We start from the raw sequence: 142,608 nt of genomic DNA on the forward strand, positions 1-142,608 counted from the left end.
TTGCTAATGTTAGCTGTCCAGGGCTGAGTGTGAAATCCCTCACTGATTTCTAATAAACTGACATTTATTACTCATCATCATTCTAGCAGCTGTAAAAAGCAGCGCATTGCATTGTGGGATTGTAAGTTGAAAGTAGCGCACATCATGATTAGGCTTTTAACTCAGGACCTAAGTTATCCTTGTTTCACACTGGTACCTGCCGTGTTTTGTCGATTTTCAGGGAATAACTCAGGGCTAACCCTGCTCCGGAGCAGGCCAGCAACGATTGTGCCAGTGTGGAAGCCTGTGGCTAACAGCCTGGGGCTAACAGCTCCCTGAGCCTGGTGCTAACAGCTCCCTGAGCCTGGGGCTAACAGCCTGGGGCTAACAGCTCCCTGAGCCTGGTGCTAACAGCTCCCTGAGCCTGGGGCTAACAGCCTGGGGCTAACAGCTCCCTGAGCCTAGTGCTAACAGCCTGGGGCTAACAGCCTGGGGCTAAGAGCTCCCTGAGCCTGGGGCTAACAGCTCCCTGAGCCTGGTGCTAACAGCTCCCTGAGCCTGGTGCTAACAGCCTGGGGCTAACGGCTCCCTGAGCCTGGTGCTAACAGCCTGGGGCTAACAGTTCCCTGAGCCTGGGGCTAACAGCTCTGTGCTAAGTGCAGAGTGAAAAGCCTAACAGATGTGTGCCAGTTTGTCCCATTGGTCACTTGCGGTACTGAATCATTTTCCCCAAAGACCTTCATTATAAATGAGACGTGTGTTTGTGGACAGTAGACGCATCAGAGATTCACATCTTCATACAGATCTGTAAATCTTGTTTTTATTTGCGGATCATGAAACATGTATTTGAGACTCATTTCTCTCCGTCATCCCTACCTTTCCCGAAACTTCTCACTGACCTTCTTCTGTTCACGTTCTGTCTCTCTCACTCGTCTTCCTCTCTGTCCAGACGTCCTGTAACTTCACGTTTGTTGAACATATACCAGCTCTCAAAGCATGTAACAGAAGAAGAAGAAGAGTGGTGGACGCAGTGATGGGGGACTCTGAGGACAGACGGTTCCTCGGGTGAGGCAGACTGGGTCTAGTCCTCTCTGTTGTCAAACGTTTGAGGCACATGGAGAACAAACTGCATGAACTGAGGTCGCTGCGAGGCAGTTCACTCAGCAGGATGGTAGACAGGATGGTTCGTCCTGGACTAAAGCAGGTCTACTGAGGGCCTTTCAGAGACCTCAGACTCTAATGAGGAAGTCGAGGGAGAGGGAGGCGGGGATGTGCAGCGTCTCCAGGCTGAGAGCAGAGGGGGTGTACGGGAAGAGGACGGGGAACGTCTGCTTGGTGTCCACCAGAAGCTGAGGAGGATCATTTCTCACCTGAAGACGATTCTGGACACACAGACAAACATGGAGGTCAAACAGGTGAAACAGGTGAAACAGCTGACAGGTCACACATCATCTGTAGAAAGTCTTATCAAAGACCACTTCCACACACGCCATCATCGCACTCACTCACTCACACACACAGAAAATGATGTCACTACTGAAATAATGAAGTCACTAATGACGTCACCAATGAAGTCACTACTGAAGTAATGACGTCACTAATGACATCACGCTCGGCGCTTCTGTGATTCCATCAAATGTCCCGCAGTGCGTTTCAGAAGCGTCTCTCCGCTGGACATACACACCTCGTCAATTTTTGATGGAAGCTGTGTCGAGCAGATGAGCCGGGCAGGAAGTCAGACACAGTGCATCCAGTAAATTTTCAAAATAAAACACCCTGTGCAGCCTCACTACATCAACAGTACGTAACCTACTTACCCATGAAGCACAAACATCAAGGAAAAATGACCAAATCAACAAGTCAACTGGCAGAAAAACGCTCGGTGGAATATGAAGCCGAGAGGGGGACGGAACAAAACCACGACGTCATTGAGCCCGGTGGGTATCTTTGCCTCCCCTACAGCTCTCCGGCGCCCCCCTGCGGAGGCTTTAGTCTTTGTCCTGCTGAAGGTCTTCATGTCTGAGACCTCCACCAGGCCTCCAGCCAAGCCTCAGACTCTTAGTGTTTAACATGTCCCACCTGTGTCTGAGTCTTACCTGAATGTTTCTAATGAAAGACACAGTGACTCTCTCTTCAAACTCGTTCAGAGGTGTGTAGAGGTTCAGGATCTTCACAATCTGCAACACACAGGACACCAGTGATCAATACCATGTTCTGATATGCTGATGAGTTTTATTGATGAGCTGTTTGTTGATTGACCTGCTGTGTGGACAGGCTGGAGCACAGCGAGCAGATGGCCTCGGCGTCCTGAGTCGTCTTCTTCTTGACCTGCAGCAGCTGAGCGGCCTGGATGATGGGCTCCAGAGTGGCTGCAGCTTTACTCTGGTACAGGTTGTTTCCTCTCAGCCACTCCTCCATCTGACTGGTGTTGTACCTGAACACACACACAGATACAGAGAAGCTTCAAAGCTGATGCAAGAGGCCGGGACGCCTCTGCTGTCTTCAATAAAGAGACGGGCAGCGCTGTGATTGGCTGATTTGATGCAGGTGTACCTGAGCTGCATGCCGGTGCTCCAGGAGCACACGTCTTTGCGCAGCAGCAGGTTGTTGAGGGTGACTGCATTGATGCAGTGGAAGAGCTGTCGGACCACTTGACCCACGATCTCGGGGTCCAGACCGTGGTCCCGCATGATGCTGTGAAACTGACCCAGCTGTCTGATCAGGGCCTGCAGGGTGTAGCTGCTGGGGCCGCCGGCGTCGGTGTCCATGCTGGACGAGCGGTTCCTGTAGCCCATCGGCTTGACGGCCGCCAGGCTGGGTATGCTCTCACTCTCCAACATGGCCGACACTGAACAGGCAGACAGACAGAGATCAGACAGACAGGTCAGTGTACATTATGCGTCCAGAGCACAGATACATTCATACAGTAAATATTCTCACAAAAACAACCAGTTAACTTAGAAACTAAAATACAAATAAAGGTTTAACTTCAGGACTCTTTGCTCTGACGTTTGTTTGTTCGCTGCAGCTTGTTTACTGCAGTTTGTTCACTTCAGTTTGTTCCCTGCAGTTAGTTTACTGCAGTTTGTTCACTGCAGCTTGTTTACTGCAGTTTGTTCGCTGCAGTTTGTTCACTTCAGTTTGTTCACTGTAGTTAGTTTACAGCAGTTTGTTCACTGCAGTTTGTTTGCTGCAGTTTGTTTACTGCAGTTTGTTCGCTGCAGTTTGTTCACTTCAGTTTGTTCACTGTAGTTAGTTTACAGCAGTTTGTTCACTGCAGCTTGTTTACTGCAGCTTGTTTACTGCAGTTTGTTCGCTGCAGTTTGTTCACTTCAGTTTGTTCACTTCAGTTAGTTTACAGCAGTTTGTTCACTGCAGCTTGTTCACTGCAGTTTGTTTGCTGCAGTTTGTTTACTGCAGTTAGTTCACTGCAGAGTGAAGCTGAGCTGCTACCTGATGGACCTGCTGACATGATGGCGATATCTGCTCCTGTAAGAACACAGTGTCAGCCTGAAGAGAACCAGAGTCTCTTTGACCAAAAGTTCATATCTATGAAGCATTTATTGACAGTAGCTGGGCGGTTGCTGTGGTAACTGCAGTACACAGTGCAGAGTTTCAGATGATGAATCACTGGATGATGAAATGAGTCAGAACAACAGCTGCCTCCTCAGCAGTGATGTGGTATCTGACTACATCCCGACTGATTCTGGGTCAGTGAGTCCACGTTCACTCACAGTAAAGTTTTGGTATTAAGAGCATCAAACTTTGGGCTCTTTCACAAAGTATTTTTGCTCTGAAAGCAGCTCCTCAGTCTGTCGTCTAAAGATGTTTGAGGAGTGAATGGATAATCATGTTTGTATATTTCTGTGTTCTGCTTTAATCACTTCATCAGCTGTCGTACAGTTGAACAGGTCACTGGTTCCTTCAGAGCAGCACTGCACTTTACTGCTGTATGTAAATAATATTTTATATTATATATCTTGAACTCATTTAAGATTTGTATGAATGATATCACAAACAGGAGATCTGGTATTGCACGTTAGCGCCTCCAACTGTCCACCAGTGGAATAACATCATATTCCACCTTTCATGTTGTGTGCTGTTAATCATGACACGTTGAGACTGCGATCAAAGATACCTCATACAAAGATCATCAGTTTTACTGACAGCTTGAAATCAGACTTCAGGACCTTGTGAGGACACGTTGTCCACAGACGGCTCCTGGTGAACTGGGTGAAGCCTGGTGTCTCGCATCTGGTAGAAACTCACCGATCATGGGCTGTATGATGCCCTCTGCCACCTTGATGAGCTGCTGGTAGATCTGGATGGAGAGGTCACTCAGAACCTGTCGGTACTCCGCCAGGTCGAAGTTCTTCAGACAGTGTTCGTTCTGTTTGGCTGTGTTCTGCGTCATGAACACCTGAACACAAAGACAACACGTGACTCACAGTGGATTATGTTCTGAGTCTCATCAACAGCTGATTGTTTCCGGTCTCACCTCGTCACCGCTGTACTGCTTCAGACAATGGAGAAGGCGGCTGGTGTTGGCCAGCCAGAAGGACGTCATCTCAAAGTCCTCGTTGTTTTTCTGCAGATGAATTGAAAATAGATTTGAAATAAAAGAACGTGTACTTATAATGAGACAGGTGGACGTGTGGAGGACGCTCACCTTGAGGACCTTCTTGATGGCGTTGATGGTGGAGGTGAGCAGAGACTCCACCTTCTGGTCATCGTTGATGTAGTCGGCGTGGCGGATGCACATGAAGAGAATATATGCAGGCAGACAGGGAACTGTAGCCGACACTGTGCTGGGCCTGATGTCTGAAGACAACATGAACACAGAGAGAGTTTGTGCTGCTGAGACAACAAGTAACCACCAGAGCCCATCAGGTGAACTTCAACATGTAGTCAGATTTAAGCCCTCGCTTCCTGTCATCTCTCTGTTGTCGGCTATTTAACAAAGAACATGTAAAATAACTATTTAAAACAAAACAGAGTCTCAGGAGGCTGATGCTGACAGAAGCATCATGACTGGAAGCTGAGAGAAGAAGAGAAACCACGTTCTTCAGGAACATTCAAGAACACTGAGACAGATTTACTCTGCAAGAGCGCAGGACTGGACTGAACCTCCAGGATGCTCATAAACTCAATTCAGCAGTGAGATGAGATCATTAAGCTCAGTAAAGAAATGATAACATAGTGATTCAAGTATTACAAAATATTGACTTTGGAAAAATGACCAAATCAACAAGTCAACTGGCAGAAAAACGCTCTGTGGAATATGAAGCCGAGAGGGGGACGGAACAAAACCACAACGTCATTGAGTCCGATGGGGTGCATGCAGTATCTTTGCCACCTGAGAAAGTAATACCCAAAATATGACTCTCTGACTATTTAGCATATATATATATATATATACACACACACACACACTGTATACAGTTTATATACAGCAGACTGTGGAGGCTGACCTGTGATCAGTCCATGTCTTACCTGTAATCAGAGTTTTGAGCAGCAGGGCCTCATCCTCCTTGTAGTACTCCAGCATCCCCTCAAAGTCCTTCTCTTTCCTCTGGACCGTTACCTGGCGGCTCAGTTCGGGTCTGGACCTGCTGGTCTGAGCTGCATCCGCCAAAGAAACTGCAGAGACAGAGACGCTGTTAGCTCAGACCCCCTGAGACAGATAAAGTGTACGCTGCAGATCTGAACAGCTCCTGTTACCTTCCAACTCCTGGACCTTCTTCATGTAGATCCTGAGCTGCTTCTTCAGCTTCCTCTCATTCTTCTCCAGTTTCTCCACCAGCTCCTTGAGGTCCTACGAACAAGACGACATGACACATGATAAACCTGAACACTGTCTGTCTGTGCCATGCAGCAGCAGATCCTCTCACCAGGTTGTCGTTGGTGAGCCGTGTGATCTCCTGCTGGACACTGTACTCCACCTGAGCCTCAGGTGACAGGGACGAGGTGTAGTTGAGGATCTCCTGCTTCTTCTCGATGTCGTCTTTCAGCAGCTCGATCTGAGTGTGAAGAGCTTCCAGTTCGTCTTTGTGCTGCCTGGACTGAGACTGCAGCTGGGCCTCCAGCAGCCTGGGAGGACCGGGAGGACCATGTCATGTTATTCACTGCATGTTTATCAGAATCCGCCTGTTCTATGGAAGTTTAAATGGATAGAAACGTCTGACCAGAAGTCCTGAGTGTGATGCTGCTTTTTGGAAGAAGTGTCCTACCAACATCTTTTCTGTGTTGTATTAACACCTTATTTAAGGTGGTATTATCAAGCAGCCAGTGTGAGAAATAATATTTCTCCCAGAGGGTCCAGTACCAGGAACCCACTAAGCTCAACACAAAGTGATCTGCTACTGCAACACTAAAGAGGCTCAACAGCTGAGATAATTTAAACTTTAGAGACCAACAAGCTCATTTTTAATTTGTTTGTTTAATAAAAGGATATTTTCTGTGGCTAAATAAGAGCTGATACTTTGCATGATGGACTCGTTAATAAATCTGCAGCTGCAGCAGCTGGATCTGCATCAGCTGCCTCATGTTCATCTTCTGCTCTTCATCGTTCAACATGCAAATAAACTTCACATCACAAACAAACAGAGAATCATGAGCTTCATTTTTCAAACCCCTGAAACGTTTTTCTGGCCCTCAGTGACGACTGCTCCGAGAGGACAGACCCGGAGCAGAACGCTGAAGTAGTGATCCGTTATTTTAGTTTGAAAAAGAAGAGAAAGTGAAAGAAAGCGAGAGCAAACAGAGACCTGGCCACTTGTTTTAGGCCCTGGTAAGCCAAACCCAGCTCTCCATCTTCATTCAAATAACACCAGTCCTGTTGTGTACTGGTGTCCAGCAGGCAGAGGACAGCAGGACACACAGAGGCAGAGACAGAGGAAACAAAGCAGAAGCAGAACGTGAGGGACGCTGCAGAGGACAGAGCCGAAGCAGACGGACACTGAAGACAAGAACACAAGAGAAGTTAATAATCAAGTCTTCAGTTCTACATGGAGGTTTTCATACTGTGACCAGCGACCTGGTCTTTAATACAGGCAGCAGAAACAAAGTGGGCTCAGAAGCACCACAGCACACCATCACTGGTCCTGGACTGAACGGACGGTCACATTACGTCTCCGTCCCAACACAGAAAGAGGACGTGATGTCATGTTTCTGATGTGGGTAATCAAGAAATATTGATCAGTTTGTAGTCTGGCTGTGTGACAATGAACAAAGAAACAAGCTGGAATAATAAAAGCTGCAGTGCCACATTTGTTCTTTAGCTTTGACTTCTGACACAACAAACATCATCTGACCAACAGTCTGTCAGCATCTGATTCAAAGTTAAAGAAAGGAAGGAAACTGTTGATCAATAACTACACGATTATGCTCGATCCACAGAAAAGTGAAGGTAGTCTCAGCGGTCTCATGTCACTCAACTAAAAGCGAGAAGCTGTTTAATCAGAGACTCACCGTCACTGTAACCTGAATACACGTACTGTCTCTTTAAAGATGAAGCAGCCACTCACTTGTTGGACTCACACAGTCCATGATACGCTTGGACAGCCTCCTCTTTGTCCACCGGCTCTTTGCTGATGTTCAGCTCAGGAACGTTATTACTTTCCTGCTGAAAAACAGAGAAGACTAAATGTTATTTTACTACAACATGAGGAGAAATTCACAGAGTGACACTGACTGCTTCTGACATTATTAACCCCGACATCTGGATCCACACAGTCGAGTCTTCTCTGTGTTTGAAATAAGAGGCTGTCCATCAAAATGTCCAAAGTGACACTACAACCATCTGGTTTTGTTCCAGAAGTGAGAAAACCTCATTCAAATGTAATAATGTAATAATAATAATAACTCAACATCCAGCGTTTCTCAACAGTAGGGCATGTGGTTCACTGCACATGTTTAGATAAAATGATTGAATATCTAGCAGCCCTTGATGAACATCATCTCCCATGAGCCCACAGACCACAGGTTAAAGGTCGCGGCTGTAAGCGTGTCAGAGCGTTGGTGACGTTTATGGAAGTCACAAAGTAATTGAGGGTAAATAATTAAGTTGTTAAAATCACTAAAGTGCTGCAGCTGATTCAACTAAAGAAAGATGAAAGAAATACTGAACGAGAGATTGTGTTGAGTTACAGAAGCGAGACAGGAAGTGATGTCATGACTTTGGCTCTGATGTCAACAGTCTTTTCTGACTGAGGGGGAGTCCCCCAGGGTCCAGTTCTTACTTTGGATCTTAAACACACAAACTTGCTGTTATTTACTGAGAGAGAAGCTCTGTTGTACGGTCTTTACGTTCTAACACTAAATGATGTGAACACAATCAGACGTTCCACCCGAGGCGGCGGTCAGTCTCTCGTGTACCAAACAGGATTATAAACATGGTTCCTCCAGTACTCAGGTGAGACCACAGCACACTGAACATGTTTAAACGTACTATATGATCGTTCTTCTCCCGCAGCTGGGCAGCGCTGACTATCTGAGTCCTCAGGATAAGGACTTCCTCCTTGCGGGCATCCAGCTCCTCATTGGCTGCTTTGAGCTGACTGAGCAGCAGGTTGTAGCTGTCCTGCAGTTCATTGGAGGAATTGTTTTGAGACGCGCGTTCAGAGATGGTCTTCCTCAGCTCGTTCAGGTCATTCTTCAGCTTCTTGTTCTCTGACTCCAGCTCCTGCCTCTGCAGGGATGCAAGGTCTCTGATATTTATTTAATATATATATATATACATACACACATATATGATCCAGATGTAGTCAATACTGAGGTTAAAAAAGAAAAATGTAAAAAGAGTTTTTATTCACTGAGGACACGATGTAAGTGTGTGATAGCTGAAGTCCGTCTTGTACCTTGAGGTTGTTGTAGGCCAGATCTGCAGTCTCTTGCTCAGAGGAGGGACTCCTCGACTCAGAGCCCTTTAATGAAGAATGAAAATGTTTCAGTCAGATGAACTCTGAATGTTTCAGTCTGAAGCCAGCTGGACTTCTGTTGAGTGTAAATGTAACATGAAGCGTCACCTTGCGCTTGGTGAGCTCCTCCATCTTGTCCACGCTGGCCTGCAGCCTCTTCCTCTCCTGCTCCAGCTCTCTGACTCTCTTCTGCAGCTTCATGAACAGACTGATGTCCATTGCAGCCTTCTCCACCCCCATCTCCTGCACAGGTGAACAGTTACAGCCGTTAAACCGTGACAGTGTCAACGGCTGACCCCCGCCTTCATTCATCCCCCCTCACAGACTCACCTCCACCAGCTGGATGGAGTCCTCGGTGTCTCCGACCTCTGAGGTGGAGATGGATGGGTAGTTAGAGTCCGACTCCAGGCTGCTCTGATTGGACGGGTTCCTCCTGTGGCCGGGGTGGAACTGGAGGATGATGGGAGGAAGAGAGTTACTACATATGGACTAAAGACTCACAGTTAGTCCTGATGTTAAACACACCTTATATTCTAACATGTAAAGCTCTGCCTTAAATCTCAAAGAAATGTTCAAATACGAAATTTTGCTCCTTCACAGAGGTGGACGTGCTCACTGCAGTCACTGGATTCCAGTGATGATCCAGTTAAATGTCAGTAGAGCTGGTTTGTTCTGATTCTACAGTACGTATTAAATATACTGATGGACAGAGAACAGAACCCTTTCTGTTATGAAACTGAGTCGGAATCCATTAAAACTGCTGTGACTCCAAACTGACTGCAGAGGAGCCTGTGGTCTCAGGTGAGACCACCTGGCTGTGAGGAGGACAGGTCACCTTGGCCAGGGACACCTCCTCCTTCAGGTTGTCGTATCTCTGCTCCAGTCTGGAAAACTCTTTGAGCAGATTCTGGTAGCGCTGCCTCTCCTCATCCAGCTCAGTCTGCAGAGACGACTCCCTCTGAGAGACACTGCTGCCGTCCTCTGCAACACACACACACACACACAGTTTTTGTTACTCTGTGAGGTCCGGTCTGTCAGTGTTCCTGTGAGGTTCAGCTGGAAGATGAAGATCATTTTAAATCTAGGAAGCCTCCAGATGAAGAAAGAAACTATTTAAACAAGTTCTCGGTTTATGGAAATGTAGCACTGAATGATAAACACTCACAGTTAAACTGCCTTTATTATCTCATGACTAAATGTTTCCACGTGACACTAAAACCGAACAGGGTCCTGTTTCCTGTTTCAGATAGAGGGACTCTGGTGGATCAGGTCTCACCTTCAACGCTCTTTGAGTACTGAAGGATCCTCTGGTTCATCTCCTCCTTCTCACTCTTCAGCAGAGCGTTCTCTCTCTCCAGCTCCTCCACCCTCTGAGGACAGACACACAAGAAGGAATGAAAGAGTGCTACATCCTGACACAGACGACGAAGAAGAAGAAGAAGAAGAAGAAGAAGAAGAAAAGAAGAAAAGACGAAGAAGAAAAGACGAAGAAGAAAAGACGAAGAAGAAGAAGAAGAAGAAGAAGAAGAAGAAGAAGAAGAAGAAGAAGAAGACGAAGAAGAAGAAGAAGAAGAAGAAGAAGAAGAAGAAGAAGAAGAAGAAGAAGAAGAAGAAGGTGCTTGACAGATCAGGTCTCATTCACAGGTTCAGTGTCTTGCTCAAGGACACTACGGAGCCGGGGAGCTGGGGATCGAACCCCAAACCCGCTCTACCTCCCGTGCGATGGTGGTAACCACTGTGCGACCAGCATGTTTTAAATATTAAAGGGATTAAAATTTTGATGAAGCCTTCTTCGTTTTATATATCAAATAATCTAAATACCGCCAAGTCTTTATCACACAGAGGGGTCTCTGGGTCTCCTCAGGGTCTGTGCAGGTTGTGATCCAGCCTTGATGTTGACTTTAGGTGTTACAGGTGTTTGTTCCGACCAACTCACATTTTGCTGAAGCAGATTTCAGGTGACCCCCCTGTCTACCTGACTAAGGGACTCCCCTTCTCACCTGTTTGAGGCCCAGTTTCTCGGTGCCGTGCTCCTCCTCCAGCCTCTTCCTCTGGGCCGACGCCTCCTGCAGCTCCTCTCTCAGCCTCTCCAGCTCCTCCTGCAGAGACGTCAGCTGACCGCCTCCACCCTGCTGACTCCGGACCTGCTCCAGCTGCTTCTGCAGCTTGTTCACCTCAGAGCCCAGACTGCTGTTCACCACCAGCAGCTGCTCATTCTGAGTCCGGTACTCTTTGGACTGAAGGGGGGCAGACAAGAAACCTGATCAGGACAAACGAGCAGGACTAACACTGGAGCCAGCATCGTTGTTGTTGTTGTTATAGTAGAATTTGCAGTAGAAGCGTGTGAGATTTATGGATTTGATGCTTCATGTTGGACAGAACAGGAGGACAACATGTCTTCACATCTGGAGAAACTGAGAAACCTTTCATTTGAGACTTTTCTGTTTGTCTTTTTATTAAGTTACATCTGGGACTGTTTCATAGTCATATCTGGCACTAATCAAAACTAATCTTTATTCTACTGTTTAATAACAGTGGATCTTGTATTTGTGTTTATTTTAAATCTTGTATTCATGTCTTTTTACATCTCAAGTCTCTTTAGCTGATAAATACTCCTCTGTGTTCAGCTGCTTCTTACAGCTAATTCTTATAAAATACACATTATAGACACTTTAAACTTGTCTTGCTTTCATTCAGTGAATAAACTAATATAGTATTTAGGACCATAAGTTAAACTGTTGTATATAATAAATGGATGCATGATGCCCCTGAGCAGTAGTACTAGTAGTACTATTGAAGTTTGCAGTATACATATATACCTGATCATCCATCTTCCTCTGCAGCTGCACGATCTTGTTCTCCATGCCACTGTTGAGCTTCTTCAGACGTTCAGCAGAGCGAGCTTCGATCTTCAGCTGCCGCAGCTGCCGCTTCGCTCGTGTGCATCTGAACGCACACTGGATGGTGACGGCGGCGGCGCGCGCTCGCCTGAACTTCTTCCTCTGCAGCCAGCCGCGGACGCTCTTCTGGATGATCATGGCCTTGTGGTGCAGGAGGAACTGCAGAGGACAGTTTGTCAGACTAACAGTCACAGAACTGATGAAGCATTCAGAGGTCGCCTGATCACATTCCACCTTAAATTGGAAACACTTGGCCTCCAATTCACTCGTTACGTCAACAACACCAACAGGACTGCAGACTCAGTCTGTCCTCACAGATCCGAGTCAGCTGGAGGACATGACAAAGGAAAAGGAGGCCGAGGCTTCGAGGAACATCAATCAGTCAGATGGAAACAGAGATGGTTCGAGAAGAACACAAAGGGAAATAAGATGATTAGAAAGTGTACCTCCCAGTAGATCTTGCGGGTGAACATCCCTCTGGTGAAGGCCTGGATGGTGACGACAGCCTGTCTCACTCTCAGATAGTTCCGCCGTTCTCTCACCATACGATACTGTTTCTGACAGATGAGGGCAGCTCGAGTCAGACGCAGGAAGTCAGCATATCTACAGAAGAAGAAGAAAATCCATCATCAGTGGCAGGGAGGGAGGACAAGCGGTTATACAGGCGATAGAGACGACGTCAGCAGGATGTCTGAACGTTCACCTGCTCATTGTCTCGACTTTGGTTCTTTAAATCAGTGACTTCTGTTACATTTGGAGTTATCAATGTAGTTTATTGGTCGTCTCATGCACACAGAAGTCTGACGCTGAAACATTAATCAGACATGAACATAACTACATGAATATATCATCTGCAGTGTTTCAGAGCAGAGGGTACTGGAGGCTGAGGTGATTCTCGTGTTATTAGTGACTCACCTGCGGGCCAGGTATCCTCGGCCGTATCTCTGCAGAGTGACGGCAGACTTGCGGATCTTGCGGTATCGAACTCTCTGCAGCCAACCTCGAACCGTCTTCTGGATCTTGATACAGGCCGAGCGGAACTTATCCGCCCTGAGCTTCTCCAGGTACGCCACCTGACCCGCCCGGAAGAAGATCTTTGTCTTACCGAACTGGAACATGTCCGGCTCCTGAGACACAAGAGGAAAAAAGAATCATACTGCTTCGTCCTTCATCATGAGGAGGATGATGAGGATGATGATGATGCAACCCCCCTTTTAACTTCTACAAGTTTACGACATCATCAACAAAACATCTGTAACTAGAACAACTGTACAGTGTAGTGCAGCACCTTGTTTTAATAATGTTTTTACATTTTTACATGTTTGTTGTCTGTCACATTATATGTTAAAGCACCATCAGACCACGGCCAATTCCTTGTAATGTATGTTACTTGGCAATAAACTGTTTCTGATCCTGACTCTAAAGTTTCCTCACCTTGTTTTAATAAAGTTTCCTCACCTGTTTTAACAAAGTTTCCTCACCTGTTTTAATAAAGTTTTCTCACCTTGTTTTAATAGTTTTCTCACCTTGTTTTGATTAAGTTTTCTCACCTTGTTTTAATAAAGTTTCCTTACCTTGTTTTGATAAAGTTTCTTCACTTATTTCAATAAAGTTTTCTCACCTTGATTAGAGTCTCCAGCAGGTTTTTACACACCAGCTTCTTGTCTGCTGACGTCATGTCGGACCTCTTCATCAACACTCGATACCTGCTGAAGAAATCCGGGTACGTCCACCTGGAAACATGACACATGTTTCTATTGTCCTTATTTTTATTATTTTCTGACATGAGGTTTGGTTTGAGAAGTGAGGAGGTCTCACACAGTAAACTGAATCTCTTTGGGTTTTTAGCTGTTGGACTCATCTGCAGATGAACTGATTGTTGCAGACCTCCTTTAAACTCTGTCACACAGTAAACCTGACTACAGTTCTGCTTCAAGCTGTTTACACGTCACACACCGACTCAAATGATTAGATTTCATGGGAGGTGGTAACTTCCTGTCCTCTCATGAGGAAAAACACAGATTTTTAACCTTCAGAGAGCTGCTGCTAATGATGATGACGATGATGAGAAAATAGAAGCAGCTGCACCACATGAGTTCAGTCATATAATAACGCAGATGGTGAGACTGATCTGAGAACAGTCTCTACATCATTACAGAGAAGAAGACGTGGACTCACCTGGACGGATATCCGGCTGCACTGATCCGGATCGTCTCCAGGACTCCGCAGGCTCGGAGCTGCTGTACCGCTCGCCTCGAGTCAAACCTGCAGCAACAGGAAACAGTTCAAATCATCTTCATCATACTGAAAACAAAGTTCAGCTCCAACACTGAACGTTTCCTCCTACCTCGTCTTCTTCTTTGGCATCGCACACTCAACCTGAGGACGAGTGAGCAGCCGCAGGGTCAGATTCTGAGAGCTGACTGATAGAAAACATGTGACTGAGGCCGTCAGCTAATCTGACAGCAGACCAGTATCTGAAGGAAACAACAGATCATCTGTAAACACGGAGCCTCCAAAACATCCAGCGAGTCAGCAGGGATCCAATATGGAGGATATATAATATATATATATATCATAGATTATAGTTATATTACATTAGTGTATTATACTGCAGTCAGTCAGTGAGTTCTGACCTCTGACCTGTTTGTCTTGTTTCTATTAGAGCATCTTTACACAGCTGATGCTGCTGTTTAATAAAACATGGAAGTGTTTCCTTGCTCACGATGAACTGTTGGTCTCTGTAATAATATTATACAGAGTCGGTCTAGACCTGCTCTGTATGTAAAGTGTCATGAGATGACTTTTGTTGTGATTTGGAGCTACATAAATAAATGATCACTGACTTCTGACCAGCGTGTGACGGGCTCAATGTTGAGACCCCTTTAATGACCTCATCACCTGCTCTGGTCAGTGGCTTTCATCCCGTCTGATGTAGAAATGTTAAACAGGAACAAACATTAAAAAAACCTTACCCTGACCTCTGACCCCTGACAGAAGATGAAAGTGACTCACGAGAAGGCCTCCTTGTAGTCGTTGGGTTTGATGCAGCGAACATAATGAGGAGTCGTGGCGTTCAGAGTCTCCATGAGGAGATGAAGAGAACTGCGGAACTGAACCGACAGAGAAACGCGTGAACAACAGCAGCATCAACACTGATCCGAGTCCTGCAGAGACCGGGGAGCTCACCTGGTGTCCCACAGTCTTCCTGTGCTCCTTGTTGGGAGCTTTGGGAGTCGACCTCGCCGCTCTGACGTTCACTCTGGAGGACTTTGAGGAGGCGACGTCTTGCTTCTCTTGGAACAGATCTGCTACCAGCTGAAACTGAGAGGGAGACAGGCAGCCATGTTGATCCAGGACTCACACTGAAAGACAGACTATCAAGTCCAGCAGCTTCACTTTTCTGCAAGTTCACCAAATGTAATTAACAGCACATAGAAAGAAACCAGTTTGACCATCAAACCTGCCAGAGTGTAAAAGTATGATGGAGAGCAGCAGGAGCGCTGAGGAGTTATTTATTATCAGTAATAACTTGATGAGCTGAATGAGGAGTGACGGGTTCCCATCAGACTCTCACGTAGTTTAAAGAGTTTTAACGACTGAACAAACACTCAGGAGCTGTGAGTGAAACTGAACCCAATGCTTTTAGAGATGACGGTCCGTCTGCAGCTCTCAGTCTCTGACCTCTGACCAGCTGCAGGTTCAGGTTCAGTGCTCTGCTTCTACAGTGAATGGACCCGAGAGATGAGTGAACACACACAAAAGCTTTGACCCAATTCTTTCCATTAACCCTTCCTCTGCTGGAGGAGGAGGAGGAGGAGTAGGAGGAGGAGGAGGTCTAGACAAAGTGCATCACACAGCTTTATAAAACAGGACCGACAAGCTCCCTCTCCTCACCTCTCAGTGAATGACTCTGTCGAGGTGTTTCCAGCAGACAGATCTGAGGTCAGCTGTATCTAGAAAATTCATCTGATACTTCTGTGTATCAGGGACTGAGGACGTGAACCTCTGAGAACTGAACCTTTTAATTACAGAAGATAAAGGAGTCCGGCTTCATCAGAGCCCCTCTTTGATCTGGAAACTGGGATTCTGATGAAACCAGCGACTCAAACGTGACAGAAGGTCAGACTAAAGGACGGACTGTCGAGAGACAAGTTTCAGAAACACTGAAACCGTTTGTGGGCTGCTGGAGGAACTCCTGCTGGACAGAGAAAGATCGCTTCATGATGTGACTCCGTAAAGTCCAGTCCTCGTTCAGAGTGATACTACAGTAAATACGAAGCTTCAATACGATATCACCTCTTTGTGACAGTAACAGACCTGGTCCTACAGACCCAGACTGGAACAGACCTGGTCCAACTGACCCAGACGGGAACAGACCCGGTCCTATTGACCCAGACTGGAACAGACCCGGTCCAACTGACCCAGACTGGCACAGACCCGGTCCTACTGACCTAGACTGGCACAGACCCGGTCCAACTGACCCAGACTGGCACAGACCCGGTTCTACTGACCCAGACTGGCACAGACCTGGTCCTACTGACCCAGTCCTCATGAGTGCAACAATGACTCTAAAGAAGGATTGTCACTTTTATAAAACAATAAATCTGTAAAACAGAGTCGACCGCTGACTGAGCTGTGGTTCTGGTTCTGGTTCTGGTTCTGTGGTTGTGGTTCTTACCTGACTGGCCTTCAGGATGTTGATCTGTTCCTCGTAGACGGTGTCCCTGTTCTTCTCCAGAAAGCCTTCACACTGATACTCCACCTGTCATACAGCAGCAGTCAGTGTCTCATCATGTTTCACACTCAGCTGACGGGTTGACTAACACTTCTTCTTCTGTGGTGGTCAGTGGTTGATGAAGCTGTCAGTCACTTCTGTCTCCCTGTCTTGTGATTAGTTTTATGTCCTCGTGTCACTGCAGAGACACTGTGATGGATCATTCAGACCTGGTCGACTCACTTATATCAAAACAACTGATCTCCGCCCTCACAGTCACATGTTGCTATGACAACAAGATGTTTTAGACTTTGTAACTTGAAGCGGTTGAGGCACCACAGCAGAGATCCTGAGAGTTAACAACACTTCTATCTACGACTTGTTCTAACTGGACCTCTACTCATGAAGTTCTCCATGCTTAGAGTTCCTCGCTGAGGAACAGGTCTGAGACAGAAACAGAATCTGGAGATCCAGTAAAAGCAGCTCACCTTATCAGCGAAGTGTACGACGATGAAGGAGATGTTGGACATACGAGGTTTCTGAAAGTGAGCGCTGCTGGAGTTCTGTTTGTAGAGCTTCTGGGCCCAGTTCTGATCCGTCCCCTTTGGGACCTGAAACAGGAAGTCAATTATATTACAACTGAAATTAAACTTTGATTCAGACTACAGAGAGAGACGTGAGCTGGTCCACATCGTCTTCATCAATGACTTCAGAGAGACAGAGAGATAGACAGACAGAGAGACAGACAGAGAGACAGAGAGACAGACAGAGGGACAGAGAGACAGACAAACTGAGTCTGAAGATAGAAGATTGATTGAGTTTTAAGAAGTGATGAGAATTTAAACAATTCTGCAAAATAGTAGAAAAGCTAAAATACGGCTGCATTTTTTGGAGACGGCAGTGCAGTACTGTACAGTGCAGTACATTGCAGTACAGTCCAGTCATCTAGCTCACTTTACACTCTTCATCCAGCAGGTCCAGGATGCCGAGTCGAGCCTCGATCAGGTCAATACAGGGCTGGTTATCATAGAAGTCTATCAGAGTCCAGGGGATCTGCTCCTTCATATACTCCTCCTGCTCCAACTTAAACACATGCTGAGGACACGAAACAACAACCAGCTCATTTACAATGAAAGACTTGTATAGACTTGAATATGTACAATAAATACGGACAGATTACAACGTTTGTATAAAAGATCAGAGGAAGTTCTTAGACTCACAGAGTTGAACTGCTGCTGAAGTTTCTCGTTGGCGTAGTTGATGCAGAACTGCTCAAAACTGTTCACCTCGAACGTCTCAAACCTGCAGACATTCAAACAAAAGACAAACTTATCACTGTGTCTTATTGACAACTTTGTACAGAATCACAATGACTGCAAAGATGCTGAAATGACCAAGACAGAGTTCAGAGAGGAGAAACGCTGCAAAAAAAGAAAGTCCCCTTGTTGGTCGACAAATACGGGAACTGTGTGACTGTGAAAGACTGATGTCATGTTAAGCCACGCTGTGTCACTGACATTAACTGCTTTAAAGCTGCTCTGAGGTCAGACTACAGCATGTTGGACAGGTGCTCAGAAGGTAAATGATCTAATATTTGATTTAAAGGTCCTGAAGTTGTGATGCTGGACCTCCTGCTTACCCGTAAATGTCCAGGACTCCAATGAAGGAATGCTGTTTGGAGGAGGTCTGCAGGGCCATGTTGATGTGCTCCACAATCCAGTCAAACATGTGAGCGTAGATGTGTTTGGCGAGCGCGTCGCGGGCGTTGGTCGCCTGTTTGCTGGACATCTTCTTCACATACGTCTCTGACGCAGTGACCAACTTCCTGTGACAGAGCCAGTGCTCCATCTGCTGCTGCTCCACCCCCAGCAGCCTGCAGAAGTGTTTCAGGTGGAGGTCGTCCCTCTGCAACACACACACACCTGTTAGAGCGCAGACTCACTCTGACCTGCTGATCCTCACTGTGAGCTGTAACCATGGTGACGTACTGAGATGTGACAGGACTCCCCGTCCCGCTCCGAGCAGATCTCGATGTTTCCCAGATGAAGGATGGAGGCAACCACTTTGAATATGCTGCTCTGGCTGCCCTCCTTTACACCTGAAACACACAACAGAAACTACTGGTCTTTATGGGTCCACCAGGGACCAAATGATACTGGGGGAGGGTCTCTGGTCTTTGTATCATGGATGTGAGCCCGCTCAGTCTCATCTCTGATCAATAAAGCATTTCTGATTCTGATTGTCATTATGTTGCTGCTTGTTAACTGACAGATTGTCATGCTGCTGACGGTGTTGGTGGTCTCTCTCCGTCAGGGTCTACCTGCTGCAGCTTGTGCACATCTGATGAAACAAGAGTCCACATACGAACCAAATCTCTGGATTTATTAATAGTTTTGGTTTTGAAATCATGTTAAAATCACACATCTCTCATAAAGTCCTGTGGTTGGTCTGTTTGCTTTCACAACACAAAGGAAGGAGCGTGATTGGGACGGTATAACTTAAAAACACACAACCCAGACCCCAGAGTGTGTGTTTAGTGTGTGTCTGGATGTGAGCGTGCTCTCAGAGCTCTGAGGTCTCAGTTATTCAGCAGTTTGATTTGGTCTCCTGACTGATCAAATATTCATGTTTGTTGCTTCATTTCAAAGTGTTTTTCTCGGTTGGATCCGTCCTCACCCAGCAGACTGAAGGCCTCTCTGGTCTTTTTAAAGTCTTCTGCATCGTTCACTCCTTCAATGAAGATGTTCTCCCCTAAAGACGTGAAGGTGAAGTCTTCTGCGCTGGCTGAGTGACGGAGACAATAGAGCGAATCAGAACCAGTAAAGACAGAAACATTCCACATATTCATTGTCAAGTAGTGAATGAATTGTATTAAAGCGACCTGCCGTCCATTATTTTGATAATCAAGAAATAATCACAGCAATGATCCAGACCTCCTCTCCTTCCACACTCTGATGACAGCCGGTCTGTCTTTGTCTCATGACACAGTAAACTCATCATTTGGAGTTTAGAGGAGTTGAACTGATCGATCAACACGAAACATTAATATCTAGAGTGTGACAGAGACCAGCTCCGTGTTGAACATCAGCGTTATGTGTTGGACATTAGAGACAAAGGAGAGACCAGCTGGATCAAACCACTGGACTCATGTGGGTCTCAGGACTCCACACACCAGCTTTAATCAGAGCACGTCTATCATCCAGGACCCATTTTGTTGTTTATCCCATTTAGATATTTTTTTCCCACAGCAGGGCCTGACAGGCCTCCTGCTGTATGAACAGGTGGACTCACTGAGGCCGAGGTCTTTGAACTCTGGTAGGCTGGCGGAGGCACACAGCTGATAGAATATGTGATAATTCCTCTCATCCTCTGCCTGCGAGACAAACAGCAACAGTTCAAACATTAAATAAGTCAACAACACACTGAAGCAGAGTGTTTGAGAGTACGACACGTCGAACTGACCTGGAAAACAACCCGAGACTTCTCCAGCAGGTACGTTCGCATGTTGGCACCGATGATGTGGTAACGCCGGCTGAACCCGATCTGGATGTATTTTCCAAACCGACTACTGTTGTCGTTCCGAGTGGTTTTAGCGTTTCCGATAGCCTGTTGGACAGAGAGGACAGAGTCATCAGCGTGATCTGACGTCTGAATGTGTGTGAGAAGAAGGTCATGTTGTTCAGATCAGGATTTCTTTGTTTATGGAGTTACTGCAGGAGACCTGATGTCCCTCGACATGATTCACAGTCAGGAAAAATTTCATGTTTCATGTTGGTGGGACTGAGTTCATGCACGGATATATGCAATGCAGCTTTGTGGAACAGATGGAACAGGAACTCCTTGAAACAGTCTGATGTTCTTATTTCTACAGTTAAGCTACAAGATACTGAGCCCATCATCATCATCATCATCATCATCATCCTCATCATCATCATCATCAGAGCTCGGGTCAAAAACACAGCACAACACTTTGGTTTCTGTCCAGATGAAACAAACGAGCTTTAACATGTTGATCAGGGAGCTGATTGTGTTTCCTTTGGACAGAGCCTGGCAGGCTGTTTCCCCATTTCCAGTCTTGCTAAGCTAAGCTAACCAGCTTCATGTGTAGCGTACAGACGAACTCCTTTCATCCTCAAAAGCCTTCTGAGGCTTTTGAGGATGAAAGTGAACATCTGTAAAGTGTTAATGAAGTTGAAATCACGTCACCTCCATGATGGGACTGGAGGCGAGGACTTTCTCCTCCACGTTCGTGTCATTAGCTGAGCCGCCCACCGTGGCAAAGAAACGCATGGCATACTTTGCAGAAACCGTCTTTCCAGCTCCGGACTCTCCGCTCACGATGATGGACTGATTCCTCTCATCTCTACAAAACACACAGAATTTCATCACCTCACACACAGACCTGGTGTTACCCTACTGAACCAGAAATGACACCATAAATACATCCCATAATAATCACAGCAGAGCAAACATCCAACGTCATTCTGTGTTTATGACAAACACAGTTCAATAGCCTCAGATTTCAAGAATAAAGTCATAATGTGTCGAGAATACAATCATGATATTGTATAATATGAGAATAATAATAATAATAATATGAGACGCAAGAGTTTTATCCTTAAATGTTCTTCTCAAAATATTTCAGCTATTATCAGAATATTGTGACTCTGTAATATATCTGATATGTACACCAGTTAACGCCGTGTGCAGGAGTCAGCAGCTGAAGGAGTCGTGATGTTCGGGCTGTAATTAGTTCAGAGCTGATGAACATCAGATAAAGAAGGAGGTTTTGTCTCCGTGGAGACGTGAACACTGTAATCATCCACCTCCACCAGCAGCTACACTGAAGTCTCAGTTATTGTGTTCATCGTCTCTGTGCTGCTGGAACATGTGACCCTCAGAGGATCAATAAGTCTGATCACATTATAAACTATCCACCGGTCCACTGGATCTGACCTGGCCATCTGCTTGTACGCCTCCTCAGCCACAGCAAATATATGAGGGTCCATGTCCCCCATGTTCTGACCGCTGTAGGCGGTGATGACCTCCTCTCCATAGATCTGCAGCTGCTCGTACGGGTTGATGGCCACCAACACGATCCCTGCAGAGACACAACCACGTATGAGACCAGAGACCGGAACATGCAGAAGATCCAGCAGAGTCCGAGAAGCTGCAGGAAGCAGACTGACCGCAGTACGTGTAGATGTGGTTGGACTCCAGGAAGCGGACTTTGAGGTTGTGCAGGACTGCAGGTTCATGCAGGTAACTAAGAGCAGTGAGGTCATTCTCCCCGACCAGGATGTCGGGGTTACGCAGGAAAGGAAGAGCATTACTCTTTGGACCCACAGGGTACTCCAGAGGCTGACACAGGAAGACACAATCAATACACATCAATACACAATCAATACAAATAATGACTTCCAAATGACCAGAGAACTTCACTTCTGTTGATTCCACACCTGAAGCAGGGCCACTGTTAGCCTGCTATATTCAGGAGGCCCAGAGGTCAGAGAGGTGGAGGAGGGTCAGGGTCAAGATCAGGGTCAAGATCAGGTTCAAGGTCCTGCCCTCAGGCCTCTCCAGCTGACAGCTAATAAGTAATATTTCTAAGAACAATTTGAAGCAGCATTTGTAAGTTCAGTCAGAGAGGACAGACTGATTAAAATCAACTCCTATTTTTATTACATGAGTTTAGTTCTCAAATAAAATTAAAATCTGATCCAGTGAGAAAAAACAACTAAATCAATAATCAAAGGACAGTAATCATCACTGGTGGGAACTGCTGCTGGGGGCGGGGCTTTGTCTGTCAGTCTGTCAGTCTTCATCACATCCATATGGAGCGTCTCCTCTCTGAGTCACTGGTTTGTTCTGGTCCACCAGTTAGAGCAGCTGATGTGTCTGAGCTGTGGGACCGAGTGCAATCTGAGCCATTCACGGTTCATGGTTGTCATAGCAACACCCCTCCCCCCCAACGCGCTCCGAGACACTGCGTGTGTGTGTGTGTTTGCATTCAGCTGCAGCTTTAAAATAACACTAAAGTGCTGATTTGTTTTCAGTGTCAGTTTGGTGTTTAAGTAAAGTCAGAGTGTTTTATTTGACAAACATGTTCTGAGAGATGTCACCTTTCTGGAACAGGTGTGAGTGTTTCTCTCTAACAGTAAGAAAGAGAAGATAAATACCGTTTCATCCTCCAGTCTGAGGTGGAGAACCGGCTCTCCCTCCTTGTAATCTCTGATGATCTCTGCAGCCTTCCACACATCGTCAGGGTCCGGGATCCAGACCCGAGTGAACTGAAACACACCATCACGACATTTATTACACACAATAATGAAGAGCTGAAGTGTTACAGCTGCTTCCAACCAGAATCCAGCAGGACACCATGACAACACACACACAGCGTTTCCTCCTCTGAAGTTCACTTATCAAACAGGAATCAAACCGCTTGAACTCAGTCCATCACTTTGATTTGGGACTTCAAATGTGTTTCATTTCATAGAAGATGATTAAGTGGAATCGTGAAGCTACTGAGTGATGCTGGAGGGGCTGAGGGGGTACATCTGATACTTCTGTTTTCACTGAGTACACTACTTGAGTAAAAGTACTTGGCTACTTTCCAGCACTGCACCTCATCCTGGGTAAACCTGCTCCTGGTCCTGGTCCTGTTGGAGTTCCCTCTCTCTCTCCTCACATGAAGGATAATTATAAATTCTGTCTGAACTTTTATCTGCTTCTGTAGATGAACTAAGTTTCTCTTCCTGATCAAAGGCATCATTAGCACTTCACTGATAATCACTTCAGAGGAATTACAGCAGAGAAACTTCATCATGTTCCATGAAAAACCACTTCAGTCCTGATCAGAGAACAGAGACGAGGCGTTCATATCAATCAGGACAAAAGATGAACAAGAAGCCGGACATAAAAAGTGAAGCAGAGAAGTCGACTGTGACTGTCCAGACATTCATCACCCTCAAGGTGGATCTAGAGGAAAAGACCAACGTCAGTGGGATTCATCCTCTGGGGAACATGAATGTCTGCAGTAAATGACAATCCCTCTGATAGTGGATAGTTGAGAATAAACATTGTGTATCTGTTCAGAGGACGTCTGCTGCTGGTTGTTCACAGGTCTGACAGAAGCTGCTTCTTCTTTTGTTTTTCACATATTGTGGATGAGCTTATCCCTGAGAGGATGCTGTAAGGAGATTAGCTGTGGACACTGAGTCATGTAAAACAACATATGAAGAACAGAAACGAGTGCCGAGTCAGCACACAGGATTTAATAAGCTGCAGCCAACACGGCAGGATTTACACACTGTAACCTCGGGGAGAGCTGAATTACAACACCAGTCATCAATCTGCTGACTGCAGGTTCTGTCTCTGGGGGGAGCCAGACGAACCTCTGGACTTTCACACAGTGAAACACTGAACTTCAGTCGTATTCAGCCTGAGAGGACGACCTGCAGACACTACTCAGGGCTGTACAACACCCAGCTAGCAGCTCTGTGAGGCTAAAGCTCATACGAATATTTATTTCATAATGTCTTATTTATGTATTTATTTATTTATTCATTTTATTTTGAACACTTTGGGTCAAACTCCAAAAACACTGGATCCTACATTTCCCAGAATGCACTTTGATACCATCTGTCATTAGAGCCTCCCTGCCTGGTAAACAGCCACGTCTTTCAAACTCCAGTTTGTAACCCAGACTGTATGACATCACTATGACATCACTATAAGGTCACAGGCTGAGGAGGACTGAACTGAACTTCATGTGTAAAACCATGTTGAAAATAACTCCAGCATACAGTTTTACAGTCACATGACCCTCCTCAGATACAACAGGTGTGTTCAATGATCATGTGACCTCTGATGACTCACTGTGTTTTTATTCAAATAACTTTCTGCTTCCAGTGAAGAAGATTTGCATTAAAGCAACTAAAGATGGTGATGTCATGTCAGACAGACAGAAGACAGGAGACAGGAGAAAACAGACAGACAGGAGACAGACAGACAGACAGACAGACAGACAGACAGACAGACAGACAGGAGACAGAATGACAGACAGACAGACAGGGGACAGACAGACAGACAGACAGACAGACAGGAGACAGACAGACAGGAGACAGACAGGACACAGACAGACAGACAGGAGACAGACAGACAGACAGGAGACAGACAGGAGACAGACAGACAGTAACATGGACAGAGAGAATCATGATGAGATGAAGGTGATGTTCCTGATCACATCATTATTTACCTTCAGACAGGAAGTGAAGCTGTTTATAATTTAAAGGAAGATCATTAAACTCACAGAACACAGAAGTAACGAGCTGAAGAGAACTCAGTCACTCTGTCAAACTTCCCCTTTATTATATTTTGTATATTTAGTATATTTATGTTGGTGCATGCAGTATGTACTATCTTTGTTTATTTCATGTCTAAATTATTTATCTCATCAAACTGAATCTGTTCTTCTGACACGTCCGTTTGCCTGCGTGGGATCAATAAAGTTTATCTAACTTCTAAACAAAAGGCTTGATTAACCTGTTGGGGGGGGGGGGGGGGGCACGTCTCCCCAACCAGTACAACCAGAGTCCCAGTCACAAACCAGTATTTCCACAGTGAACCACGACCTGCCTCAGGTTTGCTGAGTCTGCTGAATTGGAGCTGAAACGATCAGCTTTGTCTCTTTGGGACAAAACAAGACGTCACACTGGACTCTGAGACACTGTGATGGACATTTATTATTATTATTATCAATAATATATTATGAAAATAACTGTCAGGATTCATGAGATCACGTGAGAATCCATCTTTCCGGGCTACTAGTTATGCGCTTGTGGTTTGGATCAATCAGCTTCCTACGGGGAGGTACTGGAGGCTACGGAGGCTAAGTTAGCCTGTGATAGACAGATGGTTCATCCAATCACCTGCCAAGTATTTGTTGAGAGTGTCCAAACTGTTTCCAAGGATGACTTCTCAGATGGTGAAACTTTGTGTAAAAAGTATTCGTTTTTGTTACGAGGGTCATTTAGATTAAACAACTGAAAACAATTATTCAACTAATTCATTAGTAGAAAATCACTGGTTAGAAGTTGGTTTCAGCTCCTCAAAAGTGAATATTGATGGTTTGAGTTCAGTGACACGTTGATTTCTGACATGATTCATTGATTCATTCATTAATTTAATTAAGGAGACAGACAAACCAGAGGAATGTCTCATTATTAAAGTGACTGAACGTGAATGACACTGAGGTCTCTGTCAACATCCTGCTGCTCATTCATGTTCCCATGCAGCCAATCAGAGAAACCCTCTGTCCTAACATGAAGCCCGTCAGCAGGCTGTTTATCTGGGACACTGTGAGGAGCCGTCCAATGGCTGCGCAGCATGTCGTCTGCATGTAGAGCATCTCAGCAGGAAACAAGAGCAGTAACGAGAACGCACGCACGCACACACACACACACACACACACACACACACACACACACACACACACACACACACACACACACACACACACACACACACACACACACACACACACACACACACACACACACACACAAGCAGCTCTGAACGTGACTGAAGTTGTTTTAAGTTTTGATTTGAAATATAAAATTGAGACTTTTTGTTTTTCTGTGTATTGGCAGCTGGTGGATGATGTGATTATGAAATGATTATTTTCATAATCGATTAATCAGCCAATTATTTCTATAAACGTCAGAAAAAAGTGAAACATTTCAAAAGTCCCGGTTTGTCCGACCAACGGTCTGAAAGCACCTCACTGTGATGAAGACGAGAGAAGAACCTTAAAGAATGACTTCAACGGTTCATTAATAACCAGAATATTAGTTGTTAAATAGCTGACAATTTGTTTTCCGGTGATTGACTAATCATTGCAGTTGTAGATGCAGATGTAGTGAGCTAGCTGAGTTGGGACAGATACCTCCCTCCAAACCCTATGATTGGACAAGCCCTGTTTCGGGGGAGGGGCTAAACAAACAGTCATTGAGTCAGAAAACAAAGTGTAGAAACCTGCAGCAGTGGGAGGGTGGATGTCTGGGTGGAGGAGGTGAAGAGGAGGGGGAGGAGGGAACATGAAGAGCTGTCGGACAGGTTTAGTATGAAAGACGAGTCTGCAGATGAAGTGTTGGATCAACAGCTCGCAGAGACCCAGAAGCTCGTCAGCACCACAGAAACACGACGGGAAGCTGAGGTCAGGTTTTACCTGCACACTGAAAAGCTCACAGGTGAAACCCCAGAGTCTCCGCCCACAATGTGTCAGCACAATGACATCAGCCCGGGGTGAAGGCTGGGTGTGTCTGAGAGGAAGCCACAACACCACCTGTACCTGTCGAGGACCTTTGATCTGATCAGCAGCAGGTTTCTACTGATACACAGAGGAAGTAAAGGTCACTGATACCAGAACATCCAGCTGCTGAAACAAACATCCAGCTGCTGAAACAAAACATCCAGCTGCTGAAACAAACATCCAGCTGCTACGACAGCAAACATCCAGCTGCTGAAACAAACATCCAGCTGCTGAAACAAAACATCCAGCTGCTGAAACAAACATCCAGCTGCTACGACAGCAAACATCCAGCTGCTGAAACAAAACATCCAGCTGCTGAAACAAACATCCAGCTGCTGAAACAAAACATCCAGCTGCTGAAACAAACATCCAGCTGCTGAAACAAACATCCAGCTGCAGAAACAAACATCCAGCTGCTGCGACAGCAAACATCCAGCTGCTGAAACAAAACATCCAGCTGCTGAAACAAAACATCCAGCTGCTGCGACAGCAAACATCCAGCTGCAGAAACAAAACATCCAGCTGCAGAAACAAAACATCCAGCTGCAGAAACAAACATCCAGCTGCTGAAACAAAACATCCAGCTGCTGAAACAAACATCCAGCTGCTGCGACAGCAAACATCCAGCTGCTGAAACAAAACATCCAGCTGCTGAAACAAAACATCCAGCTGCTGCGACAGCAAACATCCAGCTGCTGAAACAAAACATCCAGCTGCTGCGACAGCAAACATCCAGCTGCTGAAACAAACATCCAGCTGCTGAAACAAACATCCAGCTGCTGGGCCAGCAAACATCCAGCTGCTGAAACAAACATCCAGCCTGTTAAAACACCTCCAGGAGTCACACAGGGACTGAGTCAACAATCCTTTCGTTAGTGAACTGTAAAAGAACACTTTGCTGTCTGAGTGAAAACTAGAGTGAAGAGTTCAGACGCTGTTATTAAAGCTGTTATTAAAGCTGTTATTAAAGCAGGATCAATTAGTTTGTGAAACTAGATTTATTACGTACAGCTGCTGTTTCAATGAGTCAGACACGTGTTCAGTCAACATTTAGGAGGTAAATCTGAGTATCAGCAGATAATCAATATTAAGAAATCAGGGACACTTGATCTCAAATGAAGTGGTCACGAGCAGAGATGGCTTCACAGCCAGTAAAACCAGAGGGAAACCAGAGGGAAACCAGTAAACCAGCTGGAGGATTTATATACCACCAGGCCTGAACACAGAGCCTAGAACCAGCACCCCACCCCTGTGTGACCCCCTTCAGTTGCTGGCCTACCATTCATTACCAGTTTACCTGTCGTAGCTTTAGTGCTCATTTATTTTATCTTAATTTTGATTCACTCCATTTTATTTTATTTGTTCTCACACTCGGATCAAAGGCAGGTTTACAGTAACACACGTGTGTGTCTGTGTGTGTGTAGTCAAAGACAATAAAGTCACATGGAGCCTTATTAGTGTGTATCGTACTTATTAGTGTGTATCCTACTGTCCTATTAATACAAGATACAGCAAGTACACACACACACACACACACACACACACACACACACACACACACAGTAACTCCCAGAGACACCCGCCTGCTGTTTGATTGATGGTTAAAAACACCAGGCAACAGAGAGTTGAACCCTGAACCACATGCTGCAGATATCCACACAGTGACATCCGCAAACAGATGTAAATCATGCTAATCCTGTGGACCACAAACACTCTGACCCCCCAAACACCCCCCCCCCCCCCCCCCCCCCCCCCCCGTGGTGTTTCAGGCTAATCCAGCTCTGCAAGACCCAAAATCTGTCTCAAAGACTTCAGCCTTCATCCTGAAACCCCAGCAGGAGCCTCCAGTTCAGTTATCACTCACGATCACTTCATCTATAACTGATCTTCTTGATTCATATTTCGGCTGTAAAACGTTTTCTGTTCGTGTCTCTGACTCAACACAAACAATAAGATCAATAAGAGCGATCAATGACTGCAGCTCTACAGCTGATCCACACTGACATCCTGCTCACTGCATTATGCTGGGCCCCCGGACCTGTTGGGCCCCTGGATCTGGGTCCATGTGTATATGCACATGAGATCAGCTGGAGGTCACAGACTGCACCAGCAGGACCAGCAGGACCAGCAGGACCAGCAAGCCTCAAACAGCATCCCTGATCATAAAAAAAAGATCATTTACAAACACAGAAGGATCCATGACTCAGCTGAGTCCCAGACCTGAACCAGATGGAGCTGCAGGATTGGACCTGCTGCCCTCCAGCTCTGGATTATTTAGTCTCACAGCGGGTGAAGAGGCTTTAAGTGGCCCTACTTAATGATGTGGACTACAGAGTCCAGGGGGAGGGATTACAGAGCTGCTCTGCCTCCAGAGAAACTGTAACTCTCATAATGTTCTCAACTGTCTTCATGACAATATCTGATCAATACCTGATCAATAAAGTCAAGACAGTTTTATTAATTGACAACATGTGGCCTCCATCATCAGAATAAAGCTGCGACTGATTTTATAATGTTAATCAATAATCAATAAATCAGACTTTTATCTCGTCGTTTTGTCTCAATTATAAGACGAAGATATAAAACAGGAAGCAACAAATCCTCTCAGCTTCATTCAAAGATTCATCGATTATCAATATAGTTGATAATCGATAATCATTTCAAAGACATCTGAAATCTTTGTAGCTATTTTATCATCATCATCATCATCATCATCATCATCATGACACTGATGTAGGTCCCTGTCTCGTTTGACGTTATGCCACTTCATGGAAGTCCCTATCAGTCCAGATATTGATCCGGCCTATCAGACGATACGATCAGATATCTGCTGATCGAAGGACAAAAGAAAAACAGGAAATAACTGAAAATCAAAAAACTGAAAGAAAAGACTTGAATGATCTTCAAACTGATAACTGATCAAACTTAATTCTGTCTCTTATATATATAATTAAATATTATATATATGTTAAATATTCGCATCACATCTGGAACAATAACAACTGTCCTCAACATCATTAACTCTGTTTGTTTAGTGGACTCACTGCGATCAGCTGTGTTCTGGTTCTGTACTGTTCCACAGACAGACTCAGGACGTGGACCACAGACAGACTCGGACTTGGACCACAGACAGACTCAGGACATGGACCACAGACAGACTCAGACGTGGACCACAGACAGACTCAGACATGGACCACAGACAGACTCAGGATGGGGACTACAGACAGACTCAGGACTCAGGACGTGGACCACAGACAGACTCAGGACGTGGCCCACAGACAGACTCAGACGTGGGCCACAGACAGACTCAGACTTGGACCACAGACAGACTCAGACTTGGACCACAGACAGGCTTCATTCATTCAGAGGTCTTGTGAACAGAATCCAGTCCGTCACAGCATGACAGTTTAGTGATAAAGACATCCTGACACTTAGACCCAAAACTCTGGATCCTACATTTCCCACAATGCACCTGGACAGCATCTCCCATTAGAGCCTCCCTGCTGGTGAACAGCCATGTCTTTCAAACTCCAGTTTGTGACACAGACATGTGTAGCCTGATGACGTCACTGTGATCTGTGATCAGTGTGTTTTGAACATTTGTTAATAAAGGTTTGAAACTGTACTGGGTTGTTGTGTTATTTAGAAACTGTTAAGAATTTAACGAATAACTGGTGATGGTTATTTTCAGTTCCACTAAAATACAAATCTAACAGCTGAAACCAAACAGGGACTGGTCCTGGTCCAACATCACAGGGAGCCCAACTGGATGCTACATGTTCATTGTTTATACTCTTAAATCTGGATCCCATGAGTCTGACAATATTGTAAAAATAAGCGGAACAATCCACCATACTGCTGTTTCACTGATTCCAGCTGCCAGACTGCATCATGGGAATAAGTAATAATAACCAAAGAAGTCACATTTAGTAATCATGAAATGACCTGCGAGTCAACTTTGCGGCTCCTGTACCTGTCCGCTCAGTGTGGTGTTGAACTCCAATAAAAAATATGTAAATTTAAAGTAGAGTGTCGCTAATTACAAAACGTCTAAGAACATAACATGACATAGGAACTCTCCCCAATCTGCTGCTACATTCGGCTGATATATAATCCACTACAAAGCTATAATTCTGATAACATTTAAACTTTTGCTCACTAACAACGTGCTGCCGCTCTGCTTGAAGACCAGTGCGAACAGGTGACTCAACAGTCAAAGTTTCATTGAAATAACATGAAGTTTGGTTCATGTCGAACTGAATAGGTAGATCTGAAAGCTGGTACATTTAACATGGGTGAACACAGGCCTGTCTAGTAAAACAGGGATTTGTGTAACAGAGTTCTGAATGTTAGTTCGTCAACCTTTAATAATCTGACCAGTGTGTCGCCCTCCAGCCGCGGGAAACAGCTCGGTACCGTCTGTTGTTGTTGTTTTTTTTACCGTAAAGTATGACGTCGGTGTGTTTTACAGGTAAAAGTCTCACCTTTGTGTACAACTCGTTCACAGACATCGTCCAGCTCGTATTCCCGCCCTGAACGAACAAACTACGACGGTCGTGTTGCTGCTCCCATTAAGAATACATTATAATCCTTTATCCGGAAGTTTCCTCCTCTAAACCAGGTGAAACATCGGGCAGCTACAGTCCCGGAGCAGGCAGGTGTCCCCGGTACAGTCCCGGTGCAGGCAGGTGTCCCTGCGGAGTTTCGGTCACTTTGTTGGGTGTAGCTTCAGCCGTCAGTATCAGATCCACAGTCCGTGTTCCTGGTCCCGGCAGGTGTTCCCTCCCATAATTAGATTGCGTTGTTTCTATGGTAACACACTTCAAACTAACGCGAGTGAGAGCTCGTGAAGTGATCCATAAATACAGTAAGAACACATCTAATAAAGGGCACTTCCTGTCCGCGGTGAGTTACCACACACACTGTCTGACTGGCGGTTTCTACTGTACACACACACACACACACACACACACACACCAACTGGATCATCGGAGCACTGCAACACAGACCAGAGGTTCTCAACATGAGGGTCGGGACCCCACAAAGGGTCCCAAGATGATTTCTTCTTTTATCTGATTTTTTAAAAAAAACATTAAATCATTATTAAAACTGATGTAAATATTAATATTTTTATATTCATTGTTGGAGAATTGATGAAGTTTATTTAATATTGAGAAGCAGCTGCATCCTTCTGCAAGATTCATAATATTGATTTGATGCGACGGGAGTTTCTTAATTGATGGATGAATTGTTTTTATAAGTCAACCAATAAAACAACAACATTACAGTTCTACGTCATGAGACTTCTGTGCTGACAACTTCTCATTATAGATCACATGCTGACAGCAGCAGTGAAACAATATGAATGTACTTTTGTATAAATATAAATATATTCAGAAGCCTGAATCAAACCTTCAGCAGATCAACACAGACTGCAGGACACATTATTATTAGAGGAAGTGCGCATGCGCCGACCCTGCATGCAGCCTGTTACAGTCGCTTGTTTACTTATTTTTTCTTACTTTTCTCTTTTATTACATATATATATATATATATATATATATATATATATATGTTGTTATTGTATATATTTTTTACTTTTATTTTTCACTTAAATGTTGTAAATGTGTATATTTCTCATTTTCTATATCTTATTTTTGTACATACTCTCATTTCTAAATGTATGCTACTGTCTACTCTTGAATGGGAGCACCCGTACTGTATAATCCCCCCCCGGGGATCAATAAAATATTTCTGATTCTGATTCTGAAACGTGGAGAGCTGCAGCTGCTGACAGGAAGTAAAACAACAGATTTCACAGGTGACAGAGAGCTTCAGCTCTAATTTGTTGCATGATGGGAAATGTAGGATCCAGTGTCACCTCTTCTGATCTCAGGTGTCTGTTTTAACCTGTGAGTCTCTTTAAAGAGGAAACAGGTTATAAACCAAAGACTTTCTCTGGAAAGCTCATCAAGCCGTAAACCTCACAACAACTCAACAGTCATTAAATTAATTCATATTTTCACAAAACCATCGGTTTTGATGTTTGAGTTTTACAGACTTCACGACAGAAACGTCAAGAAATCATCCTCAAATGTGTTGTGCTGTCAGTGTTTTTCAGCACATTTGATTCGAGGTGGAAGAAGTTTTGAGATATTTTACTGAAGTAAAAGTAACGTAACACTACAAAATACTATTACAAGTAAAAGTCCAGTATTTAAAGTTTTACTGGAGTAAAAGTATAGAAGTACTATCAGCAGAAGGTCAGTGTTATATTGTCATAGATTTTATCATTAGATTATTAATACTGATGCATTAATGTGTGAGCAGCATTTTACTGTCGAGGTGGAGAAACTGTAGTTACTGTTTCAACTTCAGGACAGAAATGTGAATAAAACATTCACAGATATAAAGTGTTCATGTCATTATTCTACTGGTGGTGGACGTAACGAAGTACATTTACTCATTTATGTCTCTTTATACTTTTTACATTAATTCAACAGATACAAACAAAACGTGAGGATGTTTTTATAACAACAGAATATGAACATCGACCAGCTGAAATATTAAAATGCTGCTTACACATGAAGTAATAATCAGTAATAATAATACAATAATGTAATACATAATATAAATAACACTCTGGAAGCACGAGTACTTTTACTTCAGATTTTTTACTTTTTACTGGAGTAATACTTTGAATGCAGGACTTTCACTTTGAGCAGAGTATATTTTAGTGGTATTAGTACTGCACTTAGTGAAGGACTTTTCCACTCTTTGACTCCTTGATAATCTCTATTGACCCTCCAAGGAAACATCAAGGAGAGAAATCTTATCATGACGTTGTGTAACGTGGACAGGAACATGCTGATAGTGTGTGTGTGTGTGTGTGTGTGTGTTGAACATTAACCCACAGGCCTCTACGAGCTCCTCCACTCAGTACATGAAGATAAAAAAGACCTTTACCTTGGAGTAAGGGTAATAATCACTTGTCATCCTCTCAGGAATCAACAGATCAATAGATCCTCAGCTGCCGTCAGTTTCTCTGTTGGAAGACGTTCCCTATCATACTGATCTGAGATCATCTGACTGTGGGAAGCAGCATATCTCAGACCTGTCTGAGCATAAACTATTAGTCTTACATCAGGTAATGAGTCCACTCCCAAACCACTCCTTCTGCAGGTATGAGGTGTTTACCTGCTCATGACTGAGACGCTGGTCCACCCATAACAGGCTTTATCACACTGACTCAACCGCAGAGGCACAAACACAAATGGGTTTGTAAAAAGAAGCAGTAGGAAGCGTCGGACTCCCTCACTGAGGACGCGACGTCTGCAGGTCACAACATGAACCTGGACGGTGGTTCATCGTCAGGAGAGTCCAAGTCTCTGTGTTCAGTGACGTTCAGGAGAAACACCTGAATGTTACCTGCTGTCCACCTGCTCTGTGATCAGCAGAGGTCACCTGGTTTAGTTCATCAAGCCCTCCTCCTCCTCCACTGTGTTGTTGGTTTTAAATTTCACTTGTTACTTATTTGACTATTTGTATTGATTGTCTTCAGGGGGACTGAACTCTGCTGACGCTGTTCTCGCTCTGTTCAGTGTTCATGTTATTCTGTCCACCCTGTAGCTGGATGTCGTGTAGAAACAGTTTGTGGGTGAAAAGCTGTGGCAGGTTTCACGGAGCAGCTGGAGGAGAGTCCTATTCAAAATAACTGTAACAACTTTATTAAGATTTACAGCAACACGTTGAATACAACACATTGTTTGAGTCTGTTTAATCCCATTTAATGATCTATGATTAGACACATGAACACATTCATATAGAGTAGGTTTATTAAACGAACCCATCATTCACAGACAGTTTCAGTACTGCGTTACAGGTAAAAGTCCTGCACTCAGAAGTATTACTACATCACTGGCACTATTTGTTGGTGAATCGATGATTTATAAAACAAACATTTTGTCTAATTATTTGATAATGAACATGATCATTAGTAATTATTACTGGTGCATTAACATGTCAGCAGCACGTTAATGTTGAACTTGATTATATAAAGCTGCGCAGGTTAATGTGTCACATGATGCAGTGACTGCAGCTGATACGGGAATGTAGTAAAAGGTTTAATACTTCACTCTGAATTAAAGAAGTAAAAGAAGAACACAGCAGGAAATAGAAACACCTCAAACATGTACTTGGATACAGTACTTGAGTAAAAGTACTTGAAGTCACGTCAGTGTGTATGAATGAGTGGATCAGTGAGTCTCAATCAGTGTTTTGTTCTGACCTGAAGGTCGTGAGTCACAGACTGATCCTGAATCAGTTCAGCTCCGCGTACATCAACCAAACACTTCTGTTTATAGTGTTGCTGGGTGATGATTCTTTCACAATAAAACACTTCATCCCTCACCTTCAGTAAATACTGTATTACCCCACCAGGATACCTGCCTCCAGGTACAAGTACTGCGTGTGATCACAGGTGGAGCTTTAGACGTTATTACAACTCACAAAGTCTGACTGTTGGCATGAATAATAATAGAATCATAACTACTGTGGTACATCATATTTTTATCTTCCCTACAAACAGCTCTGTGCTTCACCTCGACATTAAAATGAAAACATGCAGAGGACATGTTTTGAGCATGCTAACTGCTGGATCCTAATGTCTGCCTGCCTGTCTGTCTGTCTGCCTGCCTGCCTACCTGCCTGTCTCCCTGTCTGTCTGTCTCCCTGTCTGCTGATACAGATGAATGAGCATTATGTTGATGGATTTAACAGCTGTTTCCTGAGATGTTAGTGATGACAGCACATGAAGTCATGCCAGCTGTTTCTGGAAGACGCCTGCTCATTAAGAAAAGAGAATATTTATCTGTTCCCTCCTTCGATTCAGGAACCACTGAATGATTCTGAAGTTATTTCTATGTCGTATTATTGTATGTTATGTCATGTGGGATGGACCATTTGATGGTATATAAATAATACATTAATTCACCTAAACTGAATGTAAAACTGTGTTTCACTGAAGCTCACAGCAGGAACAGACTTTTATTTCATCATCAGAGTTATGTGGCGCAGGTTGACTATGTGAGGTTGTGTCTGGAGGCAGACCTGGATCCCTCTGTTCGTCTGAAAGGATGGGGGGCGGTGGTGTGGGATGTGGGTCTGGACAGGATCTCGTCTTTCTTGTGGTTGTACAGCTCCTGCTGGATCAGACCCTGCTGGTACTCTCTCTCTGCCTGAGCTCTCTCGTCACAGCGAAGCTGCTGCTGCTGCTTCATCTGAGCCTTCAGGTCAGCCCGGTACGCCTCACAGGTCTGCTTCTGACTGCGAGGACCAACAGAGACCACTTCAGTCTGATCTCACAGAAACAGGATGGAGATAAACATGTGAGCGTGTTGCTGACGCACCGTCTTCTCTTCTCCTCGTCCATCAGCTTGACCTCCTCCGTCACTCTGTTCAGATCGTCTCTCTCTTTGGACAGCTCCACCTGTTTGTGCATGTTCAGATCCACTGCAGCATGCACACGCGCGCGCACACACACACACACACACACACACACACACACACACACACACACACACACACACCTGTCAGTCCGTCTCTCAGTCCTGTCTCACTTCCTGTCTGTGGCTCTCAGCTCTCAGCTCATTGGTTCCTACTGAAGACGTCAATCTTTAAAAACTCCTCACAAATATACAGTTTCATGTTTAAAAGGCTCAGTCATTCCCTCCAACAGCTGCTCGCTGGAGTTTTTATCAAACTAACAGCAGGAAATAGTGCATCTGTTGGGGACTATTTTCAGCGGCGGGTGAATCCACATGTGGAGCTCTAGTGAGTGTTTGTGGCAGCAGGAGGGTGTGTGTGGGACTGAGTCCAGATAAACTACAGTGTGTGTCTTCATGGTGATGAAGGAAACAGTGAGGCTCACTGATGGGTTTTATTATTATTATTATTATTATGAATAATAATAATAATAATAATAATAATAATAATAATAATAATAATAAGATATATCAGGCTGTAATACACACACAGTACTTGCAGCTTTGAGTCTGAACATGAAGGCATCTTAATAATATAATAATAATAAATAACATATGATATAATATAATAATATACAAGAAGAGAGTCCAGCTGAAGTGTGAAACTGTATAAACACAGTTTAGTCTTCTTACACTTGTGTTGGATCTGCAGACTTCGAGCCTCCATCACTTCCTCCATCAGTCGGTTTCTGACCTCTCTCTGCAGTCGGCTCTGCTTCTCTCTCTCAGTCCAGACCTCCTTCAGTTTCTCCTCGATCAGCTGCTCCGTCTCCTCCTCCTGCCTCCTCTGCCTCTGCAGCTCTTCAGACAGATACTGCCGGTAGGTCTGCTGCTCCTCGCGCAGCTCAGCCTGAACACAGAGCGCAGATGTTGGTTCCCTCTGCTTACTCCTCCAGCCTGTGAGCCAGAAACTGACGGAGGGGGTTCTGATCTCTGAACTGTGTCTCAGAGGAGACGAGGACCTTTTTAACCCTCCGTTCATCGTGAGGGGAGAGGCACTACAAGCAGCGAGTGCACCGACACATGGAGTTCAAGTTAAAGCTGGTGAAACAAAGCGTTTGTGTTGAGAAACTTTAACTTTGTGAACTTCACTCACATGAAGAGCGACTCTCACTGTTTCCAAAATGTCCAAAACATTCAGAGGCCACCTGCTGGTCAGTAGTAATAACTACATTCACTGCAGCACTGAGTACTGCAGTACTAACAAAGTACTTTTATTCAAGAGGAGACTTGGATAGTTTGTACTTTGTAATAAATCTATAAAAATACATCTTATTTTATAAGTTTGTTTGGTAAGTGTCAAGTAACATAAAAGTTAAGTACAAGTACCTCCAAAGTACATGAGTAAATGTACTTCTACCTCTGCTCAAATGTGCTGAAACACAATGTTTATAAAACACACTTTTAGTTACTGGTTACTTGATTATTAGCAAAACAGTATTTAAGGTGGATCACATTAGTTCCATCTTTAACATTAAAATTATGGCTTCTTAATATTTATTAATGATCTATTAATGCTTTGTAGATCATTCATATTTTGTGAGGAGCCATCCCACATTATGAGTACCTTTACTTTTAATACTTTTAGTACATTTAGCTGTAACATTTATTTTGAATGCAGGATTTTTACTTGTAATAGTATTTTTACACTGTGGTATTGGTACTTTTACTTGACTGATCTGAGTACTTCTTCCATTACTACGTATAATAGATAATAAAATCAGCTGCAGTTAAACATGTTGAACTGTACACCTGTCCAGGTGTGCTTACCTTCCTCTGAGCAGCTTCCTGTTTCTCATCAGTTTCCTGTCTGAGCAGCGTCTGCAGGATGTCCATGTCCAGCTGCAGCTCGTCCTGCTGCTCTCTGGACAGACGCTTCATCTTCAGCCGTAGACCCTGATCCAGCTGCCGACGCCGGGTCTGCTGATCCTGGAGCTTCTGCCGCTGCAGCCGCTGCTGCTGCAGCCGCTCCATCTCCTGCTGCTGGAGCTGGACGACACCAGAGACCATCAGAGACCACCAGAGACCATCAGAGACCACCAGAGACCATGAGAGACCATGAGAGAGAAAAGAGAGAATGAGCAGCTGTGAATGTAACCATGACAACGTTAAACAACTCAGAACTTACAGCACTGAACTATTTTACTTTGAAAACCATCAGAAAATTCAGCCGTCTGAGGTTCCACCTCATCTGAACTTGTTTTGGGTCACATGACTGACTGATCATCACCTGACTCCACGTCTGATTGATCCTCACGTTTGAATTTTAGTGTCTGACTTTAATCGACTCAATTTGAGAAACTCGACTTTTCAACTCAAGTTTAAGTTTTGGATCTGAGCAGAAATGTTTTGAAAAGTTTGAGTCAATAAAGTTTTAAATAGAGTTCCATCAGAGAAATGACAGATGTGTTTAGATGACGAGTGTTTGAACGATACGAACCATGAGTCGAGCCTCCTCCTCTCTCAGCTCTCTGTGCTGCCGTCTCTGCTGCTCTGCTGCCTCCATCTGAGTCTTGATGAAGTCCAGCTGCCGCAGGTCTCTGTGCCGCTGCCTCTGCAGCCTCTGCGTCTCTCGCTCCTCCTTGGCTCTGCGATCGGCCTCCCACAGCTCATCGAACATCTGGTTCTCCTGCTGCTGCAGCTGCAGACGCTCCTGTCGGCTCCTCACCTGAGCGGCTCGCTCCAAACACACCTGCTGCTCTCTGCGTCTGCTCTGGACGGTCCGCAGCTCCTCACACTGCTCCCTGGAAACACTCTGAAAGTCACTAACTGACTCCGTACAGGTACGACTCAGGTCCTGGACTACTCAGGTCCTGGACTTGTCATAAACCCTCATGTAAGTCACTTTCTATCTTTCACAGAAACCTCTTTTCTTCTGATCCATGTTAACACAACTCAACACTTCCTGGTTTTCATATTAAAAGCCTACCAATAAAGGGGAGGCTGCAAAACTTTTAATGTGAAAATCTGGAGGAAGAGAAACATGTTTACCTGAAGAGTTGTTCCAGCTTGTCTGAGACCAGCTGCTGTCTGTCTGTCTCTCTCCTCTCTCTCAGGGTTTTAGCTCGTTCTCTCATCTTCGCCTGTCTCTCCACCAAAGTCTCTGTCTGCTCCTCCATCTCCTGCAGGAGCTGCTGCTCCTCCACCTCCAACAGCACACGCAGCCTGGGGAGACAGGCAGGTAGAGACACACGGGTGGAGACAGACATGTGGAGACAGACGTGTGGAGACACACAGGTGGAGACAGACATGTGGAGACAGACATGTGGAGACAGACGTGTGGAGACACACGGTGGAGACAGACGTGTGGAGACAGACATGTGGAGACAGACAGGTGGAGACAGACAGGTGGAGACAGGTCCTCAGATCACAGAAGTATACAGTGGTGTCATCAGCTTCATGTATTTACAGTATCAGCAGTGAAAGTACACGGTAAACAGCACACAGTAAATGTCGTACAATGTTTCCTCTGAGAGGTGGAGGAGTAGAAGTACAAGATAACATAAAAGTACTCGAGTAAATGTACTTCACATCACAGGTGAATAATAGTAAGACCAGATGAGGTGTCTCTGACAGACAAACCTGTCCCTCCTCTCCTGGATGTGGACCTCCTGCTGGTTCAGAGTTGCTCGGACTCGTCTCTCGACGGTCCCTCTCAGGAAACGGCCGTCTGAACTCTTCAGCCACGAGTTCTTGACGTCGCAGGTCTGCTGGTACTTTGTGAACTCCAGGACTTTGTCTCGGGCCGCATCCTGTTTCTGTCTCTCCAGGATCAGCCGGTCTGCCGGCCTCGACGACGGGAACTTTGCTCTCTGTTGGACGCAGAAATGACACAAACGCTCTTTTAGAGGATTTATCAATATTCTAATCAGTCTGATCACACTCAGCTGATGTCAGCAGGCTGTCAATCAAACGTGGTTAAACATAAATCATGACGGATGTGTTTTCCTGTATTTTAAATCTGAACTTTATTATCCACAAGGGGAGATTCATCTTCCAACCAGAGGAAACATGTTAAACTCATTATTACATAACCTGTATTTACATTAACCATCAGTGTGAATATGGAGGGCGACTGATCGCCAGGTAACTAATAACAATAATAATTACATTGCATTACATTAACGGACACTTTACCTGGACACTTTATTTTATTCTGGTCACTGCACTGTTGTTATTTATCTTATCTTATTTTTATTTTTATTCTTATTCTTATTTTAGCTTTTATATTCTACTTATTTGTTTTCAAAACAATAGCACCTTCAGACCACAGCAAATTCCTTGTAATGTATGTTACTTGGCAATAAACAGTTTCTGATTCTGATTCTTTAACAAGCTTTATGTGTCAGCGCGCGCACATGTGTGTGTGTCAGCGTGTGTGTGTGTGTGTGTGTCAGCGTGTGTGTGTGTCAGCGTGTGTGTGTGTGTGTGTGTGTCAGCGCGCGCGCATGTGTGTGTGTCAGCGTGTGTGTGTGTGTGTCAGCGTGTGTGTGTGTGTGTGTGTGTGTCAGCGCGCGCATGTGTGTGTGTGTGTGTGTGTGTCAGCGTGTGTGTGTGTGTGTGTCAGCGTGTGTGTGTGTGTGTCAGCGTGTGTGTGTGTGTGTCAGCGTGTGTGTGTGTGTGTATGTGTGTGTCGGTGTGTGTCAGCGTGTGTGTGTGTGTCAGCGTGTGTGTGTGCGTGTATGTGTGTGTCGGTGTGTGTCTGTGAGTGTCAGCGTGTGTGTGTGTGTCAGCGTGTGTGTGTCGTGTCTGTGAGTGTCAGCGTGTGTGTGTCGTGTCTGTGAGTGTCAGCGTGTGTGTGTGTGTAAGCGTGTGTGTCGTGTGTGTGTGTGTGTGTGTGTCAGCCTGTGTGTGTGTGTGTCGGTGTGTGTGTCGGTGTGTGTGTGTTGATGTGTGTGGGTCGGTGTGTGTGTGTTGATGTGTGTGGGTCGGTGTGTGTGTGTGTGTGTGTCGGTGTGTGTGTGTGTTGATGTGTGTGGGTCGGTGTGTGTGTGTGTGTGTGTGTGTCGGTGTGTGTGTGTGTTGATGTGTGTGGGTCGGTGTGTGTGTGTGTGTGTGTGGGTCGGTGTGTGTGTGTCGGTGTGTGTGTGTGTGTTGATGTGTGTGTCGGTGTGTCGGTGTGTGTCGGTGTGCGTGTCGGTGTGTGTGTGGGTCGGTGTGTGTGTGGGTCGGTGTGTGTGTCGGTGTGTGTGTGTTGATGTGTGTGGGTCGGTGTGTGTGTGTCGGTGTGTGTGTGTCGGTGTGTGTGTGGGTCGGTGTGTGTGGGTCGGTGTGTGTGGGTCGGTGTGTGTGTGTGTCGGTGTGTGTGTGTTGATGTGTGTGTGTCGGTGTGTGTGTGTGTCGATGTGTGTGGGTCGGTGTGTGTGTGTGTGTGTCGGTGCGTGTGTGTGTGTCGGTGTGTGTGTGTGTGTGTTGATGTGTGTGGGTCGGTGTGTGTGTGTCGGTGTGTGTGTGTCGGTGTGTGTGTGGGTCGGTGTGTGTGGGTCGGTGTGTGTGTGTCGATGTGTGTGGGTCGGTGTGTGTGGGTCGGTGTGTGTGTGTGTCGGTGTGTGTGTGTTGATGTGTGTGTGTCGGTGTGTGTGTGTGTCGATGTGTGTGGGTCGGTGTGTGTGTGTGTGTGTCGGTGCGTGTGTGTGTGTCGGTGTGTGTGTGTGTGTGTTGATGTGTGTGGGTCGGTGTGTGTGTGTCGATGTGTGTGGGTCGGTGTGTGTGTGTCGGTGTGTGTGTGTTGATGTGTGTGTGTCGGTGTGTGTGTGGGTCGGTGTGTGTGGGTCGGTGTGTGTGTGTGTGTCGGTGTGTGTGTGTGTCGGTGTGTGTGTGTCGGTGTGTGTGGGTCGGTGTGTGTGTGTCGGTGTGTGTGTGGGTCGGTGTGTGTGGGTCGGTGTGTGTGTGTGTGTCGGTGTGTGTGTGTTGATGTGTGTGTGTCGGTGTGTGTGTGTCGGTGTGTGTGTGTGTCGGTGTGTGTGTGTCGGTGTGTGTGTGTGTCGGTGTGTGTGTGTCGGTGTGTGTGGGTCGGTGTGTGTGGGTCGGTGTGTGTGTGTCGGTGTGTGTGTGTGTCGGTGTGTGTGTGTGTCGGTGTGTGTGTGTCGGTGTGTGTGGGTCGGTGTGTGTGTGTCGGTGTGTGTGTGGGTCGGTGTGTGTGGGTCGGTGTGTGTGTGTGTGTCGGTGTGTGTGTGTTGATGTGTGTGTGTCGGTGTGTGTGTGTCGGTGTGTGTGTGTGTCGGTGTGTGTGTGTCGGTGTGTGTGTGTGTCGGTGTGTGTGTGTCGGTGTGTGTGTGTCGGTGTGTGTGTGTCGATGTGTGTGTGTCGGTGTGTGTGTGTCGGTGTGTGTGTGGGTCGGTGTGTGTGGGTCGGTGTGTGTGTGTGTGTCGGTGTGTGTGTGTTGATGTGTGTGGGTCGGTGTGTGTGTGGGTCGGTGTGTGTGTGTCGGTGTGTGTGTGTCGGTGTGTGTGTCTCACCACAGCCACTGAATGAGGCGTCGGTCCCGTCACCTCCCGCCATCTTGTTCTTCTTGGACTCAGCAGCATTTTAAAATCACTTTAAGACTTCAGTCTCACAGACACGAGCTGCTTGAAACAACACAGACACGAAAGGCGTTCGGTTACCATGGTAACCACAAACATGGAGACGCGAGGGAGACAACAGCGCCCCTGCTGGTGGAGGAGCGGGTGTTTCCCGCCTCGCCGTCACCTGGACCGACTCAGAGTTCATGTTGTGACTCATTTAAATCGTATTTATCTTCATATTCAGCCCGTGGTTTCATTTACGCTCCGTTTCAAAGGATTCATGTTTTGTCCGTCATGGCGGACGCGTCCACGTCACACTACAATACCCATGAGCCTCTACGCCGTTGCTGTGGAGACGAAGCCAGTCAGAGGCGGGAATCAAAGTAACGAATTCAAACGCTTCGTTGCAGCTGTGAGTTCAAATTGACCCCAAACGGATCCCGAATTCAGATGGACTCATTCAAACCGGTTTATCAGGTTTTTACAGACCAGACAGACAGACAGCCGTCAGCGGGACACGCGACAGGACGTGGAGCTCTGTGATTGGCCGTTTGGTGCCGCGATGCACCTTGGGAGTGTAGTTGATGTCTGTCCTTCAGGCTTCTGGTACCTGCGAGTCTTTAAATGAAAGAAACAGATGCTCCCCAACACACGTGTCCTCTTTAATCAGCTGAATAAATAAAGTCGATCATTATTAAAAGTTTCTACTGTCTGTGTTCGTGACATGCAGCTCGCGCCACCTGAAGGACACGTCACAGCTGCAAATGAAAACTGTGTGATTCTTACTGACCTCACTGACTTTGATAAGATTAACCCAGGTTTAAATAATAATACATAATTAGCAAAGCAGCCCATAAAAAACGAAATGGAAGGATCAGACGCAGAGAGCCCTGCTGACTCATGTAACTGTTAAAGCCGGAGTCCGGAGTCCAGAGTCCAGACCAGACAGTGTGGTGGATTGTATGATGTTCCGTTTCTGTTTCCGATGTTTAACATGAGTTTTATATGACCATCTGTATTTATAATGCTTAACTGTATTTAGAACATCAGTGGTTCAAAGTACTCCACCAACAACCACAGAGGGACACACTGCAGCCTCACATGAAGAGGGAGAGTCATGAAATAAGACAGAGGAGACACACAAGCTGCCTGTCTGTCCTCAGAGTCTCTGGAGTCAGACAGACGGATTTCTCTCCACATGCACGTTCTCTGAGCTCTTTTAGTTTTCTACTCATCAGATCCGTCTGTAATACAGCCCGAAGAGGTTTTCAACATGTCTGTGTTTCCTGTTTCAGCTCAGTCCTCAGTAACTCTGCAGGATTCAGGACTCCCTCTAGTGGCCACTACAGACACCATCAACAGCAGCGTTTGTCTCATATATTGTTGTACTCAACATGAAACACCAGGGGGCGTCCTCACTTCATTTAACACCAGAGCTGTTAGCTGACAGCTGTGTTCTGATGTGGTGATGGAGCTGAACGTGAGGTGGGCGGTGAATCAATCAGCTGCTATAAATCCTGGCTCTGCTTTCACTGACGTGGATCCAAACATGATTCAGCAGTGATGTTCATCTGTAACTATCGGTAACGAAACATTAAACTACGAGAACCAACAGCCTGCGTCTCCTTTCTCCTTAATCTTCTCAATCAGGAAGTCCAAGTGGACCGAGACAGAGAGACAGAGACAGAGAGAGAGAGAGACAGAGAGAGACAAAGAGACAGAGAGAGAGAGACAAAGACAAAGAGACAGAGAGAGAGAGACAAAGAGACAGAGAGAGAGACAAAGAGACAGAGAGAGAGAGACAAAGAGACAGAGAGAGAGACAGAGACAGAGAGACAGAGACAGAGAGAGAGAGACAAAGAGAGACAAAGAGACAGAGACAAAGAGACAGAGAGAGAGAGACAAAGAGACAGAGAGAGAGACAGAGACAGAGAGAGAGAAAGACGGAGACAGAGAGAGAGAGAGACAGACAGAGACAGAGAGAGAGACAGAGACAGACCGAGACTCTTTGAGCTCTTATTTGTCGTCCATTGTTTCCACCCTCGCCGCTGACGTTTCACTTTAAAGTTGAATCCAAATCAAAAAGCTGCAGCTGAGACTTGAAACTTGACAGGAACTTTGTTGTAGAACACGAGCACCGTGTCATGGTGTCTGTGGAGGACGTCACAGTGCTGCTCATGGTGGCAGCTGTATGCAGGTCTTCCAGGGGTCCAGATCCTGATCCTTGTCCTTCTCAGATCTCTTTCTTCCTCCAGGGCTGGCTGAACCAGTGTATCTGTAGACCATTCTGATCGATGCACCAGATATTTATTAAGAGATCATAAACACTGACTTGACTTAAACACAGAATTCCTTTTAGAATGAAAAACAAGCGAATAACTTCCCGGTGTGATAATAAACAGGAGCTCATGCTCTGTATCTCTGATCGTTTTTATTGACACAACACTGGCAGCAGAGTGAAACATACATCATCTGTTCTATCAATAATTCACGACTGTAAATAACAACTACTTATATCTGCAGAGAGAAGAGTGCTGGGATCAAGACAGACAATAAATATTCAGATATTCAGGACAGGAAACACTTCATCACCAGAGTCACACTGAAACACCAACCAGGAAGTGAGGAAGAGTTACCAAGAAATACAGTAAATACAAAGTCACTTTCACGCTTTCTGTGCGTCATATAATACAAAAAGATATCGTACATATATACACGATGGTGTGGACATCGTCACTGGTCTCAGGTCAGTTTCTCCTCATGATGAACTGTGAAGTTTATTGAAAGACGCTCAGCTGAACCGGCCAGCAGGATCTCTCCATCGACACCAAAGCTAACGCTACATGCTAAACATATTTAAAGGGCCAGACCTGTGTTTTTATTTGTTTTGCAAAGCAGCAGGAAACAGGAAACAGGAAGCAGGAAGTGCCTCCAAAGCTCGATGACATGTTGCATCTGGTTTGTTTCAAATGAAATTCTTCATGACATTAAATCCAGTGTTTGACACCGTCAGAAATATTTACATTCTGTCATTCCCTCTCTATAATGTGGTTTTCACTGTTAGTGGCGGAGTCTGCCATTCCTACAGGTCATTCAGATTGCTTTGCTACACACAAGGAATCCACAGGAAATGAGGCATGCAGTGAACATTATAACTTAGTCATATTTCGAATATTTATCATGATCCTTTTCAACCTCAGGTGACGACAAAACTCCAGGAAGTAACTGCTCCAGTTGTTCCAGCAAATAAACTTCCCGTTTCTGTCCAGATGAAACAAACCAGATAAAACGTGTTCATCGGAGCTTTAGAGCCAGGCTAGCTGTTTCCCCCTGTTTCCACTCTTTATGCTAAGCTAAGCTATGCCGCTTCTGCCTGTACAGACATGAGAGTGGCTTCCATCTGAACATGTGACTCTCAGAGAGGGAGAGGAGCTGTGAGGAAGAGGAGCTGTGAACACAGGGACGGCCCTTTAAAGGCCACTTGTTTCCGTCAGCATGTATTTACAGTTCAAACCTCAGGGGGTTAAAGAAACATCTGCCATTTTCATTTCAAGGTGACAAATGTATGGCAGTTTGAAAAAAAAGTGGCACATTTAGAACCATTTGAACTCAATATGGAGAAAATAAACAGCTTCAGGTGGTTGAAGAGCACAACAAGCACATGGTTTCTTCCACCATGGCGTCTAAAGGAACACAAAGGAAGTCAAATGACACCCTGTCAAATTAAAGCTGGAGTATGGAGGCAAATAAAACTGTTTTTAATCTAATACGCAGCTGAATGCCTGGAACTGAATCACTACTTAATACTTAATATAGACATTTAAAAACCACTGAATGTAAATGATTCAAGTATTTTCCTTTAAAGCGTCTGTCTGACTGAACAGGATGTGGTTTGACTTTGTATTTAGGAGGATTCACAAATTCAGAAAAGGAACTGAACACCGAAAGTCAACCTTGGACATCGAGGCAGCGGTCAATCGACAATCTATTGAGTTTGAACGGCAAGGCAGGTAACCCCAGAGGAGCTGCTCAGAGGCCAACAGACTGGTCAGACTGGTGTGTGAATAAATAATAAATAAAAACAATAAGGTAAACAATTGAGCAAAAGGATTTCTTTACTTTTTAAAATCCAACATGAACGTCTGTAAATTCAAACCACATCAGTTCACACAGATGGTTTTCAAAATAAAATACTTCAATGCTTTAAATTCAGGGACATTTTATTCTCACAACATGAAGTATTCAGTAGTGATTGAAGTGATTACAGCTTCTATGTGGTGAAAATCAGACCTTCTTACATGATTAGAATCTAAGTTTCTACCATGACATCCAGATAAATAAATGTACGACATTTAAGACCAAGAATAAAAAACATAAATAAACTCTACTTCATTAGTGATGTGACGAGTCGACATGCAGCTGCTGCAGACTCACATTCACGAGCATGCTCAGTTAGAGCGACTCCTGCCTGGGGGGGGGGGGGTCATTATCAGAGGGTTTATGGAGCTTTTGTAGCATTAATATCCTCAAAAAGGGCCTTCGCTCTCCTGCAGCACAGCTGGACAAACCTGATGCAAAGTGATTATGAAGATATCTCCAGGTGACTGCACTGATGCACGTCACCTGGTTTATTAATTACCATGCATCCTGGGAGATGAGGAAGCAGCCAGTGAGCTGGGACATGGAGGGTGTGTGGTGCATTCACTCCCTGCAGGTGGATGCAGGTGGATACAAGTGGATGCAGGTGGATGTGTAGACCGTGGCGTTCATGTGTTCCAGTTTGTGGCCCCCCTTCAGATTTCTTGTCCTCGTCAGACGTCGTCGAAAATTCGGCTCCGAGACGACGACATGGACAGATACCGTCCTCCTGCATGTCTGAAAGACCAAACAACAAATCACACAAGTGAAAGTGACGTGGTGACGCAGGCTCCTGCATCAGGTACAGGTGTGTCTGTGATCATCTTTACCTGCCAGCCTCTGCGTCCAGAGGGTCGTCTGTCAGAGAGTCAGCGTTGAAGTCTAAAGGTTCAGCGTCCTGCAGCAGCTCGATGCAGTCCCTCTCTGCCCGACTCCCAGAACGAGAATATTTAGCCTCTGTTCAACAGACAACAGCTGTCAGCAGGAATCAACCCTGTTACTAACAGTCGTCATCTGAGAGAGGAGACGGTGTGGACCTACGTCTGTTGTTGCTGGGGGTCACGGTGTCTGAGTAACTAGTCTCCTTCATTTCATGACTGCTCCTGTTCCTCGCAGTGTAGTCCTCCCTCTGGTTTCCATAGCGCTCCTTCCACTCCTGCAACACACGCACGCACGCACGGACAGACAACCATCAGTGATCACTGAGACACTGAAGGAAACTGAAAAACAGGAGGACTCTCAGGCAGGTTCTGCAGCGTCTTTCTCTCTGATGTCTGAGTGGATTTCTGGAGGTTTGTTCTGATGGACGTCAGAGAGGATGACCACCTCTGGATGTGGACGTCACACTGAATGATTCAACATGTGTTTCATGATCTGATGGAGTTATGACTCTGAGAAGGAGGGAGATTTTTGAATCTAATTCACCTCCTGCAGTATCTTTGCCTCCCCTGCAGCTCCCTGGCGCCCCCCTGAGGAGGCTTTAGTGTTTGTCCTGCTGAAATTCTATTTCGAGACGAGATCCTGTAAATATCAATAAACTGCATTTATGCTTCTCGTGGCAGTTTCTGTGAGTTTTTTCTTGTTAAGCAGAATATCTATAGTTTGGCTGAAGTTTTAAAGACCTCAGATAAAAACAAAACGTTTTTTTGTCAAAATAAAAGTAGAGTCTCCTGTAGCCTTGGAGGAGGTCTTTACTCACTCTCCGTCTGTTCTCTCCATCTTCAATCCTCTGCCGCTTCCTTTTCTCTGTAAAGAGAACATCGATTCTTGAATGCACATTTGCAGTTTGACCTGCAGCGTCTAACAGGCCACACGCTGTACTGCATCATGTGACTGTTATCAGAGTCTTACCCCGTCGGATCAGCTCCTTGCCCTCGTCGATCAGGTCAGAGGTCATTTCACTGTCACCCACAAACTGCTGGAAGCCCAGAAGGTTCAGGCAGCGAGTCCCCAAACTGAGGAAGGAGTTTATAACCAACACATGTTCAGATGCACTCACTGTCACTGTACTGACTCATTACAGATGTTCCTGCACGTTAAAAGTGTCTAATATTTTATTAACATTTGAAGCATTATTCCGCTATTGTTAGTTGTTATTGTTGCTGTGTATCATCTGTGTCATTCTAGTATTTATTTCGATATAATCAGCAGATTGTCAACAAAGTGTTTGTGGCTCTTCTGCTGAAACTAACTATAACTGACCATCTTCTGCTCACTAATCGTGAACATTCAGAGTGCTGCTTGTTGAAAATAGAGCTCTAAATGTATTCAGCAGAGCTGCCAGCTGTCACCTGTCTCACCTGAAGTAGGTGGCGATGCAGAGGATCACTATCAGCATGGGGTAGTAGATATAGAAGCCATTAGCAATAAAAGAGAGAACACGCATTGAGCCCATGATCTGAAAGACAAAAAGCAGTCAGACAGGTAGGAGCTTCACACCTGACACTGACCACAGACAGCTACATGTTACTGAAGGGACTTACAGAGGTGTAGGCCGTCTGTTCCTTCTGCTGGTGGGAGATGGCAGAGTCCATGTGGATCAGACCCAGGAAGTTCAGACACAGAGGAGGCGTTAAACGACAGAACAACCTGCAGGTTAAAGAGTCACAGTCTGCATCATATATATATATTTACTGGAAGTCTCTCTGGGCTCCCCCCTGAGCCAGATGACATGTTGTTGTTTCCTGACTTTCATATCCATTCGTTTTTATTGGGTTTTAAAACATTTACTTATCAGGACCGACCAGCACTCAAAAACACTAGTTGTCAGTTACAGTTGAGCTTCTCCAACTTCAGCAAACCATCTCCTCATCCATCCAGTTTACAGTCTTTCTTAAGGAGGAGGAGGAGGAGGAGGCCACAGCGTCAGCTCTTTGTGACGTCCTGCTCTTCAAAGGTGCTGTGAATAAAGTTACTTAGTAGTTTTCATTTTCTCCCTGTATGTATGTATCTATGTATGTATGTATGCATGTATGTATGTATATGTTTTGTTGAGTTTCATATTATACGTCAATTTCCTGAATGTATATCTGAGGTTACCGGAAACTAAAATAAAAAGGCAGAAGAAGCTACAGTCCTTAAAGAGTTCACTTACATGCCGCTGAACTGGAGGCTGTAAGCATCAGTCTGGTGATGGGAGGCCAGGTAGTAGTAGTTGAAAACCCGAATGCGGAACACAGTGGAGTAAACGCAGGTACACAGGAAGAAGATAGTGATGAAGCACGCCATCTGGTGGAGAAGTGTCATCAGAAACCAGTTAGATAAACTGGACGTCTCTCGCAGTCACATCACAGTGTTCTGAACAGTGTGTGATCAATCATTTTTAATATTACAAAAACGGAATCATAAAACGTTAACTCCTTTAGCTCTGTTTGTTTGGCCAGGTGAGAATGTGACATTTCAACTGCTTTCAGTGGTTTCACGTCAACTGAGAGTTTCTTTCATCTCTTAATCTTTAACTGAGAGTTCATCTGATGTTAATGCTAACACTTCAACTGACACTTCAAACCCTTTCAGGCCTCTGATCGTCACCCCGGAACAAAAAAGTTCTTCTTCAGCTCTTTAAAGTCCCTCAGTTTCCACCATTCATACACAATTTACTGCTTTCAGTGCTTAAACTTCATCTTCATCGTGTTTCTTGGTGCTGAAAGGAGTAGAAGATTCAGCCGAAGCACTTTCAATTCAACGGATACTTCAACTTCACTTCAACATCCCCGTTCAGCCTTGCAAACTCTGCCCTGAGAGTTCCTGGGCCATCAGAGAGAACTACCTCTTGTTTGGCACATGGATCTATCCTACAGTGACTACATTTAGTCCTCCCCCGGCTGTTCCTGAATTCATCAAAAGGTTCTACATTAATTATCACCAACCACTGTCTGTTGTGGTCTCTGGTCTGTCTGGAAACAGGACTTTGTGGCCACAGAAAGATCAGAAACAAGATGAGGGCAAAGCTTTGGGTGGGAGGTGAAACCGGCATGGGAAGAATTCCCTGTGGTTTTCAGCCCAGAATGCATCAGCTGAGACAACTGTACTGACTTTTCTGTACTAGGAGCTCTAGTGTACTTCCTCACAGGCTGTCTGCTTGTCTCACCTCGATGTACAGGTAGTTGTAGTCTCTTTCAGCCAGCTGGATGAACACAGCGAACAGAGAGAGGACGGGCCGGGTGCTGAAGAAGGTGCACTCAGACCAGACCACGGCCACGCTGAACAGAGTCAGGACCACCGACAGCAGCCGATAAAACCAGCGCTTCAGGAGACACTCCCAGTACCACTCTGTATACACACACACACACAGGACATGACTGCAAGGCTCAAAAGTACTGAAGCAGAGCTTTAGTACCCTGCAGGTATCAGATCCCATCACTGAAACTGGGCTTAGAGAAAAACAGCACATTCATTCAAAACACTTACGTCCATCTAATGCCTTAAAAAACACTTTTAGCTGTTTACTTACAGTGGTGGACAGTAACTAAGTACATTTACTTGAGTACAAATGTGGGGTACATACCACTACAAATATTGTGTTAAAAAACAGATAGGTAGTTAAAACTAGCTAACTGTATATTAAGTGGTTAAAACAATAGTACTAATACTTTTAAGTACATTTTGGTGAGAATACTTCTGTACTTTTACTTAAGCAGTTACTCCTTGTAATGGAGTATTTTTTACAAAAGTGCAGGATCATACAATATGTGATTCTACAGCTGCATTCAGGATGTCTAATAAAACGTAGTAATTCGTTTGTTTGTAACATTATTGTTTAGTTTTTAAAGTACAGTTTTTGTTTTCAGCGTATTTATTTCACTTAGTTTTGGTCTTGCTTTGGTGGGGCTCCTTTAACACTGCTTGTTGTGGGTTACATCTTATTCCATGGAGGGTTATGAGAACTCTTGACAGTAGAAGTAGAAAAGGTCCACTGGTACTAATGTTTGAAACGACAGAACAGTGATAGGCCCTGTACTCAAACCCACCTACAGTCGACGTGTACACGTATCTGCTGAACCAGCCGGCTGGCTCAGAGGACGGGAAGCTGTGGACAAACTGGTGGGTTGAACTGGTCTCGTTCTTGGCTACATCCTCCAGATGGATGGCCTGCTGCAGGAGGATCTGCCACTGGACACGAGTCCTGTTGTGTCTCTGAACCGCATAGATCACCTGGACACAGACACACGGTACATGGTCCACCATACACAACTGGAGTAAACAATGGGATGGACTTATACATCATTCATGAATAACAATGACAATTTTAACAGACTTCAATCTGGATTTAGATCTCATCCTGGCAAATAAAATGCCCCTCGGAGGGTTAAAGACAATCTGATGCTGGTGACCGCAGCCTTTTGTTGAAGATGAAGGTAGACATCTGAGATACTGCGCTACTCTGGTTCAAACCCTACCTCCACCACAGATCGCTCTCTGTTGGTTAGTCGTTGTTAGTTGTTGACTATTTTCGATTCATGGTTTAGTCTATAAAATGTCGAGAAATCCAAGTCCAAGGTAACGTCCTGAAAAGGTCCAAAACCCCAAAACAGTTAGGTCAGTTTACTCTCACCTGTTTATGAAGCTTCACCAGGCTCTTCTCACTGGGATAGGTGTTCTGTTTGTCATCAAAGTCCTCGTAGTCGTCCATGTTCCTGCCCATCTTCTCCTGGTAGTCCACCGGGCACTGAGGAGACAAGCCAGATCAATCTCTCTGATCTGTCATATGTGATCTATGAAGTTGTACTCCACTTACTTTTCTGAGAATTGTATCGATGTACTTCCTCAGTGGATGGTTATACTTGATGGATTCACTGACTTTTCTCACCTCCTGCAGCAAACCAGACTTCACAGTAAAAACACTGAATTAAGTAAAATTTCATACATTACAGTAACTTCCATTGCCTGACGCCCACCTCCATGACATCCTCCAGGTTCTCCTCTGCATCCGCCTTCTCCGTCATCAGTTTGGACGCCTTGAAGTACGTCTTGATGAGTAAGTGTCCGTGTCGTGAAGCGTTCCAGTAAGAACGAGGGATTTCCACCAAACCGTAACCGAGCAGCAGCACCAGCAGGAACAGGCCCCAGGTGTTAGCTGCCGTGATCCCGATGGTCTGAAGCTCGTACCTGAATCACACAGGGGGGGACAAAACCAAACTGCTGTCACACAGAGCGACGGCATTTTCCTTTTCCTACACCCTCTGTGGCAGGTATTAACTTGTTGTTATCCTGTAATTCAGCACACTAGCCGACGTGTGGCTAGTTCTTTGTAAAAAACGTTCCTTCGTCTCAGTCCACTCACCAGGACAGGTGCCACTCAGGATGAACAGCCACGTATATGAGCAGAGAGCCGAAGATGAGCAGGTAGGTCCCGTAATAAATAGCATTCTCTATCAGTGCTGTTTTAATTTTCCCAGTGATGGAGAATCCTCCAGAGCGGGCGTAGGACTGCATGAAGGGCAGCAGCAGCCTGAAAACACAAGTCACACCTTTCAAAACACCAGTTTTATACGGTGGTCAATTCAAATACAACAAAGCACACATGTTCATGGTTTGTGTGGCAGATTCATACGGACCAGGTGAGACACTGGGACGTCCAGTACACCACTCTCCAGAACACAGGCATGATGCCATCAGGGATGTAGCTCCACGGCTTGTAGCATGGCTTTGGTACACTACTATGCAGAAGAACGAGAAACGGGTGTGAGCAGTGATACACTACAAAGGTACAAAAATAAGACTGCCGTTATTAATAGAAGGAGGCTGATTCAGGGGGGCATCATAAAATACAATCAGACAAGGAACACGTTACTTTCCTGTCTGTTCCAGTAAAGAACACGAGACGAGATGTGCATTTACATTGATCTCTTTTTATCTGGTATGTATGCAGCTCATGCGGCTGGGGCCGTCATGTTCATCTGACAGCATTCAATTTAAAAACATGTGATGTGCACCCTTTCAGGACCTCCTCCCTGCAGACTGACGCATACTGAATAAATGAGTCCAATCAGCTCAGGAGGACGCAGCCTCTGCCAGGAGACACATGTTGAACACTAACCTTTTAGTGGGCGTGACAGATGTGTTTGCTGCCGTGTGATTGGATGGTAACGGGCTGACGGTGGGAACAGCAGCGTGCTCCTCATGGTCTATCTTGCACTGCTTGTAGATGGTCTGTAAGGAGAAGATAAAGACACACGTGGTTCAGGTTTTTGTCTCATGTATCTGAGGGACAGACTTGTGATGTCTCCATTCAGAACTGACCGTGCTGACATCCAGAGGCAAAATAAAGACGATGAGGAAACACAGATACCAGGCCAGCAGCGTGCCAAACAACACCATGCGCTGCTGCTTCCTGAAGTCTCCATATCGGTGCAGCAGGAACAGCGCCAGGAAAAACACCACCACGATCTCGATACCCAGAGCAGCCCCACTCATCCCGCTGCGCTCCTCTCAGCAGCCCCACAGAAACCTGCAAGAGACTGACATTCAACACATTTAAGGGTTTCACACCTGGTTCATTCGGTTCAGATCAAGTGAATAAAAGACACACTGACAGCTGACTCACTGATTGGACAGTTTTGGTGATGTCATCCTGCATCATCAGGACCCACATGGTGAAATCAATGCTTCTTATGTATCTCCAACATATCTGTGCTAAGCTAACAAGAGCTGCACAAATCATTAGCAGAGAAGCCCGCAAGATCAGCCTCATTTTCTTCAGTCTTTCAGTGTGACGCAGGATAGCAACATGACAGGCTGTCAACTTCACAAACTACACTGAACTACAAACTACCTGCGATGGAAACAGACAGCAGAACGACCAGCTTCTGTTCTCTGCTCTGACGCTGAATGTTAGTGACATAAACTAAACTACTGCTGAACCAGAGTGACAGAGCTGTGAGCAGCCAATCATCATCATAAAAACACCCACTGGTTTACACCATGTGACCTCAGGGCTGCGGGTTGACTCCATAGTTAACAATGTAGTAACAGCAACATGCCATAAAAACTATAAAACATTCAGCATTACTGCCTGTGAAACACCAGCTGACTGCAGTGATGATGATGATGATGCTGCTACGCTTCACCCAATTACTGCTGCTATACATAATACTGAGAAGCTTTATCTCTCAGAATCATTAAAGAGTTGGGACCCTCCAACAGAAGCATGCTGACCTGTAAACCATGAAAGGGTCTTTGTGTTATTCCAGGGGGGGATGGGGGCACTGGGTCCACAGGCAGCAGGACCACTCAAACCAGTAATCACTGTTAGGACACTTTCATTACATCTCAGTGAGGGACTGAGGTTACGTAGCAGCACAATGGTCGTGATTCGTTCAAAGAAACTCTGAATGATAACAAAACAGACCCGTTCTTAGAGCCACCTGAGACCCAAAGTGTCTGTGATCCGTGACGTAGAGAAGCTGCTCCCTGAGAGGAGTTCTCACAAATCTTTACTGAGTCTGAAGGCAGACCTGAGAGATGTGGATCAGACTTGAATATTTCATTATCATTGATGCAGATATGTGATCAGACCGTTAATATCAATGCTATTATTATATTAGTAGAAGCTACATAGACCCCATTGGATCCGATGGGAGATTAATTCATGCATATCTAATCTCAATGGGTTTCTACTCAAGCCATTTAGTACTTCAATTCCTGGGGTCTCCAGACGTGAGGTCAGCAGTTGGAGGTGATTTAATGACATCATGATGACATCACTATCATCGGGGATATTCTGTCAAACTTTGCAACCTCCCTCCCGACTGCAGTCCCGGTGCAGTGACCCTTTAAAGCAGCTTCATGTAGTCCAAAATCTTTCAGAAGGTATTAAAACCCGGATCACAGAGTTCCCTGTTGTTGTTGCTGTAACTTCTTGTACGTTAAGACATAAATCGGTGGTAGAGTTGTTGTAAAGCTTATGAAGGACTGTCTGTGTGTAGCTTCAATACCACATCCCATAATAAGTGAATTATTGATCATGTGCCGTGATGTGGGACCCAGCTAGTCAGAATAAGACGGATAGCAGATGTTAAACGTGACATGAAACAGCTGGACAGACTGTCTTCACGCGCAGCAGCCTTTCAGAGACATTCATCAACACATTAAAGGGTTAATAAAAGTCAAATGCAGTCACTGTGTGTTTCGGGTGAAGAGGACTCCACTGGCTCGCTGTTCAACGCCCAGATAACCAGGAACGTCAGCTAGCTAACGTTACGTTAACATGACAGCTAGCTAATGTTGGCTAAGTTAGCTAAATAACAGCAGAGCCGCGTCTTACCGTGATTTAGGAGTTGGTTTTTGCAGCTTCGAGAGGAAAGAAAGGCGCTCAGTAACGTTATTCCCCTCAGAAGACTGTGGGCTTCAACTCCGCTGTGTTTACCTCAATAAACCACCCGGTTCCTGGCTGCTGGTTAGCATCAGTCACATCCTGCTGAACCGGGAGGAGGTGACGGGAGAGGACAGTGACGTCAGAGACAGCACCCAGAGGCCCAGCGCGTGCGCAGTAGTATGAAAGCGCCAGACCAGCTTCTTCTTTCTACTTCTTTATTTGGTAGTTTAGACGTCACTGGGGGTGTTACTGCCCCCGCCGGACGAAACATCGACGACTACAGTCACTGTTAATATACAGAGGTGTAATGTAACAGTACACATTTGAGGTACTTGTACTTTGCTTGAGTATTTCCATTTTATGCAGCATTCTTCTCCTACTGCGCCACATGTCAGAGGTAATATTGTACTTTTTACTGCACTACAATCATCTGATAGCTTTAGTTACTTCCTGTCCTGTGAAAACCAAGTATCTCCAGATGTTTGTGATGAACTGAAGGAAGAATAAACTATTTAAAGCCTCCTTGGATCAGCTGGAGACAGGGCTTCTGTTCAGGGTTTTTCTGAGCTCATGAAAAGTTGACTTTTAGTCGCAACGCCACAAACATCAGAATCAGAAATACTTTATTGATCCCCGGGGGAAATTATACATGAGGTGATCTTATAGAATATGATGCATTGCTGTAGATTCCCTAAAGTGAATACACCTGAAGGTTTCTGGGAGTCTGCAGAGAAGAAAACTTCCTCTAACTTATCTTTTAACCATAAGATAAAATTAAATTAAAAGATTTTAGAGGCTGTTTTCCAAATATAGTGATAAAATTATACAGTTCTTTTATGATAGAAATATATAATTGTCCTCTTTATTATTCTTATTATTCCAAAAATAAAGATTTTCACTTAGTAATTCTGAGTGTCACAAAGTTCTGCTGTCTGTTTGGCCTCATAAGGTCAAACTTGATCCAACAGTTCTTAGTTTTAACACCACCCGTCTGGTCCATGTCAGCTATTTCAGAACGTACAGATGAGAGCTCAGCTGGACAAAACACGACAGAGTGTACAGCTGTGATCGACCTGCGATTAATGTTTCACTCCTGTTGCTGTCACATTCATCACAGACCAGCTTGGCTTCAGCCACACTGATGAGGACAGAGCCTATTTTCAGGTCAAACCTGGTGCAGTCAGGGACAGAGTCCTTATCGTGTAACTTATCATAAACCTGGTCTTTCCCCTCTTGAACTTCATCGTTCAGTAGGTTTATCCCTGAGCAAATAATTACATGATCAGCCACCAAAAACTCGGCAGGTTATTTCCTAACTTCGTTCCATATTACTTGTGAGGTCAACAGAGGCCAAAATAAGCCTTTTAGTCTCTGACTGACTGACATAACTTGATGTCATGCTGCACACTGATAATGTGTGCTGCTTGTCTTTCTGTCTGTGTAATATAATATAACTGTTTGCTTCCATTATGATGTGGTCAACACAGACAGAATTAGACCCAGTTTCCAACGTATTAACAACAACTTCAGCTCATTCATGGAGCTGAGAGCAGCTCTCAGGTCTGTTCACAGGCTTCAGTGAGTCAGAGGATACAGTTTAAAGTGCTGTGGATTATTTATACATGTGTGAGGACCAAAATACACGTCCGTCTTTTACCATCTGAGCCCTGAAGCTGGAGAGGCAGCTCCGATCTGGATCACATGTCCTTCGGGAGGGTGGCGGACTCCAACAGACCCAACAAACTGATCCGCAAGGCCAGTGACGTTGTGGGGGTGGAGCTGGACTCTCGGACGGTGGTGTCAGAGAGGAGGATGCTGTCCAAGCTGCGGGTCATCTTGGACAATGTCTCACATCCTCTCCATGACGTACTGGTCGGACACAAGAGCAGCTTCAGTGGGAGACTCATTCCTCCCAAATGTACAACAGAGCGACACAGGAAATCATTCCTGCCTGTGTCCATCAGACTGTTCAGCTCCTCCCTCTGAGCGTCAGACACTCAGAAGACAGACTGGAAATCTGGACCAATAAATAAAGTATTTCTGATTCTGATTAAATCCAGGTTCAAGACTCATAAACCCTCATCCTGAACCTACAGCCTTCTTCATGTGTCTGTCCTTAACATTTTAATTTCCTTCAAAAAGGTTTCTTTTAACTTAAATGATAATAATAAAGTGTTTATGCTGCTTTTCTTCTTTTCTTCCTCTTTTTTGTCTTCAATGCATCATGTGAAGCACTTTGAATTGTCTGAAATGTGTTACACAAATAAACCTGTCTACTTAAGTAAAAGTACAAATAACAATTAAAAAGATACTCCATTACTAGTAAAAGTCCTACTGAAGTAAAAGTACACAGTATGTGGTCTGCATTAAGAACACACTGTAGTGATGTCTTCCTCCTTTTTGGTTTCCCTCCTAAAAACAGCTGTCTGCGTTCAATAACTTCAAGTAGGTTTAAGTAGACGGTTCAACTGTCTGATGTGTTAGTTATCGACAGATAGGACAGAAAAAGTTACACTAATTATTGCTATTAATAACTATTATTTTCATTACCATATAATCTGCCAATCATTTTCTTCATTCATTGATTGATTAGATATGAAATGAGTTTCTCAGAGTTTATTGTGAAGATTCAGAGTCTAAACAGTTGTTTCTATATTTACCAGCATCACAGAGTTCTGACCGTCTCTGGAGGGGGAGGACGACCAGGATCAGTGTGCTGAGGACAGACCGTCCCTGTGGAGGGGGAGGACCAGGATCAGTGTGCTGAGGACAGACCGTCTCTGTGGAGGGGGAGGACGACCAGGATCAGTGTGCTGAGGACAGACCGTCCCTGTGGAGGAGGACGACCAGGATCAGTGTGCTGAGGACAGACCGTCTCTGTGGAGGAGGACGACCAGGATCAGTCTGCTGAGGACAGACCGTCTCTGTGGAGGCGGACGACCAGGATCAGTGTGCTGAGGACAGACCGTCTCTGGAGGGGGAGGACGACCAGGATCAGTGTGCTGAGGACAGACCGTCTCTGTGGAGGAGGACGACCAGGATCAGTGTGCTGAGGACAGACCGTCTCTGTGGAGGAGGACGACCAGGATCAGTGTGCTGAGGACAGACCGTCTCTGGAGGGGGAGGACGACCAGGATCAGTCTGCTGAGGACAGACCGTCTCTGTGGAGGAGGACGACCAGGATCAGTGTGCTGAGGACAGACCGTCTCTGTGGAGGAGGACGACCAGGATCAGTGTGCTGAGGACAGACCGTCTCTGGAGGGGGAGGACGACCAGGATCAGTCTGCTGAGGACAGACCGTCTCTGTGGAGGAGGACGACCAGGATCAGTGTGCTGAGGACAGACCGTCCCTGTGGAGGGGGACGACCAGGATCAGTGTGCTGAGGGCAGACCGTCTCTGTGGAGGGGGAGGACCAGGATCAGTGTGCTGAGGACAGACCGTCTCTGGAGGGGGAGGACGACCAGGATCAGTGTGCTGAGGGCAGACCGTCTCTGTGGAGGGGGAGGACCAGGATCAGTGTGCTGAGGGCAGACCGTCTCTGTGGAGGAGGACGACCAGGATCTCGGCTGGATTTGAAATACTCCTACTTTAAGGCTGCTTTGCTTGTCTGTTTGTAGCAGCAGAGTTGAACCTGGTCCAGGTGTGCTCAGGTCATTCATATTCATTCATTCATTCAGTGAGAAAAGTTTGACTACAAACACAATGAATGAAAACTGATGACATCAGTCAAATGTATAAATCAAAATGTAGTGAGTCAAAATCACGAGACACTAAATTAACTTCAGACTGAAAGAGTCCGAACGAGGAGATATTCAAATGTAATCAAGTCAAACTTTTGATTTTCTATCTCAGACTTCGAACGAGGGGTCCACCCGGGTCCACCCGGGTCCACCCTCCGGGATCCGCCTACCCGACGTCGATCACTCGGTCACGGCTCTCTCTGATTGGCTGCCTGCATGTGTTCACGTGAACACTGAGTTGGTCTTGAAGCCACGAGACAGGTGTGTGCAACTAGTTCAGGATGTGAGGAGCGAGGAGCGCGAGACCGCCGCGGTCAGAACAGAGACTGGACGCGTCATGAATCCGCCACGTTAGACCTGCTGGTCCTCAAGAGCTGCTCGGGGTCCAGGTGAGTCCTGCACGGTACAGTTACTGACTGCAGAGCCTTGTAGTCTTTTCATAGTGAGTGCGTCTGGTTTCATGACGTCATGACGCTGCGGGAGCCGTCAGGTGTTTGAAAAAGAGGAGTGAGAGGAAGCAGCAGCAGACAGCGTGCAGAGGAGGGTTCAGTGTTCAGGAGAAACTTTACCTGCATGACGAGTCAAGACAGGTGAGACACTCAAATACCAAAACCACTGAAGGCTGCAGTCCACGGGGGGGGGGGGGGGGGCAGATACAGATCTCAGAGACTTTGATCTGGACTCAGTGTGAGGGGAGTTCTCTCTGAATGAGCACCATGTTATTGTTTACCTGAGGACACCTGTAACAGAGTCCTGTAATGGAAGTCATCTTCAGGTCTGTGGCAGCAAACGAACTAGTCCCTTGATTCTGGGCTGTCCCAGTAAGAGAGACAGGTGGTGAAACCTCTGGCTGGTGGTCCTGAATGTGAGACACATGTTCTGACTGATGTTTGAGAGTCTTTGGAGAATAAAGACCTCATGTGTCCAAACTGACAGGGTCAGAGATTTAGGACCAGGTCCTCAGGATGTGAGTGCTGCTGGTGCCCGGACAGAGTGAATCAGTGATCGAGTGTTGTCTTTAGTTCTGGTCCGGTTCCTGAGGAAACATGAGGTCATACAGACCGACAGGTAGCTCCCTGATTGGACAGTTTCTGCATTATCAGGACGTGACTGTGGGCGGGGCTTGTTGTGAGATCACTTCCTGAACTGTCCACTGAGTTATTAATCGTTTAGTTTGTTGTTAAAATCAAACGTCTAATATCATGAAGTCCTGCGGTCGGACTAATGAACCGCTCCAGGATCCACGTGGAGACCGTCCTCCTCAGGCAGTCTGGATCCAGTTGTTTAGTTTGATTGACAGTTGAGGTGTGAAGCACATTAACATTTTATCCATTAATGTGGAAATCTGTCTGAGCTTTCAGAGAAGAGTTTGGTTGTTGAACTTTATGTACACGTCGTCACTCTTATGACCTCACCAATCAGAAGAAATACACTGGTGAGTTAGCGTAGTGCTAATGCTAACAACATGTTGTTGTCCTCTGTCCTGTGGCCTCCACAGTGTCCTCTGGTACTAACAGTCATGTGTCCTCTCTGTCTTTTAGTGTCCTCGCTGTGTTTCCTCCGAGTTCACCATGCCGATTGACATGGCGTTACCTCTGTACCTGTCAAAAGAGGAGTTTGTCTTCAGGACGTCTCCCAAAACATGCAAACCTGCTCTGAACTCCTGCCTGAGGTTTCAGCACTCGCACTGCGTCGATCAGACGGCACCGGAGGACGGGAGGTCCTCCAGGAGAGACTCGAGGAAAGCCAAGAAGCAGGTGACGTTTGCCGATCACAGAGGCCTGTCTCTAACCAAAGTGAAGGTCTTCTCTCAGTTCAACGATCCCATCGATATTCCTCTGAACCTCCAGGAGCTGCTCAGCTCTGCTCTCTGTCTCTCAGCTGAGGAGGACAAACTGGTGCTGGACTTCGCTCAGCCCTCCTCAGACTACCTGCGCTTCCGTCAGAGCCTGGAGAGGAACTACGTCAGTCTGGAGCACTGCGTGTTGAAGGAGAAGGCGTTAGCAGGAACCGTCAAAGTCAAGAACGTGTCCTTTGAGAAGTCTGTGAAGCTGCGAGTGACCTTTGACTCCTGGAAGAGCCACACTGATGTGGACTGTGTGTACATGAAGGACACGTATCCCAGCTCGTACAGCGACACCTTCTCCTTCGACGTGTCTCTGCCGGAGGAGCTGAGGCCTCACGAGCGCGCCGAGTTCGCCGTCTGTTACGATGTGGGGGGCTGTGAGTACTGGGACAGCAACCAGGGGGACAACTACAGGATCGTCTGGTCCTCCATGAAGAGGAGCCGTCACACGGACTCCTTTCACTTTGGGATTCATTTCGACCGATACGGCAGCCCCACCTGTTCACACGGGGTCTTCCCTGATTGGCCGAGCTACGCAGGATATGAGAACACCGGCCCGTACTACTGAACGTGACGTCAGGAAGGTTGTGTTTTTTTAAATGTTGTCATGAGAGCTTGTGTTCATGAAACGTGCAGACTGATCTGAGTTCTGTCTTACCTGCGCCCACCTCTACCTCGGCCTGCTGCAACTAACCACTGATTTCATTAACGATTACTCTTCCCATTTATTTTCTCGATCAACAGAACGATCTATAAAATGTCAAAACACCTCACTGTGATTATAAAACAGAGAGAAGCAGCAAATCATCAGTTTGAAGAAACTGCAACCAGATCATATTTAGCATTTTGTTGAAACACGACTTAAAGCGTAAATGAATTATCAGAATAGTTTCAGATGGTTTGAGCTCTGCTCGTCTCTGGACGTCCCTCAGCTGAAGTCTTTCCCTTTTTAATATTTGACTTCTGAAGTTTATCTGCTTTCTCTTTCACAGTGATGCAGAGCGACACGTAGCTCCAACAAATGAGTTTTCATTGTCTGTTTCGTCCAGTGTTAGATTAAAATCTGTAATTCATGTTGTTATTTTAAACTAGTTTTAAGTGATTTTTACCACCATGAGAGGCTGTGAGTAGTTGTGTTAATCAGGTTATTAATCAGGATATTAATGAATTATTCCTCCTCACTGCACGGCCTCTAAAGTTGAAACTTTTGCACCTTTTTTATTTGAGAACAAACAGAAGCTCTGTTCATGTTGTGGTGGTTAATAAACTGTAATCTAGCATTAGCATTAGCGTCGATTGTCTGTCTGTTTGCACGTGCTCAGTGTTGAGCTGCTTTCAGGGATTTCATGTGTCTCAGTGAGTTGTTGCTGCTAAATAAAGTCATACGTTAAGTTCCTGTTATGTGTTATTAAAAGTTTAAATGTGATGTGAAAGATCTGCTGTGTCACCACACAGTTAAAAATATAACAATAACAATAAAATGAAAAAGTTTTAGAATTTTAGTTTGAGTTTTGTTTATTTGGAGAAGGAAGAGGAGGAGCTTATTGATGACGTCCAACTAAATCATCTAAAGCAAAGACACAAAGTCACACATGTTCAGTTGGACACGCTGCAGTCTGTCTAATAAACGTATATGTGTTCATGATAATTAAATAGCACAGGTGTTAACATAATATTGAAAAGTGAAACAAGTCAAGGACAAATAACTCATTCACTTCCTGTTTCAGAGTCAGTTCTGAAGTCTTTCAACATTTTATCACTTATCAGATAAAATCAGTTTATTTGACTCAAACAATCAGAAAACAGGAAAAGAACTGATCCTGGTTCAGTTTTACAAACTGTACAGTTATCCTCAACATCAGCCTTCATCACCCGACTTTAAAATGTGAAGTAATGATGATGATGTTCTTTAAAACACACACAGAGTAGACAGGAACAGCAGACCCTCCATGATCTCAGCTGGTCCAGGACTCTGGAGCTGGTCCAGGACCTTTAAGATCACACATTCCTCCAGTTAAGTTTCGCTTCCTGTTATTGATTTTAAAACTCCTGACATCAGATCATCAGGACTGTCTGTATGTAAAGGGATCAGATTATTTAACATGCTGAATCCTGATTGGTGCACAGAACTTTGTGACTTCAGAAAACTAAAACTGTCCAAACAGAAGAGTTTGTGTTCATGAAGGATCTCGTCTCTCACAGAGAGAAAAGGACCTTTAACAGCTGAACACAACGTGTTTTATTTGGTTTCAAACTCTTTCGTTTGGATTTTAAGATTAGCCATATTTTGGGATTCATCTCTTGTAATATTCTGTTTATTCTCTCTAAATGCAGGTCAGTTCTTATCTTATCACTTCGACTTGTTATTATACAATACGTGTCCTCCGTCCTCACGTCAGCAGTGTATATGACCTGCATGTCTCTGCTCATATGACCCTGAATGTAGGACGATCTCATGTTAACGTGGATCTGAACCGTCCTGTTTGTTCTGCAGGTAAAACAGGTTCACTTATGTAACAAGACTGAACATTCAGACTGAGGCTTTAATGAAACTGTCTCTTTGAAACTGGTTCTAAAACTCATCCTGGGACCTGGAGAAGAAACCAGGTCACTAAAGTCCTGATCAACAAAAGATTGTCTCTGTCACACAGACGTGGACGAAGTACTCTGACCCTTTACTTTAGTGCAATACCACAGTGTAAAAATACTTTGTTACAGGTAAAAGTACACAAGTGTTCGCAGCAAAATCAAGGAATCAATAATGTGTGAAACATGTGAGAAGTTCACAAGATCAGTATATGTGAACGTCAGATATTTTACATGTGATAATTGATTTTAGATATTTCCAAATGTCACGTGCTGATATTTGCATCCCGTCTGCTTCCAGTTCCTCTCTGCTGTCGGCCTTTCCTTTTTATTCAGTATTAACTGAGGAACCTGCTGTACTAAACTGTATTAAACTGTCAACCTGTGGAAGTGTTTGAAACACCTGAGGACTTTCACCTGTAAACTAAATTCACTTCTCATTAAACTTGTGATAGGCTGCCTTCAAATGTGTTAATTGAAACATATGAAACGTTAATGTTGAAAAATGTGGTGACGGTTTTAATATTTAGCACGTTGATGAACACACATCATTATAGAATCATTGTGATCTAATCCTGAAGGTGGCTGAACTGTCGAACTGAAAACTGATCCATATTCTTCATGTTGTCACGTCACTGTTGTTGTTTCTGTCTCTGTTTCGCTTCCCGAACTTTCTTCCATTTCTCCCCTGTTAAAGTGTTTTTTTTTATTATCTGAGGTGAGGCTCTGAGGACAGAAGGTGTCCATGCTGAACAGAAGTGTGATGTGTGATGTTGGACTGTATAAATCAAACTGACTTGGTCCTCATGTGCTCATCATGTCCTGTAGATGGAGACAGAGTCCTGGTCCAAGTTCACCAGAGTGCAGAACAACAGGAGACTGAGATTAACGTGTACTAATAGTCATTTTCCTACTTTAAATAATGTCATGACTATATATATATATATATATATATATATATATCAGCAAAGAAATCCAGGAGTAAATGTAAAAAACACATTTATGGTTTTAAAACAAACAAGTACATTAAATATCTGCGTGAAACTGTATATATACATATTTCTTTGCTGATTTGAAGTTATTTTAACCAAGTGAGGTGAAGTGATCACTGTCCCTTCTCTTCCTCCTCCTCCTCCTCCCTCTCCCCCTCCCTTTCTCCTCCCTCCTGCTGGGTGGAGAGGAGGAGGAGGAGGGTTCAGCGATCTGACGCAGTGTGAGCGGCTGCTGCCTCACTTCCACTCCCCGCTCCCAGGAAGAGACCCAGCGGCTCAGAAAGCTTCAGAAACACACAGATATATCCAGGGACGGAGCTCCAGAGTGCGGCGTGTTGTGGCGATGAGGACGCCTGTGAAGGACAGAGTGCACCCGCGGCACCGGACCTCGGATTCGGGATGAAACCCGGAGCTGTGACCGCGGTGGTTAGTCCTCATTGTGTGCTGAGTGGCGCAGGAGAAAAGGATGCCTCAGCGGCCACAGACGCTCCTCCTGCTCCCACCGAAAAACTCGATTATTTCCCGACATAAACGCTGTCTTCTCTCCTCTCTGACGGAGGGCTCGTTGTTCAGGAGCGCGCTGATTTCTGAGGCACACCGTCCACCATGCTGCCCGCTCAGGATCCATGAAAACTCTCAATGAAAACAAGGAGGAGGAGGAGGAGGAGGAGGGGTCCGGCTGCAACGCCATGGAGGACAAGGAGAACAATCTGAAAACGGCCAGGTTGTGGAGGGATGCCGCCCTCCGCTCGAGGAAGCTGCGGAGCGACCTGCGCCAGCTCACCCTCTGCTCCAAAGACAACCAGATCATACTGCCGGACAATATAGCCGAGATAGAGGTGCTCAATCTAGGCAATAACTCCCTCCAGGAGCTGCCAGACAGGCTGGGATCCACCCTCAACAACCTGCGCATCCTTGTCCTCCGCAGGAACAAGTTCACAGCTGTTCCCCGGGTGGTGTTTGAGCTGGGGCAGCTAGTGGAGCTCGACATGAGCCACAACTGCCTGCGAAGCCTCTCTGAGGGTGTGGGGCAGCTGAAGGGGCTGAAGAAGCTATGCATCAGTCACAACAAAATCCAGTATCTGCCGGCTCAGATTGGAGCACTTCAGTTCTTGGAGGAACTTGACATCAGCTTCAATGACCTGCACGATCTCCCCACATCTTTCTCCAATCTCACCAAGCTGCGGACTCTGGATGCAGATCACAACAAGCTGAACCAGTTCCCCCCTGAGATCCTGGCCCTCAGCGAGCTGGAGGAATTCGACTGCTCCGGGAACAAATTTGAGGCGTTACCAGCAGACATCATGAAGCTGCAGTCCGTCAAAATCCTCTGGCTGAGTAGTCTTCACATGTCCACATTACCTGACACGTTCTGTCACCTGCACAACCTGGAGAGCCTGATGCTGGACGGGAACAATCTCACAGTGCTGCCTGCTGCCTTTGGTCACCTGCAAAGACTCAAAATGATCAATTTGTCCTCGAACGAGTTTGAGAACTTCCCCCAGGATATTTTAAGCATCACTGGGTTAGAGGAAATTTACCTGAGCAGGAATAAACTCACTCATATTCCAGAGGAAGTAGGGCAGCTGGTGAAGCTGGCCAACCTTTGGCTGGACAATAACAACATCACATATCTGCCTGACTCAATCGTGGAGCTGGAGAAGTTGGAGGAACTTGTTTTACAGGGTAACCAAATAGCCATACTTCCAGATGACTTTGGAAAGCTGTCCAAAGTGAACATTTGGAAGGTGAAGGATAACCCTCTCATCCAGCCTCCGTACGAGGTGTGTATGAAGGGGATCCCTTTCATTGCAGCCTATCAGAAGGAGCTGGCACATTCGCAGCTTGCTGTGAAGCCGCGTCTGAAACTGGTCCTGATGGGGATGAAAAACGCTGGGAAAACCCGTCTCAGGCAGAGTGTGGTGAGCAGGCAGCAGGACGCTAAAGGAATCCAAGGACACAAAGGAATTGAAGTGACTAACTGGGTGGCAGATGCTGATCGCTGTCTTACATTTCTAGTGTATGATCTGTCAGGGAAGCAAAACTACGACCTCATCAAACCCTTCTTTCTCTCCCCCGGTGCTCTCTACGTTCTCGTTGTGAATCTCAAAGCATATTCGCCCAAGAACTTTTATGCCCACATCGGGTATTTCCTCCACCTCCTCAGTGCCAAAGTACCCCATGCTGTTGTGTGCTTGGTGGGCACGCACGCAGACCTGTGTGGAGAGGTGGAGGTGGAGGAGAAGAGTCTAGACATTCACAGACAGATCGGCCTGCAGGAGAAGAGGGACATCCAGAGCCTGAGGAGCCTGGCTCTGCAGGTGGACCAGGCGCTGGAGCAGGGCTTCAATGTCCGCTCCTCCAGCCCTCACGTCCTCTTCTACGGAGTCTCTGACAGGAACCTGAGGCGGAGGAAAGCCCAGCTGCAGTACATGCTGAACCACCGGCTGCAGGTCCTGTCTCCTGTGCTGAGTGTCAGCTGCACGGAGACCCAGAGGAACATCCAGAGGCTGAGGGAGAAGCTCATGTCTGTCGCAGACCACAGGGACATCTTCCCCAACCTCCACCGTGTGCTGCCAAAGTCCTGGCAGATGCTGGAGGAGCTGCACTTTAAGCCCAAAGACCTGTGGCTCTCGTGGTGGGACTCGGCCCGTCTGGGCCTCCAGGCGGGGCTCACAGAGGACCGACTGCAGAGCGCCTTATCCTACCTGCATGAGAGCGGGAAGCTGCTCTACTTTGAGGACAGCCTCACTCTGAAGGAGTATGTTTTTCATAATCTTCCACGATTCATTGCAATCCTCAACGTCTTCTTCCAGAGGGACGAGTCCACCCTGCTGGACAGGCTCCTCTCCGAGGGGGAGAGGGGGGACAAGGGGAGGGTGAGTCTGGTTATAGAGGACGAGAAGGGAGAGAACCTCAGGGTGACCCATCTTCAGCACCATGTGGAGGGCTTCCTCCAACACGGCCTTTTGCCGTCCAACGTCATCCGCCTGCTCCTCAGACCACTTATCCAGACCCAGCAGGACCTCCATCTCATCATGGAGCTTCTGGAGAAGATGGGGATCTGCTACTGCATCAACAAACCCCGCAGCAAGCCTCTGAACGGAGCCACAGTGTGGTACAAGTTCCCCAGCTACGTCAGCAGCGAGGAGCCTCGGGCGGAGGCCTCGGCCGGCGGGAGCCCTCTGCCTCTGTGTCACTTTTTCTCTGTGGAGCAGCTGCACATCCAGTACAGCTTCCCTTTCCTGTTTCCTCCCGGACTGTTTGCACGCTTCAGTGTGCAGATAAACAGCCACGTGGTTCAGAGGTCGGACGGCAGGCACCAGATCTTCGCCTATCGGGGTAAAGTCCCGGTGGTGATCAGCCACCGGCCTTCCAAAGGAAAGCTGCAGGCAGAGACTCTGTCCATCGCCAGCCAGGCCTCGCTGCCCAACATCTGGACCGCATGGCAGGCCGTCACCCCGCTGGTGGAGGAGCTGAACGTGCTGCTGCAGGAGTGGCCCGGCCTCAACTACTCTGTACATATTCTCTGTTCCAAGTGCCTCAAGAGAGGGTCGTCCAACCCACACGCCTTTCCAGGTAAGAGATCTTTAATTCCTCACATCAAGTTTAAAACTCAGCAGATTTATTCACAGCAGATGTCCTCAGCTGTCTGTCCTGTCTGGAGGACAGACACTTTCTTTACAAACAGCCCACTGATCATGTGACCTAAAGATACCAAGAACACATCATCATCTTTTTTACTGCTAGTATTTTCTTGATTAATCAACTAGTTATTTTGTCTGATCATAATGTCCCACAGCCATTAATTTCAACATAAGTAATATGTAATATAAGATCTGTAACAGTCCACATACTTCAATATGAAGGAAGACAAAGAAAAGCATCAAATCACTTCTATAAACATTCTTATGGCTTCTGAAATGTGAAGACTTTTCTCTTCAGACAGCTGTTACAGACGTTCTTCTGATGTTTTATAGATTATTATTAATTATTAAATTAATGGAGAATATGATCAGCATATTCATTAGTAATCTATAGTTGCAGCCAAACTGAGTTTTAACAGTGAGAATATTTGTATTCTCTTGCAGTAAATGTATTTGTATTTTGTAAAAAGGATGATGATGATGATGTTTTGTATCCTTGGTATCTATGGTGATCTGTAGGTCACATGATCGATCAATGAAAATTAGAAATGACTTAAATTAAATTAGTTCACAGTTTTTCTGTTTCTGCCACGTTTCATGAACAAAGGCTGCAGCTTCTGACATCAGGTCAGACAGAGAGGAGGGAGGGGCTGCGGGGGGGGGGGGGGGGGGATTCCTCAGTGATGGATGAGGTCGTCATGGCAACTTGACCTGTACTTACTGTACATGATGTAGTGACACCGTATGCTGTAACATAGTGATTTTATTGGGTTTGCCTGTGAGATGATGACATCATCGCTGTCAGCAGACCAATCGGCAGCTTCTGTGTGTTGACCTCCTGCTCATAGCAGCTTCCTGTTCTTTCACAAACTTCGATCTCATTCTGTTAGAGCACTCGCATGTCTGTACGCGACTTCTGAAGCTGGTTAGCATCAATCAGAACATGTGACATTTGAGGAAGAGAAGAAGAAGAGTTGCAGAAGCTCGGCAGAGTGATTTCTGTTCTCCTCTTCCTCCCTCCTTCCTCTCTCAGTCCTTCTCTGTGGGTTCAGATGTGATCTGAAGCAGCTTCATGACTTTCAGACTGATCAACAAGTGCATGTTGAGTCTTTAAAGCAGCAGATGAAGAAGTGTTGCCTTGTGTCGTATGATTACAGCAGTGATGTTTAATGAATCATTTTATAGCTGGACTCGTTTCTGCAGCCTGATAAGACAGAAATTCCTCTCTCTGCTCGGGCAGTTGACCCCATCAGGAAACGTTTTGGAGTTTCTCTGTTGAGGCTGAAAAAAGAAAACAGCTTTTTATCGTCTGCAGGCGGCTGAGAGTCATGTGATGCACTTTCATACATATTAGTTTTAAATTCTTCTAAAAAAACTTCAGAGACAAAGTTGAACTGCACTCAGAGGAAACACACTCAGTGTTTGGTGGGATGGATGAAGAAGGTGGAGCAGGTGGAGCTGGTGGTGTTGTGGTTGTTGGTTGATGATTAGAAAGTGAGGAGTGGAAGGACACAGTGTCTCTGTCTGAGATCACATGTTGTCTCCGTGTTGTCTCTGTGTTGTCTGCATGTTGTCTCCGTGTTGTGTCCGTGTTGTCTGCATGTTGTCTACATGTTGTCTCCATGTTGTCTGCATGTTGTCTCTGTGTTGTCTCTGTGTTGTCTGCATGTTGTCTCCATGTTGTCTGCATGTTGTCTCCATGTTGTCTGCATGTTGTCTCCGTGTTGTGTCCGTGTTGTCTGCATGTTGTCTCCATGTTGTCTCCGTGTTGTCTGCATGTTGTCTGCATGTTGTCTCCGTGTTGTCTGCATGTTGTCTCCATGTTGTCTCCATGTTGTCTGCATGTTGTCTCCATGTTGTCTGCATGTTGTCTGCATGTTGTCTCTGTGTTGTCTCCGTGTTGTCTGCATGTTGTCTCCGTGTTGTCTGCATGTTGTCTGCATATTGTCTGCATATTGTCTGCATATTGTCTGCATGTTGTCTGCATATTGTGTCCATGTTGTCTGCATGTTGTCTGCATATTGTCTGCATGTTGTCTCCGTGTTGTCTGCATGTTGTCTGCATATTGTCTGCATATTGTGTCCATGTTGTCTGCATGTTGTCTGCATGTTGTCTGCATATTGTCTGCATGTTGTCTCCGTGTTGTCTGCATGTTGTCTGCATGTTGTCTGCATATTGTCTGCATGTTGTCTCCGTGTTGTCTGCATATTGTCTCTATGTTGTCTGCATGTTGTCTGCATATTGTCTGCATATTGTCTCCATGTTGTCTCCATGTTGTCTGCATGTTGTCTGCATATTGTCTGCATATTGTCTCCATGTTGTCTCCGTGTTGTCTCCGTGTTGTCTCCGTGTTGTCTGCATGTTGTCTGCATGTTGTCTCCGTGTTGTCTCCATGTTGTCTGCATGTTGTCTGTAGGTTATGTTGACCTGCTTGTTGGCTGAGACGCTCACTCTTTATTGGACGTACAGATGATTAAAACACCTTCCTGTGTGGAGTCTCTGATCATCTGAGCGGTGTCTTTGAGGACGTGTCCAGTATTAAACTGTGTCAGAGGTCTTTGTGTTGTACAACAGAGCTGATTGAATGTATTGATCCATCAGGGTCTAACGGTGACAGGCTGTGCTTCAGTGTGTTTCTCCTCCTTTAATAATAATGCTGAATAATTCCTTTTGTGTTACAGCACACACACACACACACACATACCTGTGTAACAGTTCATGTTGGACTGTGTCTCTTCTGGCCTTTTATGGACATGATCTGAGCCGAACAGACTAAACACAGTTTGTCTTCTGTGGAAGTTTTAGGTTTTAGAAAAACAACCAGGAGTTTTGTTGTTTAACTTTCACACTGTTGTATTTCATCAGTTTCAGGGTCCTCCATGTCTGTTAAAGTGCTGCTGTTGAACCTCAGTATATAGTAACTTGTTGGTGTTGAGGACGTCCATCAGGCTGCAGCGTCGCAGACTTTCACTCTTGGATCTGGATCTTCTCTCTCAGCCGGCTCCTCTTAATCCAGTTAAAGGATCAGTCGGGATTAAAGCGAGTTACAGATTCAGTAGATGAGCAGCGAGGCAGAGCTGATTTAACTCTCACTGCAACAAGACCGGTTACAGGCAGAGGAGTGGACTTACCTGTCCCTCAGGTGTTTCAGTCCTCCTCAGACACTTTGTGTTCTCGTCAGCTGCAGGCGTGACTCTCCTGCCAACATGTGCAGGTTTATTATGAACCAGGGATCAGTCTGAACATGTCTCTGCTGCTGTGGATCAGAGGAAACCTGACGACTGAGCTGACAGATAATAAATCGACTCGTGGTTTTAGTTTAACAAGAGGAGATGTGTCTTTAGAGGGAGCTGGTTTCACCTCACTGATGAGTGAAATTAGTAGATAATCTGCAGGATTAACAGCCAGGATGGAAAACTTTATGATTATATTCCAGCATTTTAGGTACCTGCAGGTACGTCCAAATTTAAGGTGAATGAAAGTGAAAACAAAGTCGAAGGAATGAGAAGAGAAACTGGAGGACTTTAACTAAATTTAATGCCAAATAAAATAGAATAAGAAAGACAATTAAAAGAGGAAAAAGACAAACACTAAAATAAACCTAAACCTGCAAACACGTTTCCATCTTCCACAAAGACCACCACAGTTTAGTCTCACTTTAGTCTCAGTTTCATCTCAATCTGTAGGAACAAATCATCCTCTGACCATCTGTTAATAAAACCATCCTCAGGCTTCTCTCTCATAGAACTGTAGTGAAGTGAAACTCTCCGCATCAGATCTGTGCTGTTTTATTAAAACGTGATCATGATAATAATCCTGAATGTGAAGAAAACCAAGTATTGCTCTTAATTCAGTCACCTTGGTGCATCAGCCCTGACTAGTTTCCTTCACTGTGGAGACAAACACATGATATCATATTGAGAGGATGAGTTAGTAGCTGACAGGCCTCCGGACATAAAGGAGCGTCTGTTTGAGACCTGAACTCATTAACAGACAGTCTGTGGGTCTGCTGTCAGTCCTCTGTAACAAAGACACTGTTCAGGGGAGATCAGCTGACGAGATCCACGTCTGGCTGCTCTGGTTTCTAAAAGAAACTTTAATGCTGACAAACGGTTACAGGATTCACTTCAGCTCACAGAATCCACTTTATGATCCTGTTGATCTTATGAAGCCATAAATCTGTCGTCTCTCGCTGCCGTGACGTCTTTCAGCCAGTAAACAGCAGCTCCTGACATCTTCATCCAAACTCTTCCTCTGTTTGATCCCTCGCTGCTGGAATCACTTCAAAAATCACTGCAAGACCACGTCTGTGTCGGTGCACCTGGAGGCAGGTGAACGCGTCTGTGTCGGTGCACCTGGAGGCAGGTGAACACGTCTGTGTTCTGTGTCGGTGCACCTGGAGGCAGGTGAACTCGTCTGTGTCGGTGCACCTAGAGGCAGGTGAACATGTCTGTGTTCTGTGTCGGTGCACCTGGAGGCAGGTGAACACGTCTGTGTCGGTGCACCTAGAGGCAGGTGAACATGTCTGTGTTCTGTGTCGGTGCACCTGGAGGCAGGTGAACATGTCTGTGTTCTGTGTTCTGTGTCGGTGCACCTGGAGGCAGGTGAACACGTCTGTGTCGGTGCACCTAGAGGCAGGTGAACATGTCTGTGTTCTGTGTCGGTGCACCTGGAGGCAGGTGAACATGTCTGTGTTCTGTGTCGGTGCACCTGGAGGCAGGTGAACTCGTCTGTGTCGGTGCACCTAGAGGCAGGTGAACATGTCTGTGTTCTGTGTCGGTGCACCTGGAGGCAGGTGAACACGTCTGTGTCGGTGCACCTAGAGGCAGGTGAACATGTCTGTGTTCTGTGTCGGTGCACCTGGAGGCAGGTGAACATGTCTGTGTTCTGTGTCGGTGCACCTGGAGGCAGGTGAACGCGTCTGTGTCGGTGCACCTGGAGGCAGGTGAACGCGTCTGTGGTTAGTTTACACCTCATTGGAACAAGTTGATGTCATCACGATATAACATAAAGATAGACGTAAAGATATTTGTACAAACGTGGAAATGTCTTCAACTAAATGAGGTTGTATAAACAGCGTCTCCCTGACACTCTGAGGTCACGTCGTTTCCCAGCATGCAGCAGCAGAATGTTTTCATGGGCAGAGGAGTTGCTGTAATCAGTGTTTTAAAGCTGAAGAGCTCCAGTGGTATTTCCTTTGGCTGCAGTCAACGTCTTTCCAAACTTCACTGAAACATTACAGAGTTAAAGAACGTGTGTGAAGAGTTACACACTGATGAAGGAGCCAGTTTTCTTTGTTTGATTGAACTTTGATGCAACAGAAATGAAGAATGCTGCAGTCAGACGGCATCAATCCACCTTAAACACTTTATTTTCTGTCCATTTGTTTCAGTGAGCTGACATAGATACTGACGCTCCTGCTGTGCCTCATCACTTCACAATAAGAACTGTATGAATCCTAATAAACTGAACACTGTTGTTGGAGCCACCGAGCAGCCTGTTGAAACATGAACTCTTTCTGATCAGATAAGAGTCTCAGTTTGTTTCGTCTCAGACAGGAAGTGAAAACACCTGAGAGGAGACGACACCTGGGAGGTTATTTCGCTGTAAATCTGTTGTTTGCTTTCTGTGGTAGCTTCTTGTTGTTGTCAGCGTATTTATCTGTGAAACGTGTTGTGAGTAATCTCATAGAGAGGAAGACAATCCTGTTACATCACCAGCAGTATTATCTCAGACATGTGACCAAGGCCGCAGGTTTAGGATGTACACAGAGGATTTAGAGGGCAGGTCTGTGATGACGGAGGATCCCTGAACGCTGCATCATCAGCTGACTCTAACATGAGAGTACAGACCTGCCTTTATTCTTCTGCCTCAGAGTCACACTGTCACTCATGATGAAACTGGACGTCATCGTCTGCGTCACGTCCAACAGGCTGCAGGATTCATTCTTCTTCTCATCCTCACGTGACGATGAGCGGCCATGTTTGTGTTAGTGGGGAGAAACAAACTGTGTAAAAGTAAAACTTTCGATGCTCAACCAGCTGCCAGTTGGTTAAAGTCTGACCGTTTTGGCTCTTAACTCCAGTAAACGCCTGTCGAAGTGTTTCCAGATTGTTTGAAGTGAATCAGTCGTGAACTGGTGAACACACAGACAGTTTTGAGGGGAATCCCGGGTGTTTCAGGCTCTTCTCAATAACAGAAATGAACGTCTCTGATTGTTTCTTCTATTTTAAGATGAAACTGTGAGAGCAGTTCCTTCTGACAGAAAGCTTGTCACATATTTATCTACTAAAACACTTTGTTTTGTTCTTTTCTTAGTGAACACTTGACTCCTCAGTGACCCAGGCTCAGGGCAGACCAGTAGCTGGTCTACAGGTGTTCCATACAGAGGGCTCAGCACTGGAGGATTCAATGTGTGTTCTGTCGTTTTACATAAATAAACATTAATAATAACCCTGTTGGTCCATTCTAAATACATTTTAATCTTGTCTGTTAACAGTTAATGATCGGTTAACGAGGGTCTGCTATCGGTTAGAAAAGAAAATCTAAATTAGCGTCCCTAGTTTCAACCCTCAAATGTCAGTTCTGGCCTTGAAAGGCCCCCTCAGCCCAAACCTTAATCCTGAACAAACGTGCGTCATTTCTGCTGCAGAAATCAGAACTCGTCTATTTGAATAAACGCTTTGATTCTCGACGACGGCAGCCGTCTCAGACACACAGGTACCCTGGACTCAGACTCTGGATCTGGGCCGAGGCCTGCCGGGTGACCAGTTATTTCTGGTGCGCTTCCTCTGCTGTGGAAGTAGGCCACACATTCCTGAGGATCCTGAGCTCTCTGGCAGTCCAGCTGCTGATCAGAGCGGATTAGTTTAATTTGCCGTGTTTTTAGAGACCGGTCACGATATCTGAGTCAGACTGTTACACACCGACGAAGGCTGCGTCCCAGAGTCTTATCCTGCCGGCTGATTCTGCTCCATTTCACATATCCTGGTTTTTATCACACTTCACCCCGGCCGTCTCGGCTCTGTTTGGACGTCTACAGGGAACATATGAGAAAATCTTTTTACTGAGTGTTGAGATCCAGGGATGTCTAAAGGCCGGGAAGTGGCCCAGTGAAAATCCTCTGCGCGACTGACGTAGTGGCCACTCACAGAGCTCAACTAATCAGAGCTCAGCTCTGTCAGGACGGTCTGCTTTGTTTTTTTCCTTCTTCAGTAACTCTAATGATGAACAAACTGAGAGGTGGAGGAAACAGAGAAACCAGAACGAATCTCAGAGAGCGTGTTAGCAGTTAGCTCACCTGCTGCAGTAGTAGTAGTAGTAATAATACAGTAGTACTTCTAGATGCTTTTTCAAACGTGTGTATTTTCTGGTTTCTTTAGTCTTACGTGATAGTAAACTGAATGTTTTGGACATTTGAAGACATTTGTGAAGTTGTGGTGGCCCTTGTATAGAGGGAATGATTGACACGTTAGTTGCAGCCCGTGCGTGCGTGCGTGCGTGCGTGCGTGCGTGCGTGCGTGCGTGCGTGCGTGTGCGTGCAGCAGGATGGCAGACAGTGAGCAGTGTGAATGAATCAGAGCAGCAGCTGCTGTAAGACAGACAGAGGCCATCAGCTGAGCCTGAGGATTAACACTGCAGTGTGTAGAAACACAGAGGATCAACCCCACACACACACACACACACACACACACACACACACACACACACACACACACACACACATATGAACCCCTTTAAACGTCCAAAATGTTCCAGTTTCTCGGCTCCACCTCAGTCAGCATGTGTGCACCTGGAACCTGATCTGAGGACTATTTGTAGACCATCTGGGGGGTGGCAGAGCTCTGGTTTCTGACTCTGTTTGAAAGGTCACACAGGATGGTGTCTCACATCTGTTGGTGGTGTAGACAGGACCAGGTTTAGAATGGGTCAGTGAGTCTTGTCTCTGTGCATCATACATGTGAAGGAGGAGTTAACCAGCTCCCAGATCTCATCACAACAAACACATGCTGAATTAGCTGCTAGCAGTTCCTGTTTGCAGGGTAACCATGGAAACAGACGAGAGTCACCTGGATTACTTTGGATACTGAAGAAAAGTCCAAACGTGGTTGATGTGAGGTGACAGGATCTGCAGTCATCAGGAGCGTCTTTGCCTCTGACTCCAGGTTCTGACTCTGGGCAGAAGGGGGGCCGCCGGGACCACCATGTTCTTCTCTGTGCACCTACGTCACATGTACCACCACCCACCACTGACTGCAGCCCAGTGCATCATGGGAGCAGCAGGTCATCATGCCAAATGTGGACTGAGGTGGATTAGACCTTATTCTGCCCTGAATCTGCTCACTGTGACATAAGCTGATTTCAGCTCACATATGATCTTTTGTTCTGGGCCTGATCCTCAGTCTGACCTGGTTAATAGCTCCTCTGAGGGTGCATGTGATGAGCAGATTTATCAGTGAAAGGACAGTCAGGATCGTCCCTGACTGTCCTACAGGGACAGCGTCTCTGTCTTTACCCTCTTCAGTTGCTTTTATTCGTCTCAGCGCCGTCGAAGGCAACATCACAGGAACGCCTTGAGGGAATTTCTTCAAATTTGGCACAAACGTCCACTGATTAGAATTTGGTGTTCAAAGGTCATTGTGACCTCATTATGTCCTGGAGAAACCCTATTTTGTCCATTATTCAGCACCATAACTCAGGGACAGGAGGGCAGACTGTGACTGAGTAGGTGACACAGATGTTTAGCCATAATTCATCAATATAGTGATAACAGAAAATACAGTCTACACCTTTAATTCAACTCCTTCAGTCTTCACCACAGATATCGTATGAGTCAGTGACTCTCGTTGTCTTCTGAACACAGACTGATTTCTATTTTAGGTTGAAGATTGTAAATATTTAAACACTGTGATGTGACTGCAGGATGAGTGACGCAGGGAGGAGGACCACATGACTTGTCAAGCACAGTGATAAAAATCGTACTTTACTTCTGTTTTCTGTCTGTTGACTCATTGGTTAATCGTTTCAGCTGTAGATGAATCCACACACTGCATCAGTTACCGGTTCATATCTGAGCCTACTAGCCTGGTTGGCTTGTGCCCAACAATCCTCAAAGTCCTTCAGTTCACATCTGACGCTCACAATAGAACAGGAAGTGAAATCGGATGTCTGAGCTGTTTGGGAACAGACGAGGAAAACTTCTCCTTCTCCTTTTATGGCTGTGGGTGAAAGGCTTCACGGGGAAATGAGCCGAGCGGAGCAGGAATGTAAATGATTCCTCTACCTGCTGATGGTGTTTGAGGAGGGAGGAGGGGGGAGATGTGAGAGCTGCACATTCCTGCTTCTTGATGTCAGGTTATTGTGGGTTACTATGTGACTCCTCAGTCACAAGAGGAGGAGGAGGAGGAGGAGGAGTTAACAGGCTTTGACCTAATTCAGGACACACAGCTGGATGTTTGAGCCGTCAGCTGCTTCCAGTAATGAAAAACACATCTGATCTCCAGCAGCAGAGGAAGGATTCAGATCTTTAGATTAGATTAGATCTCCTATCAGTTCAGGAGCTCAGCTGAGGTGGAAAAGTGTATCGATAAAAGCAAAATGTGAAATAGAAACAACATTTGACTTAAAAATCGGATCTGTGAGGCGATGAGGAGACCGTAACCTTCCTCACGTGATCTCTGACTGGATCTGGCTTCAGTCTCACAGACCCAACAGCTCCAGACATGCAGAGAGAATGGCGAGGATCAATAAGCCTAATGGTTTAAGTGCTGCTGAAAGCAGAAAGACGGGGCGTGAGTGATGGCTAATGCTGCTGTGGTTTATTCCATCAGACACAAACCTGCTTCTTATCTTGTTAGTTTAGCAGAAAGTAAACATGACGGCATTCAGCCAGACATTTCTCACACAGACTCTCCTGCTTCAACTGTACAACTCTGAGGCCAGACCTGCTGGACTGAGGTTGAGACACTTCACTGACAGGATGAGAGGACTTGATGTCTACTGACGACACAGTTCACTGCATACGGCCCTCTTCGGCACTTTTACGTCGCTGACTGTTAAAGAGGCATGAGATGATCGTGTATCTGGTTTTAAGTCAACACATCAATAGTTCTGGTGCTTACCAGCAAAATGAGCCGTCACGTTGGGGCGTAGCCCGTCTGAGAGACTGTCCTCCCCAAAACAACATCATCATCGTCGTTTCAGCAAAGGCTAAAAACGGCAGTTGTTTGCGTTGCAGTGACAGCGCCCTCTAGCGGTCGTAGTGATTATGACTCTTGTCTGTCGAGAGCAAAGCAGGAAGTCAGGTGACGTGTGGACACACAAAGTCCACAGAGGGAGGAGGCCAACAAACATCAGACTGAATTATAGATATATGTAGCTGCTGCTGAGCAGAACGCGTTGATCACAGCATGAAACTGAGGTGCAGCTCGTGATGTCTGGAGTTACATATCATGCTGTTATCACAACAAAACAAACAAAATATATATATATATAGACACCTGCTAACAGCCACATATTGATCATCACACACAGCTGCTTCACGCGATCATCACGACCACATCAGTCTGTGTGAATGTCATCATCATCATCCTCATCATGCTGCAGTCTGAGCTGCTTCATGACAGAAAACATGCTGTCTCTGATGGTGAGTTCAGGCCGGGTTATTTTACCACAGCAGGTTAGTAGGTATGGACACTGAAAGCAGGTCAGTCTGTGTGTGAGTGTGTGTGTGTGTGTGTGTGACAGATAAACCCAGATCAGACTCGGGGTATTATTGAGCTGTAGATGCCCTGAAAAAGAGGTATTAATGTAAATGTAATCCAGGCGCTGGAGAGTAATGCAGTGTTCAGTCTTCATGTGAGGAACAACAGATCAGGATCCTCCTCACTGTGTTTCACTGATGCTTTCCTGCCACGAGGTTACAGGTGAAGACAGGACAGACGAGTCCCTGAACGCCTCTGTGCGCCTGCTCACACCTGACGTCCTGTGCTGGTTGTGTCCAGCTGTCGTTTTAATGAAAGTACATTTCTTAATCAGATAACAGACGTATTTCGTTGTTGTTGACTTTCTTTAAATAAGTGGAACGGCTGCAGGAGGTCAGTCAGTGTTTATTGTGTCGGTAGCTCATGGACTTGATACCTTTTCAATGTGGACATAAACTGTTAAACTGTCTACTTTTACTTGTAAATGAGTATTTTTACTCTGTAGTATTTAGATTTTTACCACAGTTTGTGTATTGACCTGCAGTAACATGCAGTTTGTAGGTACAGAAGATGTTTTGTTGTTACTGCGTTACTGTCCTGGGATTGATCTCTGATTGATGATGAGTGTGATGGAGAGAAGAAGCTGTTCTTGTGTCTGGTTTGTTTCAGAAGGTGAACCGGTTTATGTCCTGGGTGGATCCGCAGTGATTTTCTCCACCTGTTTCATGACTTGGGAGGGGTTTAAGTCCTGGAGGGGGCAGCAGTGATCTTCCAGGGCAGATCTGGAGAGACGGGTCGATTCAGGCATTACTGTGGCTTTAGTCCTCGTCATTTGATGAAAAAGAAAATACGCCACTTGTGTTTGTCGGAACGGTCGCTGTTGATCCTGCAGACGGCTGTTTGTTCGTTTTCCTGTGCGGGAGGGAAAACGTGACGGCTCTGTGAACAGGAAGCGTCAGTGAATGTGCAGCTGTGATGTGTCAGTAACTCTCTGTATGTTCATGTTTTTATTTATATCACATTGAAAACATGAACTCAAGGACATCATGACAATAGAGACACGTACAGTAACAACGTTTGGCACTGCAGGCGGGAAGCTAGAAATACACAACGCTGTGCCCTGAGTTCAGGCTCCCAGGCAGCACATCCTAAACCTTCTCATGCTATTTATGTCTCCGTGAGCAACGGGACATCTTGAGCACAAAACATTTCCAGTTTGTTGATAGTGTCCCTGCTGTTTGTTCTCTATTGTTTTTAACGCTGTGTGTTGAAGCCTAAAACAAATGCTGTACACCTCATTTAGGATTGGCAGACCTGCAACCATGAACTCAACCATCTATAACATGAAGTGTAAGAGTTAGAGGGACAGAGGACTGTCCCCACATAAACACAGGACTGACCATGGATCTGTTTAGTAAATAGAAGGACTTGGCGCCCCCTGCTGGACTCAGTCATATTAAGGTGTCACAGTGTGGAGAAACGGCCATCTAGTGGATGAACAACAAACATTTCACCCTCAGTGTTCTGCACTGTTTCCCATAATGCACTGCTGCTGGGTCCTGTCACAGCGATTGGTAAATAATGAGTCAGTAAACTTTATTTGTAGTTACAAGGTGCTTCACACGGTTCAACGTGCGTCCAACAGATTCTCAAACTGATCTGAGAACAGATACAAGTTCAGTATAAACTGATCCAGCTGCGGCTTTGTGGGACCCGAGTCCCCGAGTCTCGTCCTGAAGGCTCGTCTGACTTCTTGGCTGCGCTCTGACAAACTGTCCATGTCGTGTTGTGTTGCAGGTGAGCTGCTGAGTCAGCCGCGGCCCGAAGGTCTGACTGAGATCATCTGCCCAAAGAACGGCTCGGAGCGGGTCAACGTGGCCCTGGTTTACCCCCCGACACCCACCGTGGTCAGCCCCTGTCTCAAATGATCTGAGGGCCGGCTCATCTCACCGTATCACCAGAGCCTCCACCTCCTCCTCCTGTGTCTCCTCTACACCTGCCTCACCCGCCTGCTTCATGACCCCCCCGAACTGATGGCAGCACACTGGATCACTGCTTCACATGTATGTCTGTACTCGTGTGTGTCCTGTCAGTTCAGTTTGTTATCAATAAAACAAACCCTGAATAATACATTAATTATATTATTTGTATTCGTTAATATTAATGTATGATAACCAGAGGAATAGACTTACTTAAATGTAAACTGTGTTATTAATGCACTAACCAACTTAAAACCACATTTTGTTTCATTGATGTTTATCAAAGAGCCTCTGAGGAGTAAAACTCTTGTTCTCTAAATGTAAAGAATAAGACAGGAACAGTCAGGAGCAGCCAATCAGAGACAGTAACAGTCAGGAGCAGCCAATCAGAGACAGGGATGTAACCTACATCTGCCCCGCTGTTCAGTGATGTGTTTTTCGTGCTGAAGTAGAAATAGTCGAAGCAGGTTGAAGGAAAGTTGATATAAAATGAAAACGACAGATTTAACGTCACGTGTTTGTCACCTGGATGTCCTCTTCTGTTGCAGGTTTTTCGGCCATGTTTCTGACGTCTCATCATGTCGACATCGAACAGTATTTGAGGAGCTTGATGAGCACAAACGTCACTGTAGCATCAGACGAGGCCTCCTGCCTTCACTGACCCACTGTGGTTCACAGGTTTCTCAGTCTGGAAAGTAACTTCCAGAAACTCCTGCCTCCACTTTTTTAATCTGAAAACGTAGCTGAAATTGTGAAGAACTCAAAAAGACTATGAAAGGATGTTTGAATCATTCAAAGTACAAACCTCTTTTTAACACTGAGAAACTTGTTAAATAGTGGGCCAGATTTCTGCCAAGTCTCCCTCTGAGATCAGGAAAGAAGATTTCTACTGGACTGAAATATTCTGCAATATCTTTAACAGTGTGACCCGAGGGCGACCCTGAAGGGAGCAGGACAGCATGAGTACTGCAACGATTTCCATGTGTAAATATATATATGTATACAAGGCAAACTGAAGCGTATTGGGGCTATCGCTGTGTCAGTAGCTTAGCTTAAGCTTCTGTTGTCTGGAGCTAACAGGGTTCCTTGAACGCAGCTGTAGAGATCAACTGAGCACCACCAGAGCTCGCTGAGTCTGAGGTTTACTGAAACCTGCTGCACACCGGTTTAACTTTGATACCACTCCCATGTCTGTACGCTAAATATGAAGCTACAGCTGGCAGCCGGTTAGCTTAGCTTAGCATAAAGACTGTAAACAGGGGGAAACAGCTAGCCTGGCTCTGTCCTGACGTAACAAAACCTACCTACCAGAAGCTCTAAAGCTCACTGATTAAACTGAAAGTTCATGTTAAGCTGAACCCATTCTAAATCAGAGCTAAGCTAGCTAAGCTAGTCCGATGCTAAGTGACACAGCTACAGCTCCATTATAACAGGAGGTGAATGAGGTTCATGTCCGCCTCTCTAACACTCTGCAGCAGTCTTAAATCCACTCTTCCTGCACAGAGGTTTGGTTCAGCATGAGATGAACGATGCAGCAGAGACGATGAGAAGTTAACGGACGACCTTTTAAGCCAAGGATGTCAGAGCTCAGTACGATTTGTACAGATATTTATCTACACTGTCTCCTCTGACCAAAAGAGTAAAGACTGAACATATAAACAGATCGGTGCAGGAGGAGAGGAGCACCAGGTCTTTTTCAGTCTCTGAATTAATTTCTGATGTTTTTCACTGTTAAAGGAAAATGCTGAACTGTGTGGAGGGAACGTTGTTCTTTTCTGTGTGATGTAAATAATATCTTTATTTTTGTATGTTGACACGAGGTGTCATCACTCCAGCTTTGACATTATTTACAGTGCAATGTTGTGCATGACTCACTGTGAGAGCGCACACAGGGTTTTATATGTAGCTGGTTCAACATCTCACAGTGCAACATGGAATACCAAATAAACAATAACTGGCTTTAGTACCACTGACCTGACTGTTGTTTATTATCAATAATCATTTAATTGATTATCAATATCACATCATCACACTAAGATTAAATAATTTACATCATGTATTTGGTCATATGAGGTCTGTTTGTTCTGCTGGTGACACATTAACACTGATCATTAATAAGCAGCAGTTATAGATATGTATGCAGACAAATGTATTTATCTGCATACAGAAAAATATAACAGTGCTTAACAAATGTATTAGCCCCCCACCCAGTGTAAGGTGTTTGCCACCGCTGCCCTAAATTAACAGTATTGCTGATGACCAAAATATTTGATGTTTCTGTAATGGTTAATCCACCAGTATGTGCAAGCCAAGCTCTTTAATCAAAATGATATCTTTAATGCTAAAATATAATTATTGTTGTTATCCATGAATTTACAAATTTTCAAATTTACTGTTCTACAAAAAAGCAGAAAAAATAGTAAAGCACATTATTATTTTTTGATTGAGATGCCAAATTACAGTTATTTACTTGCATCCCTGAACAGAAACATTTGTTTTGTGGTTGCAAGAATGCAAGCTGTTATCAAAGGAGGTCATACAAAATATTAAGATTTTTGGTGAATATATGTGAATAAGGACTATTCAGTTGTTCCAGTTTGTTATTTGCCGAATAAATAACAATACAATTTTTAGTTTGAAACAAGTTTTTGACAGATTTCTAAAATATTTGTGTTTTCTCATTTTTATGACAGGTGGTCTAATAAATTTGTTAAGCACTGTATATATATATATATATATAACAACTGTAACAACAACTGTAACTTCTCTTGTGCAGCATCCATAACTGGAGTATAAACTAAGGCTGCAACTGATGATTGTCATTATCAACTTATCTGCCGATTCTTTTCTCAATGAATGGATTCATTATTAATAGTATGGCCTATACATACAGTGTACAGTTTCCTACAGTCCGACCAACAGCCTAAAACAAGGCTTTTTGCTTTTTCAATTAATCATTTACTGAAATAGTTGGTAATTAATTTTCTGTTGATCAACTTATTGAATAATTGTTTTAGCTCTCATACAAACACAGGATGATTTATTGATCATGTAAATATATAGCCACTTTAAGTGTGTTGATTTCTGGTACAGTTACTGCACAAACTGTGTACTTTAAAGTATAAACATACTGTGTACAGTCAGTATGTAGTGTGACACAGCTGGAGACACAGCTGGAGGCTCCAACCACACCTGTCGTGACTGAACACCGTGATGGAGACGTACTGTGTCACATGGACATCTTCTTGAAACAGTCTGTAACTGTAACAGGAGATATCGAGGACAGATGCATTAACAATGTGTAACAAGTGCAACTAACCTGTCAACAGTTATATGATGATAATAATAATAAATAAATAAATAAGGAAATTAAAAAGAAATCATAAACTCTAATTGAAATGAAATAAAAGAAATATTTGTTAAAGGTTAGCCGGCTAAGCTGAAACAGTGTGAGCTATCAAACATCGCCACCTACTGTCCAGACGCCTTCATTGCACCCAGGGACCCCCTCCCGTCAGGACCGGCCTCCTCCGGTCCGGCAGGGGGCGGTAAAGCCTACAAGAAGCAGAAGAGGAGGAACACTGTCCCCTGCTCTTCCTCTTCCCTCCGCGGCCTCAGAGGTAGGACAGCAGTACCACATATGAAGACAACAATCTGTGTTAAATCTGTCCTAAATCTGCACCATCCCGCTTTTTAATCCGCTGCGATTTGTTCACCATCGTTACACAGCTCGGACGATGTTATATGTTGGTGTTTGGAGGCGGGAATTGTGTTTTAATGGAGTATTTGTGAGGATGCCGGTTTGGTTGCTAGCACATCAGGTGTCCGCCATGTTGGCGGCGGTTGATGATAAAACTGCATCAGTTTAATTTGTTAAACCGCCTTCAGCTCTCAGTCCTCCACAGGAACTGTGCTTTAAAGGGTTAACTACTGTTTCTCGGTCATTCTCTGTGCTGTGGCTGTTAATTAGTGCCGTATCTTAAGCTAACCTGAGCTAATGCTAACGCAGCTAACAGGACTCGTGAGGAGTCCTTCAATGTTTGATTAAATGAAAGCTCTTCTGTCTTACAGATATCTGAAAATGGTCCGCTACTCTCTCGACCCCGAGAACCCGACTAAATGTGAGTAAACGAAGCTGATAGTGTCAACATGGCGGCTGTGATGACTGCTTAGGACACCTTTGGATGAAACATGAAAACAAATAAGAGACAGATCTGAGCTGCTGAATGTGTTGAAGAAGCTGTCTGTTGGACTGAGCTGAGTTCTGCTTCTCAAGCGGTTTCTTTCTGATTTCAGCATGCAAGTCGAGGGGCTCCAACCTCCGGGTTCACTTCAAGGTAAGAAGAATCAAACTATTTATTGCCAAGTAACCTACATTACAAGGAATTTGCCGCTGTCTGATGGTGCTACATTTTTTTAAAACATATAATCTGACAGACAACAAGCATGTAAAAGAATAAGATAAGATGAATAACAAACAGTGCAGTGACCAAAATAAAGTGTCCAGTATTCACCAGTAGGGGGTGCGTGCGTTAGTGTAACGCAGGGGGGACAGGGTGGTGTCCGTTAGTATAACGTATAAGAGAGAGAGGAGTCTCCCAGCTGACGTGTAGAGGTCCTCCAGCTGTGGGCTGCTGTTCTAATGCTGAGACATGAAACACGGCAGGTAATATCTGCGTAGTTCTTCTCACACGACCCTCGTGATAATGACAGGAGCACACGCTTAATAACTAGTCACATGGAACTGATGAGCGCACATGGTTAATAGTTATCATAAATGTTTTTGGCTGAAAGTAAAACTTCACATGTAGGGGCTGGAGCAGGCCGAGCAGGGGTGGTCTGTGGTCCATGCAGGGGTGGAAGGTGGTCTCACCCGGTCCGCCTCACTTGGTCACAGCATCACACACAGAAAAACATCCAACACTTCATTTAAGTTACTGTAGTTATTAGTCTTTTGTTCATGTCTTTCTGCTCCAAGCTGCTGTAACAGCCTGGGAGTTATCTACTTCTGAGTTGAGTAGTCAAGAAAACCTGAAGATAACTGTTGAATTTCAGACAGATTCTTTGCACATGAATAATAATGTGTAATTAACTCGTACATCATGAAACGCTGAGAGTAGAACGGAAAAAAGCTGCTGCTCAGTGGTGTTGACATGTGGCTCAATGTTATGTATTTATGTTAATTGTTGTGTGGATTTGATGTGAGATTAGATCAGTGATCAACACGTTCTCTCAGCGTTGTCTGTCTGATATTAGAACAACGTTCTACCAAACACTGAAGTGTTCCCTTTATAGTTTAGCATGCAGCTTTTATTATAAACTAACCAGCTGACAGTGAAATGATTTAGTACGTAGTGATAAGAGTCTTTTCTAACCTGTTAAGGATCTAAAGCATCTGATTAACTGAAGGTGAACGTCTTTCTCGGGTGTCCTGGTACAGACGAGCTCTCTGCTCTAAATGTCTCCTCCAGTATTCTGTGTGAGAACGCTGAAGCTGTGATTTCGTTCGTCTCTGAGGTGTTTCTATTGTTGTTTGGGTCGTGATCGTTTGTGGATGCTTGTTTTCTTCACCAGAACACCCGTGAGACAGCCCAGGCCATCAAGGGCATGCACATCCGCAAGGCTAACAAGTACCTGAGGGACGTCATGGTCAAACACCAGTGCGTCCCCTTCCGTCGCTACAACGGTGGTGTTGGACGGTGTGCCCAGGTGAGCTGTCAAACTGAAAGCAACTGAAGTGTTTGTTTAAAAGCTGTTATGATGACCTTCTTAGGACACCTTTGGATCAAAGATGAAACTAATCTTTTAATCTGAGCAGCGTTTGTGGACAAACTAAAGTGTAGTACGTTGGATGGAAGAAGCTTTTTTAAACACTTGTTGTTTTCAGGCCAAACAGTTCGGCTGGACTCAGGGACGCTGGCCCAAGAAGAGCGCAGAGTTCCTCCTGCACATGCTCAAGAACGCTGAGAGCAACGCTGAGCTCAAGGTACGTTAGAAGTTAGAAATTACTCCATTTAGCTGCTTAGTGCTGATTTCTGTCAGCTCTCACAGATGAGACTGTAAGGTGTGCTCACAACAAGTCTGTATGAGATGTTAAAGGTCAGGTGTCCCTGGTAGATTCTCCTCACCAACACTTTAACAGCAGGCTGGGTGAAGTGCGTTAATGTCCGTCCTCCTTATCGTTTCTCCTCGTCGCTGTGGATCCACATCCAGACAGCGTCTTCAAGAGGCAACAAACGGTTTTCAGTAGAAACGTCGCCACTTCACTGCTCGTCTGTGTCCGTAGTTTTGTGATTCACGTGAAGTTGATTGCAGTGATGACCATTTAGGACACCTTTGTATCAACCGTGAAAAGAACACATTGAATCTGAGCGATCTGATCTTCACTGTGAATTACATTTATTCTCCTGAGTGTGATCAATACTGTGACTGCTTCTGTCTCAGGGCTTCATTAGAGGAGCGATTACTGTGATTACGTTGTAGTTATCAGCTGTTAGTCAGCGGAGTGAAGACGTCCTGCTGTCTGAAACTAGTGAGGCGTGGTGTCCAGCTGCAGTCTGCTGCTCCATGACTTCAAATGAAAACTAATGGTGGTTTCACTCGGTGCTGCCTGTGTCTTTATGATGTGAGTGGACACTAAAGGAGGAACGGCTCCTGCTTGAAGATGTTCCCTAAATGTTGATGCACATCTGGCTTTTCTTTTTGTGTAATACAGTCAGTAGGTGACTGTATCGTGGGCGAGACTTCAGACTGTTGGACAGACGGTCTGTAGCTCACTGTCTCCTGCTGAACCAGAGACTCAATCGCAGCTCATAGATACAACCTGTTGAGTCCATGTTGCTAACAGCTGCGGTCATCAACTCTAAACTGAGCTTTAGGAACCAGATTATTTGACCGCTGCTCCCGTTTCTGACCCGTCTTCTGGTTGGATGTGGTTTCAGGGCTTGGATGTGGACTCTCTGGTCATCGAGCACATCCAGGTCAACAAGGCCCCCAAGATGAGGAGACGCACCTACCGCGCCCACGGCCGCATCAACCCCTACATGAGCTCCCCCTGCCACATCGAGATGATCCTGACCGAGAAGGAGCAGATCGTCCCCAAACCAGAGGAGGAGGTGGCCCAGAAGAAAAAGGTAAGACCAGGACAAGATGGCCGACGGTGCGTTCAGACAAACGGGGAACCTGCTTGTTGAGTGCAGAGCTGAATATAGAAATAAAATCCTTCCATCAGTTAGTCTGAACGCACTGTGACTGATGATGATGATGTTGCACTGATGACTTCTTAGGACACCTTTGGATTCACCATGAAAGCAAACTGAAAATCTGAGCAACCGAAGCTTTTAACGGGCGTCCCTGTGTGACTAATACCAGTTAATAACCGTTAATAACTGAGCTTGTTTGCCTGCAGGTCTCGCAGAAGAAGCTGAAGAAGCAGAAGCTCATGGCACGGGAGTAAATATGAATAAAACTTGTTATTACAGTCGACTCTCGCTTCTCTTTATTTGACTGACAACTTCTTTATTAATACTATCATTTATACTCTTAATACTGCATGTATCCGATATCCCTCACCGAAGTAACTGGGAAAAGACCAGCAGTGGAAGAAGTACTCAGATATTTTGCGTCAGTAAAAGTATTAATACTACATTACATTGTTGAAATACTCTGGTACAGGGAAGTCAAAAAAGTACAGCAGTATTGGCATCTAAATATACTCAAAGTACTCATTATGCAGACTGGCCCATTTCAGAATATATTTAATGTCACTGGATTATATTTGATGTATTAATGTGAGAAGGTGGAGCTAATGTCGAGTACTTCATATACTGCAGTTTATCTGAATCCACGATGGATTCATTAGTTTTATATTTTGTATTAGTCTGAGTCCACTAAGTAACTGTCAAATGCAGTGAAGTAGAAAGTACTAAATTAACCTATTAAGTGTGGTGGAGTAGAAGTATAAAGAAATAGAAGTACCTCAAGATTGTATTCAAGTACAATACTTGCAGTAAAGGTACTTTGTCTTGTAGAAGACAACACTTCATGTTCAGACGGTTTGAACTCTTCTTCATATTAAAATACAACAAAGTGATTAGACTTCATTTAAGTTTGATCACTGTGTTGATCCGTTAATAAACCTTCCTGCTGAAGGCCTGATATTAATACTCTTATTCCCATGATTTGTGTAGTTTCAGCGATATTTAGAACCAAATCCTTAAAGACCAAAAAAAAAATATGCAAAACTCTGAAGTACAAAAACACAAGTTGTTGGAACTCTGTTATTTTCCATTTGAATTATTATAGATAATCCTTCCTCTTTAGCTGCAGACATCCAGCTCAAAGTTCTCCTGTCTGCCCCCTGGTGGCCTGGAGAGACACGACAGCACACAGATGCGTCACTGCATCAGTCTAAACATGTATTTATATATGTATAGACTCCTTTTAAAGAAGTGGTCTCTTTCTGCAGTTGGTTTACTAAAGGGTCTTTATGGTTTCACAGCCCCACAAACATGTTCAAGAACGTCATAAACAAACTAGTGGAAGTTAATATCCTCCTTAGCTCCTAATCCGTGACCGATAAATATCTAAAACATATTCAGAATGGCTGAAGAAGTTCCATATCAAGTCAAGTCAGTTTTATTTTATATCATAATATGTCAAATATATTCACAATATCATAAATCCCATATTCGAGTCTGTCCATCTGACTCGGATAAAGAAACACATTTCAAATCATCTATAGAAAGTTCAGAAAGCAGATTCTGGTCTCTGGTCGTTGTTTCTGTCTTCAAAGTGTCGAACATCTTATTATCACTGTGTTCAGATCACATCACAAAGAGCAGAAACTCCTGCACTTGGTTTATGGAAGAGTTTCTGCTTCACAGCAGCCAGAGCAACAACAGCTAACAAGCTAAGACTTCATATAAATAATAATAATGTAACGTATATAAATAATATGTATAGAGTCCAGAGAGCGAGGCGGAGTTCAGATGGAAGATTTGTTTCTGCTTCTTGTTCCAGTTCAAGTGGAACCTGTTCCTCATGTGTCAGCAGCTGCTTCAGCTTTGACAAAGTTCACCTTTACAGAGTGCTGATGTGTCAGTGACCACCAGGTGGCGCCTCGGTGTCGCTGTCTGGGCATGGTGGCGCACGGGAGGTGGGGCTGGTTCGAGCCGGTTGGGGGTTCGATCCTCGCTGAACCCTGAGCTGCTCCTGATGGAGGCCCCCCCTTCACGGCAGCTCGGCCGCCCTCAGCCTGTGAATGAGACTCATCGTGGAGGTTCATTTGCTGTCTGTCTTAATCATCTGAACTTTTTAATTCAAACCACTGATGGCAGCTTGTTGAGCTATTAAAGGATTTTAAAGTCCGAAAACGGATCATAGAATAAATAACTGAGCAGAAACTGAAGTACTGAATACATGTACTGACAAATGTACTTTCCACGAGTAGATTTATACTACTACTTCTTTTCTTAAGAAACAGTCAAAGAGGCCGAAGAGATCAAAAACAGTAAAAAGTGGCTCAGCTCGTGTTTCATTGAAACGCCTGTTGAAGGATCGTGGAGTTTATTTAAAAACACAGAATGGAGTCGTCTTGCAGTCTGATCTAATCATTTAACCTTAAAGTAAAAACCAGCTGCGGCTCATTCTGTCCTCAGACACACAAAGACTCAACAAATACAGAAATACAAATGTTTACTTCATTTAACGCACACATATGAAAGAAATACATGTTGAATTGTTTTCTTTGAAACAGAAATAACATTCACTCAAAGTATGAATGAACACGGATCCTGGACTCACCTGAATATACAACACTCATACATGTACTACAGAAAATACACAGTCCGTCAGCACATTTACTAAAGAGATCATGAATATCTGATGTCTGTGTGGAAACATTTCTTTATTGTTCATCATCAAGTCACCTGATGTTTGTGTCTCATTCACATCACAAAACAGGGAAAACACGTGAAAGAAAAACGAAACGTTTTCCTTGTTTGAGGTAAAAGAAATGTGTGAATCCGTTTGTTCAGACTGCAGCATTTTATCTGAAACAAGACGAACTGATTTCACCTCCATGATGTAAAATCTGCGAGTTTTGGAGTCAAATATTTGGGTGAGATGGAGGGAGAGGAAATATATATATATATATATATATATATAAATATACTTTAAAACATAGAAACAGTGAAGGAGTTGAAATCGCTTGTTGTTTGTTCAGTTTAAAGGGTTGAACTTTATTCATTTATTAAACATCTGACCTCTAATAATCATTTATTTGACTCGACAACTGAAGCAGCTGATTATGTCTGTAGTTCCGTTTCTCTCTTTTCTTTGTTATTTAAATCTTCATCTTCTTCTTCGCAAACTAAAGTGTTTCATATTTAATCTTTTTCTGCTCTGATGGCGTCTCATCCAGTAAATCAGAGCCGAGCCGCTGAGCCAATCAGGAGGCCCTCCTAAATCCAGAGGGCCTACGTCACCGTCAGATCATCCAATCAGCACAGAGACCCCCCCTCTCTCTCCGCTGTCCGTTTCCTCCTCTCAAAGTTTGGAGTTTGGAGCTAATAGACAGGAGGACCAGATGATCATGTTTTATTATCTCACAGAACTTCTTGAACTCGGCAGAGAAACCGGCTTTTTATCGTCCTGGTTTGAGAGTGGACCTGAATCCGGGTCTGTCTGCGGGGGACACTGAGTTCCTCCTGCGGTCAGCAGCATATTTCGGGTGCTTCTTTTGCAAGTTGAAGATTCGGGATTTTGCGGTGGATCGAGCCTGAGATGGACTTTGAATGTGACTCCAGAGAAGAGCGGGTTTTTGCTTAGTTCTAGTCTGGACTCTGTCAGGTGCGCAGGGCCCTAAAGACCCAGAGAAACCTGCTCCCGGTTCCTCCAGAGAAGTGGTAATGTTAGCGGTGGGTCAGATGGACGGGTCCCGACAGAGCGCCTTCCTCCTCAGCACCCCCCCTTTAGCAGCTCTGCACAGCATGACCGAGATGAAGACCCCGCTGTACCCGGCTTACCCGCTCTCCTCCAGCGGCCCCAACTCCTCTACCTCACCGGCCACCACCTCTCCCAACCCGGGCGGGATGGCCGTGTCCTCCCCGGGGATCAAAAGCTCCACAGGCCTGTCCTCGGGGCTCGGCTCCCCGCAGCTGTGCTCCTCCGCCACCCCTCACGGAATAAACGACATCCTCAGCCGGCCCACCGCCGGCGCCACGGTGGCTGTGGCCGCCGCCGCCGCCTCCTCCTCGGCGGGGATTCTGTCAGGGTTGTCCCGGTTCAGCAGCCTCAGCCCTCCGCCGCCTCCCGGACTTTACTTCAGCCCCAGCGCCGCGGCGGTGGCGGTGGCCCGGTATCCGAAGCCCCTGGCGGACCTCCCGGGCAGGACGCCGATCTTCTGGCCCGGAGTCATGCAGAGCCCGCACTGGAGGGACGCCAGATTTGCGTGTTCACCCCGTAAGTGTGTGCGGTGTCACTGGAATCGTTTCTAAAAGGTTGTTTGAGTAAAACCTGTTGAGACCAGAGTCTCGGTCTGCTGAATGCTGTGGTGTGTAGAGTTTGACCTTTTTGCCTTACCTTTCAGATCATAACTCCGTGTTGCTGGACAAAGACGGGAAAAGAAAACACACGAGACCCACGTTCTCTGGACAACAAATATTCGCGCTGGAAAAGACTTTTGAACAGACTAAATATCTGGCGGGGCCGGAGAGAGCGCGGCTGGCGTACTCTCTGGGAATGACCGAGAGCCAAGTCAAGGTAATTCAGAACTGCACCGAGAAAAACACCCAAATAACAACGTGACGGAACAACAGAAACCCGCTTCTTTTCCTTTGAGCAGAGAAAAATATTCTTTACTTTTTATAATCTGTTTTTTTTTCCCACATTGAAAAGAAGCAAATTATTTTTCCATCTTAAAATTCTTAATTAATGAATAATCTCATTTTCAGGTTAAACATTGTGTCCTGGTCATGTTGGGATCTATTTGCTTCATATTTTCTGTTTGTCTTTTTGCCCAAATTAACGAAATCTTCTTCTTTCGTTTATTTATTTTTTATTTCAAATTAATTTATTTGTAAAATATTAGAGGCCTTTCTATCATTTGAGCACGAGCTTCATTTGATCCTCAGCTGCTCCCATAATGCATCATGTGTATTTCTTGCATCTGGCTTTTCATGTGTATTTTTCGTCTTTTGTTTTGCATGTTTTAATATAAAATTCGCTGTCGAAATAAAGTTGAATTATTCTAATATTTATCCTAAATCATGATTAGCCTACTGTATTGATTTGAATGGAGAACAGTGTCCTTATTTGTGGAGCATGAAATATAAAAAACGTGAGAAAGTGACCGGAGTTCTGTGTGTGTCGCTCAGGTTTGGTTCCAGAACAGAAGAACTAAATGGAGGAAAAAGCACGCGGCGGAGATGGCCACCGCCAAGAAGAAGCAGGACTCGGAGACGGAGCGGCTGAAGGGAACCTCGGAAAACGAAGACGAAGACGACGACTACAACAAACCTCTGGACCCGAACTCGGACGACGAGAAGATCACACAGCTGCTGAAGAAGCACAAGCCCTCCGCCGCGCTGCTGCTGCACACGTCGGAGAACGACAGCTCGTAACTCCGCGTCTGTTTCCGGAGACGAGACTCGGACTCGTTTCTCCACATCTCATTTTGTTTTCTTGTGTTTTTTTGCACGCGGATGGAGGTGATGATGGTGATGAGCTGAAGAACATTTTATGGCCGAACACACGGACTGGACTCAGAAGAGCTCCTTAACTTGTAAATAGAGACGTGAGTTGTGTCGATAGAAATGATCTGCGGTGAATAACTCCAGTGTTTTTGTACAGACGCGCTGATCTCAGGTCAGCTGAAAACACTCGTTTATTTCGTTTTATATTTCAGTCACAAAATAAGTTCAGCGGGTCCGTGAAGGCCTCTTGACTCATCAATAGCAAATTAGGAGGAGATCCTGAACGCACCACACGCACCTGTACAGACACGCAAACCGGCAGAAATATTTCCTCACGCACACTTTTATTTTATTTATATGTTTTAAGTTGTGACTGGCGCCTGCGCAGTTGTGTATCATTGCAGGTTAATGTAATGCACTTTTATTTAATAAAAACTCAAATGTTTGTTGTTGTTTTCACCCGATAAATGTTAATTAATGCAGCTGTTTAATTAATTCATTAATAACGGAATTGATTACTGAATTAATGACGAGCAAAGTAGCCAATAGATCATCTGTCTTAATTAATATAAAATCAATTTTCATTACTTAACCCCTTTTATTTCTACTGCGATGCTGCTGTCGTCTATTCTACAGGCAGAGCATTTATTATTATTATTATTATTTTCGTTTCAGGGGCCTTTGATTGTGTTTTATTTGATTTCCAGCGCGTTCAAACATTCAAACATTTGAATCTAAAAGCAGAAACAGACTCACGTGATGTGCGGAAGCTGAAGCAGCATGTTGATGTTGCGTTCAGTGACTGAAGCTTCGCGGTTTCATCAGCAGCTCGTTTTCTCTCTGATTGAAAACGCAGTGAAGCGACCTGCTGCCGCTCAGATTAAACTCAACACATGTGGATCCAGCTGCAGGTCACGTGTCTGAATCTGAGGCCAGAACATGTTTATGAACGAAACAATAATTCATCAAACGAAAGAAAGAAGATGGTTTATATTTTCAGTGACACGTGAGGGCTGACTTTATTTCCTCTTTGAAAGTAAACCGCAGTGTAAAAATAATATTAATATTTTCTAAATTAATCAATTTATTTCCTTTGAATATATATTTTTGTTTTCTTCTGACTTCATTAAAAACAATATAAAGAGACGTCACTTTGAAACAAAGCATACATCTTTGTTATGACACAAATATATATTTATTGTGTCAGAGAGGCTTCTGCCTTCAACAGCAGCAATCGAACAGACTAATCAGCATTAATCACAGATGTAGATGATATGAAAAGAAATCCATTTAAGACCCCAAACAGAAGAAATGAGTTCAGTTTAGCTCAGCTTTCTATCTGAGCTGTGTTTCTTCTTCTGTCTTTGAGTGACAGACTGGTTCAGTTGATCTCCTTTCATTTCATTTCATTGATTATCAGCTTCATTAAAACAGAAGCTCCTGAATCACAAACGGAACTGAACAATTTCAAATAGAAACAGCAAATCCTGCTAATTCAATTAAGATCCCATCATTAATTGTAAGTGAATTTTCACCTAATCCAAAGCATGAATTACAGTTAATTAGTAATTAATTGAAACGTCATGTCTGACATTTTTGTGGATCAGCTTGTCGCACTCGGCCTTCTTCTTCTTCTTCTTCTTCTTCTTCTTTTGTTTTATTTGAGCTGAAAACAAACACATGAACAGGATGACGCGTTTGTGTTCAGTGTTTTTTTTAGGGCTCTGAGGACGTGAACACAGTCTGAGCTGAAACTCTTCTTCACTGGAAACAATTCTAGTAGAAACACTGAGGTCGTGATTTTTACCTCAACATGATTGTTGTTGGCTTTCAGATTAAAATGCTTCCTGCAGACCAGAGGAGCTCAAACTGTGTCCTGTTCATCATCTCACGACCCCTGAGACCTATCTTGTGACCCTTCAGAGGGTCCCGACCCTCAGGTTGGGAACCGCTGTCCTACGTGAAGGTCTGCTGCACAAAAACACTCAATAACTTGTTATGACACATTTTTATTTGCCAGAAAACAGCCTCATTCAAATATACTGAGAACAAAAACAGCCTTAAAAAGCTCATCGTATATAATACAGCTGAAACACTTAATGATTAATCGATTGACAGAAATATTATTGTAACAACTGATTCATCGTTTCAATAATTTATTTCAAGCAAAATGTCAAAAATGGCGTCCAGCTTCTAAACTCATAATAATAACTGAACATCTTTGGTCGGTCGGACAAAACAAAACACCTGAAGACGTCATATCTTCACCTGACATTTCATAGAAAAAAAATATTAATCGATTAATGAAGGAAACAGTTTTGTTTTGAGAAGTTTAGTTTAGTTTATTTGACAGAAAGAAAGGACGACTGCAGGTCACATCGGCAACCATAAAGTCCAGTTTCCACTGTGGTCCATGAACACATCATGTACCATCAAATCAATAAATACCATATTTATATATGAAATATAATAAAACAACAATAAATCACTGAGTTCATTAATAAGCGACAGATTAATCCATAATGAAAATAACTCATGTACATTTACTCAAGTACTTATTTTGAGGTACTTGTACTTTACTATTTCCATTTTATACCACTGTATAATTGTACTGCAAAGGGACATATTGCACTTAATACTGCACTACATTTATTGCTGCTAACATTCACTCTGCAGAGTCAGATTATTAATAAAATATACGCAACAAATAAATGATAACGTATTATTATATATTAAGCTACTCAGCAGTATTTAAAGCTATACACACACACACACACACACACACACACACACATATGTATAAATAATTATAATCCAATAAATAAATATATATATATATATATATATATATATATATATATATATATATATATATATATATATATATATATAATTCTTCATCATGAATACTTTCACATTTTGAATGCAGGACTTTTACTTGTATTATTATTATTATTATTATTATTATTACATAGTATTTTTACACTGTGGTGTTACTATTTATGCTACTACTGTATTTACTTTATCGAATTATATATTACAATACAAATATATAAAATAACTTTACAAACAACATTACAATTCAACACATTATTAATTATTTTATCATATAATTAACTCATTAATGAATGAGGAAACCAAGATCAAAGAATCACTTCTGTTCATGTTAGAACTGAAAACATCAGTTGATTAATAAATATAGTCAAAAATAATTAACAACTATTTTGGTAATCAATTAATTGTTGAGTCATTTTTTATGTCCTCTGTGTCAGATGTTTTATATCTCAATAAAGTGGATCTCCGTGGTAACGGGCATGTTATAAATACAGAGCTTAATTGATTCATTGAGAAGTGATTGGGAGGTGATTGGGAGGTGTGAGGAGGTGACGTGGTGCTTCCTGTCTGACTGTGAGCTTTGATGTTGGTCTCCTCTCTTTTAAAGAGTCTTCAGCCATCTTTGTTTTTAGCTCAAATAAAGCAGCAGACACGTCAGCGACCAGAAGACGAGCTGCTCCGGAGACATGACGCTTTGTCTTCATTTGTTACTTTTCACATTTCATTCAATTCATTTAGTGACATTCAACCGACAGGACTTGAAATGAGGTAAATAAGGTTTTATGTTTTTTTATGGTTTAGAAAACAAATAAAATATGATTTGTTCTTGCAGGAGTCGTCAGCTTTGCTTAGAAAAATGGCCGAAACAGGAGCTACAGCTAACTAGCTTCCACTTCCTGGGTGAAAGCTAGCCTAGTTAGCTTAGCTTCAGCTTTTGAGGTAGCACCGTGGGGAACGTCTGTGTTGTGAGGAGGTAACCATGACGACAGCGTCAGCACTGTGAGGCTCCAGGTGGAGTTAACAAGCCCTCTGGTGACTCCAGGTGTGGAGGAACATTGCTTTTATGTGTTCCAGGTGTGGTGAACACGGCCCCCGGCCCTCAGGGACCCCCTGCAACATCTGTTCACTCACTTCCTGTCCCAGCCTGATCTACACCCACGATCCTCCTCCACCAGCCTGATCTCTCTACACCCACGATCCTCCTCCACCAGCCTGAGCTACACCCACGATCCTCCTCCACCAGCCTGATCTACACCCACGAGCGTCCTCCACCAGCCTGGTCTCTCTACACCCACGATCCTCCTCCACCAGCCTGAGCTACACCCACGATCCTCCTCCACCAGCCTGATCTACACCCACGATCCTCCTCCACCAGCCTGATCTCTCTACACCCACGATCCTCCTCCACCAGCCTGATCTCTCTCTACACCCACGATCCTCCTCCACCAGCCTGATCTACACCCATGAGCCTCCTCCACCAGCCTGATCTACACCCACGATCCTCCTCCACCAGCCTGATCTACACCCACGATCCTCCTCCACCAGCCTGATCTCTCTACACCCACGATCCTCCTCCACCAGCCTGATCTCTCTCTACACCCACGATCCTCCTCCACCAGCCTGATCTACACCCACGATCCTCCTCCACCAGCCTGATCTCTCTCTACACCCACGATCCTCCTCCACCAGCCTGATCTACACCCACGATCCTCCTCCACCAGCCTGATCTCTCTACACCCACGATCCTCCTCCACCAGCCTGATCTCTCTACACCCACGATCCTCCTCCACCAGCCTGGTCTACACCCACGATCCTCCTCCACCAGCCTGATCTCTCTACACCAACGATCCTCCTCCACCAGCCTGATCTCTCTACACCCACGATCCTCCTCCACCAGCCTGATCTCTCTACACCCACGATCCTCCTCCACCAGCCTGATCTCTCTACACCCACGATCCTCCTCCACCAGCCTGATCTACACCCACGATCCTCCTCCACCAGCCTGATCTCTCTCTACACCCACGGTCCTCCTCCACCAGCCTGATCTACACCCATGAGCCTCCTCCACCAGTCTGATCTACACCCACGATCCTCCTCCACCAGCCTGATCTCTCTACACCCACGATCCTCCTCCACCAGCCTGATCTCTCTCTACACCCACAATCCTCCTCCACCAGCCTGATCTACACCCATGAGCCTCCTCCACCAGCCTGATCTACACCCACGATCCTCCTCCACCAGCCTGATCTCTCTACACCCACGATCCTCCTCCACCAGCCTGATCTACACCCACGAGCCTCCTCCACCAGCCTGATCTCTCTACACCCACGATCCTCCTCCACCAGCCTGATCTACACCCACCAGCCTCCTCCACCAGCCTGATCTCTCTACACCCACGATCCTCCTCCACCAGCCTGATCTCTCTCTACACCCACGATCCTCCTCCACCAGCCTGATCTACACCCATGATCCTCCTCCACCAGCCTGATCTCTCTCTACACCCACGATCCTCCTCCACCAGCCTGGTCTCTCTCTACACCCATGATCCTCCTCCACCACCCTGATCTACACCCACGATCCTCCTCCACCAGCCTGATCTACACCCACAATCCTCCTCCACCAGCCTGATCTCTCTACACCCACGATCCTCCTCCACCAGCCTGGTCTACACCCACGATCCTCCTCCACCAGCCTGATCTCTCTACACCCACGATCCTCCTCCACCAGCCTGGTCTACACCCACGATCCTCCTCCACCAGCCTGATCTCTCTACACCCACAATCCACCTCCACCAGCCTGATCTCTCTCTACACCCACGATCCTCCTCCACCGGCCTGGTCTCTCTCTACACCCACGATCCTCCTCCACCAGCCTGGTCTCTCTCTACACCCACGATCCTCCTCCACCAGCCTGATCTACACCCATGATCCTCCTCCACCAGCCTGATCTCTCTACACCCACGATCCTCCTCCACCAGCCTGGTCTCTCTCTACACCCACGATCCTCCTCCACCAGCCTGATCTACACCCATGATCCTCCTCCACCAGCCTGATCTCTCTACACCCACGATCCTCCTCCACCAGCCTGGTCTCTCTCTACACCCACGATCCTCCTCCACCTCTCAGGCACAAATCCTCACATTTGAGAAGCTCAAACTAACAAAAGTTAGTTTCGATTATTGAGAGCGAAACAAGAGAAAACGCTGAATATGATGAGGAGAATATAGTGCCGACAGTGAAGATGAAAGTGATTATAAACAAAATAAATGCAGCTTTATTCTTGTTGTTTGCAGCCTGATGAATGTAAATAATAGACCATAGCTCACAATGAAGCAGCAACATTTGAGACAAAGCTTTTATTTTTTATTGTTGTTTATTTGTTGTTTTTTATGTTTATTTCAGCTGTTTGAGAGAAACTGGCCCAGATTAGACCTTCAGTGTGTCAGAATAATTTAACCTGCTGTCTGAAATGGAATCCAGCCTGTTGGCAGCTCTCGGCCTGCAGCTCTACCTGTTGACTCTCCACTAAATCTTTTCCTGTTTGCTGGCGTGACTAATGTGTTAGTGTTAGCCGATCTTTATAAAGAGCCCATTGACAGGCTCTCAGTTGACCATGTACTACAAGAGATTACACACAAGGACATGTGTCACGGGGGGCTGCGGCTCCCACAGACATGAATGGTGGTCTTATCTAACCCGCCTGGAGTCCTGTGATAAGGAGCGCCTTGGGATCCTCCATTATGAGGAGCTAACGGGCCACACAGCAGCAGCAGCAGCCTCCTCCTCCTCCTCCCCTCTCGCTGCTTCCTCCCTTTAAACACACATTCATGCTTGAGTGGAAACATTGTGCGAGCCGGTGCCCTGAACGCACCACGTTCTGACAGAATGTAATTCATTCCTGCTGCTCACTGAGTGCAATAATCAGCGGCCCGTAGGGTATGGAAATAAAGTCAGTGTTAATTGCTCTGTCTGCTTGAGCAAGTTAATGACAACTTATGTGAATCATTAACTGAATCCAGGGCTGTGTGGGGTCTTAAAGCAGGTGCTCCTCCGCAGGAAGACCTCACCTGCTGGCTGGGTGTTGAACGTGGATCATCTGATGGAGGAGATATAATCTGTTATCAGCAGGTCCCTCAGCCCTGGGTGCTAACCTCCTTCAAGTATTTATTCGGAGATAATCTCCTTTAATGATGTTTCACCTCCTCCTCTGTCTCTGCAGCGTCTCCTGTACACCAGCTTATGAACAGGTGTCCTCGCGCGGCAGAGACTTAGAACAAACACAGTAACCGCATAATAAAAGGTAATCCATGCAGTGTGTGGATGATTGTGTCTCTACAGTATTACGTCCCTGAAGCTGAACAGACACTGTTTTATGTATCTTGTAGAACCTGCTGCAACGTGGAGCTCACATCGAACGTAAGCAAAGTTCATTCAAACAAGATGGCTGCTCCTCAATAAAGAGGACAAGAAGACAGAAAGGCAGCGTTAGTCTGTGTGACTCTACTGTGAACAGAGAGAAAGAAGAAATAAAGAAGAAAATGGAGCCGCAGATGGAAGAAAACAGTCTGATCAATAATATGAAAACGAGCTCACTTCAGTTTAGAACAGACCTTTTGACCGTGGATCTGCTCAAAGTGCAGACGGACCAGAAATCCAACAGATTCATCAGGTGATGAATCAGACGTCCTGACTCCTCCCCAGGGCTAAAGTGGGGCCGAACCCGGTGCAGAGTCAGCCCGACTTCAAGGTCGGATGTTTCTATCGAGATGCCATGAATCTCACCAAAGTCTTGTTTATGTGCGAGACACCTTGAAACTGCTGACCAATCACAGCGTGCAGTGGGTGTGATGTCAGAAAGTTGGTTTCAGAAAGTTATGCAGTACAGCCCCCCCCCCGTGGGAGGACGGAGGCCTCAACTGTGTCAGAACAAAGCAGAGCAAACTATTATGATTAATTATGAGGCTGAAGTCGGTCATGGCCCTCCTGCAGGATGGACGCTGCTGAAAAGCTGCCTGTTACTCCTCCTGCTGGTGGGGGGGGGGGGGGGGGGGGGCTAAGTAATGACAAAATGAGCACCTTCAGTAGACTCTGGCAATGAAAAACCCTGCCCTCATCACCCGAGTCTTTTGTTCTGAATTTTATTAGCACTAGCCACGCTAAAATAACCTGTTAACACGTATCATAGTGCAGCAATAATAACCTCCTCAATCATATTTTAAAAGTCACGTCAAGGCGGCCGCCGTAATTCATCTCTATGCAAATATCTGGGTGTCAGGCCATTAGTGTGTTGCTACAGGGGTTTTATTAAAATGCATTCTTCCCCCTCTCTTCGTACTCAGGACTTATAAAACATGAGCCCTGTTGCACAAGAATTATAGCAACTATTAGGGAAACATATGGACAGCATGCACTCTGCAAATAAAACGCAGCAGATAAAGTGGCAGGTCAGGGTGGGGGGGCAGACACTTAGGAAATGGCACTGAAGTAATAGATTGTGCCCGGCTGTCTGATGCAGACCTGGAAATCAAAGCCTGATTATACATTCATTGGGGTGGGGGCTCCACCCCCACCCCCCCCCCATAGCTGGCATTAGTGGCATGGCAGAGTGTCTCAGTATCATAAATTGAGACGACACTAAAAAGGTAATAAACTGCATTAGACCTTTAATGAAATTAAAACAATGGAGACAGACTCATTCACTGATGAGGAGACGAGCTGTGTGCTCACTAATACTCACTAATACTCACTAATAATTCTACAGCTGCTGTACTGCATATTAGTATCGTGTACTGACCGTTCTTTGTGGATGTACATGATTGGTAACGTTTTCCTGCTTCATACTAACCCTGAATCAATGTTCCCTGTCATGTGTTCTTATGATGGCCGTGATGAAGGCCACAGGCCGAAACCTCTTCTGACTCCGACTGTAGCAGTACAACGTCCTCTCTGTTATATACAACATGTTGTATTGCAGTATAACACGTTGTATTGCTGTAGAACATGTTGTATTGCAGTATAACATGTTGTATTGCAGTAGAACACATTGTATTGCAGTACATCGTCCCCTCCTTGTATTGAGCTCATAGAGACATCAGGACTCACTTTCTCCTGATGAGGCGCTGCAGAGACTGACGACCCCCCCCCCCCCCCCCATTATCTGTCATCTGACAGTTTATCAAAGTCAGAGGATCCTGTCATGCTTGTGTGAACGGTGGATTTTTCTCTTTTATGGAGTCATTAATTTCACGTGGATCATTAGCCTCCACACAGATCCCTGTTTTGACGAATGCATCTGGTGAATTATGAACACAATGAGCTTCCTCCTCCTCCAGCAAGCACCACATGATAAACAGGGAGACCCCCAGCACATTACCCAGATGTGTTTTTGGGGGTGTCCGTCACTCCATTACAGAGAGGAAGGCTCACTTATACAGAGGCCACATGACATATGTGACCGTCGACTGTGGGAGCATCTGAGGAAATATAACAAGCGGAGATGAAACATGAAGCAGCTTATCGTCCCGACGTGAAACGTCTCATGTTGTGGGAAGAAGGAAGAAGTGACACTTCAGAGGCGTTTATTAGAAAAGGTGAACATGTTAAACTTCACACAGGAGGTGATTCATTTTGTCCTCACACTGACAGTCTGACTCGCTCCTACTTGTTTGGTTCCAGAGTCGCTGAGAGTTTGATTCGTTTTAATTCATCTTCAAGGTGACGTCACACGTGAGCTGGTTGTTCTAGGATGTGTTGAACGGTACAAGTGAAGAAATGGCATCTAAACTGGGATACTCATTCATTTCAATGGAAACATGCAAGAGCCACGCCACAACAATGACTCCTGAGGTTTAATGAAAAGGACTGGATGTTGATGGATATGAGGAAGATGATGAAGGTGGAGGAAGAAGTTGTCTGTTTAGGCCCGTCTGGGACAGACTCAGCGTTGGGGGGTCTGCGACTCTTCGTCCATGTCGGTCAACGGTTCAAATTTCAAAGTTCACCAAACCTGAACTTGAGAAATGAGCTCAGGTGAACTCCGTGCTGATTCCATGGAGATACACTGAGTTATAAATGCTGGTGAGATGAGCTTTGACAGTTAAGAGTCCATGATTCATATATATACATATTTAGGTTAGATGAGGATGATTTAAAGTAAGGTAACACAGTCACATTAAGGAACTCAAATGTATAACAATATGGTTCAGTTAGGTTTAATAAAAATACAAGTACAGACATTTTAAAGCCTTTGGTCTTTTCATTGGTCGGTGGTTGTCAGTCAGTGACACCTGTGTGATTGGCAGCAGGTGAGGAAGAGGAGGAAGAGGAGGCAGAGGGGGGACAGAGACACGGCAGGTCCGCCGCTCGGCGCTCAGTAACCGGAGGAAAGAGCAGCAGCAGCCGGTGAAGAAGCTGCCGGACACGTTTCTATGTTCATTAGGCAGAAGTTCGCGTGTGTAGTGACATCTGCTTGTTCCTGAAACAGTGTGTTTGTTAGCGGCTAAGCTAGCGGGAGAATAAGGATGCTAACTGTTTAGCTAAGCTGCTAATTAACGACGTGCATTGGCATCATCGGCTAACTTTAGCTGTAGCTAGTTAGCTTGTGTGAGCCTGGACCCGACTCTGGACCCGACTCTGGATCCGACGCGGTGACGCGGTGAAGGCCGCGACGGTCCCCGGATGAAGACTCGTGTCGGACTCCTCAGGTGTTTCGCGGTCAGAGAGCTAACAGTTGGCGCTGTTGATGACCGGAAGTAGCCTTCCTTCAGTTCGCGCTGCCGGTCTCTGCTGGACTGAGACGCAACTGTGAGTTCAGTTTAATGTCTTTATTAATCTTCACCTTCTTCATGTGAAATATAAAGTAGAGAAGTTGCCACAGTAACTGATTGGTTGTCGTTGATCCATATATCTGATGTTTAATGGGGATCTTTTGGGACGGTGTGATATGACCTGTTCTTGATGTCTGGGCTCACTTCAGCCTGTTCAGGACTCTGGCCTCTGTGTGGGACACGGTCCTGGATGCAAACTGTGGAAGTTCACCAGATGTGTTGCACATGTTTTTGTTGTTTTTGTTGTGTTTGTGTAATTTGCTGACCTGCACCTTTAGTACAAAGAGTGTGAGTGATGAGTCCAGGAGCTGCAGCCAGCCCACAGAGGTCATGAGTGTAACTTTAACAAACAGCAGTCCGTGAGAGGAGAGCCTATTGATATTTAAATTGGATTGTTCTTTGTGTCTGTTGAAGCTTTGGTTGGGATTTCTTCTGTGACCTTGTTGTCTCCACCGGACGCGCGCTCAGCCTGATCCGACCTGCCGGCCCGCTGTTTGGTTTATTGACTGACCGCAGACACGCTGCTGCACCTCCATTGGCTTAAATGGGTTTTCATTTTTTATTGGCAGGCCGGTGACGGGTTGTTTTGTCCAGGCTCTTTACACTTTAACAGCTCGGGGTATCAAAACGTGTTTTACTAGCTGCTGTAAAATCAAACAAAATGAAATAAAATCAAAAGCAGACGTGCGGCCGGCTGTGCTCAGCAAAAACAAGTCCAGGATTTAGAGCAAAGTGTGTTTATGTAGCGCTTATTCATGCTGGGGAAACCATCATCCTTGTTAAAGTAATTACAAAGCAAGTCAAACAGGCCGTGATAAAGCTGCAGACATCCAGTGAGAGATATGTGACCAGCAGTCCTCCTCCTGTAAGTTCAGTCTCAGGTCTAACCTCAGACTGAAGGATCTGGATCTTCTTTACTGTCATGAGGTTTATAATAACCTTCAGTGTAATAACTCTTTAACACTGACACACCTGCTGAATTTAAAGAAAAGATATTGATAGGAATATATTAAACTTTATGTTTGACAGGAGGTCAGTGTGACGAGCATCATTATATATTCGTTTGTTCCAGTTTTAACAGTGATGGAAACAGTTTAAATGTATGTTACTGTAGGATTAATCCATTATTCTACACCAAAAACAAGAGTTAATTAAAAATAATACTTTTATTTCCCAGAGTGCTTGTTTGTTCATTTTAGGGCTGCAACTAACGGTTATTTTCATTAGTGATTAATCTGCTGATGATTTGTTTTGTCTGATATTTATTCCAGTTGATCCAAAACCCGAAATATTGAGTTTACCATCATGTTAAGACAAAGAAAAGCAGAAGCTGCAACCATCAAATATTTTAGCTTGAAACTTAAATGATTAATGGATTGTTAAAACAGTTGACATGACAGATATGATATTAATAATATTCTAATAAATAAAGTATAATATTTGTGGCTGTGAGAAGATCTGCTCCCTCAGCTCCACCATCAGGGGTTAAAGTCTCAGTAACAGTCTCCCTCCTTACCAATGCAAATATGGCTGACCGAGCTAAATGGCAGGTCTTGGCACTGTGAAAGTAGTTCACGTGTGAGCCAGGTCAGACCAGAACCACAGAGTCCACAGCAGCAGCAGGGATCAGACGGTGACCTCGAGTGGACCCGGTCCCTCAAAGTGCTTCAGCCAGTAAAGCGACTCCCTCCTGAGCTCCTGCACCTTTTCTACCATCTGACAATAAATAACTCCATGAAAAATGAGGAGGGGGGGGCCCACAATAACCTGCTGAACTTGAGAACCTCTTCTCATCGATTATGGAGATCTCTCCGCCGCTGACCCGGACTATTATGAGTCTTAAGTATTGATTAAATGCGCAGAGGAAAATACTTTGGCAGTTAAATCAGACGTTCATTCGATTAGCTTCCCCTCGCCGCCGCTCCACATCAACCGCTATTTAAAAGGATTTCATTTCTGTGTATAAGCTGTGTTGTCTGGAAATTAAATTAAGTCTGGTGCAATGTTAATGCGGAGTGACCTTGGGTGGGTGAATGACCTCTGACCTTTGACCCAGGGGGGCGTCTGGTCATAAGGGAAGTAAAGGGAGGTTCTGAGGCCCATGCACTTAAGCCCCTCTCTGTTGCGGGTCTCCTCTGATTCGGCACAGACACATCAAATCATTCTGCGTTCAGATCAATAGACTCTCTGAGGTTGACTTCATAAGTAGGTCATAAGAAGCATTTGGGGTATTAGCGTCGGGTGAGATGAGTTCATGCTCCTGCCTCGGACCCACAGAGGGAATGTGCACTCAAACTGAGCTCACGTGTTATCTGGACACTTCATCAATACATCTGGATATTGATAACTTGTTCCAAATCTGTGATGTTAAAGGAGCTGCAGCAGCTTCTATTAATGGTAAAGTAATTAAACATCTCTGCTGTGACGATTATTGTGACACAAATCATGAAACTGGTCTGTAGCTTTATAGCTTCATGTGCTGCACTTTCACAGTTTCACATGTAGAGATATTTCACAGCAGACGTTAACATCCATAAACTCGTTTATAGCAACAATCCCTAGTTTAATAAATAGCCAGGACGGTTACAAGTAATAGATTCATTGATCGGTCATCAGGCACAAACCTGATCGATCTTTTTGCTTAAAATATTTATATATCATTAGAAGAAAACCACAAGATAATATATTTGTATTCAATCAGCAGATATTCTTTCTGAATGGAAACATACAGAGAGTGTTGCATTATGGGTTGTTAGCCTTAATGTTGCTAGGCTAGTGAATTTCTTCCAGTCTGGTTATAGTGAGTCTGTTGGAGTCAGTCGACCCGGTTGTACCGCCTCCTGAAACGTTACTGCCGACTGCAGAAACACAGCGTGGACTGAAACATCTGTCCAACAGCTGGGAAGGACTGCTGTCACAGAGGAAGAGGAGCTCACGAAGACAAAAGGACGTCAGAGAAAGTGTTGTACATTCTGCTTTTTACTTTCACCTTGATATTCTGCCCAACACGGATCATATAGTCGATCAGTTGATCCTCACATGTCGACTGGTTCTGTGAGATTAAAAATGAACCACAGTCGTCCTCAAGTGTTTTTCCCATGAAGTCGGACAGTTTCACTGTTTCTGATGAATGTTAACAATTATCATAACTCTCTCCTCGCCCTCTGTTTCTGACTCTCTGGAGGATCTTTTGTGTAATCGATTGCAGGCTGAGTTTATCAGATGTGCAGCGCAGTGGTTTCCACTCACTGGAGGGTACAGACGGGTACCCAAACCTGGTATTGAACAGGACCCAGGGCTGATAAGCTCTGAAGTTATCGGTTGTGCTCTCAGTATTAGAAAAATTAAGAAAATAGATTTATTGCAGAGTTCTGTAGTTCATCTCTTGTGGCCTCGTCCACCTCAGGTATGTTATGTATGCCGGTAGCTCACCTGGTAGAGTGAATACCACGTGTCAAGGCTGAGTCCTTAATGCAGTGGACCGGGTTCGAGTCCCCCCTCCATCTCTCTACTGTATAAATGCCAGTAAGTAACTATTAGCCAGCTGCTGTTTAGCTATAAATATGGATGCGTTGGTGACAAACCAAAGTACCGAGTAGTACTACTGTTAGTCTTAACGATGGACGGACAGATCCAGTGTCAACACACACTGAGAGGTGCAGGAGAGGCTCTGATTTATGAGCTCAGGAGCAGGAACAGACCCTTTTATGGAGCTGGTCCTGCCTGGGAAAGTTGGTACACATGATAGAAAGTTGTCAGCTCCATGCAGATGGAGGTGGAGGCCGGCCGCTCGACACAAGGCTCAGATTGTTTCTTGTTTTCTCGCTCAATTCACCGCAGGACTATAATGCTGTTTCCCATGCTCACCGAGGCCCCTGCGTTTGTTCAGTGATGTCGCAACTGGGCGTTAATGCCTCTTTAGTTATGTCACCCCGAGCAGCTGAGGAGGCGTCTCTGTCTCTTCGCCGGGGAGCCGAAGGATCCTGTTAACCCCGTCACCTCCCGCCAACAGTAACTGGACCGTCAGCCCTGAACCACATTCACACAGATGCACCAGTGAAACTATCGTCAAAGTGATATAACATCCTGACTCCTCTCGCATACGATGAGGGAAACAGTCCGAACACCATTAGAGCAGATTCCTCAGATGGAGTGATTAGGAGCAGAGCCAAGTCAAGTCCTCTGTCTGTACGGGAGAGCACTTCCTTTTGGAGAGCAGTTGATTTAGGAAAATGTACAAGCTGAATAAACCTCCTCAGTCTCCCTGGCCAACACACACACACACACACACACACACACACACACACACACACACACACACACACACACACACACACAGGTGTGAGTTACAGAGCTGATTCAAACAGAAACTGTTGTGGTTTCTGTCCAGTCAGAGAGTTTTGGTTATTTGGTGTTTGAGACGTCTGACAGTTCGTCCACACGTCGCCTTCTCTTTGTCTCAGCCGTCCGTCCGGACGGACTAAGACTAAACTTTGGTTGTTTGCCAACTGATGGAGGACGAAGAAGAAGATATTTTCAGGTTGTTCAGGTGTTTCTCTGCGGGCGGACGAAATGCTATTGGTGTTGTTTTCGCACCAAAGCGGCGTTTTTAAAATGTAGGCGGCTTAATGTAGCTGTGCCACCAGCTCACTGCAGCGGAGCTGAACAGCATTTAGTTTGAATTGAAGGATTTGAAATGTTTAAAGAATTCAACAGCAACTTGTGTTCCTGAAACTGTTAGGCTATAGAATAACACTCATTTATAGTTTTCTAGTTTTGGAACTTTAACCATGCCTTTACCGTAGTTTATTCTATATTTATAGCTGATATAGTTTATAGCGTCGTGTCTGTGCAGATACTGTAGAAAGATTTCAATATTTATAAAAAGAAAAACATCTCCGTCTGTCCTCAAGATGAAGCTGTAATCTCATCTCTAATCCTGCGTTCCTGATATGAGTCCACATCACTGAAGGACTCAAACCACAACTCTGTCACTCAAGGCGAGCAGTGAGACAGGCAGGCGAGCAGTGAGACAGGCAGGTGAGGAGTGAGAGAGACAGGCGAGCAGTGAGACAGGCAGGTGAGGAGTCAGTGAGACAGGCAGGCGAGCAGTGAGACAGGCAGGCGAGCAGTGAGACAGGCAGGCGAGGAGTGAGAGAGACAGGCGAGCAGTGAGACAGGCAGGTGAGGAGTCAGTGAGACAGGCAGGTGAGGAGTGAGAGAGACAGGCAAGCAGTGAGACAGGCAGGTGAAGAGTGAGACAGGCAGGTGAGGAGTCAGTGAGACAGGCAGGTGAAGAGTGAGAGAGACAGGCAAGCAGTGAGACAGGCAGGTGAAGAGTGAGACAGGCAAGTGAGGAGTCAGTGAGACAGGCAGGTGAGGAGTCAGTGAGACAGGCAGGCGAGGAGTGAGACAGGCAGGTGAGGAGTCAGTGACACAGGCAGGTGAGGAGTCAGTGACACAGGCAGGCGATCAGTGAGACAGGCAGGTGAGGAGTCAGTGACACAGGCAGGTGAGGAGTCAGTGACACAGGCAGGCGATCAGTGAGACAGGCAGGTGAAGAGTGAGACAGGCAGGTGAGGAGTCAGTGAGACAGGCAGGCGATCAGTGAGACAGGCAGGTGAGGAGTCAGTGACACAGGCAGGTGAGGAGTCAGTGAGACAGGCAGGCGATCAGTGAGACAGGCAGGTGAGGAGTCAGTGACACAGGCAGGTGAGGAGTCAGTGACACAGGCAGGCGATCAGTGAGACAGGCAGGTGAGGAGTCAGTGAGACAGGCAGGTGAGCAGTGAGACAGGCAGGCGAGCAGTGAGACAGTCTGTTGCTGAGTGTTAAACCTGCTCTCTGTGTTTTAATGCAGCTGAATTCAACATGTCGTTCTTCTCATTTACATATTCTTCTTGTTTCTGTTGTCATGATGACTGAATGATGATGAAACAGTGATGTAATAAAATCATTATTTTATATTCATGACGTCACGGGGAGTCCATCTTAATGTCTGTATGTAGAATAAGAGCTCACAGGAAGTCTTAACTTTGTTGTGATGTAGCTGTGCAGCAGTGGTGCATGCTGGGTAACTGACCGTGTGTCATGGTGGCTGCTTAAAGAGAGAGGAGACACTTTAACACCAAACACTGCTGTGAGACAAATTGTTACAAATTGGTATTTTTCCACTTTATAGGATTACAAAGGGGCCCCTGTGGGATGTCTCCACGGGCCAGAGACAGAGACCAGGGAGGGGGGGTCAGAGACCAGGGAGGGGGGGGGGGGGGGGGGTCAGAGGAACAAAGAGCCTCTGGGAATCAGCAGCCAGCCAGCAGGGTCAGTCTACTGGTCCAGATACAAGCCTCACTGCTGCAGTGGTGGAAGAAGAACTGAAGTACAATACAACTACAGCTGTAAATGAATCCCCAACTAATTTGATAACTGATTATTTGTTTAAGTCATTTATTAAGTAAAGAGCTTATAATAATATAATAATGTGTATATAATAAATATATATATATATATATATATATATAAAATATGATATAATAATAAATATTTTCTGATTTACAGATGTGAAGAATCGCTGCACTTCTCAGTTTTATATTGTAAACTAAATATATTTGGTTTTGGACAAAACAAACTGGATAAATGTTACTCTTCTAAACATTTTGGGACATTTTATAGACCACATGATTAATTTAGTAATTTAAAAGATAATTGACAGGTGCAAACATTAATACAGCAAAAATGATGAGTGGAAGTTCTGAGTTTTAATGGAAAATTAAATAGTAAGTAAAATCTTATTGAAGTAAAAGTATCAGCAAAATGTTCTATCAGAAAAGATAATTAATACATGCATTAATATACAAGCAGTATTTAAATTATTCAAAGTGGAGCTTATTTGAAGTAGTTTATCTACTGTTGCTTAGTTTCATGTGTAACAATACACATTGGTTTTAGTTTGTGTCAGTCGGGTCACTAAATGTTGGACAGATGAGTAGAAACATAAAGCAGCTGACAGTCTCACTCTGTAAAAAGTCCTGTCGAATGAATAAAAATAAACTGTCTTTGACGAGTCAAACCTCACAAACACAGAAAAGTAAACTGCTGTCCTGTGACGCTCTTCATTCAGTCGTGGTGGTGACGAACGTCGTGTTTAGAGTTAAAGTTAAATGAAACTTCGTCTGTGTTTCGGCCTGTTTCTCCCTCTGAGAGCTGATACGTCAGCAGTGTGAGGAGCTGTCCAGATAATCAGAATCAATCTATCGATCGATCACCTCGATCGGCCCAGAGGAGCTTGTTGTGGTTCAATACGTGGTTCCCTGCGTGATAGTGGACGTGGAGCCTGAATAATTCAGTGCTGCTCTGCACATTATAAAGTCTGCTGACCTCACGCTCGCTCTCATTTACAGCCAATGACGTTAAGTGTGTCCAATCCAATCCTCAGGTATTTATTGAGAGAGAAGTGCTCGCCCGCTCTCTAAGTAAATTGAAATCGCTGACCTCCCGCGGGACATGATTCCAGCCCGGGTCCGGCATCACGAGGGGGGACTCGGAGACCTGAGTGGACTGGACCACAGTTACTGAGGAACAGCCATCTCTACGTCTATAAAGACTCTTTATAAACGAATTCCATCAGAGCTGCAGCCTCCTCTTCTTCGCTGGTGTCATTGAGTTGTGCAGCAGAGACAGATTATTTGTATATAAACCTGATGGAGGACACAGCTGGGTGCTGCCTGAGCCGAGGTGAACCTGCTGAGGGTCTGGGACTCTTCCCACATGACTGATAAGAGGGACTGTTGACAGCTTCACAGCTCTGCTCCAGCTGTGTAAATGTGTTACGTGTGAAATGAAAGCTATGCAGGTCAGTGCAGCCGGGAGACATGCTAAATAAATACTGTGCTGTAATGCCCCCCCCCCTTCACCTCCACATTAAACACATAGTTCATTACTGCAGAGACACTTTAACCCCGCGGACTCAATGATGACGCATAAATCAAATAATGATAAATATAGTTGATTGGTCTTTGTTCAAAGTGTCCCCCGCTCTGTGTTCTAATGCAGAAAGATGGATTCTTATGTAAAAATCAATAGAGGAGAATCTGGAGGGAGGTGTCAGCGTTTAGTGTTATGGATCAGAGAAGCAGCTGCTGCTTTAAGCTGAAAACGTTACAGTTTTGTCAATCGATTAACGGGCCACTTCTTTTACCATCTTCCCTTTTCACGCGACGTCCATCTTCTCAAGTACGCTTAGATGGCCAATGTCCAGCTCTGAGATATTCTAATGATGAGTCTAAATCACATTTATCCATTTATTGCTGATCAAGGGGATCTGAGCAAGTTTCATAAGCTTAAAAGGACCAGATTAAAGCCGTTTCATTCAATCAATGAATCATTTTGTCTGTAACATGTCAGAAAATCGTGAAAAACTAAATTCTCTCAGTTTCTCAGTTTCGTTACTATGATGTGAAACAGAATCTTTGACAACCTGCATCCAGAAGACTGTGCTGGGACAGTTGATTGATATTTTACTAATGGTTGTCCATTTATTGTCTGTTGCCCGTCTAATTATTTAGTAAATGGTTTCAACTCTTTAATAATAACCTTTTATAATATTCATATCCAGGAGACGTCACAAGTGAACAGAGTTACTGTTAGAAAGACTGTGGAATGGGACCAGGATCAATAGATGGTGCAATCAATAGAAGTAACTGTTCATGTAATGTAACAAAGAAAGATTTAGTGTCACGTTACATCGTGATATTTCATATCTGACCACTGAGTTTCATCACCTTGTTGGGATAAAACATGGAAAACTCAGTTACACACAATCCATTCGAGAGTTATGGCAGTTTATGTCAAAGGAATATGATCTGAAATATAACAACAAACACAAGTAAAAGAAGGCAAGAATGAGAAAAGATTTGAGGCTCACCCTCTGGATGGGATTTGAGGACGATTAGATGAAAAAGTTGAAAAATGATCATTGAACACACGATCAGGGCTGTTGTGGCCTCTTCTGTGTAGAAATCAGTTTGTCACTATAGACACAGCAACTCATCAAATACATGAAGGTCACATTCCTGGGAGAGACGCTGTCTCATCGTCTCACTGGTACCTGATCAACACGCAGCCCCTGCAGATCTTTCGTCAATCAAAAGAACTGAAAATATTTAATATTTAATATTTGCTTAGATTTGTCGCTTTTCTTGGTCATACCTGACAGTAACCTGAGTGTCTTTGGGTTGTGGACAGTTGGACTGAACAAAATGTCTGAAGGCGTCACTTGGGAAATTATTCTTGTCATTTTTCACTATTTTCTGACATTTTATATATAAATAATCAGAAGATGAATCGACAGTGAGAATAATGGCTAGTTGCAGCTGTAGTTTCCACAAAGAGGGACAACAGAGTGAGAGGTTCTGGTCCTCTGGTCTGTCCCAGAGACCCGTCTCAGCACCATCAGGGTTCCCGCTCCGTGTGGTCACATGACTAGATGATGCCGAGACCTCCTCCCTGCTTGTTGTTTCCTGATGACGGACGGTCCAATCTCAGATTGATGATGCTGCTTCTCTCCCTTCAAGTGTGTAAAGAAGAGAAATACATTCAGAAGAAATGACAAATACTCTTTGGTTCCTATTTCTTCTTCTCTCCATGAAGAATAGTTTTTTATTAATTTCATGGATTATTTGCTCATTATGCATTAATCATGGTGCCCCATCTGGAAGGTGCAGGCGTGACTGTGTGAGAAACAGCCATTCTGATCTCAATTAGATTACGCCTCTCCTCTCCGTCTACCCATAAATCACTTCTGCAAAGTGAAATTAACAGTTACTGGAGCGCATTAATATCCCGAGTCAGGCATGAGGGGAGCGCAGCGACTGGAACCAGCCACCGCTCACAATGTGGAAAACATCGCTCTGTTTGTGAAATAGCAACATTACATGCTAACACACACACACTGACAGGGAGACACGATGGTGTGTGAAGCAGCTGATCTCCAGTCAGCAGGTCATGTGACCCCCAACACACACACACACACACACACACACACCTGCACAGGACGCATCTTAATCCTCATGTAAAGTCATTAATGTTCCTGTTGTGACTGTGATATTTAGACTCCATGTCAGCTGAGTAAACACTCAGTGTCCACTTTATTAGGTACAGCTGACATCGTGTGGCAGTATGAAGCACAACCTCCATCAAATGCAATCGAAATACCAGAGACGTCAGTCTGAGAGAGTGTGTTGTCCATTTGATGATAATCAATAATAAAGAGGGGGCCCTGCTCACATTACAGCACAAACAGAAGGTTCTTGCTTTGCTCACTTATTTGCAAATAACTAACTAATAACTAACTAGTCTCTCTGATGACCAGGTGGAATAAAGACCTGCAGGCGACAATGTGAACGTGGCTCACAGTTGTACCTGAATCTGAATCTGATATTTCACCCAGCTAACACTTTCACTTTCACCTCAATATGTAGATGATTAGTTATTATGTCCATTTAGAAACACTCCTTAATCATTAGTCCTCCATCTTTAATCGCAGCCGTGGCCAGGTGGAAACGCTGAGGTACTGTAACTTGTATTGTTGTAGTTCAGTCAGTGAGAAGCCTCTTGAACAATAGAGCTGTGAGCTGCGATGCAGGTCACAGGAAGTGGAGTTTCCTCCGATGAGAGAGCCTCAGTGTTTGTTGTACAGCAGCTGTCAGTCGGACTCGTCACCTGGTTACAGGGACAGAGCCCAGGGGAGGGAGACTTAAAGCCGCTGTGTGATGTCCGTCACATCTGTGATAGATTGGAGGTGTGACATTAAAATGGAAATTACTCGAGGGAGACTTGACAAGCGAACGACAGGCGACCTTTGACCTCTGGCTAAGACCACAGAGTGAAATCCCTCAGAGAGACGGACTGACAGGAGGGATGGAGAGAGACTGAAGAAGAAGAAACAGGGATGTGCGGTTCCATCTACCTGCAGCCTGGAATCAGGGCCCACTGCACCAGCATGCTGCTCTCACTTTAAGCCTTCAGCGTCTTAAACATCAAGCTGCTTATTTTACTGCTCAAACCTCCCTGATAGAGTCCACGTGGTCCAGTTATCTTGGTGAATTTGTCCCTTGTGATACTAACGTCAGCATTTATCAAACATAAAGACAATGCCCACGTCCAAGTTCACTTCTTTTTTTCCTTTGATCCAAGAAATTCCATCCAGTTTTCCTCAGATCTGGAAAGAAGATGTGTGTGAGCCCCCGTCTGGTCTTCTTTAATAGTTTATTTTTATATCTGAACTCTGAGTGGATGAAATGATTGTTGTTTTGACGAGTCGAGCATCCCGACTGCTGTGAGCTGTCAAACCTTTAGTTTCCTATAAGAGGCTCGGCTTGTTTGAGCTCTGATGGCTTTATTCCAGTATATTATTGTACAGTAAACATTATATAAAGGTTGGACAGATCGAGACTAATCTGTTCATTGTTTATTGAATATGTTGTGACCTACTTTTTACCTTTTTAACAAGGCTGTTCAGACTGAAGACCTGCAGCTGAGGTAGAGCGTAAAGATGGAGCTGGAGATAGATTGTGGGGCCGAGCAATTCCCTAAACTCTGATGATTCCTGCTCTTACATCTGTCAGGAGGAGGAGGAGGAGGAGGAGGAGGAGGAGGAGGCTCCTGGGCTCTCCATACATAATTAATGACATCATTTCAACTACACTATTGACTAAACAAATGCATAAATCACAGGAGCCCGAGTCAATAGACACAGAAACATTTAATCATGTTCTAAATAATGACTACATTTCCCATAATGCCATAATTGTTCCATCTGACGGACTGAGATCAGACCGAGAGGAGACGTGACGCCGTCAGGAGGCCGAGCTGTGATTGACAGCGGCGGAGAGAGAAAAGAGGAGCGGCGGCGGCGTCTTTATGTGGAGTGGCAGCTGAAAAGTGGCTGTCAAAAAATGCAGTGGATATTTGCTGTTTTGTTTATCAGCTGGCCGACGCTGAATAAAAGTGGAGGAACATGTATAGCCTGTCCATCTGCCTTTTCATCTGCTCCCTAAATGGGTCTGGGGATTGGAGAGTGCAGTTTATCCCCTCCATTCTCCCTGACAGAGAAACCATTTAAAGCTCACCGCAGAGGAGACAGCAGTCAGTCACCAGAGACAGCGTTCAAATCAACTCTTCACATGCTGCTGCTCCAACTTTCTGCTTCCTGCCTTCAGATCAGCAGGTTTATCCCTGCTCCTGCCCCCACCCTCTGCAGAGCCTCCTTCACACTCCTCACACATGACGCCAAGCTCACTCCCAATAAGTCTGAAAACGTCTACATGTGTGTAAGAAGTGTTTCCTGTCGGAGCTGTAAAAGTTGTTAGGTTAGGGAATGATTCTTAGTAGGTTGGTCCTCTAAAAGAGGTGAAACAATTACTCCATTAATTGATTAATCAGCTGTCAGATGAATTAATGAGCAACTGTTTTGATAATCAGTTAATCTCACGTACAGACTGTATGAGTGGTTCGTCTGGTGCACTCTGCTAACGTTAGCTCGTCTCTGGCTGATGCCTACGTCACTTTCATCTTGCAAAGCTAATTATTAAGTTATTCAATCCAAATATTCAATCCACCTGTTTTTAAGATGATCTAGAAGAAAATGTCTCTTAAAAAAGATAAAAGTGGTGCTTCTTATGTGAATTGTTTTTGTAATAAACCCTAACTCTCAGATCGTCACTCTGACGCCGTCACGTCTTCCTGAGTCTTCAGGGATTTATACCGGTTAACCAGCTTCAGTATCACTCTGATAGTAAAGCCAATTTGATGAGCCCGTCTCCTCCTGACACCTCCCTGAGACTCGAGGGAATCTCCTCTCCAAACACTCAGGACCCCCCCCCCCACACACACACACACACACACCCCAGCCTGCCTTCCAGCCGGGTCGCAGGTTAATGACTTTGTGTTTACCATCCAACAGTCTCTTTGATAACACGCCGGCCGTCCCCTCCCTCCATGTTTCCACTGCTGAGGACGATGAAGACGCTCGGTGTAGCAACAGGAAGCGAGGAATGTGACGCCACACACAAGGCTTTGTGGGAGAACAAGCTGCCCGGCCGCAGAGTGAGAACCACTAATATTTATTCATGATAGAGAGAAAGTACTGGTTTGTTGGCACAGGCTACTTCATTTACATTCTGTTATAGACTGTTTGCCCCAGCCTGGGAGCTCTGTCTGTCTCCAAATAGATGAACCTGTCCTGCTCACTCCTTTTCTCTGTCATCCACTCATGTTGCCCCGCTAGAAAACTCCTCAAAGCTCCCCATAGAACATCCTGCTGTGTTAAAGCACAGGTTGTTCCATGGTTCTATTAGTCCACGGCCCTAATGAGCGCTGAAACACTCAGAGCCAACAAAGGAGTTCAGTGGTTCACTGTGATTAAAGAACCAGCTGCATGATTTCATTTATTATAGACACAAAAACATGGACAATAACAAATACAATGAAATGAAGACATCAAAAACACTTAGAAGCATCATCTGATCACGAAACTCAGAAATAAAACGGTAACATTACATCAGCAGAACTGAGAAAAATACAAATACCCAAAACAGTTATTTATGTTATTAACAGCCGAGAACAGAACTCCCCACGGAAAACATCACATTTTAAACACGGAGCTTTGTTTTCTCTCCCAACATCTGCAGATAAACTCTGACACTAAAGGATCATTATTAAAACACAAGTCAAGTTTTCCAACCATCCGACCAGGAGAACTCCTCAGAAATGAGAGCTGCTGGTAAATCATCAGCTGTAATGTGGGGGGGCTTAGTGTTCACTTTGATTTTTGTTTTATTTCTGAATGTGGACCAGGCTGCTCCTACAGTGAGACAGGTTTCAATACACGTGGCGTCATCAGATGACAGATCAGATGTTCACAGCTGAACTGATCTGATGCTTCAACAGCACATTCATTATAAAGTTTATCTTGACTTTTTATTAACGACTGAAACCAGGTCAGTAAAAAATCAAACTGTGACGGTGACTTAGTGACTGCTCAGTGGGCTAGTTGATGAACTACTGTTCATGTTAGCTGGAAAGCTAACTGCTAACATGTTAGCTAGCCAGATGAGGTTCTCTTTCTTCCCTATACTGGGCTGTTTACCCCCCCTGATATTTTTTCACCATTGAACATGATTTTGTTAAATGATGATATTAAATACAGACAGAACAGCATGTTTCAGTCTCTGTGCGTCACAGCTTCATAGAAAGCAGCAGCTGAAGTGAGGGGCTTTAATGTTGTGGAGTTTGCAGCAGTGTTTCATGGGAACAGAGCGTCACAGACAGCCCTGCTGATGATAAGAGTGTAATGATTGCCCTGTGAGTGTAAAGAGTCACTCACTTAATCACCGGTGGGTGAGAAGAGGCAGCAGATAATGCAGCTGGAAACCAGTATGACTCTGAGGGGGGACACTGGGTCTCTATCAGCGTCTTCACCAACAACAGCTGCAGACTTTCTCACCAGAGTTTCATCTGAAGGAGCTGAAAAATGATGTTTGATTATTTGATCACGATTCAATCGTTCTTAAGTTCCTGTTTTCTAATATTTGAATGTCTGTGTCTTGATGAAGGTTGGTGGACGTGGAAACAGCAGGACAACGATGGAAATAAGTCCAGCAGGCCGTCGCACCAACTAAACGTAAGTTTGAGATTAAGTCAACACTCACACCGTCTCTTTCCCTCAAGATGCGTTTAAAGACACATACAGATGCTATGTGTGGAATAACTTGCTTGTCTGATATGTTCAAGAAGTTCAATGACCTTGTTAAAAAATCATAAAACGACATAATTGAATCTCTGAATATGTAAATGTTAATTTCTAAAGTTTCACTGTGAAGTCTCAGCTCCTAGTTTCAGTTTCATACTGGACCCTGATTGGTTCCAAAGTAGCTGTGATGTCATAAATCCTGCAGGTACTTCCAGGTGTTAAACTCAGATTTAAGGTTTAACTAAGTCGACTGTAAACACACACCGAGTGACAGTTCATCTGTGTGTCATTCAGGTAAACTGGGAGAGATGGACGCTCATTAGTGAAGTGATCGACAACAGATTATTAATAATTCAGTCAGAGCTGCAGTGATTAGTCTATCAAAAGAAAATGAATCAGCAATTACTTTGATTTATCAAATTATCAAACATTTGATGACCTCAGGTTCTCAAATGTGTTAAATAATATTAGATTTAATATTTTGGACAAAACAAGACATTTGATAACGTTGCAGTCCTAAAAATATCTTTAGTTTTGATAAATGTAATAAAAATAAAACGACCAAAACTGATGGACAGATGAGACAGACAGATGTGGTGTAACCGCTGCATGCTGGATGATGGCATCTAACTGTACCTGCAGCTGAAGACGTGCTCAGATATCTGATATCTGGTGTCGGCAGCATTAACGTGTCTCCGGCGGCCTCGTGTTGACAAAAGCTAACTGATGACAGCCGAGCAGACGCAGCAGTCAGCCATACTGCAGGAAAAACACTGTTGACCCTGCTTAGATTGGATTTACCGCAAGGCTGGATCCAACCACTGGTAGACATGATGGATTATTGTAATGGCCACCTCAATGGCCTCTTTGTCATGTTTAAATGGCAATACATTTTAGCTGGAAGGGGGGAAATTTAACAACGTGAGGCTGAGCAGGCAAATGATGTGTTTGAGGTGTAAATAAAAATGTGTCACAGGTTCACTTTGTGCTGACGAGCTGTTCGACTCCACCACACTGTGTCTCAACTCTCTGCAGGTTATGACTATTGATCCTCTGTCATTATGGGCATTAATCAGCAGCCATTAAAAGCCATTATTATATCTGGCTGGATGATCGCCAGCCTCAGACTACACAGACGTACCACTTTGACAGTTAAATTATACAGTACCGGTGCTCCCATTCAAGAGTAGAAAGTAGCATCAATTAGAAATGAGAGTATGTACAAAAATAAGATATAAAAAATAAGAAATAGAAAATAAAAATATACACATTTATAATGTTAAAGTGAAAAATGAAAGTAAAAAATATATACTGTTTGTGTGTTTGTGTGTGTGTGTGTGTGTATATATTTTGCAACATATAACATCCTATTTTCGTATTTTAGATTTAGTTTGTATGTTTGAAGTAATCCTTTGTGCATGCAAACTCCTCGTGAGGGAAAAATGAAGTATTTTGAATTGAATTTATAGAACAGAATTTGTAGTGAGAATGTGAACACTTCACTCAGACTTCAGAGCAGAGGACAAAATGTTCATGCTAATCTGATAGATGCTAACATGCTAACACCAACATACAGGCCTATTTAGGAACCAATGTAACGACAGAGACAATTAAAACCATCAGGAGACCGACCTGTTTTATTAGTCTGTATTTATTCACATGTAGTCACATGGTCTCCATCACAGCAGCTGAATCAGCTGTTAGCAGCTCCTGTCTGCAGCGTCCTCATGGACGGACAGACAACTATCACTGATCACTGAGACACTGAAGGGAACTTAAAAACAGGAGGATTGTCAGGCAGGTTCTGCAGTGTCTTTCTCTCTGAGGTCTGAGTGGATTTCTGGAAGTTTATTCTGGATGTCTGGACTGAGTTATGACTGAGAAGGAGTGCGATTTTTGACTCTAATTCACCTCCCGCAGTATCTTTGCGTCCCCTTCAGCTCTCCGGCGCCTCCGTGAGGAGGCTTCTGTCTCTCTCGTGTCTTTGTCCTGCTGAATGTCTCCATGTCTGTTACAGACCAGATCCTGAACTTCACCAGGGTTAGGGGTTAATGCCGACGTGCTCAGTGAAGGTTTCGTTCCCCTCCTCCTGTAATGGAGGTTTTAGAGTGATGCAGCTCATCTCAAAGAGTTGATCCTATCCTATAGATAATACATTTCACTGATGCGGCTCTATGTACAGTAGCTCTTGTAACTGTGAGATGGCTGCAAACCAAACAGTGCAATATTGTAATGTGTTAAATGGTGACTAATGTGAAGGTATAGATCTCTTGTCTTCCTCAGCCTCTGCGTGTCCCCAGTCATCCTCCAGGCAGCCTAAGGAACCCCCATATAGAGTTAATCATTACATTCCAACCCCTACCCTCATTGATTACCCACATACTAAAGCTGCTGGAGCAGTCAATCCTGCATTCGATGCAGATTGCTGTGGCAGAACAGTCGCCTCAGCCTTTAAAAGTGCTTTCATTTTCTGTGTTTGTGCTAAAGAAATATCGACCGGCTCGATGGCTCCTCTCAACATGTTTGTGCCAGTCGATCTTCAGCATAACGGCTCTGTATCAAGATACTGTTCAAACACACAGAAATGTATTCTCACTGAGGTTTCATCAAAGTTGAATTGACTTTTTGTTTTCTTGTTGCTTGTCAGAGTCGAGAGCAAATAATGGACCAGATTACATAAAACATGGAGCTCAGAACTGTAATTGTCTGAGGAGGGTTTATACGTGATGCCTTCAGTTCAGTGTAGATATCAACACCACTACGCAGTACGCGGACGTAGCGCTAACGATCAGATCAAGTCTGAGCAGCAGAGGTGATGTCCTGACTGGATCATACATTTCCCATGATGCAACTGGATTGTGTTTTTACACCATTGTGCCTCCTGAATGTCGACGGCTTTCAAACCCTCAGTCTCAGGCAGGTGAGGTAACTGAACAGACATGATTCTTAATCCCGCCTACTAAACTCTGATTGGCTCAGTTGTTTTTCCAAGACCTGTTTAGATTCAGAGTCATTCAGGACTAATGTCAGGTAGATTTTGGCCTGTTTGTTGTTGGACTTGATAGACGGTGAGATGTTTAAATTATATAGAACCATTTCTTATGAATTGTGATGATGAGTGTATGTCGGCATGTTAGTTCGACGTTCCTGTGAGGGTGTCTTGATGTTCTGTATAAACAATAGAGAAGTTCCCCTTTTTATTTATGGGAGTCTTGGTGTTGGTAAAGAAGGTTGATGGTGTGGACGTCCAACCCAAGCTGTGAAAACATCATACGAGGTCCAACCTTGTGGGCTGAAACGTTGCATCACGTATGAGTTTCCTGTTGCCTCCCTCTGCTTTTCTTTAGCTTCGTCATTAGTTCCCCTGATATTTATCAGGTCTGTACCTGTCAACAGGTCCAGGTCGCGTTTCTTATGGAGCTGAAACTATCAGTGTTGAGTTGGTGATCCACAGAAAAATCATCTGAAACAGTCAAATATAAAAAGCAAAAATAATGAAACAGTTCAACCACATTTCTTCTACGTGTCAGTGTTTCTGTTTTCTATCAGTGACCTGAATCTTCACTTGAGATGGATGTTTTTATTCTTTTCTGACGTTTCAGAGACTAAATAGTGAATCCAGAACTGTAATCGGCACGCTACCTGGATGAATAAAGTTGCAGCCCTGACACAATATGAAGCTGTTGTAAGCAGGCACAGCTAAATGAAGACTTTCTGATGACATGATTATTGTTCTCTTCCAGTCCTGAGGAGATGTGCAGGACGTGTTAAACAGCAGTTATTCCTGTGAGCAGAGTGTGTGTCGACTCCCAGCTGTTTAAACAGCAGCGCATCACCTCCTCTCTGACTGTTACAATGACTCTTTGCTCAGCTGAAGAAAGGAGCCCTCGCTCTGACTTAATGTGCCGTCCACAGCCGTCACACTTACAGCTCAATATGCTTCTCAGTGACCACACAGTGAAATGAAAGCTGTGCTACAACATGTGTGAGAGTCCTGGTGTTTACTACAGCACTTCAATCTCAGTCGGTTTAATCTCTGAAGGAGTTCTGCATCTCTTTCACCGCTGCGGCGCCTCGCTCATTATTTCTGCGGCAGGATTTGAGTAAAGCTTTGCGACGAGCCTCCTGACTGCAGCTGAGATGTAGAAGCTTTGTTATAGATGTGTAATTTAAAATATGCTCTCCTCCGTCTCCTCAGACACATTAAGCAAATGTGCAGAGCGCTTAATCTGCCCTGATTAATATCTTCTCCCGGGGAATAAGTTACAAGGCTTTAAAGTCTCAGAAGAAACAACTTGTGAGACTTATTTAAATCTTTGCAATTTACAGTTGTAGATATCTGGCTCTCCGTCATGTTCACGCCTCTGAATGGAAACTGATATTTTCTATTAATCTACATTTTATTAGACAATCGGCTTCAATAAACAAATTAATCACATTACATCTATATAGCCGGTGTCATGAATCCCTTCAGTGGTTTTAGTGATAATCTCTTCAAGTCATGAAATGATGTTTGTCTAATGCAGCGGTTCCCAACCTGAGGGTCAAACCCCCCCAGTGGGCCGTAGGATGAATTGGAGGAGTTTCCAGCTGATGAACAGGAAATAAACACGCTTCTTTATTCTGAAATGCTGGATAGTTTTCACTCTTCATGCCTCTAAAAAGGATTAGCACTACTTTTTGATAAGGGTTTATAGGAAGTAATGGCATTATTAATAGTTAATGCATCATTTATTAATGCTTTGTAGATCAGATAGTCATTAATAAGTGCAAGTTTTGAGTGGCCTGGTTGTGAAAAATCCCTTTTGGCTTGTATTTGGTAATAATGCAGTTATGCATGTTGGTTTTTAATAAACACTTTAATAAGCAGTTTAATGGTAATACTTTGTTTTTGTTTACCAATAATCTATCAAGTCTGCTGTTGTAAATGGTAGTTATTAATAAATGGAGTTTAGTCCATCCCTCTCCTAGAAATGAATTGATAAAATACGAGGTGTTTTCTCTGGATGCTGTTCATGTGATCCGATGTTTCTCCGATGAAGGAAGTTGAAGACATGAACAGCAGAGACTTGGTTCACATCCTGAGTCCTGCATGTGCTTTGGTTAATGTTACAATCCTTAAACTCGTCATGGTGTCAAACCCAATCTTTGATTATTTATTCTGCTTACAGCCACTAAATGTGTTTATGCTGTCAGCGGTGGAGTCCGGCGTTCTTGCACTGGATTCAAATGGTGTGCATGTTCACAAAATTGGGAAGGCAGGAGTTGGTCATTTGTATGCATGTGCATGTGCCACGTAATGATGTAATCAGGAAGAGGGGATCAGCTGGATCAGCTGGAGAAGCTCGTTTTGATCGAAGAGTCATTTAGAGTTGTATTATTAAGACGTTACCACCAGTGAACACAGGGGGCGCCAAATCAACCAGAACTGGAATCTGAAGGACTTGAAGGTTCAGGATAGATGGGAACATCTTTGACTAAATGTTAATAATAAACAAAGACCCCCATGTTTCCTGAACCTTAAAGAGCTACACAGAACCAGAACAACACTGATCACGTTTAGTACTCGACTGTGGCACCAACTGATCTGAGAGAGGAACATCACTCTGGTTGAACTGCTGGAAATATAAAGACACCCGGCTCCAGTGACGAGGAGCTTCCCTCCAAGACCTCGTAAATAGACCTGAAACGATCAATCGACGGCAAATAAATCTGCAACTCTTTTGATATTTGATTAAAGTCATTGGGTTTGAACCTGAAGTTTTGGACAAAAGAAGACGTGATTGACAATTTCCACCATTTTCTAGAACAATCAATGAGTTGATTATTTGAGAAAAGAATCAGCAGATGGATGGATAATGAAAAGAAGAGTTTAACTCTTTATCGTTGTAGTGTGCTGCAGGACACAACAGGACACACCGGAGCTGATGGGCTGTTCACCTCGTCCCCCGTGGATCCGCTGTTTACTGCAGAAACGTAAAAGTGCCTGAATAAAGTCCATTTAATGTGGCCTGCAGTATCTGAAATACATAAATATGTCAAGTGAAGGAGCCTTAATAGACCTGCTTAGGCTGGTAATTGCAGCAGTATTGTTTCCTTCTGATTAGGACAAAAGCGTTCCCCGAGGACCCCCCATCCTTCAGCTGCTTCATCTGCATTAGCCGGCTCTTCCCTGCTTTAATCTGCTCTCTCCTCAGGTATTTAGAATAAATCAATGGGAATACATGATTGTTTAATGATTTTTGGAGGAGCTCTCTTCGACCACAGCTGCATGATTTAGAATGACTAATTCCACTTTTTAACATTGATCCACGGCTGTGGGGGCCGGGCGTCCTCGCCCAGGAAAGCCTGCGTTTAGAGGCCGCCCGCTGGACTCGCAGAGCTTTTAGCAATGAGGAGGTGGCTCAAGGTTACAGAGCAAAGAGGAAATAAGACGTCCGAACTAAATGTGTGGAGATCAAATCATCAAATCACCAGGATATTATCTCTGTGTGAGGGTTCGCTTTCTTTTACTAAACTGCTATTGATCCTCTGCCACAGAGAAGGTCAAAGGTCACAGAGCAGCAACATGTTGGGAGTCGGCGTCTTGCTCAGCAGCACTCTGGCAGATTGAGTGCAGGTGAAGTGGCTGCAAGCACATTCATTTCAAACTTTATTGACAAAATGTGGATACAATGGACAGAGAGAACAAGAGCGACGTGTTCCACAAACTACAACATGCAATAAAAAATACAATTATATATGAAAAAACAATAGAGGAAAGACTAAGGAAAATATATAAGTAAATAAATACACACAAAAGATATAGAGAGAGTAATAAGGTACTTTTGTGGTTCTTCAAATGTCTCAGAAAGGCAGAAAACTGGGATGTTAGAAGTTTAATATAAACTTTTACCACCAAAATATAATAATACAATATTTAGCCAATGAGGGTAGACTAAATAACAGAAACACCTCTTTAATAATCTATAATATTTATTGATACTTTATTTATAGAGCACATTTCTAACCCAAAAATACAAACTGCTTCACACAGCAGATTCAAATCAGCAAAATATAAGATGATAGGATTTAACAATAAAACAACCAAAACCAAACCAACTTCAGTGACGTAAGATACTAAAATGAAATCAATAAAACGATTTAAAAACTAACAAAATCAGGATATGCTCTCCGATAAGTTGTGTTTTAAAAAGAGATTTAAATCATGATCCAGTTCTTCAAAAGACAAAAACATTGAAGAACATGAACATGTGAAGACCAGCAGAGGAGGACTGATGATGAGGATCTGTTTCATCAGAATGAGTCCATCAGATGAATGGTGCATCCGGCCTGTAACATGTTGTTTATCTGTTCCTGAGTCAGTTAAAGGTGAACTCATTATTCCTGCAGGTTGACTTCCTGCGGCCTGGTGGCTCCGGGGGCCGCACACTGCTGCCTGGTTTTGTGATGGACACCTTAATTACAGTGGAAGCTGATTAATTATGGGGCAGCCAGTTGCCACTTTGCCATGACCTGCTTCCTGCTACCCCCCCACCCCCACCGGCTGGCTTAACGGGGGGGGGGGTCACTGCAATGATATGAGAATAGATATTAGACATATATATATATATCTATATTAGATATGTAGGTGTTAGACATATTATAGATATTTAACATATTATAGAAACATTTACTCGCATAAGAATTGTTTGTCTTCTTCAGTCTCTGATTATAAAAGTCTCACAGGTGAGAACTTGCTGCGTTTCCTCGTCTCACGTTACAGTAAATGAATTCTCTTTTCATTTTGGACATTTTGGATTGTGATGGACATTTTTTAAATGTTCTCTGCTGTTTTATTGACTAAAAGAATAATCAATTAATCGAGAAAGTAATCGTCAGATGAAGCGATAATGGAAATACTTGTTAGTTGCAGCCCTATTACTGTGGTTCCTCCTCTGCACGCCCCCCAGGTCTGTCTGTTTACCTACAATGCCCTCAGGTCAATGATGTCAGACTGCAGGAGGCAGAGTAGAAGGACTCGGTCTGTTTCAGCTGCTTCACACAGTTATGTTTTAGTTTGTGATGGTGACATTTACACATTTCAGCTTCTGAACTTGTCGGAGATCATTTCTCCTGACGGGCTCAAAGAGCACGGGTCCCCCCAGGACCGACGACGTTCACTTCCTCGTTAGAGTTATTGGACTTTAATCAAAACTACCTTGTAATTGGTGTCTTTGATTAGATTAGTTGAAATGAAATCAGGCCGTCCCCTCCCCTTTTAAAAGGATTACGGCGGTTAAAAAAACAGTGTTCATTCTGAGCAGCAGCGGAGGAGCGAATGCAAATGTAATCTCAGAGAGGAAAAAAATGGACTTGTTGGGAATGCAAATTGGCCCGGCCCCGTTTTATGCTAATAAAAGAACGGCAAAACATTTCAATGTATTCTTGTCTTGTTACAGTCGGGCTAAAAGCTTCTAAATCCCTACCATTTACCAAATTAAACTAATTTCAAGTGCTTCCAAAAGGCACATCTGTAGGCTGACGTTTGTCCCCCGGCCTTTGAGAAGTGGCTCCGCCAAAGCATTCAACATCCCATTGATCCTTGAATAGTCATGCCTGTCAGGGAGCCATATCAACCATTATCATTCTAATTTTACTGCCTTTCTTGGTCCCTAATCTAATTTGCAATGATGCTGGAGCATTTCGCGAGGCCACTGCACTTTCTTCAGAATTTCAACAAGGGCATTAAAGCCCCCCAATTTACATTAATGAAGTGCACATTTAATTAAGGTGGGTCGCAGCAGAACTGTGGAGGAGGAGATATTGGACACCAGGTGGAGGAGACGGTGGATATGAGCTGTGAAAAGAAATGAAAAGTGAGAGGAAGAGAAGCAGAAACATGTTTCAGCTTCAAACAGCAAACAAGTTGAGTGTCAGTTAAAAAACTACAAACAGCTCTGAGCTTTACTGTCTTCTCCTTCACTGAATATTAATATATTAGCTTTACTGAATATTAACTGTATGCCTAAATATTTAAAATACCTGAACTGTACTTCAGCCCTGAGAGTGCCCCCCCCCCCGGTGACACCCATGCTCATGGTCACATAATTTCATTTTTTTTCCTTTTTGTAATTCATAAGAAAAAGAGATTTGAGGATTTTTACAAAACAATCTCAAGGTCCCCTTACTATCTTTTTCCAGGACTTTTAACAGTCTCACAGGTCTTCATGTTCAGTTGTCATGGAGACAGATCTGTTGACTGAGAGCTCAGTAGCTGTTGATGGATGGTTTCATCCACAGGTTTAGGGCATTGCTGAGAAAAAAGATATAATTTTATCTGGTAGTAGTAGTAGTAGTAGTAGTAGTATTTATCATTTTTAAAAATCAGTTAAGAGGAATATTTTTGAAAAAATGTATTTAATTTTGTGCAGCACAGATGTTTCTCCTGGTTTCCTGTCTTGTCTGGGACCACTCGGATCCATGTTGAGACCCCGTGGGGGGGCCCTGACCCCCAGGTTGGGAACCAGTGCACTCAGTGACGGTTGGACGTGACTTCCTGCTCACTGTGACCTGTGTGCAGAAACACCTTGGTGGCCTGCCGCATTCGCATTTCTAAAACAAATGATTATTTTTGACAAAACAATTGGAATCATATTTCAATTGTCAAAAAAAATCCTAACTCAAGGTCCTCTTACTCACTTATTCTCAAGACCATATGTGTATATATATCCTCATCAGCAGATTGAGGTTTGTTATTTTAACTGTTTCAGCTGCAGATACAGTCATTAAAAAACAAAATGCTGATTTATTCATGTGTTTGAGGACTAGAAAAGGAAAATGTGTTGAAAGGATTGTAAGTGGCGTTCAGGCGGGGGGGACGTGACTTCCTGCCCTTTGTGAGCCGCCGCTGTGACTTGTGTGCTGAATCTGTGGAAGCAGACAAGAATTAGAGAACACAGAGCCTTTAGCAGGGTGGCCTGCCAATCTGTGGGGGGAGGGGGGGGTCACAGTCTTTCTCCCCTGCTTTCCCTCTTTGTGTCTTCCAGATGGGGGGGTCCGTATTAGTGATCCAGGCCGGTCTCAGTTTGGGTGTCCTCAGAATAAGTGGTGGTCTCTGGGGTGGAACAGTGAGGGAGGGGGGCGGACGAGGGACAATGATCCTCCGCCGTGAAAAGGCAAAGTTATAAATTCATCTATTTGCTCTCTGCTGACCTCAGCTCTCGGCTCTCGGCTCTCGGCGCGGGGAGCCGAGGTTCACCCACAATGCATCAGTCTGTCACAATATTGAGGAAAACGTGAAAGAGGAAGAATGACTGCCAGATGCTTTATTGTCTTTGTAATTTCCACATAATTAGCCGGGAAGAAAAGTCCCTGCTCTGGTTTAATCACGCTGAATGAACTTGAAGATTGCCATTCTGCCCGACAGCAGAGGCAGCAACCACCAGTCCTCCTCACCCTCCTCACCCTCCTCACCCTCCTCCATCAGGGGGGATATCGGGGGCTCGCTCTTCCCCAAACTGTGCTGCTGCAGAGTTTAACTGTGCGTGACTATGGACTGTGAAATTGGTGAACACACACACACAGTGCTGCTGAGCGACCCCATGCTGACTGTTGATGTAGTTGAACAGATTAAGAGAATCAATCTGTTAACACCTCCCAACATTAAGTTGGACCGTCTGATTTAATGGGGCCACTCAGCCTGAGAGCAGAGCTGTGTCATTAGTTAAGACTCCGTACGCAGCACCATCAAACCCACATTAGTCTGTTGATGATGTTTAATTTGCTTTTGATAAGCCACCTCAGTGTTGTCCTCAGCTGATGAGCCTAATAGTTACTAATTACAAAGATATTACTAATGAATTAAAAAGACATTTACCTCAATGACTAAAACTCCTAATTAAGGAACAGCGTCCCGATAGATTGACTGCGATGATGATCCACAATGTAAAAGTTGCTGCAGTGACTCTATCTGTACATCTGAGGTGATGGCTGGGCCACCATTAGTTATTAACAGGTCACCGTTTAATATTAACACAGATTCTATAAAACAATCAACATTAACAGTCAGTGGCAACAAGACTCAGAGGAAAACATAAATCTATATTTCCTGCAGGAGCCTCACATAGAAACACTAACAGATGTAAACATATACACACATATACAGACACGTCATTAACTGGTGTTTAAATAATTAGTTATGCACCTTTTAGTTTCTTAACTAAACCCCTCCCCCGAACAATGATAGTCCAATCACATCTCCGCAACACTAGCGAGTGACAGCAGGTGTGTCAGTGTTTCTCCACCAGAGCTGAAGTGTAAGGACATCATTAAACTGTGTGTTTGTTTGCTCTAATGTTAACTGCTAACATTAGCATGTCCAGCTAACTAGCTTACTGCCTGCAGTAGCATGAGACCCTTTGTGTGTGGTCAGGATGTCACTGACTGCTCATCTCTCAGCCCAACATCAGCTGAATGTGTCTAAACACTGAAAACTAAAGAACACTCATTGGTGTTAGCGTCTCGGGGGCAGACCCGTCCCTGTGGCCCGAAGCGTCTTGAAGTGCTCCGACTCTCCACTCGAGCAGAAGAGCAGCCACTCATCCTCCTCATAATCTCATAGCATCGCTGCAGCCGCCACAAAGGAAGCTGCAGGAAACGAGGACAGAAAAGCACCTTCAGATGCACAAATCTGAAGATCAATTAAAGCTAATGCAGCTGGACGAGCCCGGCTCTCCATACACAAGCAGCGTACCCGAAACGTCCCCCCCTCAGTGAGCCAGTGAAAGGGAGCCGGGGATGAATGGCCCACTTTATTACAGCGTGCCATGTGCAGTCAAACAGCAGCACCAGGCCCATTCTGCAGCCTTCACAGCCTTTATTAACAGGCTTCAGGGGGGCTTGTAAAACTGTGCTGCCCTGCAGGACGAGGGGGGGGCTGCATAACAAAAATCAGCCAGGAATTAAAGCCAAGCAAAGGACTGTGGGTGGGCTGTTTGTTCCCCTCTTCCCCCGCCCTCTCTGACGGGTTATTCCCACCATAGTTTCGGGCCTGACCCCGGCCGGGCCGAAGCTCCTCGGCTGACAGCTTCACGGGCGATGACGCTAACTCATCACTTAAATCCTCCGTCATAAAAGAGACCATATTTCCCTCAGGCGGCGGCGTTAAGTGGCGGTATCTGTCTGGTATACTGCAGTGTGGAACACGACAGGCTGTCAGGCTCCCGCTGTCAGAGTCAAGACTGAAGGCTTCAGGGCGTCAGAGAACACAGGGCTTAACACGGAGGTGAAGACGGCATGAAATCAGCCACAAAGAGGCCGCCGGCGGGGAGCAGATCACACACAGGAAGACAAGATGTCTGTCCAACCCTCTGTGGTAAAGACCTCATCAGGAGGTGAACGTGATCCATCCCCAGACATGTAGCCAGCGGGAGAGGACGAACACGAGGTTTATCTGTGCTGAATCTGTGAGTGCTGAAGGTTAAGGAGTTCGTCACATATTGAGCATCTCACTGCTAGAACACTGTCGATCACAACCAGAGATATCGTCTTTTTTTATTCTTTGTCAAAACATGTTGCCTACGTTATCCACAATGCACCTCGACCACTGACAGTTGTGTGGTAGTTTGGGATGTGTTATGCTAGTAGTGGCTAACGTAGCCTGGAGCCTGATGAGCAGCAGCTCCACACCAACAGATTGTTTGCAGTCTTGTTGTAGTGAAAATAATCAGCTGATTTATCACCTAATACTTTGACTATATAAGTTGTATATGTTTCGAGGCCCAGGCCCGGTTCAGACAGACAACACAACACTCTGTTGTGAGTCGTGACAGCTGGATGCTGGGAGGTCTGACTGGACAGAAATAAAGGGAGGATGAGATGTGTCGAGCAGTAAAAGGCCCAGTGCGGAGCGTCGGCCGGGTGTTTGGGGGAAGAGGTCGGGGTGGAGGGTTTAGGTGGGTGTGTTTATGTCTGTGTGTGAGGGGGGTGGAGATAGTGGACTGTGTAAAGCCAATGAATAAATCAGTGGTTAGTAACAGTATTTGAATAACAGCAGGAGGGGGGCGGGGGGTGTGGTGAAGAAGTGTTTCTCTGTGTAATGAAAGAGGGGCTGGTGCTCTGCAGCTGCATTACTTAACAGACAATAGCCACTCAACAGATGGGAGAGTTTAGTTAAAGAAAGTCAGCGCTTTAGTTAAGCGGACGCCGCCCACAGATCCTGTCAGGGCCCTCTGACAGGTGGTGTGATCTCTGACCGACACGGCGCTCAGGCTTGTGCCTTTCTTCCACAGAGTGTTTCACTTTGTCTGTCCATTTCACAGGGGTGTGTCTGAGCCGCTCCGCCGTCCCACGCTGACGCCTTGATGTCCGCCAGCTTTAAAAGTTGATATTCGTCTACTCGTAATCCCGCTGCCACCTGAACGCAGGGAGGAAAGAAGTCACATCTGTTGCTTTATGAAAGCCACTTGTAGAGCAGGAGAGACTCTGTTGTCTGAGCTCTGTCACGTTTGTTGTGTTTACGTGGTGCGATGAGCAGGAGAGATGCTGCTGTAACAACCCTTTAGAAAGGGTTCATAAAGTCAGAACTAATGCTAATACTAATGCTTTAGAAATGATTCATTAGCCATCAGTAAGAACCCAGGGCTGCTTAAGGAAAAGGTATTATTAGCAAAATGATTCTGACATTCCCACATTATTAGATTATTAATACTGATGCATCAATGCATCAAAGCATTTACTGTTGTAGCTGCTCGAGGTGGAGCTAGTTTAACTACTTTATAAACAGTTAGCTAGTTTAACTACTTTATATACAGTTAGCTAGTTTAACTACTTTATATACAGTTAGCTAGTTTAACTACTTTATATACAGTTAGCTAATTTAACTACTTTATAAACAGTTAGCTAGTTTAACTACTTTATATACAGTTAGCTAGTTTAACTACTTTATATACAGTTAGCTAATTTAACTACTTTATAAACAGTTAGCTAGTTTAACTACTTTATATACAGTTAGCTAGTTTAACTACTTTATAAACAGTTAGCTAGTTTAACTACTTTATATACAGTTAGCTAATTTAACTACTTTATATACAGTTAGCTAGTTTAACTACTTTATATACAGTTAGCTAATTATATCTACTTTATATACAGTTAGCTAATTTAACTACTTTATATACAGTTAGCTAGTTTAACTACTTTATATACAGTTAGCTAATTATATCTACTTTATATACAGTTAGCTAATTTAACTACTTTATAAACAGTTAGCTAGTTTAACTACTTTATATACAGTTAGCTAATTTAACTACTTTATAAACAGTTAGCTAGTTTAACTACTTTATATACAGTTAGCTAGTTACAACTACTTTATATACAGTTAGCTAATTATATCTACTTTATATACAGTTAGCTAATTTAACTACTTTATATACAGTTAGCTAGTTTAACTACTTTATATACAATTAGCTAGTTACAACTACTTTATATAAAGTTAGCTAGTTATATCTACTTTATATACAGTTAGCTAATTATATCTACTTTATATACAGTTAGCTAGTTTAACTACTTTATATACGATTAACTCCAGCTGTCATATAAATGTAGTGCAGTACAATAAAGTACTCTGAAATGTAGAGTACTTTAACGTGATCCATCCCCAGACATCTAGCCAGCGGGAGAGGACGAACACGAGGTTTATCTGTGCGCAATCTGTGAGCGCTGAAGGTTAAAGAGTTCGTCACATATTGAGCATCTCACTGCTAGAACATCAAAAGCAAACAAAAAGAAATGTTACTGCATATTTATCAGCGACGGGACGTTTGTTTGTATCATGAGGAGGAGATTTGTTGTTTAACTTCACGTGGCTGTAATTATATGTCATTTTGATTTGTGATCTCAGCTGTGTATTTAGATAAAATGATGAAAACAAACTAAATGTAGGACAGTTTGATGGATCTCTCTCTGCACTCGATCATATAAACCAAGATCCAATTTATAATTTCACAATCATAACGGATGGCTTGAGAACGACGTGAGCTCCAATATGTTCATCGTTCTTGTGGCACGCTCACCTGGAGGAGATATATCGACTAGATCTGACAGTGAAACGCTCAGAGGTAATTTAAGCCATCTAGATGTATGTGAGAACACCTCCAGAGATGTACTTTGGGTGACAGAGTGCCGGTTTAGAGCTCCCTCCCTCTGACTGATGGAGCTTTATATTCTCTCATTTCTCTGTTTCCCTCAGAAAGTCCTGCAGGAGTCTGAATGACCCTCGTAGAAGAGACAGATAGAAATTGAATTCTCCCTCTGTATAAAGTAGTAATTGAATATCATATTTATTTTCCTATTCATAAAGGAGTGGGCGCTGCTAGCATTAGCCTTGCATTATCTGATTTTATTAGCTTTACATGAGATGACTTATACTCCACAGCCTCCCCTGCTGTCTGCCAAATCTGCATTTGTGAGTCTGGGGACACTGAGGACATTTGAGTTAATCACTCTCTCTACGTTTGGCTGCTGATGCCCCCCCCTAATATCCCTCACATGGATAATGATATTTCTTCATTGGGATAAGGGCCTCCTCTTGCCTGTGAAGGTTGAAAACGAAGCGTGGTTGTCAGGAGGACAAACCCTCTCCTTGCTCCTCAGTTAGCGATTGTCTTTGGGAATGAATTATTTTTAAGTGAATTAGCCAGGATGCATGGTGGGACGGCCTGATTTGGAGCTTTGTGGAATCTCATTAAAAGCAGCTTTGTTATGGCACAGCCCCCAATAATGACATGCAAAACGCCCAGCTCGGCCATAGGTCTGCTCATAATGGGCCTGATTCATGGATCTTTGATTGCCGTGTAGAATTGGATTAAAGGATCATCTCGGCTCTTAAAGACGGCATGAAATAAACGTCTGGAGCACGTGTTGGGCTCCGTGGACAGTTGCCTCCTGCTTTGCGTACGTCAGCTCAGTGGACAAGGAGAGGTGAAAGTCAATTAAACAATAATGCTGCTTTTGCATTAAAGAGAGAAGATCATATCAGCTGTTCTGGCCTCTCCTCACTGGTCACCAGTCAGTTTTAGAGTTTATTTTAGATTTTACTGATTACATTTATGGGCTGGTTCCCAGCTATTGACTCGGGGACCTCATGTCTGTGAGCCAATGGGAGGAGAGGACCGTCACAGAAGCAGAGAAACAAAGTGCTGCTGCGATCAGCTGTGAAATAAAAAGAAAAACAGAGAGAGAAATGTTCAGGTGTTACTGAGCAGACAGAACTGTATAACTCACATCAGCATTTAATATATATCAATATAATATATATAGCATTTTAACATTACTGAGTTGAGTGTGACCCAACTTAATGCTAACATTAAAGGTTAGTCAGCTAATGTGCTGTTAAACATTAGCTCGTTGTATTTGGTGGGTTTTTTTATTTCCATATTTGATGTACAGGGTTAGAAAAAAGCCCCGTCCATGATAACACACCTTTTCAACATCTGGATAGAATGAGTCTCAAACCTCCTCCAGAGGTGGTTTTAGCAATCAGACTTCAATCCGTCTTGAATGCTCGCATGCATTTAGACTTAATGTTTTAGAGGTCAGATAGATATCAGATCCAGTAAAGACACACGGTGTAAATGGGGTCTCCGAGGACCAGCTGCCTGAGGGGACGTCTGTGATGAATCTTTGAGAGAAAGACGGACTAACACGTGTAGGCCTACAGACATCACACCAGACTCCTTTTGAAAATGTGCTGAAAACACTTGGCCCTCTCTCTGAAGATGAAGTTTTGTGAGCAGGTTTTTAGATGCATTAACACACACGATGGAGGCAATAAAGGCTCACACAGGCAGCAGAGAGCCAACAGAACAATGAAAACACTTAACATTCACAGGTCTGTGGTTGAGGGACTGCCTTCAGGCCCTGCTGGTCCTCCTGGATCAGACCTCCTCAGATGATTACGATCTCTCTCACTGAATGAATGACACATTACATGTGCTCAGATGGGGCGAGAGCTGCGGGGTCGTCTTTAAGAGGACCGCTCCCCGGGGTCACCCCGAGCCACAGATGGGTCATCAGACCTCCCATCGCAGCAACCCCCCCCCCCCCGCCTACCGCACACCTTCCAATTTGTGAGCGATATATTCATTACCCATCATCCCCGCACACTTGATTAAAGATCAGGCGTCCATGACTGTCGCCCCGCTCGCCATGACATCTCCCTCCCCGGCCCTGACGCCCCCCCTCCCCTGGAGCCTGAGCAGGCCCCACGCTGAGGTGATCATGTGACGGAGGTTATTAATGGCCACAGTCTCTCCACCACTTGACATGTTGCTCCAGCTGTCAGTCTGCTGCTGTGGCCGTATGAGTCTCTGGCTGGGAGAGTGCCAGTGGCGGGCTGACCCATCCGTCACTGTCAGCGGCCGCCTGGTGATGAATGGTTCAGGGATCCGCGGCGAGGATGGAGGGGAGAGGTGTGAGCAGGGCGTGTGCTCGGTGTATGTTCAGGGCGTGTGTGTGTGTGTGTGTTAGAGGAGGACTAATGATGAATTGACCAGGAATCCAGATTGTGGACGTGTAGTAAATAGGAGCATCAGGGGTTAATGTGTGCACTACAGTACCTGACATTCAAATGTTCACCACAGTCATGTGCCAACATGGCATACATGTTACATATATATATATGTATATATATACTACTCATTTGTTTAGGAGGAAACATTAGTGCTGCTTGGATTATGTTCAATGTGAACGTTTCCAGAACAGGAAGTAGAACATTTCTGTACCACAGACAAGTTGAAGGGAAGATGGTGGTTTCAGTTAAACAGTACAGGTATCTCATTATTCTGTATTTCAGTTATTGTCAACAAATCTCATGTTCAGATTCAAACCATCAACCTGTCAGTCCGTCTCTCAGTCCTGTCTGACTTCCTGTCTGACTTCCTGTCTGTGGCTCTCAGCTCTCAGCCCATTGGTTCCCACTGAAAACACCTCACAAATATATAGTCTCATGTTTAAAAAGGCTCAGTCATTTCCTCCAACAGCTGCTCGCTGTAGTTTCTATCAAACCAACTGGAGGAAATAGTGCATTTGTTTGTTTCAGCGGCGGATGAATCACATGTGGTGAGGAAGAAGATATATCATATATCAAGATATACTTGTGAGCAGAAACTTTCACTGCTGGTTTGAATCTGAACATGAAGAAGAATATCAGCTGATTTAGACTTTAATGATGTGAACTCGTCCTTTTAGCTGAGTGATCATGTAATATTCAATCCAATTATTTTTCAAGGAACATGTTCAAAGATTTGATGGTTTCAGTTTCTTAAATATGATGAAACAAGACATTTAAAGACGTCATGTCGGCCCTTTTTTCACTATTTTCTGTTTTATGGGCAAGAAACAGCAGATGGATTGATAATGAAAATAATCTATAGTTGCTGCACTATTGTAATGTTGTGTTCTATAAATAAAAAAGATTATTAGACTGTTAGAAGTAAGTAGATGAGACACCACAAACTCCTGGCTCAGTATGCAGCATGTTCAGGTATCACAGCTGCTCTCATGTTCTCACCTGTTGGACTCTCACTTCCTGAGTGTAGCTGTGTGTAGTGTAGCTCTCATATATCACATGTCAGCCCCCCCCATCCTCCATCCCCTTCACTCACACAAATACAAAAGACCCTCTGCTAATGTAATTGTATCACTAATTATGCATTTAATTCAGTTATAAGGAGCTAACAGCTCCCTCAGTGGCGGCTCTCGCTGCTAAAAGGCAATTCATCCCTGAGATTGAGAAATCTAATTAAGAGGAAATGCTTAGCAGAGAAATCCTTTCTGAGGATAATCCTGTTTGCTGGCATTAACATCCCAGCTGCTGTTTGCCCATTATGTGAGCATGCATGTGCATGTGTGTTCTTGTGTGTACGCACATGTGTGTGTGTGAGGCGTTGGGAGCAGCACCAGAAGCCTGCAGGATCATCCTCTCCCACAAACCTCTGTTTTCCTGCTGCAGGCCGACGCTCATGTGACCTTCTGAAGAGTCTGAAGATCAGGGCCACAGAGTGTGTGTGTGTGTGTGAGTGTGAGTGTGAGTGTGAGTGTGAGTGTGTGTGTGTGTGTGTGTGTGTGTGTGTGTGTGTGTGTGTGTGTGTGTGTGTGTGTGTGGGGAGACACATGTTTGAGTGTGTCAGACCTGACTGCTGTTGTTTGAGGTCAAATGTTTTTTTAAGGATGTTGAACGAGGCTCCATCTCTGTGGTCCAGTTTTATCAGACGTGTGTCTGTCTCTCTGTCTGTCTGTCTGTCTCTGTCCATCCGTCAGTTTCACTGTCGGCCATCTTGGTACAGACCCACAGACAGACTAACGATTGTTTTCGTTGTCAATGAATCCGTCCATTGTTTCATGGAGAAATATAACCAATCAGAAATCCTACGAGTCCTACGTGACGTCTTCAGATGTCTCGTTTGTTTGACCAACAGAACAGAAGAGAAAAGAAGCTGCAAGTAGATAACAGTTAGTGTTTAACTTCTTATTAAATAACTGAACATTAAATGACCTTTTGCCAAACACAGACATGTTTATGTTCATATAACATGAATCATTGAACTGTCACAACGCTTCGTTTACGTGTCAAAAGTGTAAAAAGAGAGAAATGTGATGTTTTTATCAAAGCATGAGCAGAAGTGTCTGTTAGCACGTGTGTGTGTGTTATATAGAGTACATTCATGTGATTGTGTGTTGTGGATGAGCCCCCCCCCCCCCTCCAGCTGAGTTTCTGGGACCTCCTGCTCTATCCTCTCCATCTCTGTCAGAGGAGAACACAGAGGAGCCTTTACTTCTTTTAATTTACTATGTGAATGATTACATACCTCATTGGCTGGCCATTGTCTCGCTGATGGATTTAATTAAGTTGGGATTAATCACGGCAGGTGATATTTAATGTTTGGGATGAGGGAGCAGAGGAGTGGCCGCTGATGGAGGAATCACACGTTCACACTCGCAGGATGTTCTTAGATTAATGCACCGAACTGACAGAGGTTGAAAAATAAATTTCACCCCGTTTGCCTCTTGGCCTCTTTTGCTCTCTTCATTTTTTCCACATCACGGACTCATGGTCGCCCCTCCCTCTCTGACTTCACCGTGTGCTCATGATGACTTATTTACAGCCTGCGTATATATATATATGTAGACATCAGCATCAATGGTAAAGCAGTGATAGTTGTCTGTTTCCATGGTTACAATGCAAACAGGATGTGATGGTAGCTGGGAACATGCTAGCTGTAGTCAGTCACGAGCATGTCGACTGGGAGTTAGCTGACTTAGTTAGCAAGCTTGTTAGCTCCGTCATTATTAATACATATACTTATTTTCTGAATTATTCCGGCTCGTTCTTTCCCTCCTCTTCGCTGGTGAGGATCCCTGGTGAGTGTTTGAGGCGTGTGCTGCGACAGCCAGCCAAGCACGGCAGATCTTATCAGGTCTTGATCACATTGATCAGTCCTCGGTGCCTGGGGGGGCCCTGGTGACTCAACCGTTCAGTTTAAACAGCAGCGCCGGTGGTGTTGGGGGGGACGGGGGACTTGTGCCACATATGCTGTAAAACAGCTCCTCGTCAGGGAAGCCATCAGTGGCGTGTGCGCTTGTGATTGTTATCTGGTAGAAAAAGCTTTGAATATGATTATCTGACCGGCCCTGCGATCATTAACATTGTAATAGGGCATCTGTCAGTGTTGTGACCTGCTGCTCGGGGCTCGCAGGAAGCCTCGTGTCTTCCTCCCCGAGCCCGGATCACTTCATTAATTAACCTGAACCTCGGGTCGGCCACAGATCCCCGCGCAGCTCTACCTGCAGAAGTCATTACCCCCCCGGCGAGACCCCCGACAGCAGCGTCGCCTGCCTGTTGTTGTGTATTTACACAGGAACATCCTCCGAGCAGGACTTTACACACAGCCTCTCACCGCAGGGGGGCTGACCTTCTTTATATCAGCCTCTCAACCAAATTAGTCTGCCATGTAAATCACAGCGCCGTAATTCCAGCGACAACAGAAACACCTGTCGGGGGACGCATTCATTATCAGCCCTTTAATTGAAAGAGGTGTGTCATAAAAACAGCTTATAATCAGCATAATAATTCACGTGATGAATATGGTGAGCGGCGATGCTTTAACATCATCTCTCCTCCTCAGAAGAGGAGGAAGTCTCTGTGACGTGGCCTTCTGTTGACACAAGAGCCTCCCCACAAGTGAAATATTGTGTGTCAGTTGATTATATGCCCATATAAATAATGGCTGAATGAGAGATGATCATTAAATCATCGGTGGCTCTTTGTTGGTGTCCAAATGAGCTGTTTTCCTCAGGCCATCTGTTAGTGCGACCGCCTGTGAGACTCTGACTCACTCAGACAACACTATTGTGGCTGCTGCAGTTTGGCAACACACCAGCTCCCGGTCTCCACAGCGCAGAGCCGAGCCGAGCGTGAACGTGCTCTGATGTTTCTCACCGCGAGTCCTGACTCCTGACGGACAGGTTGTCATCAAACTTAGAGCCACGATCCTCCTCGTGGGCCCCAGAGCACGATCCCTAATGATGTCAGTGACCTTTGGTCCAGAATCAGGACTAAACCTTGTCCTCTGACCAAGCATGGCTGGATGAACCTGCTAGGAAGCTCTCAGGGCCCCAGTTAGCCCCCGGTTCCTCTCACTCAGTGTCTCTGTGCTAGAAGACTACCTGGCCCCAGATCTGCTGTGTGACTGCATTAAACGCATTTGGGGGTACATAACACTGAAATTGTACTGATCATCAGTAATCATCATCAGAAATCATCATCAGTAATCATCATCAGAAATCATCATCAGTAATCATCATCATCAGAAATCATCATCAGTAATCATCATCATCAGAAATCATCGTCAGAAATCATCATCATCAGTAATCATTAGTAATCATCATCAGTCATCATCATCATCATCATCAGAAATCATCATCAGAAATCATCATCAGAAATCATCGTCAGAAATCATCGTCAGAAATCATCATCAGTAATCATCATCAGTAATCATTAGTAATCATCATCAGTCATCATCATCATCATCATCATCATCATCATCATCATCATCAGTAATCATCATCATCATCAGTAATCATCATCATCATCATCAGAAATCATCATCAGTAATCATCATCATCAGAAATCATCGTCAGAAATCATCATCATCATCATCAGTAATCATCATCAGTAATCATTAGTAATCATCATCAGTCATCATCATCAGTAATCATCATCAGAAATCATCATCAGTAATCATCATCATCAGAAATCATCGTCAGAAATCATCATCATCATCATCAGTAATCATCATCAGTAATCATTAGTAATCATCATCAGTCATCATCATCAGTAATCATCATCAGAAATGTCCTGCTGGTTTTATTTGAACTGAATGAAATGAAATGTAGTTCATGTCAAGTATAAAGTAACATAACATAGAGACACTCGAGTACAGTACAAGTACCTCAAAACTGTACTCAAGTACAGTACTTGGGTGAATGTATTTAGTTACATTCCACTAATGAGACCAAACCAGGATGGACGCTGGAGCAGAACATGGAAATAGTTCATCACCGGACACTTGCAAATACTTCTCGAATCTTTAAAATATTTCATATCTTTTGGTGTGTTGTGATGTCATGTGACATTACTGCATATCAG

At 44.6% G+C, this 142,608-nt stretch overlaps 7 protein-coding genes and 4 non-coding genes across 12 annotated transcripts; 8 read left to right on the forward strand and 3 right to left on the reverse strand.

The window, feature by feature from the left end:
- Window positions 1–369: 369 nt before the first annotated feature.
- On the reverse strand, window positions 370–31,389 carry myo5b (myosin VB). Its single transcript, XM_070925024.1, has 40 exons — window positions 31,311–31,389; window positions 22,694–22,804; window positions 21,704–21,875; window positions 21,471–21,615; window positions 20,721–20,877; window positions 19,977–20,120; window positions 19,806–19,887; window positions 19,191–19,298; window positions 18,503–18,612; window positions 18,154–18,419; window positions 17,735–17,816; window positions 17,469–17,609; window positions 17,003–17,125; window positions 16,479–16,562; window positions 14,987–15,121; window positions 14,813–14,910; window positions 13,976–14,062; window positions 13,419–13,530; window positions 12,713–12,924; window positions 12,244–12,400; window positions 11,717–11,956; window positions 10,898–11,134; window positions 10,181–10,267; window positions 9,733–9,876; window positions 9,228–9,347; window positions 8,967–9,140; window positions 8,838–8,867; window positions 8,415–8,668; window positions 7,506–7,595; window positions 6,747–6,824; window positions 5,871–6,069; window positions 5,701–5,794; window positions 5,473–5,619; window positions 4,649–4,800; window positions 4,478–4,567; window positions 4,249–4,399; window positions 2,533–2,827; window positions 2,239–2,413; window positions 2,076–2,156; window positions 370–1,361 (listed from the first exon to the last, which is right to left on the reverse strand). Exons 1-40 carry the CDS (start codon window positions 31,335–31,337, stop codon window positions 1,209–1,211), a joined length of 5,544 nt encoding a protein of 1,847 aa, XP_070781125.1. The 5' UTR covers window positions 31,338–31,389; the 3' UTR covers window positions 370–1,208.
- Window positions 31,390–35,731: 4,342 nt separating this feature from the next.
- Window positions 35,732–42,895, reverse strand: cfap53 (cilia and flagella associated protein 53). Its single transcript, XM_070925214.1, has 8 exons — window positions 42,827–42,895; window positions 39,951–40,180; window positions 39,360–39,533; window positions 38,809–39,112; window positions 38,139–38,357; window positions 37,002–37,218; window positions 36,234–36,336; window positions 35,732–36,150 (listed from the first exon to the last, which is right to left on the reverse strand). The coding sequence occupies exons 1-8, from the start codon at window positions 42,893–42,895 to the stop codon at window positions 35,907–35,909; spliced, it is 1,560 nt and encodes a 519-aa protein (XP_070781315.1). The 3' UTR covers window positions 35,732–35,906.
- A 4,187-nt stretch (window positions 42,896–47,082) lies between these two features.
- On the reverse strand, window positions 47,083–56,403 carry lmbrd2b (LMBR1 domain containing 2b). Its single transcript, XM_070924777.1, has 18 exons — window positions 56,277–56,403; window positions 54,254–54,471; window positions 54,051–54,163; window positions 53,569–53,670; window positions 53,295–53,462; window positions 52,909–53,119; window positions 52,749–52,823; window positions 52,566–52,679; window positions 51,982–52,165; window positions 51,102–51,283; window positions 50,106–50,239; window positions 49,495–49,600; window positions 49,312–49,409; window positions 48,863–48,966; window positions 48,711–48,757; window positions 48,053–48,167; window positions 47,842–47,968; window positions 47,083–47,749 (listed from the first exon to the last, which is right to left on the reverse strand). The coding sequence occupies exons 2-18, from the start codon at window positions 54,425–54,427 to the stop codon at window positions 47,686–47,688; spliced, it is 2,118 nt and encodes a 705-aa protein (XP_070780878.1). The 5' UTR covers window positions 54,428–54,471; window positions 56,277–56,403; the 3' UTR covers window positions 47,083–47,685.
- A 3,944-nt stretch (window positions 56,404–60,347) lies between these two features.
- Window positions 60,348–62,482, forward strand: ppp1r3b (protein phosphatase 1, regulatory subunit 3B). Its single transcript, XM_070925211.1, has 2 exons — window positions 60,348–60,457; window positions 61,610–62,482. Exon 2 carries the CDS (start codon window positions 61,640–61,642, stop codon window positions 62,480–62,482), a length of 843 nt encoding a protein of 280 aa, XP_070781312.1. The 5' UTR covers window positions 60,348–60,457; window positions 61,610–61,639.
- Window positions 62,483–65,755: 3,273 nt separating this feature from the next.
- Window positions 65,756–83,794, forward strand: mfhas1 (multifunctional ROCO family signaling regulator 1). Of its 2 annotated transcripts, none has more exons than XM_070924569.1 (3): window positions 65,756–69,071; window positions 81,640–81,909; window positions 82,370–83,794. In XM_070924569.1, exons 1-2 carry the CDS (start codon window positions 66,119–66,121, stop codon window positions 81,768–81,770), a joined length of 3,084 nt encoding a protein of 1,027 aa, XP_070780670.1. In that variant the 5' UTR covers window positions 65,756–66,118; the 3' UTR covers window positions 81,771–81,909; window positions 82,370–83,794. The 2 variants fall into 2 exon arrangements, with proteins under 2 accessions (XP_070780670.1, XP_070780669.1); XM_070924568.1 differs by having other exon boundaries at window positions 81,640–81,905.
- Window positions 83,795–85,417: 1,623 nt separating this feature from the next.
- rpl17 (ribosomal protein L17) lies at window positions 85,418–89,306 on the forward strand. The gene is made up of 7 exons (XM_070924427.1): window positions 85,418–85,441; window positions 85,893–85,942; window positions 86,118–86,158; window positions 87,396–87,530; window positions 87,709–87,807; window positions 88,763–88,954; window positions 89,230–89,306. The coding sequence occupies exons 2-7, from the start codon at window positions 85,903–85,905 to the stop codon at window positions 89,275–89,277; spliced, it is 555 nt and encodes a 184-aa protein (XP_070780528.1). The 5' UTR covers window positions 85,418–85,441; window positions 85,893–85,902; the 3' UTR covers window positions 89,278–89,306.
- On the forward strand, window positions 85,975–86,044 carry LOC139301809 (small nucleolar RNA SNORD58). The gene has a single exon (XR_011598887.1). It is a non-coding gene; the product is annotated as a small nucleolar RNA SNORD58 (small nucleolar RNA).
- On the forward strand, window positions 87,574–87,640 carry LOC139301808 (small nucleolar RNA SNORD58). Its single transcript, XR_011598886.1, has one exon. It is a non-coding gene; the product is annotated as a small nucleolar RNA SNORD58 (small nucleolar RNA).
- LOC139301810 (small nucleolar RNA SNORD58) lies at window positions 88,131–88,197 on the forward strand. Its single transcript, XR_011598888.1, has one exon. It is a non-coding gene; the product is annotated as a small nucleolar RNA SNORD58 (small nucleolar RNA).
- Window positions 89,088–89,153, forward strand: LOC139301807 (small nucleolar RNA SNORD58). Its single transcript, XR_011598885.1, has one exon. It is a non-coding gene; the product is annotated as a small nucleolar RNA SNORD58 (small nucleolar RNA).
- Window positions 89,307–92,731: 3,425 nt separating the features above from the next.
- Window positions 92,732–94,444, forward strand: nkx6.1 (NK6 homeobox 1). The gene is made up of 3 exons (XM_070925039.1): window positions 92,732–93,284; window positions 93,412–93,584; window positions 94,199–94,444. Exons 1-3 carry the CDS (start codon window positions 92,732–92,734, stop codon window positions 94,442–94,444), a joined length of 972 nt encoding a protein of 323 aa, XP_070781140.1.
- Window positions 94,445–142,608: the final 48,164 nt, after the last annotated feature.

Source organism: Enoplosus armatus, chromosome 18 (assembly GCF_043641665.1).
Source record: "Enoplosus armatus isolate fEnoArm2 chromosome 18, fEnoArm2.hap1, whole genome shotgun sequence".
In the NCBI taxonomy this organism is placed as follows: domain Eukaryota; kingdom Metazoa; phylum Chordata; class Actinopteri; order Centrarchiformes; family Enoplosidae; genus Enoplosus; species Enoplosus armatus.

Bases quoted from the DNA above. Each gene is read 5' to 3' on its own strand.
- myo5b (XM_070925024.1), bottom strand. From the start codon at position 31,337: ATGTCTGTGAACGAGTTGTACACAAAG. The intron at 8,868-8,966 runs GCTGGCTTCAGA...TCTGAGCAAGAG, and splicing joins TTACACTCAACAGAAGTCCA to ACTGCAGATCTGGCCTACAA. The intron at 2,157-2,238 runs GTCAATCAACAA...TGTGTGTTGCAG, and splicing joins CCAGCCTGTCCACACAGCAG to ATTGTGAAGATCCTGAACCT.
- cfap53 (XM_070925214.1), bottom strand. From the start codon at position 42,895: ATGCTGCTGAGTCCAAGAAGAACAAGATGGCGGGAGGTGACGGGACCG. The intron at 40,181-42,826 runs GTGAGACACACA...TGCGTCCAACAG, and splicing joins CGCCTCATTCAGTGGCTGTG to AGAGCAAAGTTCCCGTCGTC. The intron at 38,358-38,808 runs GTTCGTATCGTT...GGTGTCGTCCAG, and splicing joins AGGAGGAGGCTCGACTCATG to CTCCAGCAGCAGGAGATGGA.
- lmbrd2b (XM_070924777.1), bottom strand. From the start codon at position 54,427: ATGAGTGGGGCTGCTCTGGGTATCGAGATCGTGGTGGTGTTTTTCCTG. The intron at 53,463-53,568 runs GTCCGTATGAAT...TTGTGTTTTCAG, and splicing joins ACGTCCCAGTGTCTCACCTG to GCTGCTGCTGCCCTTCATGC. The intron at 48,758-48,862 runs GTAAGACTCTGA...TTCTCTTTACAG, and splicing joins CAAGGAGCTGATCCGACGGG to AGAAAAGGAAGCGGCAGAGG.
- ppp1r3b (XM_070925211.1), top strand. From the start codon at position 61,640: ATGCCGATTGACATGGCGTTACCTCTGTACCTGTCAAAAGAGGAGTTT.
- mfhas1 (XM_070924569.1), top strand. From the start codon at position 66,119: ATGAAAACTCTCAATGAAAACAAGGAGGAGGAGGAGGAGGAGGAGGGG. The intron at 69,072-81,639 runs GTAAGAGATCTT...GTTGTGTTGCAG, and splicing joins CAACCCACACGCCTTTCCAG to GTGAGCTGCTGAGTCAGCCG.
- rpl17 (XM_070924427.1), top strand. From the start codon at position 85,903: ATGGTCCGCTACTCTCTCGACCCCGAGAACCCGACTAAAT. The intron at 85,943-86,117 runs GTGAGTAAACGA...TTCTGATTTCAG, and splicing joins CCCCGAGAACCCGACTAAAT to CATGCAAGTCGAGGGGCTCC. The intron at 87,531-87,708 runs GTGAGCTGTCAA...TGTTGTTTTCAG, and splicing joins GTGTTGGACGGTGTGCCCAG to GCCAAACAGTTCGGCTGGAC.
- nkx6.1 (XM_070925039.1), top strand. From the start codon at position 92,732: ATGTTAGCGGTGGGTCAGATGGACGGGTCCCGACAGAGCGCCTTCCTC. The intron at 93,285-93,411 runs GTAAGTGTGTGC...CTTACCTTTCAG, and splicing joins CAGATTTGCGTGTTCACCCC to ATCATAACTCCGTGTTGCTG. The intron at 93,585-94,198 runs GTAATTCAGAAC...TGTGTCGCTCAG, and splicing joins TGACCGAGAGCCAAGTCAAG to GTTTGGTTCCAGAACAGAAG.